Source organism: Eriocheir sinensis, chromosome 21 (genome assembly GCF_024679095.1).
Source record: "Eriocheir sinensis breed Jianghai 21 chromosome 21, ASM2467909v1, whole genome shotgun sequence".
NCBI classification, from domain to species: Eukaryota; Metazoa; Arthropoda; class Malacostraca; order Decapoda; family Varunidae; genus Eriocheir; species Eriocheir sinensis.
This window is the reverse complement of record NC_066529.1, coordinates 2,232,501-2,373,063: the sequence shown is the minus strand read 5'-3', so window position 1 is coordinate 2,373,063 and position 140,563 is coordinate 2,232,501. Positions and strand designations below refer to the sequence as shown.

General features: G+C 42.6%; 1 protein-coding gene across 3 annotated transcripts; it reads right to left on the bottom strand.

The window, feature by feature from the left end:
* Nucleotides 1-55,777: 55,777 nt before the first annotated feature.
* Nucleotides 55,778-124,063, bottom strand: LOC127001506 (uncharacterized). 3 transcript variants are annotated; one of them, XM_050866100.1, is made up of 2 exons: nucleotides 123,849-124,063; nucleotides 55,778-57,198 (listed from the first exon to the last, which is right to left on the bottom strand). In XM_050866100.1, the coding sequence occupies exon 2, from the start codon at nucleotides 57,076-57,078 to the stop codon at nucleotides 56,080-56,082; it is 999 nt and encodes a 332-aa protein (XP_050722057.1). In that variant the 5' UTR covers nucleotides 57,079-57,198; nucleotides 123,849-124,063; the 3' UTR covers nucleotides 55,778-56,079. The 3 variants fall into 3 exon arrangements, with proteins under 3 accessions (XP_050722057.1, XP_050722056.1, XP_050722058.1); XM_050866099.1 differs by having other exon boundaries at nucleotides 123,909-124,052; XM_050866101.1 differs by having other exon boundaries at nucleotides 55,778-57,179; nucleotides 123,909-124,029.
* Nucleotides 124,064-140,563: the final 16,500 nt, after the last annotated feature.

The following is a 140,563-nucleotide window of genomic DNA, read 5'->3' as shown; positions in this document are numbered from 1 at the left end:
AATAAGTACTTAGATGTACAAATTGAAGCTTAAGAGAAAGGTGTAATCTGTTAAATATATAGTTAGGACAAACATTTCATGAATTTTAGAGCATTGTGCTAGAATGTTCACACACACACACACACACACACACACACACACACACACACACACACACACACACACATCAAGCAAAGCGGCTGTTGAATTATATTTACATAATGTTGTAGAGCTGAATAGGAAGAAGGAAACACCACGTTGAGACTAGACAGTACGAGAGATAGATAGATAAATAGATAGATATATAGATAAATAGATAGATAGATAGATAGATAGAGAGAGAGAGAGAGAGAGAGAGAGAGAGAGAGAGAGAGAGAGAGAGAGAGAGAGAGAGAGAGAGAGAGAGAGAGAGCACTTCGCCACTACTTCAAGCATTAGTTCCCATTCAAGCAGACGAATTTCTCTCTCTCTCTCTCTCTCTCTCTCTCTCTCTCTCTCTCTCTCTCTCTCTCTCTCTCTCTCTCTCTCTCATCTGTTGCGTCCTTCTCCTTTCCTCTCCTCCCCTCCTCCTCCTTCCCTTCATCCTCCTCCTCTTCCATCTCGTTTTTCGGCTGCTCCTCCTCGTCGTCGTCCTCCTCCTCCTCTTCCTCCTCCTCCTCCTCTTTATCCTCCTCCTCCTCCTTCTCCTCACATGGTTAGGGAAGGGAGGAGATTTAAAGGTCAGAGTGTTCCAATGTTATTTCCGGTAAATATGAGAGAGAGAGAGAGAGAGAGAGAGAGAGAGAGAGAGAGAGAGAGAGAGAGAGAGAGAGAGAGAGAGAGAGAGAGAGAGAGAGAGAGAGAGAGAGAGAGAGAGAGAGAGAGAGAGAGAGAGAGAGAGAGAGACTGCAAGATATATACATTAAGGGTTGACTTTGTGCAGTATAACAAGGATGTGTGAGCAAGAACAGATTCAGTGTGTTTGACGGAGCTGAGAGTGGAAGGAAAGAGAGGAAGGAAGGACAAAGAGAAGGAGGAAAAAAGAAAGAAGGAGGAGGAAGAGGAAGAAGAAAAGAACGAAGGCAGGAGGATAATGAAATAAAGCAAAACGAGAAACGAAAAAAAATGAGGAATGATCGCAGACAAGAAGGAAGTAAAGAAAGAAGGAAGAGGAACAAGGAGAAAGAAGGATGGAAGGTAAAGATATAAAACAAAATAAAAAAACGAAATAAGATGAGGAGAAGGATGAGGAAAAGGAGGAGGAATTAGATAAGAAAGTGGATGGAAATTAATAGATAGAAGAAGACGAAGTGGAATAGAGGTGGAAAATAGAAGTGGAAGAGCAGGAACAGACAGGAGAGGAGAGAGCTGAAATGAAGGACAGGTAGAGCAAGCCAGGTAATTAATTGACATGAGTAACCGTGAAGAGGAGGAGGAGGAAGAGGAGGAGGAGGAGGAGGAGAAAGAGGAGCCTAATGATGTAACCTTTGACTAGTGACTGTGTACTGAGGCTCATGATGTTACGTGGATTATTATTATTAACATCATTATCATTACTACTACTACTACTACTACTACTACTATCACTACTAGCATTACCCTTATTGATAAAGTTAATGTTCTAGCCAGTACTATAATAAACAATAGATAAGGATAACAATGATAACGATAATGACAAGTTAAAAGTAATCTGTCCGGGAAACCTCAGAACAACTTTTATATTTCTGAACACTAATAATGGAAATGGTGGCTCACAGGTTGAATCAAAATGCAGAAAAAAGGAAAGAAAAAAAGAAAAAAATGTTGTCCTCTGAAAGAAATAATAGAAAAAAACAAGAGCTCTCTGTAATCTGATTCTGTTTTTCTGTTGTTTTGGCGATAAAAGCGAAAAAAGTTTAAATTCCATTACACAAAAGCAGAGCAATGAAGCCGGAAGTTCTGATGACACACACACACACACACACACACACACACACACACACACACACACACACACACACACACACACACACACAGGAACCTCCCCCCTCCACCCCCCACACACAGACCTCCTCCTACACACTCAAACGCACACACACTCCTCTACACTTATTTTCATAGGAACAGTGATTAGCGTTTTTTTTTGTTGACCTTGAACTGCTTACTCTGCTGTAAACACACACACACACACACACACACACACACACACACACACACACACACAGACCCCCCCGCCCTCCTCCCCCGCCCCCCCCCCCCCATACACGGACGCACACACACGCAATCAGAGGCTAATGAAGGCACATCCGCCCCATCATAACATTAGTGGAGTCGTCCGCAGCGAGGCCAACATTACAACACTCGCGGGACGGGATCATCAGCCGTTTGGACCTGCCATTCAGCGGACAGACACACACACGGACGGACGGACATGCGGACAAAGATGAACCAAATAGAAATACAAACAGAGACGCAAACAAACAAACGGACATACACAGGTAGAATAAGAGAGATAAACTAAGAGAGATAAACTAAACTGACGTGATAAAAGACAGATACGTAAACAAACAAGATATATACAGGTAAAATATAAACACAGGGAGAAAAACATATATTTACATAGGTGGAATAAGAAACGGGCGGACAAATTGTAAGGAAAATAGTTTGATAGAGAGAAAGACACATCCAGAAAGAGACAGACAGACGAATGGATGACCTGAACACAGAGACAGACGACCAGACAGAAAGATATAGTCAAATGAGGAGAAGGAAAGAGACAAAGACTAATTAGGGTACACACGGCAGCCAGAAAGACAGACAGACAGACAGATAGACGGCCTGAGCATATATACAGACAAGAAGGTAGAGACACAATGACAAATGAAGAGGTGACAGACAAAGACAGAACATATACCCACGACAAATGTTCAGTGTTATATATGTAGCTTATATTCAAATTACGAACGGTCCATTTTGAATTTTCGAGGTATACTGAACCACTTTAAAATACACGTCTGTGCGTTTGTCTTTATTTGTATATGAATAATGTACTCGATAACGTATACAGGTAGGAATGCACGCGTTTGTATTATTTCACAACGATGTTCAGTTTGACTTGGAATATTGACATTGAGGAGAGACGGTTCGGGGCTCCATCGGCTCCATCGGTGTCGAGTATATTGCAGAGGTGACGTGCAGGCGAGGCCAGCACAGAGAGGCGTGGGCGAGACTCTCACCCGTGTCTCCAAGGCGTCAGAAAGTGTATGAGATGAAGTAAATTGATAGGCAGAGAGACAGATATCCAAGCAAACAAACGGACATACACAGGTAGAATATATAGTAAGGGAACATATACATAGATAGAATAACAAACGGACGTAAACATATATAGTAAAAAAACAGTTTGATAGAGAGAAAGAAATAGCCAGAAAGAGACGGACACAGAGGGGAGCAGGCGAGGCTCTCACCCTTGTAGCTCCGAGGCGTTGGAAAGTGTGTGTGTGTGATGGGTGACATAGCTTAGGCGAGGGAATGTAGTAGTGGCTATAAATACCTCATCCACGGACATTATGACGATATGAAATTGACACTGCTTTTGAAATATTGCCTAAAGATACAATTAACCCTGCTTTCCATAATTTAGGCTAATGATAAAATAACTTTCCTTTCGTAATTCTGACTAGTGATACAACTGACCGTGCTTTCCAAATTTAGATTCAGAATTTTGACTTGGGATACAGTTGACTTTGCTCACCAAATTTACACGCATGATAAAATGACTACGCTTTCATAATCTTAACCGGAAATAAGACGAACTTTGCTCCTGTAATTTGCTACCTTATTTGACGTTTATTTACTGTCCTATATTTGCTGCCTTTCACATATACTGTTGGGTGTTTGCTTTGTCTCTCTATCAGTGAATTTTTATTACGTTCAGTTTAGTACTCAAACCAACAATAAGAATGACCGATCAACTTTCTCTCTCGAATGATGAAGTGTCGTATGCATATTCTTGTTGGACTGGACAGACTAGCAGACATGACAACCGACAGCAAGGGTCATCAGTTAAGTAGACAGGGGTGATAGTGACGGAAACTGTATGACGACAAATTCCAAACTGACCCAAAACATGAAGCTGACGTGTTGTAGCGAGAGCGAGAGAGAGAGAGAGAGAGAGAGAGAGAGAGAGAGAGAGAGAGAGAGAGAGAGAGAGAGAGAGAGAGAGAGAGAGAGAGAGAGAGAGAGAGAGAGAGAGAGAGAGAGAGAGAGAGAGAGAGAGAGAGAAAAAAAAAATTATATAGAGCCGGAGTGTGGAGGAGGAAGAAAGATGAGGCACACGAGAAATAGGAAGGAAAAGTAAAAGTTTCTGTGCAGTTTTTCCTCAAGGGTCGAGCATCAATCACCTCTTGTTTTATACTCGTGAAAGGAAGGAGGAAAAGTTTGCGGTTGACAGCGAGCATAAAGATGGCGAGCCGGCAGGGGGAAGCAAAGTAAGCGTGGCCATCTGCATCTGCGTATGTGTGTGTGTGTGTGTGTGTGTGTGTGTGTGTGTGTGTGTGTGTGTGTGTGTGAATACCTCCATCAATCTCTTTTGGCCTCTCATTACTTTTGTCTTTGTGGGAACAGCGATCAGCGGTCTTTTTTTCACACCTTTCTTTTTTTTGCCCTTGAGCTGTTTCTTTAGCTTAAAAAATCCGAATAAATCCATGGAATATGTATGTTTGTATGTATGTGTGAACGTATGTACAGTATGTATAAATATGGTTGAATATATGTATGCATTCATGTATATAAGTATGTATGTATGTGTGTATATATATTAACATGTACAAAGTCAGATTGAATGAAACAATGAATACAGAGATATATAAGTGAATGTACAAAACTTTCTGCGTGTGTGTGTATGTGTGTGTGTGTGTGTGTGTGTGTGTGTGTGTGTGTGTTCGCGCGCGCGTCGGTGTGAATGCATTCCAATTTCTGCAGCCTTCGGTATAAGCTCTTTACATCGGCATTCAAAGACGACCAAGACGCACACACACACACACACACACACACACACACACACACACACACACACACACACACACACGACCTTTCTTCCCCTCTCCTTCTACACCTTCATCATTCCTTCCTCCCTTCCTCCACTTCATCTATATCTCCTCCTCCCACTAACCCTCCTTCCTTCCCTCCCTCCCTTCCTCTACTTCCTCTATATCTCCTCCTCCCACTAACCTTCCTTCCTTCCCTCCCTCCCTTCCTCTACTTCCTCTATATCTCCTCCTCCCACTAACCCTCCTTCCTTCCCTCCCTCCCTTCCTCTACTTCCTCTATTTCTCCTCCTCCCACTAACCCTCCTTCCTTCCCTACCTCCCTTCCTCTACTTCCTCTATTTCTCCTCCTCCCACTAACCCTCCTTCCTTTCCCCCTACCCTTCCTCCACTTCCTCTATTTCTCCTCCTTCCACTAACCCTCCTTCCTTCCCTACCTCCCTTCCTCTACTTCCTTTATTTCTCCTCCTTCCACTAACCCTCCTTCCTTTCCCCCTACCCTACCTCCACTTCCTCAATTTCTCCTCCTCCCACTAACCCTCCTTCCTTTCCCCCTACCCTTCCTCCACTTCCTCTATTTCTCCTCCTCCCCGGACCACTAAACACCGTCACGCATAAACCGAAAACTTGGTGTATGAAAACAGCAAAAAAAAAAGTCCATTACAACCTTGCCCTCGCCATCCCTTCCCGGCCCGACCCAACCACCGCCGGAGAGCGAGAGAGCGCGGGCAAGAAAGGGAAAGAGGGGGAGGGAGAGACATACAAAAAACCTTCAGCAGACCGATATTATTCAGCATAAATAACCTCGTGGGAGCGGCCCAGCGGCAGAGATGAATACACTCATGAATAACCCGCGGCCAGACGCACACGCGGCTGCTGGATATTAACTCATTTTCAGAGGAATTGTTCGGGGTAATAGGCTCGGTAAATTTTTGATGCCGCGACGACCAACAACCCAAACCCGACCCAAACCGACCGACTGACAGACCGACCGCTATTACTGCTTCCTTCCTTCTTGCCGTGTCTGGGTAGGTTGTCTTTATTTACTTTGTGGGTTGGTCTATGTGGGTGGGTGGGTGAGTTTAGGTGGAAGATGAAATAGTTTTGGTTGAGGATGGTGGTAGAGGTGCTGGGTGGTTTCTTGTCGTGGTGGTGGTGGTAGCGGAAGTGGTTAAGATTGTTGTAGTTGTTGTTGAGGTGATAGTCGTGGTGTAGTGAGGTTAGCATGGTGATGGTTATGATGGTGATTGTGGTAGTGTTGGTAGTGATGGTTTTCGTAGTGGTGGTGAAAACTTTTGCGGAGGTTGTGGTGTTGTTGTTAGTGGTGATAAGTGATGTTGGTGGTGATGGGGTGATGTTATGTACTGTTTAAGTCTGCATGTCATATAATATTTTCCTTTCATAATTTTTCTTTCTTCATTCAATTTATTTTTCTCTCTCATTTACACTTTTATCTCCCATTCGTCTTCATTTCATCGCCTTCTCACCTCACTCACATCTCTCTATTTTTCTTTCTCACCTCTCTCAAACTTTATATTGCTTGTTTCCTTAATCTACTTTCGTTCATTTTCTTCCTTCTTCTTCCTTCACTTTATTGCATCACTTTCCTATTTTTCATTCCATATTTTTTTCCACTTTCCACTCCATTTTCTTTATTTCCTCTTTCATTCATCTATTCAATCCTTCCCGCTCCGTTGCTTTCTCTCCAAATGCTCTTCCTCCTCCTCTTCGTCGTCCTTCTCAATCTCCTTCTCTTCATGGTCCTCGTCCTCTTCCTCCTCCTCCTCCTAAACTCTTATTCTGCCCTCTTCTTCTCCTCCTTCACCTCCTTCCCCTCTGAGACTCGACCTTTCACACGCTGCCATGAGGGATTAGGCCTCTCCTCCTCCTCCTCCTCCTCCTCCTCCTGACCCCGTGACCTCGACTTCATCCCTTTCAATTTCAGGATCTTTGTGGAGTTCTCTTCGCTTCCCTTCCTTAATTTTTTTTTTTACTTTCTTTTCTTATTTTATTTCTTTTCATTCGCTTTTCTTCCTCTTTCTCATGTTTGTTTTCTACCTTTTCCTTGTTCTTGTCTTTTCTTGTTCTTCTTCCTCTTCTTGTTCTTCTTCTTCGTTTACTTGTTCTTTTCTTGTTTTTTTTTCCCTCTTTTCTTTCGTAATATATTTTGGTTCTTCTGTTTCTGTTTCTTCTTGTTCCTGTGTTCTCCAATTTCGTTCTGCCTTTTTTGTTATTCCTCTTTTCCTACTCTTCTTCTTCTTCTTCTTCCACTTCCTCCTCCTCCTCCTCCTCCTCCTCCCTCTTTTCATTCCACAGACACAACTCTCGCCCCTCCCAAGAGACGCCAAGTGTTCCAAGGAGGAAAAAGTGTTCACGGAGTTAGTTATTTTTTTGTGTGTTTTACTTCCACTCAATTTATTTTCCTCATTAATTTGTTTAGGTTTTAATTTCGTCGTTGTTAGTATGTTTTTTTTTGTGTGTGTGTTTTATCGTGTTTTTGTTTTGTTTTGTAGTTGTTTATTTTTTTTCTTCGACTTTTCTTGTCTTTTTCTTTTGATTTCATTTTCTTTTTCAAGTTTTCTCTTTGTCTTTTTCCTTTTCCTTTTCTTCTTCAGTTTATATTTCTATCTTTCTTTTTCTTGCCAATATCTTTTTCATTTTCTTCTTTTCCTTCTATTTGTTTTTCCTTTCTCTTCTTTTTTCTTCTTCTTCTTCTTCTTCTTCCTGTCCGTGTCCTTGATCCCTCCGAAATATGGTCCTTCTTCACTTCCGTATTCTTCTATTTCTTTTTCCTTTTTCCTCCTTCCCCTTCACTCTCCATTACCCATGTCGATCCTTTGCATACTCTCTCTCTCTTCCCCTTTCTCCTCCCCTTTCCTTTGGGAGAAGAGGATCTCTCCCTTATAATGAGCTTCCCGCAGTCTCTCCCCAACACACTCTGCTAAACTTTCAACACACGTCCCCTGGCTCTGTTCTTCTCTCTCTCTCCCCTTCTCCCCTCTCCCTCTATTCCGACTTCCTACTTCATTTTTGTCTTACTCTCCTTCCTCCCTCTGGTTCTGTTTTCCTTCTCTTGTTTCTCTCTCTCTTTCTTCTTTCCTCTATTCCTTTTTCGGTTTTCGGTTTTATTTTTGTCTTTCTCCTTCCTTCCTGGTCTTTCTTTCCTTACTTCCTATGGCTCTGTTTTCCGTTTCCCTCTTCTCTTCTGCTGTCTCCATTCTTCCTTCATTTCTTACTCACGTTTTCATTCTTGTATTTCTTCCTTCCTTTCTTCCTCTGGTTCTATTTTTCATTTTTGTCCCTCTCTCTTCTCTCTCCCTTTCACACTCTCTCTACATTCTTCCTTCCTTCATTTCTGCTTTCTTACTTTATTCTGTCTTCCTCCTTTCTTATCTTTTCTTTTTTTTCCTTTCTGTTCTCTTGTCTCCTTCAAAACAGATCATAATTTTGTTTTTTTCCTCAAGCCTCGAAACTCAAAACTTCCCTTAACTATGCACAACACTTTTTCTCGTATCTCTTCCTTATACTTTACTGCAACGTCCTTTCCTTCCCTTTCCTATCCAGCCCACTACCCGTTTTCCCTCTCCTCTTCTCCCCTCTCTCGTCCCCTTCCCTCAACCCTGCTCTTCCTTCCACCCTGAAACACTCACACCTTCACCCTCTCCTTCCCTTCCCTCCCCCACAGTCTTCCACCCGCTCCTTCCTTCCATTCCAACACAACCCCTCCCCATTCCCTCTTCCATCCATTCCTCCACCCACTCCATATTTCCCTTCCCTCCACCTCTTCTTTCTTCCTCTGTGGCGAACTAAGCTAAACATATTCCCGTCCGCTTCCTCGTGTTGCTCTTTTCTTTCAATATATTTTTGCATCTTATAACTGTTTTCTCTCCTTGTTCTTTTTTTTTCTTCCTTAGTTTCTTATCCAATACTTCATCTCTAATCAGTCAATTCACTTCCTCTTCCTCCTTCCTTGTCTCTTTTCTTTCAATATTTTCTTGCATATGTTAACTTTTCTCTCTTTGTTTTTCGTTTTCTTCCTGCTTTTTTTAATCCTATACTTCATCAATAACCAGTCAGTTCACTTCCTCTTCCTCCTTCCTCGTCTCTTCTTCTCCTTCTCAACAATTACGTTTTTCTTTCCTTCTCTCTCTTTTTCATCCATCTTTCCTTCCTTCCTTTATCACCTCATAATTTAATCCTTTCTCCTTCTCGAACTTTTGCTTCCTCATATTTTTCTCTCTTTTCTCCTTCTTGTAGCTTTTTCTTCCTCCCTCCATAAATTCCCTCTCACTTTCCCTCTCCTTGGATGGTACGATTCCTTTTCTTATTATTTTTTTTGCTATTTTTTCCTTTGTTTCTTTTCATTCATTTTTTCTATTCATTTTCTTTTTTCTTTCCTTCTTCTATACGATTGCTTTTCTTGTTAGTTTTCTTCTTTTTCTTTTCAATCATTTTTTTCCTTTCCTTTTCTACTTTCTTTCTTCTTCTTTTTCCTCTTCTTTCCCCGTACGATTTTACTCATCACACTCAGCTTGTTATTCTCTTCTTCTTAACCTTCAATCCTTCTCTATCACCCCTTCTCCCCCTTAGATCTTCCTTTCTTCATTTCCTCAACCACGGTTAATCTTGAGTGCCTAAGTCCTGCCCGGCACATTAACTGCGGCGACACTGACACAGAGAAAGAAGAAGCGAACAAAGAAACGTAATTACACACACCTAATGAAAATTGACGCAGCAGGGAATGAGCGAAAAAAAAAAGAGGAGAAAGAAGTGAATTAGTAAAGAAAAATGAGAGACTGAGAGAAGGGAGGGAATGGGATAGAGAGAGGGAGAGATAAAGACAAGTTGACACCACAGAAAATGAACGAAAGGAGAAAAAAGAAGAAAGAAATCCATAAATACAGAAAATTGAGACAGAGATGGGAAAGAAGGAAATACAGAGAGGGAGAAAAAGACAACTTGACACAGAAGAGAATGAACGAAAGGAGAAAAAAGGAGAAAGAAATCCATAACTAAAGAAAATAGAGAGACACATAGAAAGGAAATGAATGAAATAGAGAGGGAGAAAAAGACAAATAGAGGCAAGAGAGAATGAACGAAAAAAGAAAAAAAAGAGAAGATAAATAAATAAATAAAATCGAGAGTAACAGAGAAGGGAAGGAAGGAAACAGAGAGAAATAAAAAAGACAAATTGAGACACACAAGAGACTGAACGAAAGAAGAAGAAAAAAAGAAAGAAAGTAAAGAAAGAAAATGGAGATACAGAGGGAAGGAATGAAATAAAGGAGAAAAAGACAAACTGAACACGAACCTAAAAAAAAAAAAAAAAGAATAGAATCAAAACTAATCCTCCCAAGTGAAGCTGTAGAGGGGATGGATTCGGATGAGGCAGCGGCGGGTGAGGCAGCGGCGGCGGCGGCGGAGGAGGAGGAGGAGACAGCGCAAGAGACCAGGGAGCAGGGTACAGGTATCAGGTATCAGGTAGGAGGAGTAAGGAGGAAGGAAGGAAGGAGACATGGACAGGGACGAAAGAGAACCTTATAGGGCTCCGTTGCACCTCTGGCTTCCCTAATTACCTGTGACTTTCCCCTTCCCCTGAGAGCGCCCGGTTACCTGTCTGCGTCTCGTTAAGGGCGCTGCTACCTGTCGCTCACCTGTCCCCATCAGTTCGCTCGCCTACCGAAGCGCAGATAGTAGTCATTTGAGACTTGGTTGGTCGAGGCGCGTGCAGGGTTGTTAATATGAGTTGTTTATCGCGTGTATCTTGTTTCTTTCTACCTCCCGTAATCATCGCGACCCCTAACTGGCTCTTATTGATTGCTTGATTAGTGAGGTTAGGTAGTGGTAGAGGTGATGGTGGTGGTAGTGGTGGTTAGATTGGGTGTCTTCTCGTGTTGCGAATAGCTATATGTGTGTGGGGGGGACGGGAGGTTGTGCGTGTGTGTGTGTGTGTGTGTGTGTGTGCATCGGTACGAGAGTAAGAGGAAAAAACGAAGAGGAGGAGGAGGAGGAGGAGGTGGAGGAGCGCAGGAGGGGAAGGAAGGGAGGAAGGAGTAAAAACAGTTGCAAGAAAAGCGACGAAAAAAAGAGGAAAGGAAAACAAATAGGAAGTAGGAAAATAGAAAGAAAAAGAGGCTGGAAGGAAGGAAGGAAGGAAGGAAGGAGGGAAAAGGAGACTTGGTAGAGAGAAAGAATTATAAAAAGGAAAGGAGGGAGGGAGGAAAGGAGAAAGAAAGAAAGAAAGAGAAAAGGAACGATAGATAGACGAACAATCGAAGAAAATGTGAAGAAAGAGGGAAAAAGCAAAAAAAAACAAAAAAAAAACATAAGTATCATAAGAGAAAGAAAAGACGAATGAAAAGAAGAAGAAGAACGATATAAGAGAAGGACAATTAGTAAGAGAGAAGGAAAGCAAAAACAAAAGTACCAAAAGAGAGAGAAATGAAGAAGGAAGGAAGGAAGGAAGAGAAGAGGAGAAAGTCAAGAGGAGGAGGAGGAGGAGGAGGAGGAGGAGGTTAAAAGCCGCATCCTTCCGTAGGTGTCCGAACTTTCCTTCCTCTCGCTTCCTCCGGCCTCAAGTTTCCTTCTGCATGGCTACACACACACACACACACGTACACACATCGTATTTCTTCTTCTGTTTCAAATTTTCTCTGTCTGTTCATGATTATATATTTTCTGCTCCTCTTCTACCTCATTTTCTTGTATTTCTTTCTTTTTCGATTTCTTTTCCTTCTGTTTTTCATTTTCTTTTACTTTTTTTCTTGTTTTCCTTTCTCACTCACACTGCCTCTCTCTTTTCTACCGTTAAAAATATTCACTCACACAAAACTACACTCAATACACACACAGAAATATAAGCGAACGAAAGGTCCCACGTAGACAAAGGAGCATCGACGCTAATCCGACCTTCGGACATAAAGCATCACACGGAATTAAACCCCATTACAATCTGGCTACTGATGGATGCTGGTGCTTCTTCCTTCTCTCTGTTTCTGTGCCTTGGAAAATGAGAATCAGCCAGGAGGAGAAGGTTAAGCGATCACAGAGAAATATTACTCGGAAGTTACATGAACACACAGACGAGATAAATAGAGATAGATACACAGATAAACATAGATAGAGATAGATAAATAGATATATAAAAGGCAAAAGCTAAAACACTCAAACCAAGAAGGAAGAAACAGAAAACAAATCACACATTTAAAAAAGAAAGACAAGAAATACAGATAGACAGACATACAGATAAAAGGAAAAAGATACAACCCTCACACGAAGCAAAAACAAAAATCACAAAAGGACACACTATAAAAAAAATACACCAGATAAACCAAAAAAAAGGGAGAAGGCGAGAAGACAAAGGAGACATGAGGGAGAAGTAGAAGAAGACGAGAGCCTTGAATAATCAGGGAGATACGAGAAATCCTGCAAATTTGGGCCGAAGTCTGGGAGCCGTGGGGAAGCAAAGGCGTCTGGAGATAAGAGGAGCTGAAGAGACTCGGGGAGACCGTAAGAGAGAGAGGGAGGGAGACCGTGGGGGAGAGATAGGAACAAGGCATAGAGAGGAAGAAGGAGAACATAGGATAAACGAAGGAGAAGGGAGATGTATAGATAGGAAGGAAGATAGGGGGAGACATAGGAAACAAAAATAAAAGGAAAGAGGGAGGAAAGACAGATAAACAAAGAAAAAGGGATAAACAGAAAGGGAAGAAGGAGGGGAGGGAGAGATAGAAAGGAACAAGGAATAGAAAGGGGTAGAAAAAAGGATAGACAAATGAAAGGGGATAGATAAAAAGGGTGACTATAAGAAAGAAAGAGGAAGAAGGAAGGAGGGGGGGAGAGAGATAGGAACAAGGAATAGAGAGAGAGAAAAGAATAAACAGACAAAAAGGGATGGATAGAAAGGGGAGGTGTAAAGAAAGGAAGGGAGAGATAATTAGAAGGAGCAAAAGGAGTTGAAAAAAAGATGAAACTAGATGAATAACAGCAAAAATAATAGAAAAATGAGGAGTTGCAGAAGGAGGATGAAAAAAGAAAGAGGAGAAGGAGGAAGAAGAGAAGGAGGAGGAAAACAAAAATAATTAGAATGAGCAAAATGAGTTGGAAAAATTGAAAGTGGATGAACAAGAGCAAGGAGAATAGGATATGGAGATGGTGCAGGAAGAGGAGGGAGGATAATTGAAGAGAGAGGAGGAGGAGGAGGAGGAAGAGGAAGATGAGGAGGACCAACATGGAGGCCTAAGCTGATTTTCATATACGCGGGAGCCTTCAGGACGAACGGAGAGATTGGAGGCACTTTTCTCTCCCTCCTCATCACCCCTCCTCCCTCCAACCTTCCCTCTCTTCCTAGTCCCTCCTTCTCCTTCTCCATCTTCTTCCATCACTTATCTTTCATCATTCCCCGTCCTCCGTCATTTCAAATCCCTCTCCCTCACATAATCTTCGTTCCTCTTATTTTTTTGTTTTTTTCGTTTTTATTTTTTGGTATTCTCTTTGTCTTTCCTTTCCTCCTCCTCCTCCTCCTCGTATTTATCCTCTATTATCTGGTCATCATTCTCCCCCTCCTCCTCTTTCTCATTCTCCTCGTTTTCCTTCACTTTTTGTTCCATTTTTATCATTTTTGTCTTTATTCTCATTTTTCATCTTTCTTTACTTTCCTCTTCTTTGTCTTTTCGTGTTTTATTTGTTTTCTTTTTTCTTTCTTATCTATATTTGTCTTTCCTATGTATGTTCTTATTTTCCACACCATCTCTCTCTCTCTCTCTCTCTCTCTCTCTCTCTCTCTCCAGCGGCTGTCAACTCCACACTTCCTACAAGATCTTTTTATTGTCTCCTCTTTAATTATTTAACTCTCCTAGGCCTGATAACATTAAACACACACAACCTTATTTTTAAACTCAACCATCCTTTTTTCTTCTCCTTGTTGGGGCCTCGTTTAATTTTTCTTCCCCTCTCCCTCATCCCTCTTCAGCCAGTCGTAATATTATGGGAGTGAATTCGGCGCTAGCTGTTTTTCTGTGTCTTGTGCGCTGTGTGTCTGTGTGTGAGTGTGTGTGATATTCATTAGTAGAAGCTGAGATAATTGCGTTGGGGAGAGATGTGGAGGGATGGGATGGGATGGGGTGAGGATGGGATGGGTCTGAGTGTGGCTTAATGATATTGTGGAATGGGGAGAAAGAACAGAGAAAGGAGGACAAACAGGGATGGAGGAGGGAGGGAGTGAGGCTGGGAAGGCAAGTAAATAGTGGTAAAAGAGGAGGCCGAAGGAAAAGGGGTAAGAGAAAAAGGAGAAAGATGAGGCATTGAGTAGAAGGGAGAAGAAGGATCAGAGCGTAGAAAAGGGAAAGAGAGGAAGGAGGTGGACAGTGGGAAAGAAGGAAAAAGGGAGGCAAGGAAAGAGAGAAAGGGAACAGGGAAAAAGAGAAGAGAAAGGAAAGTGAGGGAGGTAGAAGATATTAAATGATTGGAGGTTATGGAAGGAGAAATAATGAGATAAGTAATACAAGTTAGGTAAAGGGAAAGGGAGTGGACGGTTAACCTGAGCGGACAAGATAAATAGGTGAGGGAAAGATCAAGAAAGGAAAGAGGGAGAAAGAGGGGAGAAAGAAAGAGAGTGAAAGATTGATGTGAAAACGTGCGTGGAGAGAAAGCAAGCAAGCAAGAAAGAAAGAGGTGATGATTGAACTGACCTTGACCCTTTCTTTCTCCTCTCCCTCCCTCCCCCTTCCCTCTCCTCCTTCAAACCGTGCAACCATCCGCTCTATGACGGATAACCAATTCTGGGCGTCAGCAGCAGCCCGTCCGTGTCACCCACTCCCTGCCTGGCTGTCTGGCGGGTGAGTGAGGTGACGGGTGCGCCGACTCGCTGAGAAGGCCATTAAACACACGACACCCGCGCTAAGTGGCCTAAACACTGCAAATTAGGGGACTTTGTTGACTGAACGCTCGTTGGTGCGTCGATTATACGTAACTATCAATAACTTGGGGACGTGGCATTTGTTACTTCGGAAGGGGTGGTTAAAGAGGTCAGTTCGCTTTCGTTGGTGTATTTAACTTAACCTATCTGCGGAAAAAGAAAGGATCACAGAAAAAAGACTATTACTGTGATGTCAGATATTAAACGTAGCTATCAATAACTTGGGGACGTGGCATTTGGTACTTCCGAACGAGTGATTTAAGAGGTCAGTTCGCTTTCGTTGGTGTATTTAATTTAACCTATATATATCTGCGGAATAAGAAAGGATCACAGAAAAAAGACTATTACTATGATGTCAGATATTAAACGTAGCTATCAATAACTTGGGGACGTGGCATTTGGTACTTCCGAACGAGTGATTTAAGAGGTCAGTTCACTTTCGTTGGTGTATTTAACTTTACCTATCTGCGGAAAAAGAAAGGATCATAGAAAAAAGACTATTACTATGATGTCAGATATTAAACGTAGCTATCAATAACTTGGGAAAAAGACTATTATTATTATGATGTCAGATATTAAACGTAGCTATCAATAACTTGGGGACGCGGCATTTGTTACTTGCAAGGGGGTGATTAAGAACGTCGATAATTCTCCTTCGTTGAGTGATTTCTGTTTGTCAACCTAACTGCTAACGGTGGAAACGAAGGGAACACATACAAAGACTAGTTAAGATGTGATATAGTGTAAAATAATCGTATGCCTCTCCTCACGATAGCTTTTCTTAACTGAGAAGCCGCACGTACGCAATCTGTATATGTGTATGTGTGTGTAGTTGTATTGACCTAGTTTGAGTATAGCCTGAGCTCGTATGATCCTTTTTGGTATCTATTCTTATCCAGCGTGTGTGTGTGTGTGTGTGTGTGTGTGTGTATGTGAGGGGGGGGGGGGTAAGAGACCGTGTGCGTGCGTGTGTGTGTATGTGTTTGCCTGTGCGCGTATGCTGGGAGGGTAGGAGCGTGGGTGGGTGGATTTTGGGAGGTCAGGGAGGGGGGACTCTGGTAGGCAGCACGGCGCGTCATAACTTAGCTTAAACGGCGAGGAAATCCGGTGAGAAACATTGCCGCTGTCGGAACAAACCCGGGCCGCGAAATTGAAGTGAAAATTCTCCGCCGCGTTTTTACTGCCGTGGATTTCAGGAAATGTGAAGAGGAAGAAGAGGAGGATGAGAAAACATAGAAGAAGGAGGAGGAGGAGAGGGTAGGGATGTAGAAGTGCAGAGAGGAAGTTTACAGGGTGGGAATGCGAGGAAGGGATGTTGTGCGCTTTCATAATGTATCTAGAAAGGGTGAGAAAAGGGAAGTATAGAGAGGGAAGGAAAGGAGGTAGGGATGTAGGGGTGAAGAGTGGAAGACAACAGGTTAAGAGTGGGAGAAGGAGATGAGGTGCACTTACATAATAAATCTAGAAAGGGGGAGAAAAGAGAAGATTGAGGGTTGAGGAGAGAGAGAGGGAGAGAGGGTTTAGAAGAGAGTATGATAGCACAGGGAAAGACGAAGTGGGAAGTGAAGGATTTTTAAGAAGGGAGAGGGAGGGAAGGAAAGAGAAGGAAGCGGAGAGAGGAAGGAGAGAAAAGAATAAGAGGGAGAGGGAAGAACAAGGAAGGAGAGATGAGGAACTGGAGATATAAAGTTAATAGAGAAAGGAGGACGAAGGAGAGAGAGAAGGAGAAGGGGAAGTAAAGTAAGGAAAGGGTAGAGAAGGAAGTGAAGAGCTATTAAACTAGAAAGGGAAGAGAAGAGAAGATAGGGGAGAGAGAGGGGAAAGAGGGTAAGGAGAAAGAGAAAAGGAGAGAGAGGGTAAGGGAAGATGTAGGGGAGGGAAGGTAGGGGAGAGAGAAGGCAAAGGAGAAAAAGTAGGGCAGCGAGTGTAAGGAGGAAAAATATAGGGGAGAGAAGGTAAGGGGAGAGGGTAAGGGAGAGGGAAGAGGAGGGTGCAGGGAGGACAGGACTGGAGATTCTTCAATATTTTAAAGTCCCACGAGGGCTGAAGATCCATTTTGCCGCACAGAGGGAAGGAGGCGACCTATGAAAAGACTCCCTGCGCGCCCCTTCAAGAAAATGTTATAGACACACACACATACACTCTCTCTCTCTCTCTCTCTTGACCTCTGAAAAGTAGGAAGCTGTCAGGAGAGCGCGAAACCGGTACGAAAAAGCTATCCGAGTACAGCTGAGATAACAAGGTAGAAGACATTCACATTTTTCAGCGGGCGTCCAGGTACACGGAAGACACATTCACCTCTGACGGGGAGTAATGAGACTAAGGTCGCTAGTCTCACACGCCTCCGCCTCTCACATCAACAACTTCCAAGAGTCACAAAAGAGATTAATCAGGTTATAACGAGTGTGATTTTTAGGTTCAGGGTACAGAGGAAGGGTCACACTACCAGAAGGGTCATAAAACTACCTCTGGAAATGCTCAAAACACCAACGAAAGCCTTGTCAAATATGCGACGGAATGTTTAAGAATTTCCAAGGGTTATAAAAAAATCAATCAGTTTCTAATGAGTGTTTTTTTCCGTTTCAGGTACAGAAGAAGGGTCGCACTACTACAAGGGTCATAAAAATACTTCTGGATATGATCTTGTCAAATACGTGAGGTTGGTCGAAGAAATATTAAAGAATTTCCAAAGGCACAAAAGTGATTAATCAGGTTCTAATGAGTGTTCTTTTAGGTTTCAGGGTACAGATGAAGAGTCACACTACCAGAAGGGTTATAAAACTACCCCTGGAAATGCTCAAAACACCTATGGAAGCCTTGTCAAATACGTGAGGTGAGGCGACGAAATGTTTAAGAAAAAAACCTTATAAGTTCGAGAATTTCCTTTCACGCCCAACGGCCAGTCGCTTCTTGGGTCCGTTGTGGGTTTTGGCAACGGATAATTAACCTTTTAGTGTATGTATTTACCGCGGACACCAGATAATGAGTTTAAAAGTACAAAATGATACTTCACTCCGGCGTTCATTAATAATCAGCTCCGTAATTAGGCAGCCCATCGAATAATTAACTTGATGCAACAAAATCGGCTTTCTTGACCCAGAATTTGCTTGCCCCGCCTGATGAATATTGATTTGCGTTTAAGCGATTTTTAGTTAATTTCCTCAACCCTTCCGCTGCCACACACGCGTTGCCGGGCTTCCTAAAAGATTGGTCCGTCCTGCTTTTAACATATATGATTTTTACATAATTCCTGCTTTTTTTCCTATAAGGCTCATTACTTGTTGATAGAAAAATAGGTACTGGGTTTTAAAATGTGAAAATGACACTCGTGGTTTGGGAAAAAAAAGTAATTCCAAGTTGTTGTAAAAAAATTGTTGATGTATGTGCCTTTAGAAGTAGTTGTGGTAGTAGTAGTAGTAGTAGTAGTAGTAGTAGTAGTAGTAGTAGCAGTAGTAGTAAAGGTAGTTGTCGTAATGATAATAATAATGATAATAATAATAATAATAATACAAGAACAAAAGAATAAAAAAGAAGGGAAATCGTGACTGTACCCCATCACCTACGACGTCCCTGCATCCTGGGTCACGTGACGGCAAAGGGGAAGGGAGAGGGAATACATCAGGGAGGATGAAGGAGAGGGAGAGAGAGGGAGCGGGAGAGGTGGCGGGCGCGAGGCTTTTTGGCAGGGGGTAGTGACGCTGTTGTCTTGCGTAGTGGGGCGTTGGCGTGACATTAGACTGCACGACTTGGGGTTCATAGGGATGGCAGGGTATGGGGTGGCAGGGGGTGACATGGAAGGGCGTGTTGTGGGGTGTGGCATGGAGTGAGGTGGTGTGGCAGGGCGTGGGGTGGCAGGGTGTGGGGTGGCAGGGTGTGGGGTTTCAGGACGAGGTGTGGCGTGGCAGGGCGTGTTGTTCCTAGGTTTGGCAGGGGGTGACATGGCAGGGTATGATGTGGCAGGGCGTGGGGTGGCAGGGCGTGGGGTGGCGTGGTAAGGCGCGGGAGGACCAGCACCCCACAACACGCTGCTTGACGTGTCCTCGGAGCCATAATTAAACGCAAATTAGTTCATCATTATAAAACTATGAAGGAATTAATCAAATCATGCATTATTTAAAAGCCCCAACGGCCTCCCACACCCTTTAACCCCTTCCTTCGCCTCCCCTTCACTCCCCTCTGTCAACCGTGATTGTGCGCTCCCCTTCCCTCCTCCCCGCTCCCCTTACCCCCAAATCATTGTTTCCTTGGTGATGTTACAGCTTATGACCTCTTAACTTCTTCCCATACCCTCATTTTTCCCCCCCATTTCCATTCTCCCATCCTCTTCATTTCTCTCTGTCCATCTTCTTCCTTTCCTAACCTCAGTAACTCTTTTTTTTACGACCCCTAAACACCTTCCCATACCCCCTTTCTTGCTCCTCTTCCTAAACTCCCTCCCTCTTCTCCCTCTTCTCTCTCCCCTGTCCTACCCCTTTCCTCTTAACCTCCATCACTGTTTTCTTTATAACTTCACCCCTTATGAACCCTTAACATCTTCCTATACCCCTTTTTCTTGCCTCCGTCGCTGTTTTCTTCGGTGACGTCACAGCCTACGTCACGGGCCGGGGGGTAATGGTGATGAATATTCCGGTGTGCACGATCGATTTTGCTCTCCGCGTTCTCGTCCGTAGTTAAATTACCTGGAAATTGCCTTATTGATTGTCGAGATTGGCGAGGATGCGTGACGAAGGGCGTGTCGGGGCGCGCGGCCGCTCCGGAGGGCGAAATATTGAACGTTTATTTTATCATCGCTGTAAAGAGAAGCCGAGGAGACTAGAGGGATGGAAGAGAGATGGAGAAGGAGGGGGAGGGATGGAGAGGGGATAGTAGAGAAGGTAAACAGAATGGGAGACGCAAGAGTGAAAAAAAGAGGGAAATTGAGAAGAAGGAAGAGGCAGAGGAGAAAAATAATGGGAGGGAGAGTGAGGAGAGTGGGAGGAATGGAGAGGGGATGAGAGGGGAATGGGAGAAGGTAAAAGAGAGGTTGACTTAGAGTGAAGAAGAGAGGGAAATTGAGAAGAAAGAAGAGGCAGAGGAGAAAACAAAATATGAAGCGGGAGACTAGAGGGAAGGGATGAAGGATGGAGAGAACTAGAGAGGGTAAGAGAATGGGAGACTTAAGAAGGAAGAAGAGAGGGAAACTGAGAAGGAAGGAGAGGCAGCAAAAGAAGAATAAGGGGAAGGAGAGAGAACTTGAGGAAACTAGAGAGAAGGGAGTGAGAAGGAACGGGAGGGGAAGTTGAGATGGAGAGAGGAAAAGATAGAGTGAAGAAGAGAGGGAAAGCGAAATGGAAGAAGAGGGAGGAGGAACCGGATAAGGGGAGGGAAAGTGATGAGGCGAAGAGGAAGAGAGAGGGAGGGGTAAGTAGAGAGGGAGAGAGAAAAGACGCGGGAGGGAGGGTAATGGAGGGAAAAGGTGAGGTAGAAAGTAGAGGAATAGGAAAGAGAGAAGAAGAGATAAGAAGATAAATATTCATAAGGAGAGAGGTGCGGGAAATAAAAAAAAGTGGACGGAGAGGTTAGAAAAAGAAAAAAAGAACAGAACGAAAGAAGATGAGGAGAGAACAACAAGCCATAGAGGAACAACAACAGGTCACCGCTATAGAAAAACCGAGCTAAAAGTGGAACGGGTGACGAGGGAGGAGCGGTGGCTTGTTGTCCCTCGGTAGCGTAGCGCCCGGGGCCGAGGGAAAAGCGAGCCTCCGAGGGGAAAAGAGGGCGTGAGAGCATTAGGGCTACAGGAAGCTTGGCGACGAGCGCGCAGTTTCGAGGGACGGAGAGGATGTTCAGAGGTGGAATCAAGTACTGAAGAGGGAGGTCGCATGAGGTCAAGATGAAGGTTAGAGGGAGAGAGAAGAAGAGGAGTGGAGTAAGTAGATAAAGGGAAAGAAAATGAAACTGGTGGATAACTTCGAGGGTCAACAAACGGGTTACCAGGAGTTTGACCATGGGCAAGAGGTCAAGAGAGAGGAAGTAGAAGGAGAGGGATAGAAAAAGGAAGATAGAAAGTAAAGGAAGGCAGGAAGAAAGAGGGAGAAAGAAGGAGACAAGAGAGACCGAGAAAGGAGGATAGAAGGTGAGGGAAGGAGAGGGAAAGGGAGAGCTAAAGGATGACAGAAGCTAAGCGAAAGCGGAAAGAAAGAGGGAGAAGAAAGGAAAGGCGAGGGAAAGATCAAGAAATAAAGATAGAGATGAGAAAGACGGGGAGAGAAAAAGGAAGATATAAAATAAGACCGGACGGAAAAGAAAGAGGGAAAAGGAAAAAGAGGTAAATATCGATAAATGAAGATAGAAAATGAGAAAAACGGAGAGAAAGTGAGAGAGTAAGAGATAAGAAAGTGGAGAGCGGTTGCCTCCAAGTTACCTGCAAGAAAGGGTTTCCCGCCTCCATGAATGTTTCCAAAGTTGTAATGAGAACAAACAGAAACGGTGATGAAGGCGCGGAAGGAACGCTGTTACCTGAAGGAGAGAACACGAGGGAGGGAGGGACGGAGGGAGGGAGACACGGAGGAAGGAAGGGACGGGACAGAGGAAGGAGGAGGGGAGGGAGGGACGGAGGGAGGGACGAAGGAAGGGAGTCACGGAGGAAGGAAGGGGCGGAGGGACGGAGGAAGGAGGAGGGGAGGGAGGGACGGAGGGAGGGAGGAACAGGAGGAGAAAAAGAGGAGTACTTAAAGTGGAGCTGCCTCGAGAGAAAAAGCCGAGGAATATCTTAAAAATGAGTTACCGGAGAACCCACCGCCGCCGCCGCGCCTCACCTGCACACGCCCAAGACCACACCTTGCCGGGGAGGAAGGTACGATGCTTAATACCTTCTTTGAATACTAGGAAAAGGAGGCAATGATCACGATAGATGGACGGCAAATACACTGACTAAGAGTGGATGAATTGGTAGAGGGGAAAAGGGGGGAAGGAATGCACAGCTAACTAAGGGAGTAGGTAACTAAATAAGGACGGCAGATGAAGGCCCAGAATAGTTATTAGGTATGAATGGGGTGTGTGTGAAGTGGTAGAGTGAGAGGTATATCGCAAGTACCAGAGGGGATGCCGCTGACGATGACACAAACGGGGATATACAACAACTGACAAGGGATTAAGAGCTAGATAGAAGGTGGGATGCAGCAACACGAAGAAGTGAAACGGGTTCTGTATGAGTTCTGGAAAGATAGGGAAAAGCAGCGGACTACAACCACGTAAGAATAGACAAGAGGAAGCAAAGGAGAGGCCGTTGCAAAGGCCATCTCCCCGACCTTCAACTGAACTGAGGGCTGAAAATAATGTAGGATGCTTAATACCATCTTTGAATATAGGGAAAAGGAGGAAGTGATCGGGATTCTCAGGATGGACGGGGAAGAGCAAGATGGAGGATGGCTGAAAATAGTATAGTGTTTTTTATGCTCGTTTTGAATAGAAGAAAAAAATGTGATGATCATATATTTTCCATAGCCTAAAAATAGATGTACGATGCTTATCCAATGCTCGTTTTGAATATAAGAAAATAAAGGATCTAAGAAAAAATGAGACATTGACCATATTTTTCCATAGCCTGAAATAGATATACGATGTTTATGCAATGCTCGTTTTTTTTAATATAAGAAAAAGAAGGTGATGATCTGATTTCTCTTAATGAACGACAAATAGCACGACGATGGCCTAAAGAAATGTACGATATTCTGTTCTTATCTTACTCTGAATATGAAAACAACAACATATTCTTATCCACACTACGTACAAAGTGAGAGATGGAACGGTTTGCAAAGTTATGTTAAGCTCGTTTCCTAAGTCCTCAATCTCCAAACAAACAACATCTAAGTCCCTTTATGAATATTTATAAAGATTGCTCTCATATCCAAGACATAATCCTGATAGAACACTAATTGAACTCATAGTGAATTCCCTCCTTACTTAAAATTATTCTCATATCCAAGAACATAATCTTAAAAATAACTAATTGAACTGAGAGTGAATTCTCTCCTAACTTAAAATTACTATCATATCCAAAACGTAATCCTATAACTCACTAAATTAACTCAGTGAATTATCTCCTTACTTAAAATTGCTATCATATCCAAAACATAATCCAATAAAAATCCCTAAATAGACTCATAATGAATTTCCTCATGCATCCACCACCACCTCCTGAATAGCCTCTCAGCCTTTCGAGGAATAGTCTTTCACAATAATCACCATCGCATTTAAATCACAAAACTAAAAATAGGAAAACCCGAGACACGAAATCCACCACTCAGGGGACACACGTGCAAATCATCCCGGGCCCGATCCCTGGAAGCCAGACAGACGGGCTGAATGAGCAAAACTCGAGACTGCTAATCTTGCGAGGAGGAAAAGGCACTCCAGCTCTTGACATTCATCCTGCGCGTCGATACACCGACAGTCACCCGGGACCAGGGCATGCGCGGGCCCCTGACTGGGACTGGGACGCCGAGAGGGAGCAGACGACGGAGGCACAGAAGGGTGGATGTAAGGATTGACTGGAGGAGGGAGGAGGAGTGGCTGAAATGGTACAGAGGAAGGAGGGTAAGAACTGTACGGGCTAACTAAGGGGGGAGGTACCAAAGATGAAGTGCTGACGAAGACGTAGAAGAGTGGTTATTTAGGTCTGACTAGGTTTGTGTGTGAAATGGTATAGAGTGAGCGGTATATCGCGAACAAAAGGAAAGCCGCGGACACAGACAGACGGGACTATGTAAGAATTGACTTGGGATTAAAAGCAAGAGAATGCGGGATGCTGGAACACGAAAGGAAAGAATTAATGAAGGTAGAGACGGAAGGTTGTAAACACTGACTGAATATTAAGTAGACGTCCAGGCTTTATGCGGTGAGATGAGAGGGGAAGCTGAGAGAGATACAGGTAGGGATAAATGAGAACTGACAAGGGATTAAAAGCGAGGAGAGTCCGGGATGCAGGAAGAGGAGAGGAAAGAATTAACGAAGGGAGAAACGGTCGGTTGTAAGCACTGATTGAATACTAAGTCGAGATGCGGGAAGATGAGAACGAGAAGCTGAGACGGAGAAGCTGAAAGAGATACAGAACATAGAAACAGACATGATATTGAAGTTAGAGAGGGAACGGGATGCTGAAGGACGAAAGGAAGAGGCTAACTAAGATAGAGATGAGACGCAGAAGCTGAGAGACATACAGATAGAGACTGATAAGAAAAGGCGTAACAGAGGCATAAGGAAAAGACAGAAAAAGCCAAAACAGTACAGTACAAAGCTACATGCCAGAGAGAGCCCTTTTCCGTGACTGCAGACATCGAAAAAGAAAACGAAGGGGAGAAAAATAGTGTCCCAAAACGAAGAAAATGGAAATGACAGCTGCCTCGCCATGACCAGAATCGGTTCGGCCGCGAGACAGATCGTGCCGCTTCCCCGAAACACGAACCTCACCTGATAATTACCTGCTGGATGACCTTAATATACGACGCGTCCACCTCAGCCCGGAGCTAATGACGGTGGGAAAGGATGAATCGAGGTCAGGTCATCAGTGCAACCCTCCCCTTCCCTTCCGATGTCCCTCCCTTCCTTCGTTCCTCAGCCAGTCTCCCTCTCAGTGGATGGCAAGACAGTTCAATCACGGGGGTCGATCGAGGGTTCTGCATGACGTAACTCTGCAAATCGTCTTGACTTGGAATAGCGAAGTTAACCCCCCTTCCTCCTCCTCTTCCTCCTCCTTTACTTGTTCGTTCTAGTGCTGCTCCATCTTCTCTTTTTCTATTCCTCTTGCTCCTCTTCCTTCTTCTTGTTGTTCCTTTTCATCTTCTTATTTTTTTTCCACACCTCCTCCTCCTCCTGCTCCTCCCCTAACCCTTCATCTATTTTCTATTCATCCTGTAACGCTTCCTCTTCCTCCTACTGTTTCTTGTTTTCCTTTTCCTCTTTCTCTATTTTCTATTCCTCCAGCACCTCTTCTTATTTTTCTTATTTTCCAATCCACCTCCTCCTCCTCCTCAAGCCTCCTACCACCACCTCCTCCAACTCCTCGTATTCCTCGTCCGCGCCCTCCTCCTCCCCCTCCCTCTTCCCCTCGTGTGCGTGTGGCGTGGCGTGGCGTGGCGTGGTGGCGTGGCAATGGTTCGCCGCACGCCACAGCACCGCCACGCTGACGCACATCCCCGCCATCAACCACACTTTGCAAATAGTGATAATCCTTTATTCACCCGAACCGCCGCCTGGATTGCACGAAGTAGTAGAAACCGAGAGAGAGAGAGGGGGGAGGGGGGGGAGGGAGAGAATGAGAGGGGGAAGGGACAGAGAAAGAGGGGGAGAAGGGAAAGAGAAAGAGAAAGAGAGTAGGGAAGGTAGAGGGACAGAGAAAAAGAGAGAGAGGGGTGGGGAGAACAGAGAAGGAGAGGTGGGGGAAGGACAGAGAAAGAGAGAGAGAGAGAGAGAGAGAGAGAGAGAGAGAGAGAGAGAGAGAGAGAGAGAGAGAGAGAGAGAGAGAGAGAGAGAGAGAGAGAGAGAGAGAGAGAGAGAGAGAGAGAGAGAGAGAGAGAGAGAGTTAGTTTAATCGCTCCAGAATCTGATATAGAATGTGATAAAACACGTAAATGAGGCAAGTTGTTAATTATCGTACAGCCACAAGACTGCACCTTCTCTTCTCCTTCCCTTCCTTCTCTTCTCCTTTCCTCTTCCTGTCTCTTCCTTTCCCATTCTGCGTCATTTATTTTCTGACTATCATCTTCCTTCTCTTCCCTTTCCCTTCCTTTCCTTTTCCAGTATCTTCCTTTCTCTTCTTTGTCACATTTTCTTGCAGATATCTTCCTTCTCTTCCCTTTTCCTTCCTTTCCTTTCCTCTTCCAGTCTCTTCCTTTCTCTCTTCTGTATTATTTATTTTCTTATTATTCTCTAAACTTTCCTTTCCTACTCTCATGATCACTATTTCTTTTATCTTTCTCTTTTCTTTTATTCTATTAACTTATATTTTCATATTTTCGAATTCTAACATTTACTTCATTCCAGTCCCTTTTCTATCCCTTTTTTTCCTTTCGTTTATCTTCCATTCTTTTTCTCCTCTTTATCTTTCTATAGTGAGACCCTTCGAATAATTACGTTTTTTGGGCAAATCAAGCAACACAAACCTGGTACACAAAGTCCTTTCACAGCCATATACAACACCACAGACAACATGCAAGATCCTACAGAGACATATACCGTCACCAGAGACAACACACAGACCAAAAGGATCCCGCAACACCAAGGCAACACATAATAGTACAGTATCACCATAGACAACACACCACCTTTAAAGTGAAACACACCAATAACCAACACCAACAACACAGGCTTCCTCAACACTGCCGCAAATCCTCTGAGACAACACAGAGCCTATCAACACCGCCGCGGATCAACCTCCAGATGCAACACTAATCCTATCAACACATTCACGGATCACCACAACCAGAGACAACACACACACACACACACACACACACACACACACACACACACACACACACACACACACACACACACACGTCTCAGTATCCTCTATTTCAGGTGTTCTTTGAGTATTGCATCAGAAACACAACGGGGTATCTATCGAAACGGGTTCTAGTGGTACTCCAAAAACGTTTCTCAAAATCACATACAAATACATCTACAAATTCGTGAACTGGATGGAACTGAGAGAAAAATTGGCACTTACGAAACAGCTTATTTAGAAATCATCCTTTTCCTCTTATTTTCCCGTCTTTTCTTGCTTTCTTTACACGATACTGAAGGTTAGAAAGTCGAAGGCAAAAGGCTACATATTGTTGGAGCCGGGGTAGCAAGGTGACGAAACTGACATTGGAAATATCTGAGACTCAGCGTTGCCAAAAAATCGTACTCAGCGCATTGAATTTTTGTAGTTTCTGACCGATAACTAAAGCAAAACCGAACGAAACCCATCAACATTTTACAGTTTTAACGCTAACTTTAAAAAGTCTATCGATATATGTGTGGTTACAGTCTTGGAGCCTAAAAATGATAAATACAATGTTCAAAGTACGACAATTTTGCAACGCTGAGTTCTGAGACCGAAAAAAAAGAACCAATACACACATACGTAAAAAACTCATAAATATAGATAATCAATCGCCGAAAATAGGCAACACCCAACCGCCTCGACCCTAAAGAGGACCAAATACCCTTCCCAGAGTCCTGCACCCAAGGATCGCATGTCACCCGTATCAGAAGAGGATGGCCGTCTGACCCTCACGTGACGTCATTCGGTCCGTCAGCTGTTGATCTTGTGACGTATTAGTGATGTCATTATGAGTCTGTCGATGAGCTCATGTGCCCACCTTCACCTGTACCGTATATTCTTGTCCTATATTTATCCCTTTATGCTTCTTCTTTTTTCTTTTGTTTCTTCTTCTTCTTCTTTTCTTCTTCCTCTTTTTCTTCTTTTCTTTCTTCTTCTCCACAACCAGCACCTCCTCCTCCTCCTCCTCCTACTACTACTACTACTACTTCTACTACTACAATTACTTTTACTGCCAAACAAACACACAAACAGACAAACACACACCCACATAACCCCCCCAAACACACACACACACACACACACACACACACACGGTCTAAGGGAGCCGAGAGTCTGCCATTGTTCCGAAGATTAAACCGAGGCCAGCGAGGCAGCAGGTCACGTGACACACATTTGGGGGGTTAGGGGTGAGGGGGTAAGGGGGGGTGAGGGGGAGAGGCACAAAAGGGAAAGGGGAAAATGAGGGGAGGGGGAACAAACGAGAAGTGTAAATATGGTGTCGAAACTACCAACCTCGACGAGCGATTCCACCCTCCCGTCTGTCTGTCTGTCTGTGTGTGTTTTCGTCTGTCTGTCTGTCTTTGTTTGCACGTACCTTGTCTTCTGTTTTCTTTCTTATGTGTGTCTGTCTGTCTCTCTGGTTGTCTTGTCTATCATCGAAATGCGACTATCTGTTTGTCTCCTCTCTGCTTATTTTCTTTCTAGTGTTATGCATTTCGTTCTTTATTCTTTCTTTATTTGTTCTGATTTTGTTATCTTCCACGTATTTTTATGTATATGTTTATCTTTCTGTTTGTGTGTGCATTCATGTATACTATGTCTAAGCAATTGTATGCAACGTTTTTTATCTATATTTTTGTTTTTCTGTTTCTTTGTGCATTCGTATATGTCTCTAAACAGCTATCTGCATTTTTGTCTGCCTCTCGATGTGATGTTGTTCCTCCATTCCCCTCCTTAAAACATCCTTCCCATTCACACACAACATAAAGCCAACGAGGAAACGTATATATCCGTCTCTAAACATCTGTCTGCATTCTTGTCAGCCTCTCGATGTGATGTTTCTCCATTCCTCTCCTTCCTCAGACATCCTTCCCAGTGACTCTCTGAATAAAGCCAACGATGAAAGGCACTTCACAGCAATATCGATTTTGCGCAACGATTTCCCGCACACGCAAGACATTCCGCCACGCCCAACCACAAGGCGGAGGGAGGCAAAGATCAGCCAACACAAGGAAGCAAACTCAGACAAAGCGAGCATGAGATAATTATTGAAGCAAAAGTTGGGCAAGAGATAATAACTATAAACATGAACGCGACGTGAAATACTAATAACAGAGGACGGCGGGATGAGGGAAAAGTAATGTGTTGTTAATTAGGTTAAAATCGCGAGTTTCAGAACCATAAAACAACAGAATAATCTTTTCATAAATGCAGACGACGACAACTTGATGACGAGGAGGAGGGAGGGAGGAAAGGGAGAGAAAGGGAGGAGAGAGGGAGGGAGGGAGGGAGGAAAACTTATGAGAAGGGAGGATTGAGAAGAAAGATGGTGTTGGGGGGAAGAGGAGGGAAGGGAGATGGAAGAGTATTTTCAGGGAGGGTAAAAAGTAATGAGGAGGGAGAAGGGAGAGAAGGGAAGAAGGAGGGTAGACTAAAATAGGGAGGGAATAAAGATGTAGAAGGGAGGTAGGTAAGGCAGGAAAGGAAGATAGGAGGCAGAGAAAGATAGGATAAGGCAAGCAAGGAATGGAGGGAGAAGGGAGAGGAAGGGAGAGAGGGTTTAGTGATGACGTAGGAGAGGAGAAGGGAAGAAAGATGTGAAAGGGAGAAGTATGGGAGTTAGGTAAAGGCAGAAAGGGAAGGAAGGTAAGAGGTAAGGAAAGATAGTAAGGAGTGGAGGGAGAAAGGAGAGAAAGGGAGAGAGGGTTCAGTGATGACGTAGGAGAGATGGGAACGAGAGAAAGAGGAGGGTTGGAAAATGGATGAAAAGGCGAGCAGAATAAAAGAGGCAAGGTTTGGGTGAGGAGGGGGCTGGGCATGGCGAGGCGAGGGGTCGATGAGGTAGAGAGGGACAGAGGTGAGAGAAAAAAGTAAAGAAATTGCACCTCCATATAAAAAAAACTCGAAAAACAACTAACCACGATTAAGTCAAGTATCTACCTGTCTATTCACTGTTATTTGTTTTTCTTATGCCTTTTTAAATCTAGAACTTCCTTCTCTTACTCAAAAGCACTATAACAATAATTTCTTCAAGTTACAACGAAAGAAAATAAAACTACCCCTCTTTTCAATAATTAGTTTTTCTTATTCATTTCTAAATCTGGATATTCCTTCTCTCACCCCAAGGCAACATAACAACCATTTTCTTCTACTAAAAACAAAAGAAAATAACCTACCTCTTTCTTTCCAATCCTATTTCTTTTATCTGTAAATCTAGATCTTGCTTCTCTAACCCCAAAACCAACTTAACAACCCTTTCCTTCTTCTAGTTAAAAAAATAAAAATAAAACCGACCCACAACCTTCTTTCCCTTCACCAGTCGGCCGGTCTTCTGTCAGGGGCGCCTCGGGACCTTATACCACTCCGTCAGCGGTTCACTAAGACCTCCATCTGCGCGGCGTCCTCAAGGGGTGAAGGAAGAGCCATTCGCCGAGGCAGTTTTGGCAGTTTATAAGCGAGTAAATCTTCTCCGCTGCAAACGAATGTGGATGGCGGTGGGCTGAGGTGGCGGAGGCGGTAGCGGTGGAGGTAGGACGGGTACGAATTTGCGGTGGTGGAGTGTGGTGAAGTGGTGGTCGATTTGCGGTTGTGTGAAGAAGGGGCGTCGGGTTGGGTTCTTGACGTGGTGGTGATGGTGGTGGAGGGGTGATAACATGGTGGTGGACTAGTGATGCTGGGTTTGATGTTGGTGAGGTGGTAGTGATGATTCCTTGCTGGTGGTGAAGAGCTGGTGATTCGAGAACAGGAATGGTGATATTGTGATGCTGGGTTTGAAGGTGGTGAGGTGGTAGTGATGATTCCTTGTTGGTGGTGAAGAGCTGGTGATTCGAGAACAGGAATGGTGATTTTGTGATGCTAACGACGGTGATTGTGGCGACTCTGCGCAAGTTCTGTCCACTGACTTATCCCTGAGCGCTGGCCTGGTTCTTGATGAGAGGGAGGAGGAGACGAGGGAAAGAGAAAAGGCATCTATTTTTCTCCCCCTCTCTCCCCAAGGACGGATACGGGAACGCTGTCGCCGTGGGAGGAATTCACTTTCTGCAAGGTCATCTCCGTCGGCGTCTGTTTCAGAATATAAATGTGAGGATTTCGCCGAAGTGGGACGGGCCGGCGCGCCCTCGAGGGGCGGAGAAAAGTTCCTCTGAATTCTGGCGTCGACATGGCTAACTTGTCGCCCGGGTTGTTGCAGTGACCCGCCGCCGCCGCCCCGCGATGGACTGCACGTTCCTGAGTGTGATGAGCAAGCAAGGAGCTACTCGAGGGGGCGAACTGACTTTTGCTTCCCATTCTCAAGCTTTCTGATCGGTTTTATTTGTCCCATGTAAGTGTGTGTGTGTGTGTGTGTTTGTGTGTGTCTGTGTGTGTGTGTGTGTGAGTGTTATTCAATTTGGTTTCGTGTGTGGGAGGGAATGTGATTGACTGCTCGTTCTTGTTGTGCTTTCTTATGTTCGTTCGATGTATTCTACCATGAAGCGGTTGGAATGTATTGGGATTAAGAATGACATTGTAGGTGAAGGGCAAACAGGTAGTAACACAGGTGGTAGTTTGGCTCCTCCTTCCTATGCATGACTGATTATGTTAATGTTCTCTTCATGCATGTGTGAGGGAGCTACCGTGATCGCTCTTTGGTATTTGGGTTCAGTGTGTGTTCCTGTGTGTGAGAGGTATATCAGTGGCGGGCCAGGGGATAAATTGTCTCTGGATTGCTGTTGTCTTTTCCCGTTGGTTATATTCATCATGCACGTGTAAGATAATGAGACAATAATGTGACTTTTCGCGAGTGGGATTATCTGCGTGTTCGTGTGAGGGATGCATCAGAGGCGACTGCTCTCGGCTCTACTTCAATACCGAAATTTATGATGCACTTGTTTCCAAAGTGCTTTCTGGCATAAATCCAACAAACACTTCCACATAAACAAGACTTGCAGTAACAGGAGATACATTCCAACTAATCAATACATGGAATAGTTCCGTTGAATTCATCATAACTTACGAAAGAAAGGAATATTCATCATGCATGCGGTTTGTTATCCAGCCAAGGAGACAGGTCGAAAGCCGAAGAAAAAAAAGACCCAAGTACAAAAATAGAGATGGCAAAAGGGATGATTACATTTTAGTCCGCACACGTGAGTTTCAGTACCATGGTATACCAGGGGATGCATAGCTTACGAATGTGAAAAGATTAATCCTTCGAAAAATCATATTCGCAAAGGCTTTAGTAAAATAATACCAGTGAAGATTAGTATAAGCCAGTTTCGGCGGATTTATTCTAAGCTTAGTAAAAAGGACTAACTTTAATACCAAATAACACAGGTTTTAATAATGTATAAAAGAAGTGAACACTAATAAGCGTAAAGGTCAGTTCAGGGTGATTCTCTAAAAGTTGCGAAAACATTAATCCAGAAAACAACAAACATCCGCATCAAGTTTTCAATAGCAGGGAGTGCCCGCGGAAACTGACACATACAAAAGCTAGTTGTGGGTGGATTCGTTATGAGTTGTGAGAGAGAAAACCGATTATCAACCAAGATGCAATATTCGAGTAAGGGATTAAAGTAAAAGAGTACCAATGGAAAGTAATCAGTAGACAGGCAACAGAAACAAAACTGATTCTCGAGACAACATACACACCAAATAAACACGATAGCAATGAAAATATAATAAATATGCAAGTCAGTTCTCGTGGATTCTCTTGAAGGTTGTGAAAGGAAAAGAATAGTCGAGGAAACGGTTTCAAGGTTTTAGTTTCATGGAATGCCAGCGGAGACTATTGAATATCGAGGCTGGTAGTGTTGGATTTCTTTCGGCTTGAGAAAAGAAAAACATTATTAATCCTACAAGCTGCATTCGTACATGGGATTAAAGTAAAAGAATACGAGTGGAAACTATCAATGCATAAGTCAGGTCTAACAGGAGAAAGAAAACATCAATTCCAGAGACAACATCCACAGCGAAGCTTCAGGAACAAAACACCGCCGAAGCTTAAGCAATATACGCGACAGTTCCGGAGTCAGGTCTCTTTAAAAGCTCCAGCAGGTATATCACATTAATACCAGGCCCATCAGAGGAAAGAAAACACTAATTCTAAAAACAACATCCACATAAGGCCTTCAGAAACAAAATACACAACTAAGTTTAATCAATACACACGACAGTTCCGGAGTCAGGTCTTTTTAATATAAAAGTTCCGGCAGAAAAAAATGACATGCATCCGAGCCTCGCAAATTAAGAGACACATTTACTAATGGAAAACTTGAAGTCCCGGAGGAGAACCCCAATTGCAGAGCCGAGTCAAGCGACGCCGAAATTCACGAACTAATATTTTATCTCCCTCTCTTTATGCTTCTTTTTTTTCAGGAGGACGGAAGGAGGGAACGGCTAAGAATGCAATTAGAGTAAGCAAGTAAAGGAAAGTAAGTAGGGAGTAACTTAGAACTGCATGTAAGTAGAATGGGAAATAGATAGATATTTTTTTCAGAAGGAGATAAGTAGGAAAGCGGCTAAGAACGCAAGTAAAGTAATGAATTAAGTTATTAAGTAGGGAGTAACTTAGAATTGCATGTAAGTAAGGTGGTGAAGAGATAGAGACTTGTAGTAGAAAAGTAGCTAAGCATTTAGATATATAAAAAAAAAATAATGAAGTATCCGCAATTATTAATGAGAAACGGTTAATTAAAATACCTGGGTTAATGATCTGTTCGCGGAGTCACCTGTTCTCATATATATATTTACCTGTTTGTCCATCGATCTACCAGGCTGACTAGTATTGTTTTTGTTGTTAGTCATGTTTTGTTTCTGTTATTTCTTTTCCATGTTGCATTTTCTTCCTTTCTAAGCATCCTTGAATTTTGCGGTTTTGAATTAATTTTCTTTATTTTCTTTGCTCTGTTTCTTGCTTCCCTGTTTTTTGTTTCTGTTTTCTAGAGCTTCCGCCAGTATGATTATTCTTTTTATTCTTTTTTTAACATCCTCCTCCTTCTCCTCCTCCTCTTCTTTCTTCTTTTTTTCTTCTTTCTTCTTACAACTCATCTTCTCCTCTTCGTCTTTCTCTTCCTTTTCCTTTCTTCACCACCTCCTCCTCCTCCTCCTTCTCTTCTTCTTCTTCCACCTCCTCCTCCTCCTCTTTCTCTTTCTCTTTCTCTTTCTCATTCTCTTCCTCTTCCTCCTCCTCCTCCTCCTCCTTCCGTATTGACAGAGTTCACCCGTAAATACTGTCGCTGTTTTTTTCCGATAAAGTTAATTTCCGGGATCACATAAACAAAATTAATCAGCTTTGTTGATTTGTATGTTTATGTTATTGCGATAAATTAAGGGAGGAAAAAAAATTAACGCTTAAAGTCAATAAGTGTGTGTGTATATGTGTGTGTGTGTGTGTGTGTGTAACTTGGCTAATAGAAAAACCAGCAAATTCGTCGAAAATGAAAATAGTTGAAAAAAGAGAGAGTGAGAGAAAATAATATAACATGAGCCATTATCCAGCAGAACTAATCTCTCTCTCTCTCTCTCTCTCTCTCTCTCTCTCTCTCTCTCTCTCTCTCTCATCCTCACACACACATAAGAAAACACAGATTACTTAAACCCAACTTCATCACGCAGCTAAACTTGCCCGCCGCCGGAGCACTCAACACCAAGTCCTCTCGCGTGTTTAGACTTCGGCCAACTTGCTCTTCCTCCTCACGCGGTGTTTGACTCCTAATGTTATAGAAATTGCCACGACTTCCTGGCCGGCCGAAGAAAAGGATAGGAAGGAAGAAGGGCAAGGAGGCGAGAGGGAAGTAGGGCAGCGGGTAAGTATCTTGGTAAGGTAATCAGCGAAGTTGGTAAGTAGGAAGTAACTTAGAATGGCATGAAAGTAAGAGTGGGAGTGATTATATAGGCAGATAGGAATTAGAGACGCAGCTAAGAATGTAATGATGTAAAAAAATAGCTAAGGGTTGTTTTGTAAGTATGAACTATAAAGGGAAATAATTTGGAAAGGAAGGAAGGAAAAAGGAAGGAGGGAGGGAAGCAACTGGGAAAGAGAGAAAGGAAAGAACGAAAAAAAGAAGCACTAGCAGAGAAAAAATATGTTAAATAATACACATAAATGACATGAATGCAAGCACGAAAATAAGTAAGGAAAGAGTTAGGAAGCTGAAAGAAGGAAGGAAGGAAGAGAGGAATCAGGGAAGAAAGGAATGAAGGAAGTAGGGAAGGAAAGAAGGAAGAAAATAAGGAGGAACGAACAATAGGGCAGCAGAAAAGATCGCTGTGAAAATAAAGGAACATTGCGGTCCTTTACCTGGAAGTGCTTGATTGCCTTCACCTGATGGAAACACAGCCACCTTTTACCTGTTTGTTTGTTGCTTTCGTTCCTCACAAATGCTTCTCTTTGGGCTCGTTGCAAGGAAAGTGACCACAATATTGAAGGTTTCTCACTCATTGGCCGCTAAAAGACGAGGTGCGTGGAAGGGAGGAAAGGGGAAGTGTAAGGTTGGGTGGGAAAGAGAGAGGGAGGAAGGAAGGAAGGTGGATGGAGGGAAAAAGAAAGGGAAAGGGAAGGAAGGTGGAAAGGGAAAGGGAAGGAAGGTGGGAAAGAGAGAGGGAGGAAGGAAGGAAGGTGGATGGAGGGAAAAAGAAAGGGAAAGGGAAGGAAGGTGGAAAGTAAGGGAGGGAAAAAGATAAGTGGGAGATCGTTATAGTGTGTGGAAGGTTGGAAAAGGGAAGTGTGGTTGGCTGGGAAAGAGAGATGGAGGAAGGAAGGAAGGTGGATGGAGGGGAAAAATAAAGGGAAAGGGAAGGAAGGTAAAGAATGAGTGAAGGAGAAGATAACAGGGAGATCGCAATAGTGTGTGGAAGGTTGGAAAAGGGAAGAGTACGGAAGGTTGGGAATGATAGAGGGAAGAAGGAAGGAAGGTGGATGGAGGGGAAAAATAAAGGGAAAGGGAAGGAAGGTAAAGAATGAGTGAAGGAGAAGATAACAGGGAGATCTCTATAGTGTGTGGAAGGTTGGAAAAGGGAAGAGTACGGAAGGTTGGGAATGAGAGAGGGAGGAAGGAAGGAAGGTGGATGGAGGGGAAAAATAAAGGGAAAGGGATGGAAGGTAAAGAATGAGTGAAGGAGAAGATAACAGGGAGATCTCTATAGTGAAAGTCCGTATGACTGTCCCTTTCCGCCTTACTGGTTGAGAGATGAATTCTAATACTGTGTTCATGTTGGCATAGCACTACACTCCAGATGCATGTGTTACTCTCTTGACATATGTGCTTCCTGCCAGCGACACCTGTCAATAAATCTATCACAAACACACCTGCCCAACACAGCGCTGTCCCTTCGATTTTCCTACCTGCGTACCTGTATGGGTGATTTCCTGTCTGTTTGCCTGTCTGTCTGTTTGCATTCCTGAGTGTTTATCTGTGTTAGAATTCATGTTTTTTTTTCTTTCATTCTACCTGTCTGTCTGTCAATACTTGTGTCTCTGTTTGCTTTCTCGCTTCTTTATTTTCTAGTTTATCATCCTTACTAACTGTCTATCTGTAATGGTCTCTCTGTTTGTCTGTCCATATATGTGTTATCTAGCTTGGTGTCAAAACTCTTATACTTGTCCGTCTGTCTGTCTCTGTGTGTTTCCTTGCCTGGATCGAACACTTTAGTACCCGTCCGTCTGTCTGTCTGTCTCTCTCTGTGTGTTTTTTCTTTCCTGGTACCAACACTCTCAAACTTGCTTATCTCACGTTCAGCCGTAAGGAGAATAAACTTTTCGGCCACCTGCTTCCACGGCTTCATTCACTTTCACGCCTAGTCCCTCGCACACCTGGTCCACCCGTATGCCTGCCCGTCCGTGCCACCTGTTCACACCTGTCAGTAGCACCTGAGCCGAGTGACGCCCTGCATTGCCTCCGTAGCAGTCGCTGATTGGTACGTTGCAAGGAAAGTGACCACAATATTGAAGGTTTCTCACTTATTGGCGGCTAAAAGACGAGGTGTGTGGAAGGGTGGAAAGAAGAGTAAGGTAAGGTGGAAGGAAGGGAAAGAGGGAGGGAGGAGGAAAGGGAAAGAGGAGGAAGGTAAAATGTGAGAAAGAGAGATCATAAGGAGTGGAGAGAAAGTGAGGAGAGGGAAACATAGGGTAGGGAGGAAGAGAGGAAGGCAGGGAAGGAAGAAAGGGAAAGGGGAGGAAGGTAAAATATGAGAGAGGGAAGGGTAATTAGAAGTGGAGAGAAAATTAGAACAGGTTAACTAGGTAAGGATGTTCTCTCTCTCTCTCTGTCCCTCTTTCCATTAATCCTTCAATCACTCTCCCTCACCCTACAAGTTGTTCCACTCCAGCTTTTTCACTTTTTCCCCTTCGGCCTCCCCTTCTCTCTCTCTCTCTCTCTCTCTCTCTCTCTCTCTCTCTCATAACCAGGTGGCGGCAGGCAGTCTTAAGTCGAGTCATGCACCGCCTTCCCAATCGTTCTTATCACTCGACTCGCCCACGTCTCTCTCTCCGGCTGCCCCTTCCTACTTCTCCTCCTCAGACGCCTCCTTCTTCTTCTCCTCCTTCTATATTTTTTTCTTCTCCTCCTCCTCCTCCTCTGCATTCTTCTTTCTCCTCATCTTCCTTATGCTATAAAGTATAAAGAAACTACAAGAAACGCAAAAAGAACTTTCAAAATTTTCACAACTGAGTGCTGGGAATCGAACCAGGGCCATCAGAGTAGAAGTCACGGCAACAAACTTAATAAGCCACTAATGAGCTCACTGGTGGCTCAGTTTGTTGGTGCCCTGACTGATAAATATTCTTCGAGCTCTTTAATTTTTCCAAACCTCTTACTCCTTTTTCTCCTATTCCTCCTCCTTTTCCTCCTGGTTCTTCGCCCACTTCTGTTCCTCTTCTCTCTCTCTCTCTCTCTCTCTCTCTCTCTCTCTCTCTCTCTCTCTCTCTCTCTCTCTCTCTCTGCAGCATCCACCACCTCGCATCACCCTTCCTCTCCCACTCTTGCTCTCCATCTTCTTACCTCCTCTCGTTTCCCATCCCCACATTCCTCCTTTTTACCTCCCTCATCTCTCTCTCTCTCTCTCTCTCTCTCTCTCTCTCTCTCTCTCTCCGCAGCATCTACCACCTCGCATCGCCATTCCTTCTGCGTCCTCTCCGTCCCTCGTTCCCCGGTCTCGTCTCCTTATCTCCTGCATATCAGCATTACTCGCCCTGCCATGTCCCGCTCCGCCCTTCCCCCTGCCCCCCTTCCCCCCCCTTACGCTCCTCCTCCCTCCTAACAGCTGCCTCATTACGTCAGAGCTCCGATAAAACACCCGAGCGAGCGACCCTCCAGATAACGAGAGATGAAGACAAACATAGCGGGATTTTTTTTCTTTTATACCACTCGGAATATTTTTTTAATATAACGTTTTTGGAATTTGGTATTTTTATGATATTTTTTATTTTCTTAATTTTTTGTGCTGATAATGACTTTTTGAGCATTTTTTCTATACGTATTTTTATCTATTGCTGTTGTTTTTTCTCCCTTTCTTATAATGTGCTTTTTTTCTGCTATTTCACTTTCCTGTCATTATTTTTCCTGGTTTTTTTTTTCTAATGATAACTTTCTGTAGATTAGTTACTGCGTGCATATTAACTTTTCTTCATTTCCTCTTAATTTTCTTTCTGTATTTAATTGTTTTTCTCATTGCATTTTTTTATATTACTTTCATCACGTCTTTTTTTCTACGCGTGTATGTCAGCGAAGGAAAATGAATAAAAATGAAAAAGGTCACGGTGGGGAGATATGTAAAGGTGATGAGGGAAACAGGAAAAGGAAGAGATTATAGTTTATTTTTTAGTGCGTGTGTGCGAGAGAAAAAAGGAAGGTCACTCTGATTAAGATATATAAAAGAAGATAAGGACTGACAGGAAGAGGAGGAAATGAATGACAGATAAAAAGCATGTAATTATAATGAGACGCTCGAATTTTGCTCATTATGTCTTGCTTCTCTTATTTTACGCTGCTGGTAAGATTTTTTTGGGGGTTGGTGGTCTGCATGTCATGTATTCTTAACGTAGAGAGGAGAGGAGGAGGAGGAGGAGTAGAAGGAGGATGAAAGATGAGAAGAAAAAAAACAGAAAAAAAAAGGAGAATGAGGAGGCGGAATACGAAGAGAAAGAAAATGAGAAAGACGAGAGGGAGAAAGAGGAATAGAAGGCGGAAGGGAAGCAGGATGATAAAACATGAGAGAAACAGGAAAAAAAGGAGGATGAGGAGGAATGAGAATGAAAAAGACGACGAAGAGAAGGATAACTATTTAGAGAAAAGGAAACACAAAAAGGAAATATGACGAGGAGGAGAGAAAAAAAGAGAGAGAAGGAGGAGGACGAATAGGAGGAGGAGGAGAAGGAGGAGGAGGAGGAGGAGGAGGAGGAGGAGGAGGAGGAGGAGGAGAAGCAGCCGTAACCGTGAGATGAAGTGTTCTCCCGCGGGTGTTTGTGTTGCCATAGTTTGAAATTCACGAGAGAGAGACGGAGAGAGAGAGAGGAAATGTAAACAGCAAGACCGAGAGCGAGACCGAGCGAGACCGAGACTGAGAGAGCGAAAATTAGAGAAAACACGCAATATATACATTTAATTAATAGAAACAGTTCAAGTGAGGCCACTATTTATTTATTCAAACAACAAAGAAGGGGTAAAAACATTTCCACATCAATATATTTCGTCAAACAATAAAACAACACACAAAAAAATCACTAGCTTCCTGCAACACAGCGATTTCAGCGGCAAAGTGTAATATTTCTCCTCCTCCACATTTCTTAATTTCGAAAATAAACAATAGACGCTTACAAACAGACACCCATTTCACTATTTCCACCTATTTCATTCTTTACGTACACCCATTTCATTATTTTCCACCTATTTCACTCTCTACGTACACCCATTTCACTATTATTCACCTATTTCACTATTTCCACCTATTTCCACTCCACTCGTTTCATCTCTTCTTACGCACATTCAATTTGCCTTTACTTCCGCTTCTCACACGTTTCCCTTCCATCGCTCACCTCCTCCTCGCTTCCCATTCTCCTTCGGCTCAAACTTCCCTTCATTGTCCGTTCGTTCCCAGTGACGTTAATAGCCTGCTCATTATCACGTTGTCTGGCTGGAACAAGGTAGCGGGGGGTGGGGTGGGTTAGGGAGGGAGGAAAGGAGGGAGTGAGAGGGATGGAATGACGGAGAGAGAGAGAGAGAGAGAGAGAGAGGGAAAGAGATAGATAGATAAACAAAGAGAGGAAGAATGATAGATAGATTGGAATAGATAGACATATAGATAGCTAGATACACAAAAATGAAGAGAAATATACACAAAGAAAAGGTAGATACACACACACACACACACACACACACCTACCTCTACCCCCCATACATACATACACAATCCTCTTCTTCACGTCCCCATAAACACACACACACACACACGCCCACCACACAACAGCCAGCGCCTCAGCCATCCACGCCTCGCCCTTTGGAGTTACTAAGCATGTCATTCGTCCCTCGGCGCTCCTTTTGTGCCGCCGTCGCTCCACAATAAACACGCCGACGATGAGGGTGAAACAGCGTCTCCCCTTACACATGGATCCCTTGACACGTATTTCAGCACCACAATCACCATCACTATTTCCTCCACCACGGCCACGACGACCACCTACCACAACTACAAGCGCTTCTACGACCTCTACCACTACTGCGCTTTACACTCATATCCCTTGACTACCCTTTACACACATATCCCTTGACACATCTACCCTTGAATACCCTTTTAACACACCGGTTGACATATCTACCGCCGCTACCACCACCACTACCACCATGACTGTCTACCAAAACTACTAGCGCTTCTACGATATCTACCGCCGCTACTTTCATAAGAACTGTCATTACTGATACCACGAGCGAGGTCAACACTATCACCAGTTCTACTACTATCAACACCACTGACACTACAAGTATTATCATCACCATCATCATCATATCAAACGTAATACCAACTGATATCAACCACTTCCGAAACCACTGCGGGCCCATTTCACCACAACAACTGCACCCCAAAACCCCTTCACATCTATTCTACTACCAGTCATCAAAATAACCACTACTACTAATACTACCCACAACAGTAATACCACTGCCACAACAATAAACGCATCTCCTAACATGAGCTTTAGTTTCACCACCACCTCCATTACCAAGACCATTACTTCTACCATCATACCGCGACCATTAGCACGGTTTTGGGGGGTTGATTTCTTCTTCTCTATTCCACTCTTCCTCATGACAGACGCACTACCTCTACAGCAGCTGCCAACATCAATACCACTATTACTACTACTAACTTCACTATCATTGCCCATCCCCTACACTACCAACACATATTTTTTTAGGGTATATTTTCAAAGTTTTCATTCTCTCTTTTCAGGCATCTGTTCATCTGTCCGTCCGTCTGTTCGTCAACCTACCTGCCTGTCTGTCTTTCTGCCTGTGTGTGTTTTACTGGTTCATCCGTGCGTCAAATGCCCAACACACAGCAGCCATCATCACCGCAACTACCAACATCAATAATTTACCTCTTTCTTTTTTTTTGGTATGTGTGTGTGTGTGTGTGTGTGTGTGTGTGTGTGTGTGTGTGTGTGTGTGTGTGTGTAAGTGATGTTTTAAAGAGAAGTATTGTTTTGTGTGCGGCCTTTGAAGAGGAACATTGCTGAAATGAGAGAGGAATTAGAGGAGGTTAAGTTTGAAGGACCGAGAGAAGTGGTAATTGAAGAGTACTAAAACGTATTATGAAAGAGAGGTACACGAAGAACATGCAAGGACAAAAGAACGAGGAGGAAGAGGAGGAGGAGGAAGAGGAGGAGGAGAAGGAGGAGAAGGAAGAAATGGACAAGGAGCAGAGGCAGTAGTAGTAGTGATAGTAAGAGAAGAATGGGAAGGATGATGAGCAGGAAGAGAAGCACCATCAGAAAGAGGGGATGAAGGAGGCGGAGGAGTGAATGGCATCAGCAGGAGGAGGAGGAGGAGGAGGAGGAGGAGGAGGAGGAGGAGGTAATGCAGGATGTAGTGGATGAGAGATACTCGCTTACATACAAACAGTGAAAAAAAGAACGTATGAAGAAAACTATACTTTATTAAATTGCTCAAAAAGGTGTATGAAGATGTACATAACACACTAATAAATACAAGGGAGGAATACAACCCCACCAATAAGACAAGCGAAATATTTAAAGACACGAGTACTGAAACAAACAACCAACGACAACCATCACACCCACCCACACCCACACCCACACCCACACACATAGACACCCGCTCATACACACACACAGAACATCCAGCAAGCATCCCATTACGCCCACATCAATTCCTGCCCTTTTATCCCTCTGCAAGAACGAGGCAACACACAGACAGCAACACAAACAGGAACACAACAAAGCAACTCAACATGCAATCTCTTTTATCTCACTCGCTGAACACACCAGACAACACAAACAGATCTTACAGTACAGGAAACACACACACACACACACACACACACACACACACACACACACACACACACACGTTGACGAAAGACCACGGTGTTCCGAGGAGAAGTTTTTCATGCAACACTGAGCCACCTTTTTTGAGGCAAGAGAGGGAGACGGAGAAAGAGGAAAAGATATGAGGAGAAAGAAGAGAAGGAGTAGGAGTAGGAGGAGGAGTAGGAGGAGGAGGAGGAGAAGAATAGGAGGGAACGTGGTATAGAAACTGGGTCAAGTGAAGGACTAGGAGTGAGAGAGAGAGAGGAGGAGAGAGAGAGAGAGAGAGAGAGAGAGAGAGAGAGAGAGAGAGAGAGAGAGAGAGAGAGAGAGAGAGAGAGAGAGAGAGAGAGAGAGAGAGAGAGAGAGAGAGAGAGAGAGAGAGAGAGAGAGAGAGAGAAAATTGATGGATATAATATTATTTTACAGCAAACGAAGCAGCTCAAGGACAAAAAATAAAAGAAAGCAAAATAATAGATAAAAAAAAGATAGACAGAAATATGAGATGATACAAACAACAACAGATGCATTGATAGAAAGTAAGACCATGACACAAAACACACAAACACAAACGAAAAACAGACATACAGGGAGAGATACAGACAAGCAAACACGGAGCGGTTGAAGAAGTCGTTCGCTCCCTCTTCGCTCCTCGCTACTAAGCACGTAAATAGTACCTTAGTATTTTAATTAGTGGGATTGTGTGGCAGGTAACGAGGGTGTAATTAGAGAGAGAGAGAGAGAGAGAGAGAGAGAGAGAGAGAGAGAGAGAGAGAGAGAGAGAGAGAGAGAGGTAAACAGTGGAAAGACTCTGTCAGGTAAGAGAAAATAATTATGAAAAGGGAAGTAGCCTGAAATAACATAAAAAGACATACGCAGAAGAAAAAAAAATAGAGGATAAGCAGAATGTGAATAAAAAAATAAGGGACAAAAATAACTAAGTATGAAAACTCGAGAATTCTAAAGAGAGGGAAAAGTTGAATTACGAAAAAGTGAGAGCGCATCATTAAGAAGGAAGAGAAAAAATGACAAGAAAAAAGGAGATGAATATATACACACACAAACTCACACAAGAAAATTTATGAATAGTGTGTTTGCAGGGAAATGAAAAGCTTGTCCTATTTCTCCTGCGTTTTCTTAAAAGAGTTTTTATTTCAGTCTATTTAGTATATATATTTTTTACATTATATTTACAGCTTGATCTTTTTTAAGAAACTAAAATATACAAAGAGTCTGCCTCTCTCTCTCTCTCTCTCTCTCTCTCTCTCTCTCTCTCTCAACATCGCTCCAGAAGGTCAACTATAAATTACTAAACTTCATTAATTCGATTGAAAAAAAGACTGATAATTTATTTTCTGTAAATATACTAATACATGCCGAAATGAGATAGAAAAAATGACGAAAAGTTCCTACAATGACACTTAAAAATACGCCTAAGGAGAGGAATGAAGGGAATGCCCGAAGTAAATAAGAATAATGAACTAAATTGGAAAATGATATACTGATCCATTTGGCTGCCTTAACAGAGAATGATGCGCCGAGAAGAGAAAAATATTATCAAACACTCAAAGGGCAATCATTGGAAAGCAATCTCCGTGCAGGTGCTACTTTTTTGTGTATTTCATAATTTAACTGAACACATACTCTCTCTCTCTCTCTCTCTCACTGCTTCTGAATGTCCATATAGTTTGAATTTATAAAACTCTACGGTCTAACACAATCACATTTCACTACATGTACCCATACCAAACCTCCCCTTACACCCAGTACAACATCTGACAGACAAAAGGGCTTCAGCATAATAGACAGAAGCTTGATATCAAATAATTTCCTACGTCACCTCCATTGAAAGGCGAGGAAATGACAATACGACACTGCAAAGATCTTCATATTTTTAACCCGAAGACAAATGCACTCGCTCCCTTACTCCCTGCCTTACGTTATATTCCCGATACGCAATATGTCTTTTTGCACGCTCTCTTTTTCGCTGTCTTTCCATCAGCTACACAAAAGGAAAGAGCCGGAGGAGTGATTGTTTGCCTGTTTGTTCACGAGGATTTGTATAGCTTTGTGGTTCGTTCCTCCATCCACTCACACACACACACACACACACACAGCATCCAACACACGCCAACAACGCCACACCACGCTATTTTAGTTTCTTCACCTCCAACCCAACCCCCATTTTCTTTCTCTCACGTATCCCTCTTCACGATCATCAACCTCATATGTCATTTGCCCTAATTCCAGTCTGTTTGCCTCTCTCTCTCTCTCTCTCTCTCTCTCTCTCTCTCTCTCTCTCTCTCTCTCTCTCTCTCTCTCTCTCTCTCTCTCTCTCTCTCTCTCTCTCTCTCTCTCACGGGATGGTCAAAAATATTCTTCCCCCCAAAAAAACGTGAAAAAATTCTAAACATATTGAAAGGAGACGAGGTTGAGTGATAATCAGGGAAAATGATAAGAAGGAGACGTGACCGAGAATAAAGAGGTGGAAAGAGGAGAAAGAGGAAAAGGAAAAAGCGCCAGAGGAGGATAAACAAAAATGAAAATTAGAGAGAGGAAGGTAAAAATGTATGAAAAACTGAGCGGCCAGAAATTGGACAAAAAAGGAGGGGCAGAAAAAGCGAAACGAGGAAGAGGAGGAGAAGGAAAAGGGGAAAGAAAAAGACTTGAGGGGAGGCAAACAAGTAAACGAAGGAGAGAGAGAGAGAGAGAGAGAGAGAGAGAGAGAGAGAGAGAGAGAGAGAGAGAGAGAGAGAGAGAGAGAGAGAGAAGGGCATATAAGTACACAGTGAATTAAGTCTTAATTGAAATAATATGGCAGCCAACTTGCTTGACTCTAACAAGACAAGGGAGCGAAGGTCAAAGGTGCCGTGTCAAATGCAGGTCCGCGCGCGTGTGTGTGTGTGTGTGTGTGTGTGTGTGTGTGTGTGTGTGTGTGTGTGTGTGTGTGTGTGTGCGTGCATAAACGATGTGTGAGTGCGTGCCCGTTGGCTTGAGTGGCAGAGCTCTTTAATTTTTTTTTTACCAAGCCAGTTTTTGTACACACACACACACACACACACACACACACACACACACACACACAGGCAGGCAGAGTCACGCGTTCCCTTAGAGGACAGGCTCAGGTCTCCGTGGTTGTCTAAAATATCGAGGTTTTATTTTTCTTCATTTATGGGATGAAAAAGAAGCGCATAGTAACTGGTGGACGATGGTTAAACGAGAGAGAGAGAGAGAGAGAGAGAGAGAGAGAGAGAGAGAGAGAGAGAGAGAGAGAGAGAGAGAGAGAGAAATAATGAGACACTTGGGCAGATCACATATTCCTTCAGTCGTGTCTCTGTCCTCTTCTTCTTTCTCTGTTCCTCTTTCTCTCTCTCTTTCTGCATCTCTTTTTCTCTTCCTTCTCCCCTTCATCGTCCTCTTTTATCCCAGCCCTCGTCGGAGCATTCCAGCTTTCATCCTGTTTTCAGTGTTTCAAATGTGATTTTACTGTTTGAATCTTTTCCTTTTTCTTTTTATAAGGTGACGAGTTTATTATTTTCTCCAGTAAAAGGTTTCTGACTTATGGAAAATCTCAATAGGATGTACACATTCTCTGGGACAAACACACACTTAAAAACAGGCAGACATACCGGAAAAAAAACATGCAGATACAGATATATATTACAGCATTAAAATACTGTTAGGTCATTCATCCGATAACTACATTAAACCAGGAATTCACACACTCCTAAAATGAATAACCTTAACAAACTTCTGGAATTCCGTAAAAGTCGTAGCCTTGACGCACATACTTGGTGGGTAACTTTTACTCTCTCCTCGCTCACACATTTCCTACTCTTATATTTAGTTAACAGAGATTCCGCGCCTACTATTAGATTAGAGCGAGGAGAAAATTCTGTGCGCTGCTGGTCCAACCTCGTTTTACCTTTCGGCCTCGACTGTACCGCCTATTTTCCGTTTCTTCGTTGAGTAAAGGGAGGACTGTATATAGAGATTGCCGCATACCTTTATCCGGCTCTCAATTCATGCTCATTTTCACACAAAGCAAAATTAGTTTCCGGAGTTTCATAGCAACAAGGTAACGCCAGGAACAATGCACTAACACAAACACTATTTTTCTCTCTGTTTCTCCTTTCCACATATTCCCTTTAACTTCTTTTTTCTGGTCTCATTTCTCGCTCTCATCTCATTTTCTTTCTTTCCTTCCTACTTCCTTGTTCTCTTATCCTAATATTCGTATCTCATTCACTCTTATTTTTTCTGCGTCTTCCTTTCTTCCTCCTCGCTTGTTTCCTTGTTTCCTTCTTTTTCTCTGATATTCTTTTGTTCCTATAAGTACTTCTCTTTCTTGTCTGAACGCATTTCCCTCTCACTGCCCTCTTAATCCTTTCCTCACCTTGTCTATACTCCATTTTCTCTAACGCTCTTTTTTTTCTTTTGCCATCACTTTGAATCTCTCGTTTTTCGGGGGGAATATTTTATAGACTCTCCCTTCGCCTTTAATCTTCCGTGTCTCCTCTTTTTCGCCTGCATTTCCAGTATTTTCTCAAACCCTCGCCCCTCCTCTATTCTCGTTTCTTTCCCTTTTCACTCTTTTTGACAACTCGCTTTTACTTCATTTAAATCTCTGTCAGCCAGTCAATCAATCTGTAAGTCAACCTGTCTGTCTGATTGTCTGCCTGTCCTCTCTCTCTCTCTCTCTCTCTCTCTCTCTCTCTCTCTCTCTCTCTCTCTCTCTCTCTCTCTCTCAAACAGCTCCAGTTAGACTTCTTTCTTATATGTTGCGTCCATTCCACTTATTTTCCTCACTCATTTGTACTTTTGCAAAACTCTCTGGTCCAGGATTACCAGATTCCACTGCCTTGCCCATTGATCTCTCTCTCTCTCTCTCTCTCTCTCTCTCTCTCTCTCTCTCTCTCTCTCTCTCTCTCTCTCTCTCTCTCTCTCTCTCTCTCTCCTTGTATCTGTTTGAGCCGAGGGAAGCCAGTCGATTCTCAGCACGAGCGGGACTTTACCCAATCAAGTCGAAGAGTCAGGCGGGGACACAAGGGAGGCGTTCAGACCTGCAGACACTTAGATACATTCACTTTCGACTTCACGACCAATCCTCACGAAGTCTCAGGTGTAGTGAAAGGATTTTGACATAATAAATTACAAAAATACAGGTTATCTTCATTTCTAGATTAAGGGCAAAGCGTTAAAGACATATATCGTGGATTCTATTAGTGATATTAATGATACTTCTGCAAGGACCAGGGATTAAAGGTGAATGTATTAAGACGTTCTTTAAGACAAGTATCATAAGTTGTCCTTAATGGTAGGAACATGACAACGGCGCACGGCTGCTGTTGCATATGCGTGTTGTGATAAAATGAAAGAAACAATAAGGCGAAGATGATCGATCCAAGAAATGAGGTGCGTGACGGCTAACCAGGGACACGAAGGGACAAGCAGTTGGTGGTGGATGTGGTCGGTGAGTGACTCGGTTTCATGGCCAAAGTAAATAGTCAAACCTTTCTCATTAAGGCTGCTTTCTGTGATAAGAGACACGTGTAGCTGCCCCCCTTTGCCGCCTAGTCCACTCTCTGCCTGATCAGTGCAAGGTGTTGGCTTTAGTGTTTCCGTGCCTACAAATGTTCGTTTTGCTCCACCGTTCTCAAAGCTTTAACAGTCAGTAACGTTGAAAGTAACAGTATTCGTGACATTGATGGTTTTGGCTTGTATGTTGGGAGCGATACAATATTTGCTTTTCAGACAATAAATATATTCATAGACGTGCAAAAAGGAAGCGAATATGAAAAAAAAATCCAATATGTAAATTCATAATGGAGTAAAAACTTTCCATCCTGTACTTTTATGTTATGCGCTTTATATTTTTCAACATGTTTTCATCTCGTATTCTTTTATCTATATATTTTCACGCGCGTTCCCGGGGACCTTTAGGAAAATGAACTCTTTCGATTTTACCAGCGTACCCCATCAAAGTCTTGCACCGCTTGCTCAATCTCTCCCTCACTCAATCAGCTGCCTCACCGCCCTCCTCTGCACCGTCAAACAATCACTCAATCTCCTGGTAATGCCTCGCCCGTCCCCTCCTTTTTTACCCTCCTCACCCACCCTCGACTCACCCTTCTACTGTGGCACTCACTGACCCTTTTACTATCTTCTTTTCACCCTTCTTACACCTTTCATTTCCCCTTCTTTTTATCCTCGTTTTGCCTCGCCCATCCTCCCTTCCTTCTTACCCTCTTTACCCACTCACGACTCTTCCCTCTATTGTAGCACTCACTGATCCTTTTCCTACCTTCTCTTTACTCTTTTTACATCTTACATTTGCCATTCTTTCTTCAACATCCTCAACTCTTTCCCCTTTTCGAGAGTACCCTTCCCCCTTGCCGGCACTATACGATCAACTATGAACGTCTCTTCTCAGCTATTCTTTACTCGCTTCCTGCAGGTAAAACGAGTCACTACATCTTATTATCTTTGTTCAGGGACACGTGGTTGGGCAGATGATGTTACCAAGCTTATACACCTGAATAATCTGCAGCGTTTCACTTCTTGGTAACCTTTCGGCCTCTGAGAGAACTTAAGGTGGAAAACAACTGCATAAAGGGATAAAAGTGAAAATGACGGGGTGATTGGCGTTTCATTAAGGGATAAGGAGGGTGGAGGAGGTGGTAACGGGTAGAGATTGATAGACAGATACATAGGGGAATAGATTGATAGATATATAGACAAAGAGTGTGTGCGTGAGTGTGCATATGGGCGCACCTCTACATGAAGCCTACTTATCCACATCTTTGTCTCTAGTCTTTTCTTTCAAGTGGGAGCAGCAGCGGCTCTTGTCTTTGCTCTCTCGGTGCGCAGAGCCGCTAATCATATTTACAACACCTGCAGTATTGATCGTCTCGTCTAAGGCAGAAGGAAACGGGGTGACAAGAGCAGAGCGAGTAGCGGATGAGGGAGAGGATTAGGAGGAGGAAAAGGAGAAAGAAGACAAAAAGCAGGAAGATACGTAGATGAATGAGTGACTACAAGAAATAAATATAGGAGTTAAAGATATGAAAGTAGAGCTCATAGATTGATTAAAAATTGGTAGAAAGAAAAGCTTGGAAACAAAAATAGGTGAAATCATGTAGTTTTGTATATTTTCTGTAGTGTTTTACGTTGTATTATTTATTCTGATTCTCTCTCTCTCACACACACACACACACACACACACACACACACACACACACACACACATGCCTCCTAACTTCTGGTAACAAGTAACGTAACTCATCCAGGGATTAATGTGTCGGAAGCAGCTTGTTGCACTTGTTTCGTACCTGCCATCCAATGTGTGTGTGTGTATGTGTGCATGTGTGTGTGTGTGTGTGTGTGTGTGTGTGTGTGTGTGTGTGTGTGTGTGTGTGTGTGTGGGTCTATACCATTTTCTTGAAGGGGCGCGCAGGAGTCTTTTCATAGGTCGCCTCCTTCCTTCTGTGTGGCAAAATGAATCTTCAGCTCTTGTGGGACTTTAAAATATTGAAGAATCTCCGGTTTTGTCCTCCCTGCACCTCCCTCTCTTCCCTCTCCTCTTTCCTTACCTTTTCTCTCCTATTTTTTTCCCTTAGACACGCTACTTTTCTGTCCAATTACTTTTCCACTATAGTCTGTTCACTTAAGTCTGACCCAAGCTGACAACATAAACCTAAGCGTGTTCGTAAGCACAGTGCAGATTAGCGGAAAGTGCTGCGTGAGATAAACACAAACAAAGGCTAAAGAAAACTTGGAAGCTATAGCAGTAGCCAATCAGCACTCAGCTTGCAAACACGCTAAGTTTATGTTGTCAGCTTGGGTAAGACTTAAGGGAACAGACTATGGTCATCTATCTATCCTTACGAAGCATCAAGGTAAGGAAAGAGAATGTGAACAGATAAGAGTACAGTAGTATTAAATTTTAAGGATGACGGTGTAATACAAAAGCTTGCCACTCGATTTTCAGTGTTAAATTATTTACCCTTTGTTCTCCCTGCACCGGTCATTCACTCCCCTAATCTGCATGCATACCGGGGCAACACTAATCTGAATGAATCTTCAAACAACTATGATACAAACCTTCTTTTGCACTCCCTGTAGCACCCGGGTGACGAAGTTAGTCTATTACTCATGTGAGGGAGAATTATAAATCACCAACCACCGTCACCCCCACCCCCACCACTTCGCTCCGTTACATTGCTATCCGTCCGCGGCCGAAGTGGATATATTTTATGCCACAAAGTTTAGAGTTAAAGGAAGTTGTGCTTTCGAAGATAAGTCAACATTTTCACACCCCAAGCGAAATAAAAATGAAATACCCAATGAAAGAAGTGTTCATGAGCAAACTTACGGTGGTGACATTTATATTCTTATTATTTTGTTTAGGATAAGATAAAGATAGATAGATAGATGGATAGAGAGAGATTGACAAAAAATCGCTATGGAGGACGATAAAAGAATGACAGCAATGTTTATGAAAAATGGAGAGAAAATGAGAGAAAATAATCAGGCTTGAACAAAATATCAAACGAACGGTATAAAAGATGAAATATATGATTGCAATATTTGTCCACTGAAAAATGTAAAAGGAAACGTCAGTGCTACACAGTATACAAACAGAAGTCAAGGGATTAAAGTGCTGAAAAGGGAAAAATCACTGATATGGGAAAAGATTGAGAACGGATGACAAGATGACGTACAGTAAAAACCCGCAATTTTACCCGACGTGAAATCTAAGTAACAGAGTCGATACATAATTCACAAACGGAGAACGACAAAAGGAAATCCATGAAAGAAAAAAATATAAAGAGTTTCCATAATATAACACCTCTCGAAAAATATCGGTTCTGTACTTACATGGGACCAGGCAGGTATGACCGGTGCTTAACTCTCCGCACGCTTACCTGTAATTAGAGAAAGATAATATTTTAGAGAAAACACCTTACAATGAAAGGCCATTAACCTCTTCCTCACCTGGAATATATGGAAAAGACATTAATTGAAACGTTACTCTATGAACTGTACTGTAGTGTGTGTGTGTGTGTGTGTGTGTGTGTGTGTGTGTGTGTGTGTGTGTGTGTGTGTGTGTGTGTTTTAACCTCTTACAATATGTTGAGTCCTCTTGTTAATTTCACGTGCCTGCTTAGTTACCAATTATAACCGTTGATAGCCTTTGTCTCTCTCTCTCTCTCTCTCTCTCTCTCTCTCTCTCTCTCTCTCTCTCTCTCTCCCATGCATGCATATCATTGGCAATAACTGAAGTACTGGTGCAGACACGGATAATGACGCACACACACACACACACACACACACACACACACACACACACACACACCAATTCGCACGCAGGATCAGGAGCACCAATGAGATTACGCTCCGTCTTGCCAGCGAATGAATTTACAGACGCCATTATTTAAGGAACTCGATGCTTCCAATCTTGAGAGAGAGAGAGAGAGAGAGAGAGAGAGAGAGAGAGAGAGAGAGAGAGAGAGAGAGAGAGAGAGAGAGAGAGAGAGAGAGAGATAATGCGCTAAATAGAAAGAAAGTCTATTTATCTATCTATCTATCTATATGTGTGTGTGTCGGCAGAAAATTTTCAATCAATTTTTTTATGGGTTTCGTGTGAAGAAAAATAACAAACCATAGGAGGAGGAGGAGGAGGAAGAGGAGGAGGAGGAGGAGGATGAGGAGGAGGAGGAGGAAGAGGAGGAGGAAGAGGAGGAGGAGGAGGAGGAGGTAAAAGATGGGGAGGAAAAATGAAGGCAAAAGATAGGGAACCTATTAGGGTGCGTGAAGGGGAGGAAGATCAAAGTATTTTATATAGGAATCTTCACACACACACACACACACACACACACACACACACACACTAATGCACACACACAACGTAAAAAACTACCGTCACTCCCAAAACTTTAAAAAAACAACATGTAAATGAGTCACACCAGAATCTTTCCTGCATTATAAACAAACATAAAAAAAGAAAATACAAACTTCTCCCCGAATTAAAAAAAAAATCCAACACTGTATTTATTTCACGACAATTTTGTAATTATGGTAAATTAAAGGGAGTGTGAATGGAACATATTTATTTAATGAACAAATATTTATGTCTATATGTCAATTATAGGTGTCAAAAAGAAGTGAAAATGACGGGGAAGGTTGAAACTGTATAAAGGGGAGGAAAAATAATAAGAACCGTAAGATGAAGGGAGCTAATGATAAATAGAGATAGATACATATAGATAGATAAATAGATAGATATATTGAAAGAGTATGAGCCGGATAGTTAAATTGTCAGATACCTCGATGTAGATAGACAAACATAACATAAATAAAACACAGAGGAAAACACTTAAAGCAAGGAAACAGACGTAAGAAGGATTGATAATGAACGATAAACACTGAGAAAACAAAAAGAAAATATAATAACAGAACACTCCAAAAAATACAAAGTACCCCCAAAATAATAGAAAACAGATGAACTTTCCGGCAATCAAAACTTGGACCGCTCGACTGATAAGGCATGCAAATAAAAGTAATAGAGAGCGGAAAAATAAAAATAAAAGAGAGAGAGGAAACAGGAATCTCAAGGAGGGAATGCGAAACTGTGACGCCTTGCCGAAACTAATTAGACTCAATGAGAATAGTTTCGGGTTAAGAGTTTCGCTAGTTTCAAATAGCAAGACGAGAGAGAGAGAGAGAGAGAGAGAGAGAGAGAGAGAGAGAGAGAGAGAGAGAGAGAGAGAGAGAGAGAGAGAGAGAGAGAGAGAGAGAGAGAGAGAGAGAGAGAGAGAGAGAGAGAGAGAGAAATATATAAAAGAAGATAAAGGAGAAAAAGAAGAAAAAGGAAATGAAAAGAGAAGAAAGAAGAAAAGAAGAAAAAAGAAAGAAGGGAAGAGAGAAGGTAGAAAAGAAGAAGTAAAAAGAAAAGAAGGCAAAAAGAAGAAAAAGAAAAAAGAAAAGATGAAAATGAAAGAAAAAAATGAAATAGAAAAAAAATAAAAGAAAGCACGGGGTGGGAGGGGAAGGGGAGGGGAGTTAGGAGTTGAAAGGAAAGCCTGAATCGGCGGCAGCATTCCAAGATTACAACAATGGAAAGAAATGGAATGAAAAGTCTTACATCGGGAGTATTGGAAAATAATTTATACCGTGAACTTAAGATGCAGAGGAAAAAATCAAATCAAATCTTTTCTTGAAATCGCTAACGTGTCTCTCCAACTTGTAGCTCCAAATGTCCACGGCATCTTTTCTTCCTCCTCCTCCTCCTCCTCCATTTGCTCCACTTACTTCTCCTACTCTTCCTCCTTTCTTTCTGCTCCTCCTTTTCCTCCATTTGCCCCTCTTCCGAACCTCCTACTCTTCTTCCTTCTTTCTGTTCCTTATCGTCCTCCTCCTCCTCCTCCTCCTCCTTTTTGAGACCCCACCTGGTCCATCCGAGGTCCCTAATTCCATCTACAATATATTTTCTGTTCTCTCGACCTCCTACTCCTCCTCCTCCGGCTTCCTCCCTCTTCCCTGCCTCCTTCTCTTTCCCATTATTACAACTATGACCCTCCTTCACTTTCACCAGCTCCCACTCCTCCACGTCCACTCGTTGCCTCCACTTCATCCCTCTTACCACTCCTGACCTATCTACCCACTTCCATCCTCCCCTATCTTTCCTTGCTCCTTCTTATTATTTTTTCCTTTCCCATGTTTTTCTCTATTTCACCTCCTCATTTCTTTAGCAATTGATATATACAACTCTTTATTTTATTTTGTTAACTTTTGGGTCTACTTCACCTTCCTTTTTATTCTTCTTTCCATTTCTGTATTCTTATTTGCTCTATTCTTTGCTCTCAGTTCTTCTGTATTCCTTTTTCTCTTGTTGGTTCTCCTATCTTTCCCTTTCTCTCCACGTCCACTTCTGCTTTCTTCATTTCACTTCAATTCTACGTCTCTTCCTTCCTTTAGTCCTTCTTCCATCTCCTTCCTGAGTCGCTGTTGTTTTTTGCCTTTCATTCCTGACCTATCCACCCTTCCTTACCCTTCCCTTCACTGATCCGCTGATGGTGATGTATTGCTCCTTCCTCTTCTATTTCCATCTTGTTTTCCTTTGATCTTTCCTCCTAGTTTTGCTTCCTGCGTCGTTGTTTTCGTCCGTCTTCCATTCCCGACCTATCCACCTTTTCTTACGCTTCCCTTCCCTTCTATCACTGACCCACTAATGTTTTGTTCTTTCCTCTTCTATTTCGATTTTGCTTTCTCTCAGCCTTTCCTTTTCTTTCTACTTCCTGTCCTATTCACCTTCTTTTTACCCATCCCTTCCTTTCCAGCCATGACTCACTGAAGTATTGCTCCTTCCTCCTCCATTTTCCCCACCCTTTCTCCCTCCCTTTTCCTCTTCCTCCAGAAACACTCCAGCGGCGAGTCATTAATCTGTCTGTCAGGATGCGGGCATATCAGGTTTATGAGTGATGATGGTGGAGGATAATTGCAGGAAATGACTGTCTTTTTCTCCCTTAATTACTCCTAATCGAGTTGTTGTTTCCCTTACCACCGGAACAAAGGAACACAGACAGCCACGGAGAGAGAGAACGGATAGGTATAAGATACGACAGGCAGACAGAGAGGTTGGGACGGTCTGGGAAAGAGAGGAGAAAATCACACCGAGTAAAACAGACAGTCTGAAAAATCAACAAAAAACAGACAGACACGAAACGTAAGATAGAATGACAGACAGACAGAGACAATCATGAATTTCGACAGAGTGACAGGCAAAATGACGGTCAGAAAGCAAAGACTCGCATACAGAAGAAACTATAAACACACCCACACACCCACGCCCACACCCACACCCACACACACACACACACACACCCACAACCACCCAAACACCCACACACACACACACTCACAAACCAGCCAACAAACAAAGCTAAACAAACACAGACGTAAAAGAAAACCTGGAAACGAAATAATAAATGGTGCCTCCGCTGAAAAATTGAGAGCGATTACAAAATTAAAATCCGGTTAAGATTAAAAAAGCTGGAAAATAAATGACGTTAAGGACTGCGTTGGGCTGAAGAAAGAGGGAGATAAGACCTTATATAAAAGCCGTAAAATAGGGGAACGTGAAGGGGGAAGAGGGGGAGAAAAGAAAAATACTTGAGAGAGAGAGAGAGAGAGAGAGAGAGAGAGAGAGAGAGAGAGAGAGAGAGAGAGAGAGAGAGAGAGAGAGAGAGAGAGAGAGAGAGAGAGAGAGAGAGAGAGAGAGAGAGAGAGAGAGAGAGAGAGAGAGAGAGATGAAAAACAAAACAAAAAGAAGACGGAGAAGAAAAAGAGGAAGAGAAGAAGAAAAAGAAGACGAAGACGAAGGAAAAGAAGTAGAATGAGAGACTGACAACGAGAGCGAGAGCGAGAGAGAGAGAGAGAGAGAGAGAGAGAGAGAGAGAGAGAGAGATATGGGAGGGCATAGGTGAATGAAGAGAGAGGCGGGATGGGACGACACATTTCTCTTGGGAGGACGTTTCTTCCCTCCATCAAATTAGTTGCGAGAGGAGGAAAGAGGAGTCACCCACCCTACCTATGGGGAGGGAGGGAGGGAAGAAGGGAGGAGGAAGAGTGGAGAAGGAGGAGGCAGGGAGGGATGGAAGAAGATTAAATGTGTGTGAGTAGAAGGATGATTAATAGTACAATATCTGAATTAGAGAAAAAAAGAAAAAGAGATATAGAGAAATACAGATAAAAATAACCTTTCCAAAATTCCACTATCTTTTTAACATATATGAAAAAAAACAAGAATAAAAAGAATATATAGCTCGAAATCTTCCCATTTAATTCTCGTTTCTCTCTTTAGAGCGGCCGTATTACATCTCTCTCCCTCTCCCCTTTTTCTGTACATCACTCGCTTCTCTGTCTCAACTATTAATTTTCTCCTCCCTCCTCTTATTACCTTCCTTGAGCCTTAAATTAACCTGTCCATTCATCCTCTCATTACTTCTCCCTCCCATTCACATTTATCTTTATACATTCTTACCTTATTCGGGAGAGACGTGCGTGGGAACAGGAATAAACGTGGAATCCAAGACAAATCAGAATGAGGGAATTATACACTTGACTCTCAGGAGGAGTTGGGAAGCTTACCTGTCGGGGATATGGAGGCGATGGGGAAGAAGCTTGGGGGCGGCGGGGTGCTGGATGTGGAGAGCGTGCGGACAAGCGGCCCCGGCGTGGTGGAGGTGGTGGTGTGGTAATGTGGCGGCGGGGGCGGGGCAGAGTCACAGCACTCACGATCGGGGAATTCAGAAGCCACGACGCCCACCCGCCCGCCCCCACAGGCCAGGGCGAGGAGCAACACCCACACGAGCACAGGGGAGGCGCCCATCTTGAGCATGGCGGGGGAGTGAGCACAGCGGGCGGCGGGCGGGTGCGTGGGGGAAGTCCTTTTCTGGTTCGTGCACATGGGTGGCGGCGGAGACCAGCTCCCTCGCCCACTGGTGTCACGGGAGCCACACGCCGCGCCGGGGGTGAGCCACCGCGGGGCAGCCACCTCCTCGCGGCTCACTGAGGCACCGCTCGCCCTCACACGCCCCGCCGCCGCCGCCTGGCTGTCGGACACTCCCACACAGTCAACTCTCTCACTCCCATTACTCACACTTTCTTCAGTTTTACAAGGGCGCCCCGCTCCTGAGTGGTGAGCCATGGCGCGGTAGAGACGTCTGGCGCCCCTCCTGTCAGCGGGCGTCAGTAGGCGTCTGTCTTTACGTCGAGGGTCTGTCTCCCGCCACACGCTCCAGCAGGAGAGGACAGCCCAGCGAGTTAAGGCGAAATATATGTGATTCTGCGGTGGGTGGTGTGTAGGGCGCGGGCTGGCCGGGAGAGGGTGCAGCCAGCCTGCCGCGCCTCCACCTGCTTCGTCCTCCTCCTCCCTTTTTTCACGGCTCCAGGGGATGAGGTTATGAGGTGTCATCGGTGCGTCGTGCGTTGCGGCCGACGCTGGGGTGCTTTGGATGAGGTACGACCACAGGTTACTCTGCGGCCGCCATGCGCTGAGGTGTTGGCGAGGGCCTGAGCACAGAGGTCGTGTCACATGGTCGTGGGATTCGTCCAAGTCGTCCATTCAATCACTGAGAATGTGTGTTGACCTTGCCTTGTTGTCTCGACCAGGTAAAGCGGTCATGGTGCTTTGGATAGCTGTCTCTTTAATGTATTTTTATTGCTCTGTTCAGTCCAGGTGGATCTAAAAGATTATTATTATTATTATTATTATTATTATTATTATTATTATTATCATCATTATTTTTATTATTATTATTTTCATGGTTTTTCTCATCTTCATTATTGTTATTATTACACGAGGGAGCGCGAGTCTTATTTCTCCGTCAAGTTCATGGATGAAAATATACGAGTAACTAAACGAGTTATTTGCCACGAGTTTATGAGCACATTTCAACGATAATGATGCCTGTCAAGTTCATGTGTGTGTGTGTGTGTGTGTGTGTGTGTGTGTGTGTGTGTGTGTGTGTGTGTGTGTGTGTGTTTACGTTGTCAAAATGGACGCAAAGTAACGATAAAGTGCGGATAAAATCAGAAAATAAGATAGAAAGATAAAAGATACACACACATCACCTTCATCACACAGCCACACACACAGACACACACACACACACACACAACGAGTACACTTAACGGAGTCGGACGGTACGAGATAAATTGACATGCAGTGAGATGCGGGGAAGTGAGGTGAGGTCAGGTGAGGTGAGGTGCGCTGAGGTAAGGGGAGGTCAGGCGGGCAAAAATAAAGGTGGTGAAGGCAGGAAGCACCCTAATGGACTGATGTGTTAAGCCCCCCCGAACCCCTACTCCTCCTCCGTCTCCTCGCCCTCCCCTCGTCTTTGCCCCTTGCCTCTGCCTCCGCCCCTCGCCGCCTTACTCCCCTCCGCCTCTTATCACTCCTCGCCCCATAACCTCGTAAAGACGCGACCTTCGGCCACACTAACGCGGTAATTCCCTCACTTAAGGGCGGTGATCAGCTGACGCACGCACGCCATCACACCTCACACAATTTGCCAAAACTTGACTTACGAAGAAAAAAATGTTAGAAAAGAAAGACCGAAACACGTGATTGGAAACACGATAGTATATTATTTTGATGCTCCTGAAAGTCTAGCGCTGTATATAATAATTAAGAGGACGAATACGATCATATGATTATTATAATACGCAGCCGGGAAAATTTAGCGTAACGATGTCCAAGAAAAAATAAGTTTGAAGAAATAAGTATATGGATAATGAGACAACCCTTGAAAATATGTCTTTGATGTTGAAAAAATTGAACTGCTTTGAAAAGTAAGCATGGGCGAACGTAAAGAAATGAAGAAAACTAAACTAAAGGAAACTGAAAACATAAAATACTACAAAATACGACGAAAAAAAGTTACTACTCAGACGCCAACATATTTTCGAAGAGCCACTAAAATACCCGACACAATACACCACAGCAGCACCTTGGAAATACAACATCAACAAACTACACAGGTACGCCAGGTTGGAGGAGAAGGCAGAAGCAGGTGAACATGAAACAGCGCGTACCTCTGCACCTCCTGAAGCACCAGCAAACACAACACAACACGTGCCGGAGGTAAACGCATGAATGTATGTAAAAAGTGGGAGGATAGAGGGAGGGAAAGGTCTCTCTGAATACCTAAGGAGGATGGATGGAGGGAAGGAGGGAGGGAGAGAGAAATATAGGCGATGGAGGCAAAAACTGGAGAAAGTAAGGAGGGATGAAAAGAATGGAGGGTGAGAAAAGGATGATAGGCAATGGAGATAAAGGAAGGAAGGAGTGAGTAAGACAGGATGATAAACAGCAGAGAGTAAGAAAAGAATGATAGGCAATGGATATGAGGGAAGAAAGGAGATAGTAGGAAAGAATGAGAAATAATGAAGGGTAGGGAAAATAATGAGAGGCAATGGAGATAAGGGAAGGAAAAATAAAATAAAAATAGAGTGGAAGGCGGAAGAAAGGGAGGAATAGAGCATGGGGATGAAAGGAATGGGGAAGAAAGGGGAGAGTAAGAAAAGGATAGAAGACTAAAGAAAGGAAGGAACAGAGAATAGGGAAGGAAGGAAAAGTTGGAAAAAGATATTAAGGCAAAAATAAACGAAGGTGAAAAATCTTTGCTCCCTCTATTACCTCCTTCACCCTTCATTTTTTTCCTCCCTCCTTCCTTCCTTTTTTGCCTTCTCTTTCGCCCTCGTCACGTACCTCTCTTTCCTCCTCCTCCTCCTCCAAGTCTAAGGTCACCCAATTTCCATATTCAAATCGTATGCCATATTGAAAGCCTTTTACCTATTCAAACTTCTTATTTTTTGTCTCCTTTTTTGAGGCTGGGATGAATCTCGAGCAGGAAAAGAAATGGCTAAATTGACCAGGAAATCCCGCGGTATAGCATAGTTTTCCCTCTTACCTCACAAAAAACACACGCAATGCCCATTTTCTTTGAAGGCGCGACACACGGAGAGAATGGGAAGTACGTGAGGAGAAAACGGGATGAAAAAAGAGTGCACTACGGCTTTTACACTGTTCCCGTTGTCCGATTGAAATTCCAAGTAATGTTTGTTTAATCCACAGTGGCTTAGGGAAGGAAAGGCAAGGGAGGAGGAGGGAGATGCGGGAGGATAAAGGGATAAAGGGATGCGTGGCTAGGTATGTCATGTGGGAGAGCCTGGCTATTGTGCGTGTGTGTGTGTGTGTGTGTGTGTGTGTGTTGAGAGAGAGAGAGAGAGAGAGAGAGAGAGAGAGAGAGAGAGAGAGAGAGAGAGAGAGAGAGAATGGAACAAAAACCGGGAAAGAATGAAAGTTAGTTTGTAAAAAGAGCAGAAAATACGAACCCGAAGAAAATAAGTGAAATAAAGGAAACGAAACGAAATGGACAATCACGAAAAACGCAAAAAAATAAAGATCACAGTAACTAAAAATAAGGAAGATATTTAAAGATAATGTAAGATGTTCAGAAAAAAAAAATAAACGTATAAACTGAGGTACAGAAGAGACCAAGGAGGAGAGGAGAGGAACCAGAGTGATCACCAAGGGAGTTAAAGAATGGTGGGAATGACAAGCCGAGGTGAGGGGCAGACTGGCATGGCGTACTAAGCAGAAGATGGGACTGAGGAATGTGAGGCATGAGGGGGAAAGGTCTCGGCGGCACTGAGGGTAAGGAGGGAAAGGAGAGCAGCAAGGGAGCGAAGATATGTGGTAGGGGAGGTGAGAGAGGTTGAGGAGTTGCGAGAAGAAAATAGAGACTGAAGGACTGGGGAAGCTCTGTGGGGGTGAGAGAGGCACGGAGACAGAGATGGAGGAGGAAAAAATGCGAGAAGGACGAGATAGTTGTGGAAGAATTGTGGGAAGGGGGAGGGCTGGAAAAGAAAGACGAAGATTGGGGAAGGAGAAGTGTCACGGCAGAGCTCTGGGAAAGTTAAAGTAATGGAAGAGACGGGATAGACCTGCAAGGGTAAAATGGGAATAGTTGAGGGAACCGTCTGGGAGAGTAGGGAAAATGAAACGTGATGTGTGTTGCTTATGTGTTACTTATTAGAAGGGTGTGTTGCGGTAGATGTGAATAGTGTAGGGAGTGTTAAAAACTTAAACCCTAAACTCTTCACGTGAGGAGTTTCGAGCAAGAGTCTGCCCCGCCAGAACCGCCGAGAAGCCGAGCTGAATGAGATTCAAGAAACGGCTCACCAAATGTTTGCTAATAACAGAGTTTAAAAATCAACTAATTGACTTAAGTTGGCCCGCGTAAAGGAAAACACCAGTTGATTGGAAACTTGGGGGAAGTTTTTTTATCTCAAGAACAATTAGTATAAAACTGCAATGAATTGCTAACTTTTTGTGGTGTATTTTTAATCTTAAGAAGCAGATTATATGAAACCAATTTTCAGTTATTTATTGAAAGAAATGTAAATAAAACCTCTAAATATTTGTCATTTTCACGGATAATAAGTAGCTACTAATACCGTGCCATTAAAAATTAATTGTTTTTCAGATGAGAGTCCGAACAGGACACAAAACTCAAAACAACTTCCCAACAAACAGAATGATTACGTTATAAAGGAAACTCAGGTGATATGGACGGCTGGGGGCGTGAGCTAAAACAGGATTCTCCTAATATATGTCTTCCACTTCTTCACGAGTAAATAATTCAGTACCACCCAGCGGGGACACAGCTTTTAGTAATGTCAAGAGACCTGGTCGGTGAACGAATATCTATGTTTTAAAGAACGCTGCCCGGCCAAGGGTGCTGCGTCTGGACTCACATTTGCCTCACCAGTTAGATGCACAACAAACTATGACTGCCGGGTCAACATCAATAACTTATTACTGACGTCATAAATGTGTTGGTTTTCATTCAGGGAGGGTTTCTGTTACTGCCCGGGTGAAGCAAAGACGAATGAGCGGTCTGTTGCCACTTTTCCAGCAGTTACCTGGCAATACCTATGCCCAGGAAATAAATTGCGGCCTTCGTGCTGGGGAGCTAACCCTCTACAGTACTTATTCCGTCTGTACACTCATCTGATGTGCCACACTGTTGGTCATTTGATGTGCCACAGTGTTGGTCATCTTAGGTGCCACAGTGTCGGTCATCTTAGGTGCCACAGTGTCGGTCATCTGAGGTGCCACAGTGTTGGTCATCTTAGGTGCCATAGCGTTGGTCATCTGAGGTGCCTAGCGTTAGGGAAAGAGGTTATAAGAGGAAAAAAACACTTGCACGTAACACCCCTGACTATTTTCGTGCTCAACATCTCTCGACTTATTCTGCTGGACCTTTAAACACTCACACGGAGGAGTAGAGTTACGGGTCCGCCACTCCCGCCGCTCAGCCCGGCACGCCCTCGACAGTAGACGGAGATTAATGAGATAAAAGCTGGCCAGACACACATTTATTTCCACAAAGTTCGCTAACGAGGTGAAGCTCTCCCAGAAAAAAAAAAAAAAATCACGGAAAAAAACAGATCACGAAAAGTAAAAATGAGAGAAATTGAGAAACACAATAAGCAGACCGAATCTTTTTTTTCAGCAGTCCTATTCAAACAATTATTTCAGGGTGAGGGAAGGGGAAGGGTGCGCAGGGGGGGGAGCTGTACCACGATCGAGTCCAGGAAATGTGCCGAGAGGGAGAGGGAGAACGAGCAATAAAAGAACGATATGTTGATGATAATAGTGATGATAATAGAGGTGGTGGTGGTGGTGGTGGTGGAGTTATCATCATCATCAGCAGCACCACTACCACATCTCGTACTACCACGGCGAGGAACTCTGAACATCCCAAACTAATCAAACAAATGGATGCTCTCTCTCTCTCTCTCTCTCTCTCTCACTATTTCCCTCTCTACATCGCCGAGGTTCACACAAATCTGGGACGCTGGAGGGAATATGACGAAGGAAAAAAGAGGAACAAGCGAAAAAAACGAAATGAAAACCCGAAAAAATAGTTAAATACACCCGGATAAAAATAGATACAAAGGTAGATAGACAGATAGAGAAATATAGAGAGGGAGACCTGGTAATTTTTCCACCCAATATCAGTGAAACAACAACAATAAAAGTCCCCCCCAAAAAGAAATACGACAAAAAAATTAGTCTCCCTAAAACTGTGATGTGATTGTTGTACACGAATCACTACACCGTCATTCCATTTATATTCGGTATTATTTATGGGGCCTCCCGGGGGGGGGGGGGGGCTGTGACCTCAGGATTCATCATACCGTACTAAATCTATCATCGCCAGAAATAAACAAAAATACAAATTCGTACTCTGTTGACTACTCCCCCGTGTGTGTGTTTGTGTGTGTGTGTGTGTGTGTGTGTGTGTGTGTGTGTGTGTGTGTGTGTGTGTGTGTGTCAGAAAGCTAAACGAGAGTGTCTGTTACGTGTGTATGCAAAGCTTCTATTTATTCTATTGAGAGCTCGGAGCCAGCTGCAGAAAGTGGAGGAGGAGGAGGAGGTGGTGGAGAAGAAGGAAATGGAGAAGGACCAGGAGAAAGTGTATAAGGAGGATAGGGAATTGGAGAAGGAGGAGGAGGAGGAGGGAGAAGAAAAGGAGCATTTTGAAGAACGCAAAATCAAACAGAAAATGAAAAAAAGGACGACAAAAAAGAAGAAAATTACAAGGAAAAAGAAGAGCAGAAATAGAGGAAGACACGAGAGGAGGATGACGATGAAGAGGAGGAGGAGGAGGCTGCGAAACGAATAGGAAAGGAAAAAGGAGAGTGACGCAGCAGGAGCAAGAATCGACGAGGTTCATCACTTCTTTATAGCTGACACACATCATTCCTTTATTCCACCCTAAATATTTGAGATCCTCGCGCTTGTACAGTATGTATGTCCGAGCCTACATACATACAGACCTGCTGCCGCCCCTCCTGCTCTCCGGCGCCCCTGATCTCGTCACTCTTGCACAAGGACACAGGTGGACGCCCAACTATTGAAGACAGAGAAGGAAAAACAAACAACTCTTGGGACGCTCACACAACATAACTTCTTGTCTCCCGAAAAATGAGGGAGATTTATCGTTTGTTACACATCTTCGTACAGTGGGTGGGAAAATATCTTGCTTTACGTTGCCTTCTTGCGTGTGGGTGACTGTATATCGCTATTCTTTTAAGTTCTCAAGAAGTAGTCGAGGGATGGTAGACATTGGAGCCATGAAAGGTAGCACATGTTTCCATATATTGACTTGCAAGCGTGTCCTCTTTTTACGAGTAAGGGGAAGAAGACCATTAATCAAGCACTACATTCTTTTTTTCTCATGTATTCACCATATTGTCAGTTGTTTCACTACAACCATTAATCCACCACCCCTGTCCAAATACATCCACTACAACCACTTTAACCACTACCCTTGTTCAACCATCATCCTCCCCCATTATAAGCACTCCACTCCTCTCCAGCTCTAAGCATTTATTGGTTGATTATACAAGCCATAAGAAAATGCGGGAAGAAAGTGAATATGATGTAAGAAAATATAAGGAAACTTGAATGATTCGTTGGAAGAGGATGATACATAGCCACGAATGCCCTCAAACAGTTAACTTATAACCATCCACACTAATACCTCCTTCAGCTCACCATGAACAACCCTATCGAATCAATATCTTTTACATTTCCATCACTACCATGAAAACAAACACAAATCTAATTATCACATCCAAATTTTCTTGGCTAACAACCATCACACTTGTCCGACTACCGTTCCCGTCACCACCGTCACCACCACCACCACCACCACCAAAACTACCTACAGCCCCCACGGCAAGAATAAAAATCTAAAGCACACATTGTTACACTCAGAGCCCGGCAAATTTATCCTCGCCGGGACTGGAGGTAAAGGGACACAGAGGACCAAATTGTGTTTATCCACTACGATAAAATACTAGGCTTGCAATGCCGGCTATTTATTTATGAGACTTCGTTATATTTTTAGTGCGCGGGCCCGGCGGTGCGGTCGAAGTCTTCTTTACGTGTGCTGCGACGGTGTTTCTCTGGGTCCTAGTGTCAGAGGGGGCGGTAAATATGACGTGGTAGTGAAATACGGCAAGCTCTGTCCGTAGATTTACATAATGCTCCTCCCTCTTTCCTTCTTTCCCTTGCTTCCTCGTGTTGCTCTTGGCTCTTTTCCTATACGATTTTTTTGATCTCTTCCTCTTTTTCTTCTTTTCCTTTTCCTTGAAAAGTTTGAACGTGGTCTTTGCCCTACCTAACTTTTTTTTCTTATTTTTATGCTGCTCTCTCCCTTGCTTCCTCGTGTTGCTCCTGACCTTTCCTATACGAGATTTTTCCTTCTCCGTCTTTTTCTTCTTTTCTTCTTCGTTGCAAGGTTTTAAAGTGGTTCTTACCCTCTCTACCTTTTTCTCATCTATTGTTTTATGCTGCTCTTTCCCTTGTTTCCTCGTGTTGCTTCTGACCCTTTCCTATAAGATCTTTTCTTTCTCCGTCGTTTTCGTTTTTCATTTTCCCTGCAAACTTCAACCTTAACCTTACCTTACTCTACCTACCATTTTCTTATTTACGGATTTTATGCTTCTTTTTCTTTTCATTTTCCTATCTCAGACTTTTATTGCATGGTGATTGTTGGCTTTGTGTAATGATACATAGTGACGGTCAGAGTAAAGAGAAATCAAACTTCAGTTAATCATGACCTCTCTGGCATACCTTTACAACGATATATCACCGGTCAATGCACACATTCCTCTGCTTTTTTGTTGGTTGTATTTGGAAATATGGTGTATCGCGTATTGAATAATTTAATATCTGTTGACGCAGCTTCAGTATATTATTTTTTATTGAAATTTTATTATATCACATCCAATGCATTTAATTTAGGCTGGCCATGACGAATTCTATCTGAAATTAATTTGATGGAAGTCTTTATTTGTCATTATTTTCTGCACACGTGAAATGCATTCAGATCTCATAAGAACCAAGCCTCGTAAGCAGCAAAATATTGAAATTGCCATAATACCCAGCTTTAAGTTATTAGGAGTCAATCGCATTAATATTCCGGCTAAACAAACTTTCGCTGAAATTATAAAAGCAATAACTCTTACATACCCTGCCTGCCTAATATATTTCATCAGTAGTTTGAATCACATTTCATTATAGTATTGTAGCACTGACGTTCTATTTTTTTGTGTTCTCAATATTTTCCTTATTTCCACGTTACTAGATTCTAAGATACTGCACCCTTGACGTTTTATTTTGTGTGTTTTCGATATTTTCTTTATTTTTTCGTACGTTGCTACATTTTTCCCGACAAATTTTACCATATCGCTTGTGTCATTGTCTGTCTCCCTTCGTTCCGCCGCCACTCGCCCGCCGTGCCCCACCGCCTGTATTTCCTTTTGTATTGCTTCCCTTCCATCACTCCGTAACCATTTCGCTCACACTCCTTTTGTCTTGCTCGCCCCTCACGTCGCTTCCCTGTCATTCTCCCTTCCGTCCCTCCTCTCTACATCTCTAGTCAGCTGCCCTCCCTCCTTCCACGCCCTTCCCTCTTCACTTGTCTCTCCTCTCCCTTCCTCCTTCCCCCGACTGCGGAAGGAATTAGCCAATCAAGGTTAAGAATGGCCACGGGGTTCTCTGATTGGCCGCCTCCCTGCCACCATGAATATCCTTGAGAATTGGCTTGTCTTCTCTCTCTTCCTCTTCTCTTTCCACTCCTTGCTTTCTGACCTCTCTGTCTCTGTCTCTGTCTACCTCTCTCTCTCTCTCTCTCTCTCTCATCACTATGCTCCTCCATCTTTATCTAATTTCCCCCTCACGTGCCTTCTTTTCCTCATTCCTTTCTTCTTATTTAATTTGCGTTTTTCTTCTCTAGCTTATTTTTCGTCTTTCCGTTGTTCTCTATCCGTTTCCGTGATGCCGTTTCGCTTTACAGTGTTTTTTTTCTTTTATTTAATGGATTTCTTCGGTCTCGTTTTCTTTCTTTTGAGTGTGTGTGTGTGTGTGTGTGTGTGTGTGTGTGTGTGTGTGTGTGTGTGTGTGTGTGTGTGTGTGTGTGTGTGTGTGTGTGTGTGTGTGTGTGTCTCGCCTTGACCAGTCAATGCACAAGCCGTCTCATGTTACCTTAAATTGTGTACGTGTCTGCGTGTGCGTGTGTGTGTGTGTGTGTGTGTGTGTGTGTGTGTGTGTGTGTGTGTGTGTGTGTGTGTACGTGCCTGTGTGTCCCATTTCCTCGTTTGTTTGCAAGAGTCTCGATGAGAATTGTTATTGCCAGTCTTTCAGTGTCCACGTGAAGGAGAGAGAGAGAGAGAGAGAGAGAGAGAGAGAGAGAGAGAGAGAGAGAGAGAGAGAGAGAGAGAGAGAGAGAGAGAGAGAGAGAGAGAGAGAGAGAGAGAGAGAGAGAGAAACATCGTATCCATGAACTAACACAAGCATATCAACTGTGAATAAAATATCAATGAACGCAATAATTTCTTTATGACTCAATCTGTTTAAATTTCCCACCAAACCAAGCACAGTCACAATTCCATAACCTCTACCCTGATACTATGATACCTAAGTTCATCAAAGGATCTATATTGTCATCACTTCCAACTACTCCAAGATAAATCAATAAATAAGAAAATACTGATGTTGTGTTAGGGTAAGTAGGAAAAAATGTGAATAATATGGTAAAAATTGTTAGGAAAATTAGGAAAAGGGTGAATATAGAGGTAAAAATGTTAGGAAAAGAAGGAAAAAGGGCGAAAAAAGTAAAAGAATGTTAGGAAAAGTAGGAAAAAGGTCAATGAAAAGGTAAAAATGTTAGGAAAAGAAGGAAAAAGGGCGAAAAAAGTAAAAGAATGTTAGGAAAAGTAGGAAAAAGGTCAATGAAAAGGTAAAAATGTTAGGAAAAGAAGGAAAAAGGGCGAAAAAAGTAAAAGAATGTTAGGAAAAGTAGGAAAAGTCAATGAAAATGAAAAAATGTTGGGGAAAGAAGGAAAAATTGTCGAAAAATGTAAAAATATGTTAGGAAAAGTAAAAAAAGGATGAATGAAAAGGTTAATATTTTTTCCTTCCTGTGTTACCACGTTAGGGCTCGTTGTAAGGTTTTCACTGGTATATGTACCCTCACCTTTAACTCCTATTGTATTCCTTGTACTTCCTCAGGTAATCATTGTGCCTCACCTGTATTCAATTTTTCTCTTTGTGCGGCATAAAGAGGCAGACAAAGGTCGTCATATTTATCTGGAATTGAAATATCTGATACGTGTTGCTTTTATAACGAAAATTGTGGAATATAACAAAGAATACTCCAAATAAGGTTTCAAAAGCGTCCTGAAACTTCCTTTTTAAACTAGTGTCATTAAACGGAAGATATGCAGTTGTAAGAAGGTGTGTGCGTGTGTGTGTGTGTGTGTGTGTGTGTGTGTGTGTGTGTGTGTGTGTGTGCCTCGTCATTAGCTTCCCTGGAGGGGCGTGGCGTCAGGTGGTGCCGTCTCCCGCCCTCACCTGGCCTTTAATTACGCCGCATGTAGGCCACGTGAGCTGTTGCCCGGCCGGACTGAGGGGAAGGAAGGCAGGGAAGGAGGGGATGGGAGGTGTTACGAAGTTTTGCGTCGTTTGGGAAAATAATATTAGGGAAAGTAGAAAAGAACGTAGGGAAACTAGGACAGAGTAAGTAAAAGGGAGACTAAAAATGTAAATAATGTTAAAAAAAGTAGGAAAAAGGGTGAATAATAATGTCAAAAAGTTAGGAAGAGTAGGAAAAAGGGTGAATATGAATAAAAAGGAAATAATGTTAGGAAAAGTAGGAAAAAGGGTGAATAAAAAGGGAAAAAATAGGAAAAGTAGGAAAAAGGGAAGATAAAAAGGAAAAAAAGTTAGGAAAAGTAGGAAAAAGGGGTGAATGAAGAGGAAAAAATGTGAGAAACAGTAAGAAAAGGGGCTTAAAAGAAGTAGTATAGAGGTAGAAGGAAAGATACACCTTTCTACCAATTCACTTTTATACTTAGTTCGCATATCTATATATTAATCTTTGTATCTATGTAAATATTCACCTACTTGTCTCTTTATCCTATCACTTTAAAATATAAAAAAAAGCGTAAAAATGAAACAACAAAAAAATATACAATAAAGTGAAAGATTCGGTCGACTATATATCTCCGCTTCATCTAACCTACCTACTATAAAAAAAAGTAAATATTTGCTGTTTAACGTATCTACCGAGCTAATATTGATATACCGTTCTGTGTGTGTTCGTGTGGCGGTATGGAAGTATAAATGAGAGGGATCCGTACCTAACTACTCTCCCATTTATCTTTCTGTGTGTACCTACGTGTGTATTGATGCTACGTGTGTATATATGTATGACCGTATGTATGTATGTATGAGTCTTTCTACTTCCCTATCTACCTACTCATTCATCTCTGTGTATATTTCTGTGTATGTATGTATGTGGGACCTTATATATGTGTTTACGAGTCTCCCTTCCTACCTACTTATCTATCAACCCATTTTCTCTCTCTCTTTGTCCCTACGTCTGAATCTGTGTTGGTCTACCGCTATGATCGTGTATCGTATCGCTCGTAGTATTTCTTCCCAACACGCTACACAGGTGATTCGATTGCCTTCACCTTTATATCTGAGTCCTCCTCGTCCGCTCGGCTTCTCGGAGTCTCGGCTATTGTGTTAGGTATGTTGAAAGCCTGTGATTGAGTCTGACGGAGGCCTTTGTTTTTCTAGACCAAACTCAGAGGGATCCACGAGCTTCTTCACTTCCTTTCTTTCTTTACTCCTTTCGCTTCTCTTCACTTGACTTTCGAATAACAGCTTTCTTTGGGTTCATTGTTGTTTTTTATGTCTTCTTTTTCGACAACTAAATCATCAACATCATTAACCATTTCGTCTTTTTTATAGCGTTCCTTTCTACCCTTTCTCTTTTCCTCTCATTTTCCTTCCTTCCTAAAATAACAACTTTCTTGGGGTTCATTGGTATTTTTCCTCTCCTCATAGTCAACAACTATTTCATCAACACCATCATCCCTTTCTTTTGTTCCTCTTCTTTTACGACAAAATATTAAAGCTGAAAAAGAAACGTTCTCTGCTCCTGTTCGATAAATTCACCTTCATGAGATTTTGTTCCCCCGCGACAGTCATTTAATCGCTTATGGAAGATTTCTCCTCCAAGACACGATAACGCCATCTGACGGTCAGGCGACTTAGCGCGAACTTGGCCGATCTTAGAGTAGCTATAAACCGCTTAACTTCTTAGCTCCGGATCTTTCCTTCTCTCTCTCTCTTCTTCTTTTTTTCCTTCCTCTTCTTCTTCTTCTTCTTCTTCCTCTTCATCTTCCTCTTCCTCTACCTCTCCTACTCCCTCTCTAACCCTCTCCCTCTCTAACCTTCTCCCTCTCACACTCTATCCCTCTCCCTCTCTATCTCTCTCTCTCTCCCTCTCTCTCTCTCTTTCTCGATCTATCTCTATCTCTCTCTCTCGCTCTCTCGTTTCGTAAGACCACGCAGAGACCCACATGGCGATCACAAGCTTCAAAGGCTTCCTCTATCTATTCTCTCTTTTATTTTCTCGATAAGACGCGACCATAGAATATAAAGAAAAGAAATGGTTTGTAGTCGTCAGCTGAATATAAATTTCGTGTTCTTTTGTTGTTTATTCAAAAGGTTAGTTCTGCTACTTTATGCTGGAAATGCTGAACAGTCAGTAAAAAAAATGAAACTGGGAAAAAAGTGAAATGCAAAATAAGAGCTGAAAAAATATATTGCAACACTAAATAAAAGGGAATTTCTGACTTGTGAATATACGAAAAATGTGGTGACAGAAAAGGAATGCAAAAAGTAAATGAGGATGAATGTAAACCAAGTAAACAAAACAAAAACAAAGATAAATAAACAAAAGCAAAAAACAAAGCACAAAAAAGATAAATAGGAAAAGTTTGAGTCGTAGAAAAACAGAAGACAAAAAAAAAAAAAGAATGTAAAAGGACGAATATAAACCAATGAATATAAACAAAACAAAAATAAATAATCACAACCAAACAAAAATAAAATAAAAAACACAAAAAGGGATAAAATACGAAAAGTTTGAATCGTAGAAAAAGAAAAAAAGAAAAAGACAATATAAAAGAAAATGAGAAATGAAATTGGAACAAAAGCGGAAGTAAAAAAAAAATATGGTTAAGGAATGACAGAAAGGTCGAAAAAAAAAAAAATGTTGATCTGAAGAAAAAAAGTAAAAGAAAAAAAAGATGAAGGGCAGGAGACGAAAAACTACGTTGGGAAAGTATGGAAATGTAATCACGATCAGAGCCCTTTCCCCCTCTTTTCCTCCTCCTCCTGCTCCTTCTCCTCCTCCTCCTCCTCCTCCTCCTCCTCCTCCTCCTCCAACTCTCTTCCCTTCCTTTTTCGCCTATCCTCTTTCCAAGGTCACACTAACCTGATCCCTAACCTCCTTTAATTACTCTCTCCATCAATGTAACTCCGAACCTTCTTCCTCCTCCTACTTTTCTCCTTGTCCTCCACCTCCTCGTTCTCTTTTTCTTCTTCTTCCTTTTCCTCCTCCTCCTCCTCCTCCTCCTCCTCCTCCTCCTTCTCCTCACCCCTCCTTCTCCTCCTCCTCTTCTTTCATCTACAACAAAGGTCATATTATTTCCCATTCTCATTACTTCACCCGCATCTCATTTTCTTCGTTCCTCGCGTTGCCCGGAGTTGGGAAATTCTATTACGGAATTATTTGTTTACTTTCCCATTACCTGCAAAAGTGTAATTCCCAGTATCACTTCGTCTGCCAGTCTCTCTATCCCTCTCCCTCTCTCTCCCTCGTTCGCTCTGTATATTTAACAATTCACACCGCTCCCTCATTCATTAGTCGAGCGAAAGTATCAGTGTCATTTCATACCCCTCGTTCGAATCCCGTAAAAGTATGGACAGCTTGAGCGATGCACCACGATAAAAAGAAAAAAAAACAAAAACTAAATGATCACCACCCCCCAACACACACATACACGCCTCCCTCCCCACACACATACATACATACATACACACACATACGAATGTTCTCATCAAGGGGGAACGCACATCAAGAGGGGAAAAAAAGTTAACAAATGCACGGTGGATAAATAGGCGGCCGTACATGTTTGTCTGTGTGTGTGTGTGTGTGTGTGTGTGTGTGTGTGTGTGTGTGTGTGTGTGTGTGTGTGTGTGTGTGTGTTTGTCTGATGGGGGAAAAAATATGAAATGAGCGCCCGTAGATTGCATGCATTCTTTTTTTTTCTTTTTTTTGTTGTTTATTTTAATTTCAAACGCGATGGAATGTGTGAAAATGCGTGAAAAAAAATCGATTCCTGGTTTGAATACGTAATGGAAATGGTAGCAGTGGTAGTAGTAGTAGTAGTAGTAGTAGTAGTAAAAGTAGTGCGAAATAGTAGGAAAAGAGAAAGAAAGCAGAAACACAGACGAAACAAAATACAAAACACTGGAAATTCAAAAATGTTGGTTCACGAAATGTATAAAACGTGTAAATGGAGAGAACGAGAGCGAGAGAGAGAGAGAGAGAGAGAGAGAGAGAGAGAGAGAGAGAGAGAGAGAGAGAGAGAGAGAGAGAGAGAGAGAGAGAGAGAGAGAGAGAGAGAGAGAGAGAGAAGAGAAGAGAAGAGAAGAGAAGAGAAGAGGAGGAACTGGCCACCACCCTCTGACGTAAAGAAAATAAAGATTAACAAGAGTCGATTATAGTGGAACGGTCACATCCTCTTCTGGGCAGGTGGAGGAGGAGGAAGAAGAGGAGAAGGAGGAGGCGCCGGAGGAGGAGGAGGAGGAGGGTGAGAAGTAAACAAAAGGCGAAGCGGCTAATCCCAAGGAGATATGAAGGACGCAGAAGGGATGAGGAGGGAGAGAGAGGGAGAGAGAGGAGGGAGAAGTAGGAGAGAAGAGGTAAACGGAGGGAGGTAAAGGAGAAGGGATGAGCAAGGTGGACAGAAGGGTTAGCAGAGGTGGGGTTTAAAGGAGAACGGAGAAGGGAAAGAGAGGGAGAGAAGCGAGGATAAAGAAATGGAAAGTGAGGAGAAGGGAGAAAGGGATCAGACAGGTAAGAGGGAACAAGGTGAACAGGAAGGTAAGGAAGAAAATAAGTACTGAATATAGAAACAAAAAGAGGAAAAAACAAGGTGGAAAGAAAAATATTATAAAGGACTGAAATGGGATAATAAAAAGTAAAGGGGGACAATATATAAAGAACAATAATAAGAGGAAAAACTAGATGGGGAGAAAGATATCATATAGAGCTATACAAGAGGAGAAATAAAATACTGGTGGATCATATTAGGTAAGAATAGCCAAAGTGAAAATTCAGATAAATACTTCAATTCCAAAGGTTAAGGGGAGCAAGGATACGGAAACAGAAGGGAGTGAGATTGAGAAAGAAGAAAGATGTAAAAGATAATAGAAGATAGAACACATAGTAAAAAGAACAACGTGACGAGAGAGATGAAAATTAAAGTAAAATAACCACAGAAAAGGTGAAAAAATTTAAAGTATACAATGAAAGCGAAATAAAACACACTCTAAAATAACAACAAAAGCAGAACCGGCACCAAAAATAAAAATAAAAAGGCAAAAACAGAAAGACAGATTACGAGACGAATAAACGGATAAGAGGATGAGAGAAGAGAGTAGTAAGGCAGGACACGAAAATCAGGCAAACAAGAGAAATCACAAGGAAGGAGGGGAGAGGAACTGCTGAGGACGGCGTGAAGAGGGGAGTAAGCGAGGTAAACAAACACATGCGAGAGAGAGGGAAGAGAAGGGAGAGCGAAATAGAGAGGTAAATTGAAGACGTGAAGGAGTAAGAAGAGGAGGAGGAGGAGGAAGTTGGAAAAGGGGAATGAGAAGGAAGGAGAGGCTGATCAAAGGCGAAGAGGATATAAGAGAAGGGAAGAGGAGTTAGAGAAAGGGAGGAAGAAAGGAAAGAATGAAGAAGGAATTGAAGAGATAGAAAGTGATGTTTTAAAGCCAAAATTGAAGAAAAGAAAGAAGTTATGATGAAAACAATAGAGGAGGGAGAGAAAGTGAATAGACGAGAAGAGAAAGGAGAGAGACAGAGAGCAAGTTTAAAGAGACTGGGTGAGAAAACACACACCAAAAAAACTGAAAACAACAAAAAAAAGTGAATAAAAAGGAAAAACACAACTTGGAAGGTGAATTTTTAAAGAAGACAAGGGACAAAAATGAAGAAAAAAAAAGTCAAAACATAACTAGAGGAAAGAGAAAGAAGGGGTTAACGAAAATGGGAATAAGAGAAGGAAAGATAACTGCGACGTCAGGAAGGGAAAAAAAAATAATCCTTCAAAACAAAACTAAAGCAAAACAGATAGAGCGAAAGGAGACATAAAAAAAGACGATACACCTGACATAAAGAAAAAAAAACATAAAAACAAAACGAAAATGAGAAAAAAACTTTGCGAAATATAAGAAAACGAGATTGAATAGACAAAAAAAAAAGACAAGAAGCGTGACAAAAAGCGCAGTTCCAGGTAAAAAAAACAAGGTAAAAGTAAGTCAGTGTCAGGTAAGGAAGATTGGTTTGGTGGCTCAGGGAAAAATGGATGATAAAGGGAAAGTCAATGTAAAAAATGGAAACTCTAGAGGATTTACTTTTGCGAGAGGTAAGAAATAAGTACAATAACTAAAAATATATGTAAAAATGAAAAAAAAAGGAGGGGAGAGGGTTGGAAAAAAATATAATCAGTTTGACGGGAAAAAAACCGTTCTGTAAATATATAAATTACTTAGGAGAAAAAATAATCTTGGTGTGGGCGATCCCAGTTAATATTCATAAAGAGAAAAAACAATTAAAAGTTTCCTTGATCATAATATTAATAAAGAGGAGGAGAGAGAAAGAGAGAGAGGAGGAAGATGAAGAGGGGAAGGATAATAATAAGAAAAAAAGTTTAGGAGGAGAAAATTGGAAAAAAAGGAAAGTGGAGAGGAAAATATTGAAAAAGAAAAAAAAAGTAATAATAAAGACTACATTAAAGGAGGTTGGAAGGAAGAAAGAACGGAAGGAAGGAAGGAGGGAGGAAAGGGAAGAAGGAAGGCGGATGGGAGTGAGGGGAAAAAAGAAGGGCGGAAGGAAGTGAAGGGAGGAAGGGAAGGAAGGAAGGAAGGTGGTTGGGAGTGGCGGGAGAAAGAAAGGAATGGGAGTGAAGGGAGGAAGAAAGGAAGGAAGGCAGGAGAGAAGAGAGGAAGGAAGGAAGGAAGTATAGAGACGTGCTCCAGTTCGCCTCGCCGAGCCTAGGCGGGAAGGGTGAGGCGAACGGTAATTGGTGTAAACACTCAGGACGGCAACCAATCAGAAAGCCAGATCAAGGCGGCGGATGTGACGTCACGTTGTTGTTATTACAAAAACAATAACAACTAAGCTTACTATTACTACTACTCCTCCTACTACTAATATTACAACAACTACTACTACTACTACTACTACTGCTACTTCTACAACTATCACTAATGACTTATAATAATGATGATACTACTACTACTACTACTACTACTAATAATAATAATAATAATAATAATATAGAAAAATATAATACTCAATATAATAATAATAAAAATAATAATGATAATAGTAAAATCACAGAATCATACATTTTTGGCAGATTCGGGTGTAACACGAAGAGCACACACACACACACACACACACACACACACACACACACACACACACACACACACACATTTAATTACATGCAATAATATAATGCGAGAAAAAAAATTGGAAATGTACTTTTTAGCTCCGGTCACGCGGCTGTATAATATCAAAAATTTTATTACGCTATGCTCATTTTTTTCATGACAAATTATAATACATTCATGCAATCACATACACACTGATATTTTGACATTCACTGCATATAGTTTTCTGGCCGCGTTAACATTCACACAAAATAAAAGCAAAGAGCATTATTATTTATTGCAATTTCGCTTAATATATTTTTTTTAGGTGAATATTTTGTTTTATATGAGGCAGCGAGAGAGGCGTGTAGTTTTAAGGTAAAGGTTGTGTTGTGTTTGTTTCAAATATCTCATTCATACAAGCCCAGTCTGTTTATTCTCCTACATACAGCTCTCTCTCTCTCTCTTGTTACCGGTTTCAGGAAAGGAAAAAATCTTGACGTGTTTACTTGAGAGAGAGAGAGAGAGAGAGAGAGAGAGAGAGAGAGAGAGAGAGAGAGAGAGAGAGAGAGAGAGAGAGAGAGAGAGAGAGAGAGAGAGAGAGAGAGAGAGAGAGAGAGAGAGAGAGAATTGTCAAGAATGGAAAAGATAAAATATATACGAATCCAGACAACAAAGTAAAAAAATCTCCAATGTTTGTTAAGTCGAGTATTGGAGAGATGAAAAGCGTGACATGGCAGGGAAGAATGGAGGAAAGGAAGAAAGGAGGGAGGAGGGAGACAGGGAGAGAGAGGAGGGAAACATGAAAACAATCTCCCTTTCTTCCCCTTTCTCCTCTATCTAACCCCCTTCTCTTCTTCCCTCTCTCTCTCTCTCTCTTCTCCCCCCCACTCTCCCTCTCTCCCCTTCTTGCTGAGACTAACCACCTGCCATTGAGTGAATTTTCTCGTCACACGAAAACACTTTCCATAGATTTACCTGTTTTCCCTCCCTTTCTCCCTAACTCATTCTCTCTCCCTTCCATGCCATTTCTTTCCTTCAGCCCTTTTCCTTCTTCCTTTTCTCTCATACCCTTTCTCCCTCCTTCCTTCCCTCTCTCTCCAATACCAATTTGTTTTCTTTTATTTCTTTTCCTCTTTTCTCCTTTTTTGTCTTAATATATTTTGTCACCTCCGTTTTCATCATTGCTTTTCCTTATGTGGTTCTTCCTGCTCCATTTATCTTTTCCCTTTCATTCCCCTTTTTCTCTATTCTAAATGTTATTCTACTTCCTCCTTCCATCCCTTCTGTTCATCCCTTTCCCTTTCCTCTATTATATATATTAGACATTCCCCAGTTTCTACGTTCTTATTTGCCGTCTCCATACTCTTTATTTTCTTTGATATCCTCTAACTACCTTTTCGTGTTCCATTTTCTATTTTTTTTAATTTCTATCGTTCCTTCCATCTTCTATCGTTTTCTTCCAATTTCTCCTCTTTTCTCGTCTTTAATTCATTCCCTCTTTCTTTCGTTCCCTCCAGCTTCCATCCCTTCCTTCCTTCTTTCCTTTCCTTCCAATTTTTCCTCTCTTCTCGAATTGCTTTTCCAATCTTCTCGTCGTATATTTCTCTATTGCTTCCTCTTTCTTTTCCTTCCCTCCCCCTTTTTTCCTAAACCTTCTTCCTCCTCACCTCCTCCATTCACGGCCGGCCCCGAGAGAGGAGGAGGAGGATAGAGTGTCTTGGAGACCCGAAAGCCACAAGGGTCGTCGGAGGGATGAGGATGAGGAGGAGTCGGGGTAGAAAGATGAGGATGAGGATGAGGAGGAGTAGGAGTAGGAATAAGAATAGGAGCGGAAGTTGTAGTGGTGGTAGAAGTAGTAGTAGTAGTAGTAGTAGTAGTAGTAGTAGTAGTAGTAGTAGTAGTAGTAGTAGTAGTAGTAGTAGTAGTAGTAGTAGTAGTAGTAGTAGTAGTAGTAGTAGTAGTAGTAGTAGTAGTAGTAGTAGTAGCAGTAGTAGTAGTAATATTATTATTATTATTATTATTAGTAGTAGTAGGAGGAGGAGGAGGAGGAGGAGGAGAAGTAGGAGGAGGAGGAAGAGGAGGAGGAGGAGGAGGAGGAGGAGGAGGAGGAGGAGGAGGAAGAGGAGGAGGAGGTGGTGAGTGACAAATGGAAACTATCTAAACTTTTTATTTTTCATCCTACACAAAAATGCAAATTCACTCCACCATAATTTTTCTCTCTTGCTAAAAATACTCCTTTATTTATTTTGTTAACCTTGTCGTAATTATTCAAAGTCTTGTAATTCTTTTTTTTCTTTTTACAAAATGCCACCTGTCTACGTCTCATTTTTTCTGCCCCTCTACCTTTTCTCGGTTGCTTAATTAGGCTTGTTATTTCTCTTCATTTCATATCCATTCATTTTATTTCTCTAAGTTTACCGAGTCTATTTTTTTTCTAACTTAGCTTCACATTTTCTTTATGTTCTTTTTAACTTCACGGCAATTTTTTTATGTTATTTAATATTAGGACGATTTCTCTTCATTTCATTTCCATTCGTTTTATTTCTCAAAGTTCACCTAGTCCATTTTTTTTTCTAACTAAGCTTCATGTTTTCTTTACTATTTTTTTTATAACTTCACGGCATTTTTTCTTGTTACTTAATATATGGACGATTTCTCTTCATTTCATTTCCATTCGTTTTATTTCTCAAAGTTTACGAAGCCCATTTTTCTAACTTAGCTTCACGTTTTCCTTACTTTTTACCCTCACGGCAATTTTCCTTCACTGTCTCTTGTTTTATTTCTTTTCTTCCATTTTTAATTTATTCTGTGACTTTTTTAGGCATTTTTCTGTTTACTTCTTAACTTCACCGCCTCTTCATTTATTTTTGCTCTTCCATTTTTAATTTATTCCATGTTTTTTTTATGTGTATGTGTGTGGCTTTTCCAGAAGGTTTCCGAGGAATGTAAAAATCTGAGGGCACAGTCTCCGGTTACGTCAGAAGGAAGGAGAGAGCGGAGGCGGAGGAGCGCGGGGAGAGGGTGGGATGGAGGGAGAATTACCAGGAAGGGAGAGTTCACCAGGACTAAGGCCACTGGTATGGAAGAAGGAGAAAAGGAGCGAAAAGGATAGGAGAGGAGGCTAGGTGAGGGGAGGAGACGAGAGAAGCGAAAAAGAAAAAAATGACTCGAGACCTTGATAGAAAATGAGAAAGTGACTGAAGCGAAAAAAAGATTGGGAGAAGAGCAAGAAATGAGAAAAGAAGTTTGGTTTATTGTGTTTGCCATTGAGAAAAAAATAGAGAGATGAGGAGGGAGACGGAGAAGGAAGAGGAAAATAAAATGATAGAGGAGGCCGAAGAAGAGGAAGATGAAGAAAACGAAAATAAAGGAATGAAAATGATTATGAAGAGGAGAATTAAGACGAAGTAGATAAAGAAGGCAAAAAATACGAGAATGAAAAAAAATAAGAGGAGAAAGAAGAAGGAAATAATGACAACAATTAGGTACCGGAAAGGTGTTCTTCAGAGCATCACAAGAAAATAAAGATGGCAATAGCGAAAATAATGGAGGCAGTAAAAGGATGAAACAAAGGCAAAGGAGGGAAGGAAGACTAATAGGCGTAGGATGAAAGTGAGAAGAGAGGTGGGAGATAGGGAGGGAAGGGAGGAGGGGAAGGAGGCGCGAGGGAAAGGAGGAGAAACGCAGTACGATATGAAATAAAGAAGAGAGAAAATGAAGGGAGATTTCAAGGGAGGGAGAAAAGACAAGGAGGCAAAGAATGGGACAAAAAGGAGAGAAGGAGAAGAAGGAGAGCATGATGGAAGAAAAGATGCAGAACAAGAGGAGGAAAAATGAGCTTAAAAAAGAGAAGGAAAGGAGATACGAAAACTGAGAAAGGGAAAATAAAGAGGAAGAGAGGAAAGAACGGCGAAACGAAGTAAACAATAAAAACTGGGAGACAAGAGAACAGACGAAGGAAGGAAACCATGGAAGGAGGAAAAAGTGGTAAAAAAATTGGGAAAGGAGATACGAAACCTGAGAAAGGGAAAAAAAGAGGAAGAGAGGAAAGAACGGCGAAACGAAGTAAACAAGAAAAACTGGGAGACAAGAGAACAGACGAAGGAAAGAAAAGAGGGAAGGAGGAAAAAGAGGGAAACTAAACAAATGGAAATCAGGTTAGGAAGGAATTGAGGAAGTTACTGAAAAATGGGAGGACCGAAGAAGGAAGGAGAGAGAAGGAAGGTAAGGAGGAAAGAACGATGAAGAAAAAAGAAAAAAAGAAAAAACATACGAATGGAAATGAGGTTAGCAAGAAAAATGGAAGGATTGAAGAAGGGAGAGAGGAAGCGGAAGGGAAGGAGGAGAAAGGAAGTAGGAGAAGGCAAAGAAGGAGGAAAGAGACAGAAAAAACAAAGAAATAAAAATGAAAATATAAAGAAATGGAAAACAAAACAGTAAAATAAAGGAGAATTGAAGGAGGGAGAGAGAAGAAGGAAAGAAGGAAGGAAGGCAGAGAGGAAAGGGGGAAAAATAACAAGGATGAGAAAGGAAGTAGAAGAAGGCAAAGAAGGAAGGAGGAAAATGAGACAGAAAACAAAGAAATAAAGTGAAAATAGAAAGAAATGGAAAACAAAACTAAAAGAAAGAACTGAAGGAGTGAGAGAGAAGAAAAGGAAGAAGGAAGGATGAAAAGGAGGAAAAGGCAGACAAATGGAAATGAGGTAAGGAAGAAAAAGAAGAAAACTGAAAATTGGGAGGACTGAAGGAGAGAGAGAGAACAAAGGAAAGGAGGAAGGAAGGAAGAGAGGATAGGAGGAAAAATAGCAAATAATCAAATGGAACTGAGGCAAAGAAAAAATATAGGACTGGAAAAGGGAGAGAGAAGGAAGAAGGAGGAAGGAAGGGAAGGAGGAGGAGGATGGGAAAGGACATTATACTGACCTCTGACCCAACACAAAACAATGCTAGCACGACCCACGAATCCTTCACCTTCACTCCGGCCATTTATCACGCCCCCTTCCCCCCCTCCACGCGACCCTCAGCTCCCCCAACTCCCAACACACTCTTCCTAGCCCTGCCCTGCAATCTCCCTCTCATTTTTCCTCCTTTCTCTCTCTCTCCCTCTCCCTCTCCCTCTCCCTCTCTCTCTCTCTCTCTCTCTCTCTCTCTCGTCGCGTGCCCAGTTCAGGTGAAGAGAAGAGCGAAGAGACACAGAAAGGCGAGATATATATTTTCCTCTGGTTGATTACAAGGAGACCAGGTGGGCGAGGCGAGTCAGGTGAGGCACGAAGACCCGCCCACAGACACACAGGTAAGTGGAACGGATTTGCGACCAGGTAAGCGTTGAATATCCAGGTGACAACGAAGTGGGCAGGTGGGGAGTGAAGGTCAAAGTGTAGAGTAAAAAATAAATAGAAGTGAAAAGTCAGAAGGTGCGATAATGAAGGTAAGAAAAGATAAAGGAAATGAAGGTAATGAGTGGAAATCAAGATCTAGTGTTTGAGTTCGTGGTTAGGAAGGTGAGACAAAAAAAAAAAAAATGGAAGTTGCGATAGTGAAGGTAAGAAAAGCTAGCAGAAATGAAGGTGATAATCTAGTGTTTGGGTTCGTGTTAATGATGATAAGAAAGATAATGAAAACGATAACGAAAGAGATAAAATAATAGGAGAAGAGAAGAAAACAAGAAAAGATAAGATAATAGATAAAAAAATAAGGGAATAAGGGAAGATAAGAGAATTAGAAAAAAAAGAGAATAGATGGAAGAAATAAAGATGATGAGTGGAAATTATAATCTAGTGTTTGCGTTCTTGGTAAAGGCGATAAGAAAAAGAGAGATAATAATAGTAACGCAATAATAGAGAAGCGCTCGAGGTGGCGATAACGACTGAGATGAAAATAATAGAAAAATGATAAAAAGATCAGACTGTGACGAAAATGACCAGAAACAAAGTGATAAATGAAAAAAGTCGTGCAGCGTTGAACATTGTGGAAAGGACATTAAGTAAAGGAAGGAGATATGTTAAAATAAAAGAATATGAAAAAAGAAGAGTGTTAAATAAGTCACGAGAAGCAATGAAAGAAATATATAATGTAATGCAGAGTAAAGGAAAAGATATATATAGTAAGGTGAAGGAAAAAATAAAATATAAGAAGCAAAATATGGAAAACTATTTAAAAGAACCGAAGAATAAAGTCACGTAATGTTGAATGGGGAAGATATAACGCAAATAAACCAAGAAAGCAATAAAAGAGAAGAAGAGAGAGAAAATGTGTAAAATACGACTCTACAGACACAAAAAATGTACAATGTTATGCTGCAGAGTTCAATGTTGCGGAGGGAACACACACAAAAAAAGGAAGAAAATATAAAAAGAATAGAAACCGCAATGAGAATAAAGTAAAAAAGAAAACACTTTATACAGAAAAACGAAGGATAGAGTCACGTGATGTTCAAGGCAAAGGGGATGACGCAAGAAACCAAGAAAGCAAAAGAAGATCGGAAGGAGGAAAAGAATGACAAGAAGAAGAAAAGAGGATCCGATCACAGAGAAGTTGAAGAGGAGGAGAAGGAACAAGAACAGCAGGAACAGGAATGAAAGAAAAGGAAAGAAGAGGAACAAAGAAAGATGGAGACAACTATAAAAATGAATTAGAGAGACGCAGACGTAATAGGTAATGTTCGAAGCTAAAGATATGAACGCAAGAAACCAAGAGAAACAATAAAGAAAGAAGAGAAAAGAAGGTGAGAAAAGACAACTATAAAACTGCTTTAGAGAAACACAGACATGAGACATAATAGATAACGAAGCTCAGCACCACGAAACCTGCAAGAGAGAACGGAAAAAAAACGAAAGAAGAGAAAACAGTAAAGAGAGAAGACAAATAAAAGAAAGAGAACTATTAAAATGCATTAGTAAGACGAAGACATAATAAGTAATGAAGAATGAAGCTCGGAACCACAAAGAAAAAAAGAAGAAAAAAACTAAAATTTACACACAAGGAAAAGGGGAAAAAAAAGTAACGAAAACGCAAATTCAGCGTAAGTAAAGACAAATGACGATAGTAAATTATTAAAAAAAAGAAACCTTCATTGCCTTGACACATAAAAAAAAAAGTTAAAACGTAATTACAACATAAAACAAGGAACAGAAGTAAAGTGACATGTGGCATCTCGGTTATGACACTGAAGGGAGGTGGACAAGGACGAAGGGGAAGAAGAGAAAGAAGGAAAACGAGAAGAAGAAGGAGAAGGGGAAGAAGGAGGAGGAGGAAGACATTGTACCCAGCAACCCTTTGTGACGCAACACTCGCGATGGAAGAGGAGGAGGGAAAGGAAGAAGAATTAGTGGAAGGAAGCAGAGAGGGTGGGGTAATAGGATCAGGGAGAAGGAGGAGGAGGAGGAGGAGGAAGGGGAAGAGAAAGTACTATATTAGATGAGGAGGAGGAGGAGGAGGATTGAAAAGTTGGAGAAGAGAGGCAGAAGGAGACACAGTAGGAGAGGGATGAATAATGCAATAAGGAGAAGGAAGAAGAATACAATCAGGAATAAAGGATCGTTGCATGGACACAAAAAAAGAAAAATATAAATGATAAGAAAAAAAGGAGGAAGAGAAGGAGGAGGAGGAGGAGGAGGACGAGGAGGAGAAAGAAAGCAACGAAAGCCAAGGAAGACATGAACAGGATAACAAAAAAAAAATAGAATGACGGGAAGGAAGAAAATGTAGGAAGAGAATGTCTGAATACAAAAGAAGAAATAATCAGAGGAAAATGGATGACGAAAGGAGTACAAAACGAAGATGTAGAAATATGAGGAAGAGAAAAAAGCAGAGGGGAAGGAAAAGAAGAAAAAGAAAGAAGGTGGAGGAGTAAGAAGAGAGGAGGAATACTAGAATCAGGAGTTAAAGAAAATAAAAGAAAATGATGGAAAGGAGGAGAAACAAGAGAGGAGGAATACTAGTATCAAAAGTAAAGGAAATAGAAGAAAAAGAAGGAAGGAGGAGGTGTAAGAAGAGAGGAGGGATACTAGAATAAGGAGTAAAACGATATAAAAAGAAAAACAGAAACGAGGAAAAGAATGACTAGAAGGAAAGGAAAGAGGAATCCACAGAGAAGTTCCAGACAAGGAGGACAAGGAAAAAGAACAGCAGCAATACCAATAAAAGAAAAAGGGGAAAGAGGAAGAAAACGGGGAAGGAGAACACCAAGAAGATGAAGCACAGCAAAAAAGCGATAACCAGGTATTAGAATGACAAAAATGCGCCCGAGCAGGTGTTGGCGGCGGGGCAAGTACGTCACGGTGCGAAATGTTCTTGGGTCATGCAGGACACTCTTGGGGCGGGGAGGTTCGAGGGGGGAGGTGGTGGCGAGCGAGGGATTGTGGATAATGAGGGCGAAGGAGAGGGTCGAGGTGAGGTGTGGCGTAGCGGGCAAGTGCGAGTGGCGGTGACGGATAAGTGTGGTTTGTGTGTGGGTGTGTGTGTGTGAGGGAGAGTGACAACCACCACCATCACCACCACCACCACTATCACCACCACCACCACCACCATTAACTACCACTACCAAAACCGGAGATGATTTATTTATATTATTTTCGTATTGTTTTCGTTTAATTCAGCTTCCTTATACTATACATACTTTTTTTTATATTTCTTTTCATGTCTTTCTTTATCTGGTTACGTAATATGTCTTTCCTTTCTCTTTCACTCCCTTTCATTATGTTCTTTCAATTTTCCTACATATTCTTTACATTTTTACAACAAAGGAGACAGCTCAAGGGCACAAAGAAGTAAACAATAATTTAAAAAAAGCCCGCTATTCTCATTTCTCACATCACTATCCTTAACCGCTCCCATCATCATGAACTAAACCTATTGTACTCTTCTATGTTCCCCTTCCTTTCTTATTTCATTACCTTCTTTCAATTTCCCTGTAACATGTTTTCCCATACCTCATCATCCAATCCTTACTGTCCATTCTCTTCCCTTATCACACAAAAGTCCATGTACTAAACCTTTTCGTGCTCTTCTATGTTCATATTAAATTATCACTGTTCATTCTCCCTCTGTGCCTCTCCCCGCACGTAGCACAACTGGCAGCAGCGTGGTAGCTCTGGCCCACTTTAGGGAGAGGAAGAAATAAGGTTATCATGAAATGCATCCCGACCCTTGCCCGCCCGCCCGCGCCGCCCCATTTATCAACACTGGAAACACGATACAGTCAGCGGGATGAAAATATATTCCCGCTGCCCCGAAATAAGGAAATAAAAACCCCCGTTCCTCCTCCCACCGAAAAAGATTTAGCGCCACAAAACTGCATCAGAAACGAAGGAAAATATTGGGGTGATTTGGGGTAGTGTGGTTTTTGCGTTTCGTGTATCATTCATGCGGAAAAATAATAACTCGGTGCCGTGGCTAGTATGATTCCGCCCATCACAGTTTCGTCACCCGTCATGTTACGTCACTGCACACACACGCACATACACGCGCCCCCCACCCTCCCCCACACACACAGACACGTAATAACACTCGGGAAGGACTCAGGTTGGGTTGCAAAATACTGCGGAAAATGAGTGTGAAATTACATCTTAGTTTCTCCCTTCAGACGCTTTCATGTCCATTTGCTTCACTCACACAGAATCCTAATGATCTTTACAGAGCTTTGTGTAGTTGAGTTACTTATTCGCAAAGTTAAAAAAATGTTCAGAGCTGCGGAAAGAAGGAAAAAAGGAAGGGGAAATCAGACACCCCGCTACATCAAACATATATGAAGAAAAACATACATATACCGGATTATTCATATAGACCCAAAAATGCAAAACGAAAGAGAAAAATCAACAAAAACCTCGACATTGAGTGAAAAAATAAGCAGGAAACCAAATACTAACTTACTCATAACGCACCAGTTGCGAAATTACAGGTTATCTGACGCTGTCCATCAAAAGCTAGGTCTGCAATCGTGACCGAACTTTGGGAGACAATCACTGAGCCTCATAAACAGCTTTGCCTACTCTCAGCCAAGCCTTTGATCTCCTCCGTGTTTTGCCGGCTTATCATGAGCGAAAGTACGTCCATTTTGGGCCATAATAGTGTTACGCAATTACCAGGGATGAAATTTTAATGTAATTTTAGCGTTGACCTGTTGTTGATTTTAACTGAATATATTTCCGCTTCAAAAATACACTAGCATATATTTTTTTGTTTTATCCAAGGGCAAACGCGTTATTCTCTAGATATGATAAGTATGCGCTCTTTGGAAGCAGGACTCACTATAACTGTATTAAAATCATTGCATTAAAACTATCTGTCTCTCTAATTCATATATGTATTTTGCCAGTGAATTTTCCTTTCTCTCCTTATCTTATATTTCTTCCCATTTTTTCAGCTTTCACTGATTTCTCTGTAAAACGAAGCCATCCATAAGAAACGTACACAGGAAAGCGTCAACTGTAATATTATCAGGTAAATCTTCGGAGTTCACGACGCACGTTTAAATTCACATCGTCTACTGCCTTCCATGTTACTTTTAAAACTCTTCATGTATCCTGCTCGTCAACATAACTTCTAAAACTCTTCCTGTATCCTGATCGTCAACATAACTTATAAGACTTTCCCTGTATCCTGATCGTCAACATAACTTCTAAAACTCTTCCTGTATCCTGATCGTCAACATAACTTATAAAACTTTTCCTGTATCCTGATCGTCAACATAACTTCTAAAACTCTTCCTGTATCCTGATCGTCAACATAACTTCTAAAACTCTTCCTGTATCCTGATCGTCAACATAACTTCTAAAACTCTTCCTGTATCCTGATCGTCAACATAACTTCTAAACTCTTCCTGTATCCTGCTCGTCAACATAACTTCTAAACTCTTCATGCATCCTTATCGTCAACGTAACCTAACGCTAACATTTTGAGTCTCAGGTTCCATTCGTATCACATATTTCCTCTCCTCTTTCATCCTACCAATCATTAATAAGACTTTCTCGTTCTCGACATAACCCAGTCGTTAACCTTTTGAGTCACAGGTTCCATCCATAGCACGTTATTCCCTCTCCTCTCTCTGCCCTACCAACCATTAATAAGACTTCCTCGTTCTCGCCCCTCAGAGACACCCCTAATTTCACACGTACTCACACAGGTCCCTTTTCACAGTATCTACCCTCCGTTTTCTATGTATTCCACTAACATGACTCCACCAGCTTTCCCTTCTCTTCACAATCACATACACCTTCTCCTCTTTTAACAGTCACCCCTAATTTCACACGTTCTTGCACAGGCCCCTTCTACAGTAACTTCCTTTCCTCTTTTCTTCCATTAATTAATCAACAATGCTCCTTCACAAACACACGTTCTTCCCTTCATACACACTTACACACACACTAACAGACATAAAGGCCCACCAAATCGCTTTCTCTTTCTTCCTAAGGCCATCACAAACACATATACATCTTCCTACACACACACACAAACGAACATATACACACGTTCTACCCTTAACACACTGATTCCCACACACAAACATACAGAGGTCGCTCAATCCCTCACTCTTTCTCTCCATACCACCGTCACAAACACAAACATATACAATTTCCTACACACTCGCACATACAAATACATATACACACACAAAAACTACCCTTCACACACTCACATATACATAAACTCACACAGAGGCCTCTCTCTCTCTCTCTCTCTACGTCCCTCTCTCTACGCCCCTCTACATCCCATCCTAGCCCGCCGCCCCGCTACAACCATTGCCAGCCTATCGCCCCTCTACACCCTACATCCCTTGACTGCCCGTGACACATATTCCCCTTCGTCGCCGCCCCCTTCCTCTACCCCCTGAGCGTCGCCGGCAGTCCCCTCGCACAGCTCCGCGCATCAAAGTCGCCGATCCCCTCACGAAGCGCTGAATAAATGATGACGCGACGCCGCCTCGTACAATTTCATATTTAGTTTACAGAGATATTTAACTGTGGCCTGACGGCTCGGTGAAGCGGATGAGGTTGATGAGGTTGAGGAGGAGGATGGGTTAGGGGTGGAGGGAAATGAGGAAGGTGGAAAGGTGAGGTATAGGAGGGTGAAAGGGTGAGGTGGAGGAAGTTAGGTGAGGGGTGGAGAGGGGAGCTGGGAGAGGAAAGAGGAAGAGGCGGGGATATATAAGGGAGGAGAGGGAGGGGAGAGGTAGGATAGGGGAGTTAGCCTGAAAAGAAAAGTAAATAAAAACAATGAAAAAGACGCTACCTGATGACAATGAAAAAAAAAGAAAAAAAGGCAATTAATAAAACGAGAGAAAAAAAACTAAACGAGTATAAAAGAGATAAAAAAAACGAGAAAAAAGGTCACGAGAGAGAGAGAGAGAGAGAGAGAGAGAGAGAGAGAGAGAGAGAGAGAGAGAGAGAGAGAGAGAGAGAGAGAGAGAGAGAGAGAGAGAGAGAGAGAGAGAGAGAGAGAGAGAGAGAGAGAGAGAGAGAGAGAGAGAGAGAGAGAGAGAGAGAGAGAGGCGTCATTAGCCATGCATCGAAGGAGTTATTAAGACGAACCAATGAACCAGTCTCGATCTCGGTTCCGACTCGCTGGTCTCGTCTGTCTCATCCCCCCCCCCCCTTTCAATCCCCCCTCCGTCTGACCCCCCCTCCCCCCTTACCCTCCTTACCTAACCCCCATCCACCCCATCCACACCTCACTGCATCATACTCCCCTCCTCCTCCTCCTCCTCCTCCTCTTCTCGTCTCCCTCTGCGTCTTCCTTTCCTCCATGTCAGGGTTGGTAGGTTTATTTTTTTGTTGTCTCATAAGCCTAGTATCTATTTTTTCTTTCTTTTCTTTTTCTATTTCTTTCTTTTTTTTCTGTCTTGGTGGTGTTGTAGTTATTTTGTACAGGTTTGGTATTATGGTTGTTTTCTTTTTTTTTATCTCGTTTTCTATGCCTGTTTATTTTCACCAAGCCTTTCATATCAACCCATACATACTTTTCTCTTCTTTCCCCTACGTTCCCCTTATTAACCTTTCGTTCCATTCCTCCCTCTTCATTTACCCCTCCCAACCCTACCTTCCCATTCCTCTCCCTTCCCCAGCTCTCCTCCTCTTCCTCACCGTCCCCTTACATCACCCCTTTCATCTCTAGGCCTGACAGACGACAAACAGGATCCGCAAACATCATCATCACCATCGTCACCGTCTGAGTTAAAATTATCTTCCCATTTTCTTTATTTTTCGTTTTCCTCGTCTTTAATTTTTCACCTTCTCTCTTACCCTTCTCTCGCAAGCTATTTATCTCTCCATCTCTCTAAGCCCTCGGTCCCTTATGCTTATCTCTTTTTCCTCACACGCTGTACCTCTCCACTTCTCCATCATCTCTCATTTATCTCCTTTCTCACTCCCTACACTTCTCCACTTGTTCATCTCTCCTCTCTCTCTCTCATCCATCCTTTTACGTTTCTTCCATCTCCGCTCACTCAAGCCTTTCTTTTCCACCCTTCCCTTGCTACCTCGCTTATTCCTACATCCTCCTCCCATTTGCTTTTTTTTCACAGCCTATCTCTCCATCTTTCCCTCCTCTCTCTTCATCTCTTACGTCACCTTCCTATTTTCCTAACAGCCTACCATTTCATCTCGTCTCCGTCCTTTCTCTATCTTTTTCTGGTCTTTCATTGCCTCCTTACTTTCCTCATCAACGACCTCTAATCTCTTCTCTTTCTTGTCCTCCTTCTCTCTTCCCTTTCCTTCCATTCCTCTCCTTACCCTTTCCTTCCTTCCCTGTTCTCATCTTCGCTTCCCTTCGCTTTATTTCACTCTTTTACTTTCCCTTCGTTTCCCCCTTTGTCCTCTTCCCTGTCCTCTTGCTTCTCTTCTCTTCCCTTATCTTCCTATCCTTTCTTCATTCCCTGTTCTCATCTTCTCTTCCCTTCAATCTTTTTCTTTCCCTTCCTTCTCTTTTTTATCTTATCTTCCCTTCTCTCTCTATCCTCTCCGTTCCCTTTCTTGTCCTCATCTTCTCTTTCCTTCGCTTGTTCTTCATTTCTACTTTTTCTTTCTTTCTTCGCCCTTCGTTTTCTCCCCTGTCCTCCTCTCTCTTCCGTTTCCTTTCTCTTCCTCTACTTCCTTATCCTCATCTCCAATTCTCTCTCCCTCTCTCTTCTCTCCTCTCACTCCTGCACCACTCCTCCACCTCCTCTCCTTTCTGTCTCGTCTGGTTTTCTATTCTCATCTCACTATTCTCATCACCTGCCTCTTTTCCTTTCTCTCCCTCTCCCTCTACCCCCCTCCCTTCCGCCCCTCCGCCTCGCCATCTGTCCTCGGCGGCACAAACAAGACCCAGAGGAACATCATCTCCTCTGCAGCTTCCGGTCTTCTTCCGGGTTATGGATTCGTGACCTCGAGGGAGACTGAGTGATTAGACGAGACAGACAGATAGATAGGTAGAAAGATAGATAGATAGAGCGAGAGATTAAAAGGGAGGAAATGAAGAAGTGCTTGGAAGGAAATGAGAAAAAAGAGAAAGAATAAGATGGAAGGAAAGGGAAAAATTAAAAAAAAGTGGGTGAGGGGAAAGAAAGAAAAGAATGAAGAGAGAGAGAGAGAGAGAGAGAGAGAGAGAGAGAGAGAGAGAGAGAGAGAGAGAGAGAGAGAGAGAGAGAGAGAGAGAGAGAGAGAGAGAGAGAGAGAGAGAGAGAGAGAGAGAGAGAGAGAGAGAGAGAGAGAGAGAGAGAGAGAGAGATTAGATTGACAGCTTCACTCTACTGGGAAACCTTGAGGATTAAAAAGAGAAAAGAAGAGAAAGAGAAAAAAATAAAGAAAGAAGATACCAAAAAAAAGGGGAGAGCAGAAAATACGAAATAAAGAGAAATGGAAGGAGAACAGGGGACAAGATGAATATTAAAAGAGAAGAGACAATGGAATATAAAAGAAAATGGAAGGAAAGAGAAAAAAAAAATAAGGACAAAGACGGAGGAAAGAAAATGGAAGAAGGGAAAGAAAACTACAACGAGGGTAAAGAAAGGGAAGATAGGTAGGATGATAAAGGAGGGAATAAAGAAAAATGAGAAGGGAGAACTGAGAGAAGAAAAAAGAATGAATGAAGGATTAGAAGGAAGGAAACGAAGAAGAGCAGAGAAGAAAATATAAAAGGGAGAAAGAATAAGAGGGAAGGAAAGGGAGAGAAAAAATATATGAGTGAGAGGAAAGGAAGGAAAGAATGAAAAGGTTCGATGAGAAGGAAAAAATGAAAGGACGTTTATAGAAAAGAAGAAAGGAAGAGAAAAGGAAGGAAAGACGAGAAGGGACGAAAGAAAAGAGAAGAAAGAAACGAGAAAGAGAGGAGAGATGGGGGTCGCAGAGGTGTTAAAAGGAGGAGGAGGAGGAGCAAGAAGAAGAGGAAGAAGAAGAGGAAGAAGGTCAAGGGAGGAAAAAATTGGAGGCGATGCAAAGAGAGAACGAAGAATGGTCAAGGAAAGTGTGAGAGAGATAGAGAGAAAAAGTAGCAGGGGAGGGGGAGAGGAGGAGAGGAAGGGAGAAAGGGAGTGGGAGTGAGAGGAGACGAAGACAGGGAGGCCGTGAAGATGAGGTGAAGAAAAAGAAAAATACACATAAATTAGGAAGAAAAGGGACTGGCAAGATTGAGAAGGGACGGAAATCCGAGGAAAAGACTGGGAAAATTAGAAAGGATGAAAAGAAGAAGAGAAAATAAGGAGAATAAGTGGAATGATGATGAAAAAGAAGGAACGAGAAAGTAAGGGATGAGAAAGAACGAGAAAGATAGATGGGAAATGAAGGGAAAGAAAGCAAACGAAAGGGGAATAAACGGAGGGAAGGAAGAATAACTTAAGGGATGAGAAGGAATGAAAAATGTAGATGGGAAATGAAGGGAGGCGAAGGGAAAGGGAAGGATAGGAAGAATAAAATCAGAGAAGAAGAGAGAGAGGGTAAGGAAAACAGAAGAGAAGGTCAGGTGAGGTTAAATTCCAGAGGGAAGAGAAATGAGAAGCTGGGGAAGAGAGGAAAGATGGGGAAGGAGAAGAACGGAAAATAGAAAGGAAGGGGAAGGGAAGGAAAAGGAAGGAAAGATAAGATGGAGAGGGAAGGGAACGGCAGGGTACGGAGGAGAAGAAAATGGAAGAGGAGCACAGGGAAGAGAACGAAAGGAAAAGGAAGAGAAAGTAAAAGAGTGAAGAAAAACGAAGGGAAAATAAGATGAGAACAAGGAAGGGAACGGCAGGGATGGGAAGAGAAAAAAGGGAAGAGGAGGAAAAGAAAAAAAACTAAGGGAAAGGAAGGGAAAGGAAAATGATGGCAAGAGATAAAAACATACAAGAAAGGAAACAGGAGGGTAGAGAAGAGAAAGAAAGAGAACCAAAAGGAAGAGAAAGGAGGGGAAGGCAGGGAAAGGAAGGGTAAGAGACGCTGGGGGTGATGCTGCTGTTTAGAGCGAAGGGTGAAAACGAGGCGAGGAAATGCGAGACGAAGGGAAAAAAAAAGAAAACGAAAAAAAGTAAGAACAAAGGAGAGAGAACTGCTAGCAAAACGCCTGCAAATTGAGAGAGAGAGAGAGAGAGAGAGAGAGAGAGAGAGAGAGAGAGAGAGAGAGAGAGAGAGAGAGAGAGAGAGAGAGAGAGAGAGAGAGAGAAAACAAAAAAACAGAAGGTAGAGATAAAATAAAAACAGGAGAGGTAAGGCGATGAAAGACAAGGGAAGGAAAAGGAGAAAAAAGTATAAAAAATGAGACGAAATGAGGAGAGGAGAGAGAGAGAGGGAGAGAGAGAGTACAAGAGGAGAGGTTAGCAGGAGATAAAGAGACGAGGGGAGAGAGGAGAGAGAAGGAGAGAAAGAGGGAAATAAAGGATAAATTGACAATAGAGATAGGGGAGAGATGAAAGAGAGCAAGAGGCGGGTCCCTAACACTGCCACACCTGCCTCTACACACACACACACACACACACACACACACACACACACACACACACACAGCTTTGTTTGTGTTCTTACCTAGGAAACAAATAGCTGGCTTTTCAATCTCTCTCTCTCTTGCCCTCTTTTTGCTTTTTTTAACAATTCTCTTTTCTTTCTTTTATTTCCTACTTTTATTTATATGTATAGGAATGTATAGGAAAGAAAATGCTTGTATAAAGTTTTGCATTACTTTTCTCTCTCTTTTTTTATCTTTTCTTTTTTTTTTTACTTAACATTTTCACATTGGACCTTTTTTTTTAATTTCAAAGCGTCTGAGTTTTTCATTTTCGTTTTTTCTTTATTTCATTCTTTCCGATGAGTGATTCCTCTTTCTTTTTCAGGGGATTTTTTTTTTCTCAGTCTTCAACGTATTTTTTTCCTCTTCTTTTCTTCCTTTACAAGTCGTTTGCAGCCAGACTCATTTTCCCCCGTTCTTGTTGTTTGTTTCACGTGCCTTAAAAATGTTATTCCCTCGTCTATTCTGTTTCCTCCCTTCTGTTCCTCCTCTTGAACACCTCACCCTCTCCCCTCTCCTGTTTCTCAATACTATCCTTCTCAGGCATCTTCTCCTCTTGCTATTTTTCTGTCGTACATAATACTTTTTGCCCTCTCGTCTCCTCTCCTCTCCTATTCCCCTGACAATTCGATCCCTTCCCCACCGAACTCTTCTCTCCCTCACCTCTTCACCTCTCCCTCCTCCTTCTCCTCCTCTTACTCTTTTTTCTCTCCTAAATAATACTTTTTGCCCTCTCGTCTCCTCTCCTCTCCTTTTCCCCTGACAGTCCCTTTCCTTCCCCATCCAACTCTTCTCCCCCTCACCAGCCCATTCCTCTACCTCTCCTCTTCCTCCTCCTCCTCCTCCTCTTTCCTTACTCTTTTTCACTCCTACATTATACTTTTTGCCCTGCCCTCTCCTCTCCTCCCTGTTTTCCTGCCATTTCCATCCCTTCCCCACCATATTCCTCTCTCCCTCACCAGCCCTCCCCTTCCATCCCCTTCCTCCTCTTGCCAAACCCTCAAAAACTATGCAAATTAAATGGACGTAGTTTATTTTTCTCTCCCTGTTCGGCCACGCGCGGTCTCCTGGTTCGCCTTCTACCTGGCCTGTTGAAAATACCTGGTTTGGGGAAGGGAGGGAAAAAAAGGAGATTCCAACACTGCAAAATTTTCCTGAGTAGGCTACACGTCTTGGGAAACAAAATCGGGTCGTGTATTTTTTTGTGAGAAAGGGAAGAGGAAAATGAAGGGAAAAAGAAGGGTAAAACTTGAGAACCATCCTTTTTGACTTTTCCTGTTTTCTAACCTGAATTATTTTTATCTCTATATATAAAAAAGTCCTTTTTTCTAGATAGGTAAGGGGGTATTTATAGGGTAAGGTGGGTAAGGGGAAGGGAAGGGGAAAAGAACGGTATATCTAGAGAAACATTTAATTTGAATTTTCCTGTTTGATATACTGAATATTCTTCGATTTCTATATTTATAAACGTAGGCTTTTTCTTGATAGGTTAAGGCAAGTAGGGTAGAGTAGGTAAGGGGAAGAAAGGGGAGGAGAGAGAAAGGTAAAGTTGGGGGAGGACGTTAACGGAGCGCAACTTATCTAAGGCGCACCTCTGAAAGACATGTAGGGTAGGGTAGGTAAGGGGAATAAGGGCAAGAGAGAGAAAGGTAAAGTAGGGCAGAGTAAAAACGTGTAACAGAGCACAACTTATCTTAGGCACCCTTTTTAAAAACATGTACGGTAGGGTATGTAAAGGGAGGGGAGGGGAAGGAAAAGTAAAGTAGGGCGAAGTAAAGACGCGTAAAAGAGCACATCTGGTTGCTGCTTAACATTTCAGATCGTCTCAATTCTTCACGCTGACCCACTGACATTCTCGAGGCCAAATGCGCGCCGGGCCTCAAGACCGCTCCGGGCCGGCCATTACTAGCCATCGCAAACGACCTCGCCAGATTCATTGCAGTGAACTCAATCCCCGATTATCGTGCTCTCCACAGCCGGGCTAATCCTCCCTCCTCCCCCCGTCACCTCCTCCCTCTCCTTACTCCCTCCCTCGCTCCCCCACCCAACTCCCAACCGGCTCCTTCCACCACCATCACCACCACGCCACCTTCACGTCCACAACTGCTGAGGCTTAGTGGAAGGTCGTGCTATGGTTATGCTTGTAGTAGTAGTAGTAGTAGTAGTAGTAGTAGTAGTAGTAGTAGTAGAATGGGTATAGAGAAAGGAATAGCATTAGTAGCAATAAAACAGATGTAATATTAGCAGTTACAGTTGATTGATAGCGATAGTAATAACAGCAACAGTACTAGAGGAAATAGACATTACATCAACCCACGTCATCATAGTAGTAGTAATAGCATGTGTCGTGTCGTAAAGGTAGAGGTCGTAACAGCGGGGGCATGAGAGGGAGGTCGTAACAGCGGGGGCATGAGAGGGAGGTCGTAACAGCGGGGGCATTAGAGGGAGGTCATAACAGCGGGGGCATGAGAGGGAGGTCGTGACAGCGGGGGCATGAGAGGGAGGTCGTAACAGCGGAGGCATGATAGGGAGGTCGTAGCAGCGGGGGCATGATAGGGAGGTCGTAGCTGCGCGACATCAAGGGAGGTCGCAGAGGGATCGTATTAGTAGTCATCGCGGGCGGGAGTGGGGCGCTATGTTCATCTGTGGCGGAAAAATATCACTTAGGTTCGTACGGCTCCCTCGAGGGTCATAGCATGGGTGACGCGAGGCTTATTGCGGCTCTAACGTGACGTGTAGGGAGGGGCGAAGCAGGGGAAGGAAGGTATGGGAAGTGAAGAAAGGGAAGGGGTGGTAAGGGAAGCGAGGAAGATAAAAAAATAGCGAAGGAAATGCAGTAAGAAAGAAAGTAATGTAAGGAAAGATAGGAATGAAGACTCCAGGCTTATTCTGGTTTGGATGTGACAAGGAGGGAGAGGGGGAGCAGGGAAAGGAAGGAAGAAGAAGTAAGGTAAAACAGGTAGAAAGTATAGGAAGCAAAGGAGGGAAGAGTATATAGGGGAAGCGAGGAAGTGAAAGCGAGCATAGGAAATGAAGTAAGGAAGAAAATAATGCAGGAAACGAAGGTAAGTGAAAAAAAAAAGGAAGAGCGAGCAAAGAAAATTCAGAAAGGTAGAAAATAATAGATGAAGTAGGATAGGGAAGCAAGTTGATGGATAAAAGTGGAGCTGAAAGACGAGGCAAAATATATAAAAAAAGACGTAGAGAAGGAAACGCAAATATGAAAATAGGCAGAGAAGTAAAAGTAAGAGAGGACGCAGGGGAGAAAACTTGGCAGGGAAGAAAGGAGGCAGATTAGTCAAAGAATGGAGGCGAGGCGGGGCAGCCAATAGGAAAGAAGGATGCCGAAAAGGAGAAAGAAGGAGAGGGACACAAGGAGGCGGTGAAATCGAAGAATGAGAGGAAGGAGGAACAGAAGGAGGGACGAGAGACAGAGATGGAAGAGCAGTTGAAGGAAGGAAGAAATAAATAAAAAGAAATGAAAAATAAAATAGTAAAAATAAAGAAAACTAGAAAGAAGGAAGGAGGAAAGAAAGAAAAATGGAAAGAAGGAAAGAAAAAGGGAAAGAAAATAAAGAAAAATAAAGGAAACTAGAAAGAAGGAAGTAGGAAAGAAAGAAAAATGGAAAGAAGGAAAGAAAGAGAGAAAGAAAAAGAAAGAAAATATAACTAAAAAAGGAAGAAAAAATATAAATAAGAGAGAGAAAGGAGGAAAGAAGAAAAAAGAAAAAGGAAGAAAGGAAGGAAAGCAGACGAGGTGAAAAAGGAAGGAAGGAATAAAGCCATGAAGGAAGGAAAGAAGGAAAGCAGGAGAGTCACGTAGGTAGCCAGGCAGGTAGGCGGGTAGGCAGGGGCTGGGTGTGTCTACCTTGATTAATTAAGCCGGGGCACGTGAACCAACTGTCTCGGTTCTTAATCTGCGAGTTACACAGCGGCGCCGTGACCCTAACGCTGACCCGTCACGGCACCGCCACGGCCCACCGGCACGACTTGATACCAGACCCATGACCAAGGTTTAGACGAGGCAAAAGCGGCGTTACCAGTTATCGTACTAAGAACATTGCATTTATCGGTTAAGACCCAAAACTATCGAACCCGCACAAATAACGATATAAACTACGATGTACTCAGCACGATAATCTGGTAACGCTTGGCAGATAGTCGGGCAGGGTTGTGGAGGGCAGAACGAAGCAGAAATGAGGTTGAGGTGGAGTGAGAAGCGGACAAAATGTGTTAGGGTGATGATGGGCTGGAAGGGAAGAAGTTAGGAAGAATAAATATGAAGACTGAAATGGAAGGAGAGGGGCAAGGCACAAGATGAGAAGGAAAGGAAAGGCAAGGGAAGACGAGGGTAAGAAAAGTAAGGGAGGGTAGGATATGAAGAAAAAAGGGAAAGAAGAGAGAAAATGAAGACAAGGACAAGAAATTAAGGGACAGGAATGGCGTGATATGGAAAGGAAGAGAAATGAAAATGAAAACAAGGAAAGGAATGGAAGTGAAAAGAGGAGAAGAGAGGGAGAAGAAAAAAATAGGGAAGGAAATGAAGGGAATAGAATGAAGGGAAAGTAATATAATAAAACATAAAAACACAAAGGAAAGGAATGGAAGTGAAGAAAAAGGGATGGGAAGGAAAAGGGATAAAAATAGTGAAGGAAAGGAAAGGTAACTATTGGCAAAGATAGATCTCATTAGGAATTTAGAGAGGGTAAAAGCGCAAATGGTGACCTACTCCTGACCTCTGACCTTTTCCTATGATACAATGACCTACGTGGCCTCAGTGTGGGAGGAAATAATTATACATAACTCTCTCTTCAAGCACTCCATCTTAACTATCTCATCTCTTCTTTCTCCTCCTCCTTTTTCTTCTACACCTTATCCACCTCCACTCCTCCTCCACCATCACCTCCATCAACACCACTACATCATCACCATCATCATCACCACAGCAAGACTATAAGGATCACTACAGCCACTAACACCACCACCACCGCCATCACCACCACTAATACCACTACTATAACGAGCCTAAATAGAGAGTAACAAAGCGATAGATAGATAGATAGATAGATAGATAGATAGATAGATAGATAGATTGATAGATAGACTGATAGATAGATAAAGAGTACACACATCTTATTTATTCTCCCAGCTGATGATGTGAATTACGTCACGTCGTAGATCAAAATTATCATTCTTACGAAGTGAATAATGGCTTGTAGAGTATAAACAGACGGGCTTAAGAAGGATATACTACGGCTCTTCTTTTACCTTTGGCAATAAATAACGTTTACCCTCCCTACTTAACGTTATAAGATCACGAACATTCTTCTTCACGCAAAACTGTTGGCGTGGGAACCATATATATCACATTTTTCTTTTACATTTGCGTACGAAAACGTGTTTGTGAAGGAGAAAATTTAATCGAGATGGAGTGACCTTTTCATTGCTTTATTTTTTCTTGCAACACGTCAGTCAAAATTATATGAAATGAGAAACGGTAAAAGGGAGGCAGAGAGAAAGAGAAAGAGAGATATTCATAACACTAGGATCCATACACACGCGCACACAAACACATTCACCCAAACAAACACACACCCACACACAAACACCTTGACTCACCCCCCCCACCCACCCACCCACACACACACACACACACACACACACACACACACACACACATATACCACTGTCCATCTCAATACACACTTCAGCCAGACCATTTCCTTCCTTCCTTTCTCCCTTCCTTGCCCTCCCTCCCTCCCTCCCTCCCTCTCTCCCCACCCCAGCCTCCAGCATCTCACTAGCCTTTATCTTTACCTTATCTCCCAGCTTCTCTCTCTCTCTCTCTCTCTCTCTCAAAGCCCCTTCTCACAGATTTCGACCCTCTACTTCCCCTCTACTTCCCACCCTCTTCAAAGTCTTCCTTGTGTCCCCTCAGACGTCCTTCTTTACATCTTCTTCCTCCTCCTCCTCTTCCTTCTACTTCTTATTCTATTTTTAATCCATACTTGGCTTGTCCACTTACCACTCCTCACTATTTCCTCCTCCTCCTACTCTCTCTCATCTTAGATCCTTAGTTCCTCCTTTTCTTTACCTCCTTTTCTCCTCATTCTTCTACTCTCCTCACTCCAGTTCAAGTCCCCTCTGTCCCTGCTCATCACATCATTTCCTCTTCCTTCTTCACCTCCTTTCCCTCTCATCCTAGCTGCTCCCACTACTCCTTTACAGTCCTTACCATTCCCTCCATCCCTCACCTCCTACTCCACCCACCAGTCTCCTCCTCCTCCTCCTGCTCCTCCTCGCCCCAACCTCCTTCGTCTTACTCCGGCAAAGGATGGAGGAGCCTGCAGGAAGCCGCCTCGACCTAGTGTAAAGAGCCGAGGATTTGTCTTTAAAAATGAGCCAATCTGAAGCCGACAAAGAGCTCCGTGTGGGATGGGAGAGGGAGGGAGAGAGGTTGGGAGGAAGGAAGGAGAGGAAAGAGGAGAGGAAGAGGCTGGGAGGGTATGAAAGGAGGGTACAAGGGTGGAAGGAGCGGAGGGAAGAAGCTAAAGGGGAGAGGAGGGAGTGAGGGAATGAGGGGAATTGGAGAGGGACTGAAAGGAAGTGAGAGGGTTAGCAAGAATGAGGAGAAATAAAAAGCAATGGGATAGAGGGGAAAAGGGTGATGCGGAGGGGGAACAGCAGAGAAGAGAGGAATGAGGAGAGAGTTGGAGAAGATAAGGATGAGGAGAAGGAAGAGGAGGAAGAGGAGAAGGTGGAGCTAGAATTAAAGGCTGAGGAGGAGAAATAAGATGCTGCTGGTTATGATGATGCTGATAATGATGGAGGAGGAGGAGGAGGAGGGGGAGGAGGGGGAGCAGAGGGAGAAGGAAATGAAGGAGGAGGAGGCAGAAGAGCAGCAACAGGAAATGAAGCAAAAAAAAGAAGAAAAGAAAGAAAATAATGAAAATGTAAAAGAGAAGAGAAGCAGGAGGAAGAGGAGGATAAACAGATAGAATAAAGAAGAAAAAAAAAAAAGGTCCATTCGAAGAGATAAAATAAACCTAAAACATATCAAAGGAAAGGCCGACAACTTTTCTTTCCGTAAAATAAAAGAAAACAAGTTGAAAATTAAAAACATACACGCCGTGGCTATTTCCGTTCCATTGCAGACAAAAATAAAATAAAAAAACAAGTAAAAATGTATAAAAAATAGATACGATAAAGTTTCCCCTCACAATATTTTCCCTTGACCTACATATCCACGTTTTCTACTCTCCCTCTCTTCTCCTCCTCCTTCTTCTCCTTCTTCTTCTTTATTATACGTTATTTCCTCTATCTACCATACATTCCCACGTATTTTACACTACCCTTCTTCTCCTTCTTCTTCCTCTTCTTTATTATCCGCATCCCCTATCTCTCTCTCTTCCATACATGTCCCCCTTTGCACTTCTATATTCACTCACTCCACCACTCTCTCTCTCTCCCTTCCTCTCTTCCTTCCTTCCTTCCTTCCGGTCGTAAATTTGATGGTGGACATAAATCTACTCATGACGGAATATAGTGCTCATCCCACAACACTAACGGAGAAGGGGAGAGAGGAGTGAAGAGAGAAGAGAGAGAGAGAGAGAGAGAGAGAGAGAGAGAGAGAGAGAGAGAGAGAGAGAGAGAGAGAGAGAGAGAGAGAGAGAGAGAGAGAGAGAGAGAGAGAGAGAGAGAGAGAGAGAGAGAGAGAGCTGTGGGTCGTTCGCTCAAGTGACATCAAGGAGGACAAGGAATGACGTGGAGGAGAAGGAAGAAGAGGAAGAAGAAGGAGGAGGAGGAGGAGGAGGAGGAGGAGGAGGAGGAGGAGATGGAGTAAGAGGCAGGAGTGGTGGTAGTGAAGGAGAAGGAGGAGGAGGAGGAGTAGGAGGAGGAGGAGGAGGAGGAGGAGGAGGAGGGGGAGGAGGAAGAGGAGGTGTAGGCGGCAAGTAAAACAATCTTGGCGAATGCAGAGAAATCAATTAAGCGAAGAAAACGCCTAAAAAATTTGGAGAATGAGGAGGAGCAGAAGAAGACGTTGGAGGAGGAGGAGGAGGAGGAGGAGGAGGAAGAGGAGCAGGAGGAAAATGAGAATGAATGCAAAGTGAAAACGAGTAAGAGGACTAAAAAAAAAGAGGAATACACAATAGAAGATGTACAAAAGGAAGTTAAAAATCACAAAAGAAACAAAAAAAGTCGAAAAAGAAAACAAATAACTGACAACTGATTAAAATACGGGGATAGAAACAGAAAGGAAGAGGTGAAACGATACACGAAGACCAAGATGAAGCTTTAAGTAGAAGAGTCTTAGAGAGAGTGAGAACCATATTTAAGACCGGCGCTGGGGTTCGAATTGACTCACCCCACCCAAGCGACACACACTCAGCCACCGCGCCAATTAAAATATCTTAAAACACACACAATCATGAAAAAAAGGAAGACAGGTTTTTCATAATCTCTAAAACTAATTAATCTAAATATGAAAATAGAGAAAAGAAGATGAAGAAGAAGAAGTAGAAAATGAAAAAAGGAGGAGAAAGATGATGCGAATAAAAAGAAAAGAACAAAAATCTAAATATGAAAATAGAGAAAAGAAAAAGAAGAAGAGGAAGAAGTAGAAAAAAGAAGGAGAAGGAGGACGAGAAGCAAAAGAAAAGAACAAGAAAGAGGAAAAGGGAAAGACAAGGAAAGAAAAAGAAAAAGAAAAAAAGAGGAAGTAGAAGAAGAAAAAAGGAGAAAAAGGATAAGGAAAATAAAAGAAAATATAAAAGAAAAGGTGTCGTGAGGTTTAAAAAGATAAATTACAAAAATATACATTAACACAAAAAATAAATTATACGAAGCTCGGAAGCAAGCGCAATAAATAACTCAATTAATAAATAAACGGCGGGAGTAAATTCTGTATTTTTATATAAATTGTTGCACACAAATTTCAGAGTCCACTAGGTCAGAAAATAGAACTCTCTCTCTCTCCCTCCATGTTCGTGTCATAGTTCAGGTTATTCCCTGCCCATCATTCATCTACCTCGATTAATTTACTTCTGCCTGTCTGTCTGCCCGTCTGTCTGTCTGTCTGTCTTTCAAGCTGTCTACCTGCCCGTCTGCCTGTCTGTCACTCGTACCTTCTTCCTCGAATATTTGCATCTTCCTTAATTTTTTTTCATCTCTACGTATCACAAAAACCTGGTCATAGATAGTTGTATATGGATAAGTGAAGATGAAGAGTAGTTTACGAAATGATAAGAAGATACATATAAAGAGCAATAGATAGACAGATAGATAGATATAGATAGATAGATTGGTAGATGGAGATAGATAGATGGGTAGATGGAGATAGATACAGACAAACAGATACTTAGACAGTTATATAGTAAAAAAATATACAGACAAATGACTTAATTAGATGAAGAAAAAATGACAAGAGAGAGAAAGAGAATCAAGTAAGAGGAAAATAAAGAAAACAAAAGCTTCTGACATGACAAAACAACAACAACAATAACACATTCAATTTTATGCGTCTTCCTATTGTATTGAAGTTTTCCTCGTTCATTTTTTCCAGCACATCAATTACATTTATTAATACATTAGCTGCCCTCCCTTGTTTTCTTTTCATTCGCTTTCTTCTCGTTCTACCTCGCTCTACCTCGGGCAGTTTTAATCACACTTTTACCCTCGGCTGTGTTCCTTTCTCTGTATGTCTCTCTCTTCCTCCGCCTGTCTGTCTGTCCATTCGTGTTATCCTTAACAGCGTTTTTTCTTCATTTTTTATTGGTATGTCTTTCTTCGTAGCTGTCTCTGTATTTTATCTTTTTTTCTTTATTTTCTCTTCTTCCTCTCTATACCGCGTCTAGTTCAGTATTTAAGTTTTCAGTAACCCTTCCTTTTTCATGCTCTATTTTCAGCTTTCCGTACCTATTGCATGAAGCTAGTCTCATCATCGGTAACAATACCTCTTTCTAATTAACCAGATCATTTTTTTTCAGCCTTCAATCCGATTCTCTGGAATATAGAAGCCATTTACATTCGACTCCAATTCCACTGTTCTTCACCTCTTCGTTCCTTTTGCCTTTCCATCCCTTATAACCTCAATTTACTCATCTATTTGTCTGTGCTACGTTCCTTTTTTTCCTTTCCCCCTTCAAATTTCTTTATTCAATGTTATTCATCTTTCTTTCCTAACTTTTTAAACTTCCATTCCTTTGACCACGTCCTTGCCCAGCCCCCTCCTTTCTTCATTCTCAGGCACTTTCCTTCCCAAACTCATACACATTTCATTATCAGTAACCCATTATTTGCTAGTCCATTTCCAGTTTCTACCCCATATTCATATTTTAAAGCACCTCCCTGTTTCTTTTATAATGCCTTTTTCTTTTGTTTTACCCTTTCCATTTCGTTCCAGCATATTTTTCCTCTCATATAAATTTATCGTCACTTTCCTAAAATTTTTCCTCTTCCATTCTCCGTATCTTTTCTCCTACCAATATTTTTTTTTAAAGTCTTTCCTTCGTTTCCATATCCCGTTTTCCCATACCATTCCCTTTACCAATCTGTCTTTCTTTTCTCTGACCAATATTCTTTTCTTTTTAATAGTCTTTCTCTCGCTGCCACCTTCCCCTTGCCCTCCCTTCCCCGACCTACCAATCCAACTCTTTCATTCATTTTTTTTTTCAATTACATAAGCCGTTTCAAGCTTTGTGACCTGCACGCCAACACTCACTTCCTTCCTTCCTTCTCTTTATTATATTTTTTTGCTTCTGTTCCTCTTCCTGCTTCCTCCTTTATTTTGATTTTTCCGTTCGTCTTTTCAGTTTTGTGTTTTTATTTCAGAGAGGAATTCTTTTGATTTTTTTTTCTCTTCTTCTACCTTTTCTGCTTTTCCTTCGTCTTTTTCTTTTATTGTTCTTCTCGTTTTTGTTGTTGCTCTATTTCTTTTTTTTCTTCATTATTTTGTGTTAATTTTTCTCTTTTTCTTCTTCTCCTTCGTCTTTTCCTTTTCCTTCATCATATTCTCCTTCGTTTTCTTCTTTTTCTTCTTCACATTCTACTTCGTCTTCTTCTTTTCTTTCTTCATATTCGAGTTCGTCTTCTTCTTTTCCTTCTTCATATTCGAGTTCGTCTTCTTCTTTTCCTTCTTCATATTCTTCTTCGTCTTCTTCCTTTTCTTCTTCATATTCTCCTTCGTCTTCTTCCTTTTCTTCTTCATATTCTCCTTCGTCTTCTTCCTTTTCTCATTCATATTCTCCTTCGCTTTCTCCCGTTTCTTCTTCATATTTTCTTCTTCTTTTTCTTATCCTTCTTTTATTCGCCTCATTTTTTCACTTTCTCTTCCTTTGGTCAGAAAGAAATACACCGGACATTCAATTTTTCCCCTTCTCCTCCTTCACCTCCTCGTCCTAGTCCTCCTCTTCCTCCTCCTCCTTCTCCCCTAAGTCAAACACTCTACTCAAAGTCTCAGGCGGGTCTCTGTCTCCCCAACTCCCCGCCACTAACTTTGTTTCTCCCATTTTTTCTCCCCTCCCCTTTTTTTAGACACATTTTTTTTTTAACATTTTTTTCACTCTGGCTTTGTTCCCCCTTTTACTTTATTTTCAGAGATTGACTTTTTCTCTCTCTCTCTCTCTCTCTCTCTCTCTCTCTCTCTCTCTCTCCCATTCAACCCATCACAACTTTTTGATTCAAGAGTTCATTCACAAAGGGTCTCAAACATTATTTTTTTAGACTCTTCTTCCTCTTCCCCTTCCTCCTATTCCCCCTCCTACTCCTCTGTTTTTTCTCTTATTCTTATTCTTCATATTCTTCCTAATCCTCTTTCTCTTCCTTGATCCTCATAACCTTCCTTCCTCTCCTATTCCTCCTCACAATTCTTATCCTCTTCTTCGTCCTCTTCCTCCTCCTCATCATCATCATTTTCATCATTAACTCATCTTCCTCTTTCTCTTCTTCCTCCTCCTTTTCCTCCTCCTCCTCCTCCTCCTCCTCCTCCTCCTCCTCCTCCTCCTCCTCCTTCGTTCTGGGGTCAGTGCCGGAGTTGTCGAAAGCATTTCATTAGAGAGCAAGAGGTTTTTTTCCCTCCTCCCCTTAGCGAGGCAGAAAAGGAAGAACTCAACGAAGACAGCCTATTGAGCCGCCGAGAGAGAGAGAGAGAGAGAGAGAGAGAGAGAGAGAGAGAGAGAGAGAGAGAGAGAGAGAGAGAGAGAGAGAGAGAGAGAGAGAGAGAGAGAGAGAGAGAGAGAGAGAGAGAGAGAGAGAGAGAGAGAGAGAGAGAGAGAGAACAAATATTTTTCTATCTCAAACACACACACACACACACACACACACACACACACACACACACACACACACACACACACACACATGTACGTTTAGCACTTCAAAGGAATGTTTACTTCCTCTCTTCTATGAGAAACAAGGCACGTGGAGAGCGAGAGAGAGAGAGAGAGAGAGAGAGAGAGAGAGAGAGAGAGAGAGAGAGAGAGAGAGAGAGAGAGAGAGAGAGAGAGAGAGAGAGAGAGAGAGAGAGAGAGAGAGAGAGAGAGAATGATAAACTGGTGGAATATGAACTATGTGACGCTGAGGGGAGGCAGGAGGAAGGAGAGGTAAAAGGGGAGGGAGAAGGGAAAGGAAAGGGGCAGTGGGTCGAGATATTACTTTTCCCTATGTTGGTCGGGAAGCGGGAGGAGGGAAAGAGCTATTAATTAAGGAACCTGGGAAGGAAGTGGAAGAGGAGAAATCGGAGATGAATGGAGAGTACGTAGGAGAAAGGGAAGAAACATGGAAACAGGGAACATAAAAGGAAAGGCAGCAGAGAGCCTACCGACTGACTCATTACGATGTTGCCCACTCTAGGGATGTAATCTGCTCTATGGTCGCCATGTGAATGCAGAGCAAATTAAAGTATGTACTACTTCTGCAAGACGGTTGCTCCTTTTTTCGAACGCCTTGGTTTGTAAATAATCTCCTAATATCTGTGCTAGAGAGCCTCGCCTGTATAGGTAGACTGTTGTTTCTAGGTCTTGCGTTAGTTTGTAGCTCAAAGAAATAGGAGTGATCGACGTAAACTTGATTTCTTCAGAAACTTGAAGAACTAAATCAAATTTCTTCGTAAGATTCTCTTCACAAGCGAAACGAGGACGAGTAATTCTTCATAGAGCTGAATGGAACAATTTTCGCAGCACGTCGCTGAACTCGTTCCAGTAATCCAATATCCTTCCTGTAATTAGGAAACCCGAACTGCACCACATGTTCCTGGTGATGGTTCACCATTGAGTAATATAAAGACAACAAATTCCTTCATCTGATATTTGTATTTCCTCGGTATGAACACGAGCAACTATAGTATTGTTATACGTTAATTTGGAATGTTTTCTTCGTTTCAGGTCAATGCTGATGGTGACTCTAAAATCCGATTTCTCGTGCACGACCTGCAGAGGCTCTCCATGCATCCAGAAATAGCAACCCTACATATGTAGGGTTGCTATTTCTGGACCCCTAGTGCATGAATTTACACTCGTCAATGATGGACGATATTTGCCATTTTTCAGAGGAAAAGGAAGGGAAGGAGGAAGAGAATGAATTACGGAGCAAAGAGTGAAAGACAGAATGAAGAAAAAAAGTTTAGGAATAAGAAAAGGAATCTGAATGGAGAGCAAATGACACGGGGAGAGAGGGGTGAGAGGAAAGGGCAGTGGAGGGGAATTGTAAAGGAAAGGGGAGTCGAGGGGAAGAGGGTAGGGGAGATGATTTAATACAGAGTGGGTAGAGAAAATGTATAGGCAGGGAGGGGTGGAAAAGAGGATAAAGCACAACGGAGGAAGGGGAATGAAAATGGGGACATGGGAAAAGTTATGAGAGAGAGAGAGAGAGAGAGAGAGAGAGAGAGAGAGAGAGAGAGAGAGAGAGAGAGAGAGAGAGAGAGAGAGAGAGAGAGAGAGAGAGAGAGAGAGAGAGAGAGAGAGAGAGAGAGAGAGAGAGAGAGAGAGAGAGAGAGAGAAAAGAAGAAGGAACAAGAGCAGCTGAAATAGATGAAAGGAGATAGGCCTACAATTTCGATGAGGGAGGAAAGGAACAAAAAAAAAAAGAAAAGGAAAAAAGAAGGGGGAGAAGATACGTGAAAGAAAATAAAGAAACAAAGATAAAGATAAAGTAAAGAAGTATGTAAACAAAATGACGTATAAATAAAAAGAAATAAGGAGTTGAAAAAAAGATGAGGCGAAAGACGAGGTCAAAAAAAAAAAAGGAGAAAAAGAAAAAAATAAAGTTAACGCTAGAAGGAATATTATGGGAAGGGGAGGAGGAGTAAGAGGAGGAGGAGGAGGAGGAGGAGGAGGAGGAGGGGAAGGCAGAAGGAAGATGAGGGACTATTTTTGGAAAGAGAGGAGGGTGAGAAGGAGGAGGAGGAAGAGGAGGGGGAGGAGGAGGAGGAGGAGGAGGATGAAGAGGCGAATGAGAACAACGAGGAGGAGGAGGAGGAGAACAAGGAGAGAGAGAGATGGAGATAATAGGGAAGACTACATTTTAGGAAGAGAAAGAGGAGGAGGAGGAGGAGGAGGGAGGGTAGGAGGAAGTGGGGAATAGTTTTGGAAGAGAAAGGAGGAGAAAGAGGAGGAAGAAAAGAGAAGAGGGACAAGAGAAAGCAAGGAGTAGAAGGAGGAGGGGAGGAACTAGAGGGGATAGTTTTTGGAGGAGAGAGAAGGAGGAGGAAGAAGAGAAGAGGAAGAAGAAAAGAGAAGAAGAGAGAGAGGGGCGACTACTACTTTTGGGAAGATGGGGGGGAATGTGGGGAGAGAAGGGGCGTGGGGGGGGGGGGGGGGGGGGCGGGGTATTGATCAGAGCTCCATGTCGGCCACGCCTGTATGTGGTGCTCCCCACGCACACACACACACACACACACACACACACAGTACATCTTGTCCAATTCCACGCAAGCTTAATCTTTCCACACACACGCTCACGCACAAGCACACACACACACACACACACACACACACACACACACACACACACACACACACACACACACACACACACACACACACACACACACACACACACACACAAGCACGCACTAATTACAAGCACATAAGAAACTAAGGGAAAAAATGATAAAAAAGAAAATAGAAAGAAAATTAAACTACAAAAATGAAAACAAGAGAGAGAGAGAGAGAGAGAGAGAGAGAGAGAGAGAGAGAGAGAGAGAGAGAGAGAGAGAGAGAGAGAGAGAGAGAGAGAGAGAGAGAGAGAGAGAGAGAGAAACTAACTTTTCAAATTAGCGAAAGAAAAACATAACATAATGAAACAAGAACATAATAATGACGAAAGAGAGAAGTAAACGGAAGGAGAATAGGGGCACGAAGAAGAACGGAGAGGAGGAAAAACGGGATAAAGAGGAGATGGTCAAGAAGGAAGAGAGGGAAAAGAAGAGGAAGGTGAAGAGATGGAGGATGAGGTACATATAGCAGGAGAAAGATGAGGAAAAGGTCGATGATAGGGGTAGACATGAGGGCGAGGAGATGATGTAGAGAGGCCAGAGCAGGTGAAGAAGGAGAAAAGGGAAAGACGGAAGAGAAACAACCAGAAGAAAATATATACAAAAGGAAATAAGACAGATATTACAATTCCAAGAGTAGGAGAAGGAGGAGGAGGAGGAGGAAGATGTGCAGAAGAAGAAAATCGAAGAGGAGGAAGACGAAGATGAGGGTAAACATGAGACTGAGGATATAACGTATAGGACCAGAATCATGTGAAGGAGGACAAAGTGGAGGAGGAAGACAAACAGACGATAGGAAGACGAGAGATCGGAGGAATGTAAGTAAAAGAAGAAGACTGGAACGGAGATAAAGAAAAGAAACAATACAATAAAAACGAAAAAATAAATCTTGCTACCACATAAAGAAAAATATCAACTAAACCAAAAATCTATAATAACTAAGTAAAAAAACGGATTAAACAAAAAAATATATATGCAGAAAAAAGACTCTTGCTTCTACATAAACAAGTAAGTCAAACAAAATCTCAAATCTAGAAAGTAAAAAAAAAAGTAATATTTAGACCAGCTGTTCATATTAAAACACCTTTTCTACCTTTTCAAACTCTTTTCTAGTTGATCCTGTTTCTTTATTTTCTTTATCTTTTTTTCATTTTCCACATAATAGAGTGTGATGTTTATGCGAGAATATATTTTTTTCTCTCAAAACTTTACTCTCTCTCTCTCTCTCTCTCTCTCTCTCTCTCTGTCCGGCTTGTCTGTGTCCTAATTTATGTCGCGACCTAATTTACCATGACTCTTCTTCCTCGTGTGTGTGTGTGTGTGTGTGTGTGTGTGTGTGTGTGTAAGAGTTAAATCTCTCTCTCTCTCTCTCTCTCTCTCTCATCGTCACCAACACTTCCCTCTACTTCCTTTCTTCTCCGTCCTACTTTTTGCCCTGAGCACGATTTTCCAACCTTCCGTGTTTCTCAAGGTAACACCCGAAAAACACCTTCCTTCTCTCCTTTCCTTTCCTCCACACGTGCTGTTATCAATGGTTGGGCTCCACTGCATGGCTCATAAACTCGCTAGTGCTTCGATATCTTAAAACCATCCCGCATTTTCATTGAACTCTTTTTCGCTCTCGTTGAATTCCACATACGTAACCTCTGATTACATATTTATCCCCTTATTTGCGTCATACAACTACTAAGAGAAATATCAATACGTTGGGTGTAGCTACTAACCCGTAAAGCTTATAGGGAATAGTGTTTCGCTTGCAGGTATTGTTAGAGCATGTCAAGGGAATGATGTAGGATGAGAGAGCTTGTATTATTTAAGAGTGGCCGGGGAAACAGTTCTTGATTCATTCTGCTTATAGGGAACAGTGTATCGCCGACTGATATTGTTAAAACCGATGTCAAAGGAATGGTAGAGGAGGAGACAGCTTGTAGTATTTACGTCAGTGTCCGGGAAAACAATTCTTGACTCATTCTGCTTGTAGGGAAGTGTATCGATGACTGATACTGATAAAACCGATGTCAAGGGAATGGTTTAGAATGAGATAGCTTGAATTATTTGTGCAAGAGTAGTCGAGAAAAAACGAATCCTGAATCATTCTGCTCGTAAGGAACGGTGTATCGATGACTGATATTGATAAAACCGATGTCAAGGAAATGGTTTAGAATGAGATAGCTTGTATTATTCCAGTAGGAGTGGTCGAAAACTAAAACAATTCTTGCCTCATTCTGCTTCTCACCTTTATGCGAGTTACCCTGACAGACACAGACACTAACAGACGATTAGAGGCCTTTCTTTACTCCTGGCACGACTCTCACGTATTGGTTACCTAGACAGACGGACACTAAAACAACATCCACTCTCGCCAAGAAGCTTAAAGCACCTACTGAGCGTCTTACTCTGGCCCTCACTTCCAGGTTGCAAGCGCTCACTGACGTAGACACAGACACACACTTTCTCTCTTCCAGTCTGTCCACACGTATGTAGGCTTATGCGCATACAGTCTGACCCTGGCTCTTGTTTCTTGGTTGTGTTCCCTTACGCAGCCAAATAAACGAAAACAATTGTGGTGTTCTCTTCCCGGTTATGAGCAAGTGTTTAGTGGACTTTTCATTTTCCACAATTATTTTATTTTGCCCTTGAACGCCACGATGAGTTTCCTACTAATAAAGAACGACTCTCACAACATAAAATAGAGCAAGTTAAGGAAGTCACTGTAAATTTAGATTACCAGTCCATCTTTTACAGGGATGAAAAAAACCTCAGGACATTTTTCACCCCTTCCAAAACTTTCCTTTATATTTCCAAGCTTGATCTCCACAGCTCTAAAATAAACATCATCTTTTACGGAGATCAAAAGTCCCTGCGCACAATTCAGTTCAACCCTTCAATAATCTCTATCGTCAAAATAAATCAACTGAACTTCACAGCTTTAGACGCGGTAACTCGTAGACATCCTCATCATCATACTTTGCAAACCACAACTTTTTCCACACAAACTACGCAAAAGTACAAGTGAAGCATCATCTTCTGTTGCCCACAAGCCTCCTCTTAATGACCTCTTCCCTTTAGCCCACACGAGGTCGCCGGCGCAGGAGGAGAGAGAAGAGGAGAAGTAAAAAGTAGGAGAGGGAAAAAAAGATCCCCTGACAGAACTGCCCCTCGTAAGGCAGACCGTTCTAGGAGTTTTAACATTTCCTTTTTTTATATATCATAGCGGACGTGTGTGTGTGTGTGTGTGTGTGTGTGTGTGTGTGTGTGTGTGTGTGTGTGTGTGTGTGTGTGTGTGTGTGTGTATTCGCCTGTTTCGACGTGGACAGAATTCCTTTCAAACATTCAAGGGAAAACCGACCATCGGGACCAGGATAAAAAAGGAGGAGAAAGAGGAAGAAGAGGAGAAGAAAAAGGAGAAGAACAGGAGGAGGAGGGGGAGGAGGAGGAGGAGGGGGAATGAAAGGTAGGAAGATTTAATGATGAAAAAACTGGAGCAGGGGAACGAGGAGGAGGAAGAGGAGGAGGAGGAAGACGAGGAGGAGGAAGAGGAGGAAGTAGAAAAGAGAGAGAAAGTTAAGAGCGCATGAGTAAGGGGAGGAAGATGGAGAGGAAAAGGAGGCAAACGAGAAACGAAGATAAAAGGAAGAAAAACGAATAAAAAAGAATATATCAGAACAACAAGTGGAGGGAGGAACAGAAGGAGAAAGTGCAACGGGAAGCAACTAAGAAAGAAAATGAAGATAAAGAAATAGAACAGTAACAAGGAAAAAGAAAGATGTATAGTAAATAATTCTACTAAGGACATTTTTTCATTATTATTTAGTGTTCTTTTTTTTTCATTAATATTTAGCGGGTATTTTTTCATCAGTCTTCCTTTTCTTTGCCCCTGAGCTGCTTCCTTAACTGTAAAAAAAAAAAAAAAAAGAAATACCGACAGTTCAAATTATAACCCAAACTTAACCTAGCCTAACTTGACGCTAATCATAAGCAAATCAACGCATAATGTATTTTCAAAACATGCAAGGCGCCGGACAACAATCCTATTACGTCCATCTTTGAGGTGATTTACATAAGTTTACGAGAATGAACAACATCTCTCTCTCTCTCTCTCTCAGCTGACATTCTCCTTGAAGCATTATTTATATTTCACTTTCCTCCTCCTTCTTCGAGCCTGCCATTAGCAACTCAGGTAATCCACTTCCCCAGGTGAGCGAGGCCACAGTTTCTGCCACTCCTACAGGTACGTAAAGACCCTAGGAAGAAGATTATTTTAGAGCAAGGGAGACGGCTCAAGGGCAATAAAAAAGGGAACAAAAAACCCGCTAGACGCTGCTTCAATAAGAGGAAACAGAAAAAGAGGCCAAAAGATGTTCCAAGTTACTTTTTCTCAACCACTCTAGCGTGAGCCTGCCTACACTTCTTGTAATCCATCGCTAATCCACAATATAAAGTGACTAGGAATGGGTTTGTGTAGGTGTATATATGAAGTTAAAAGGTTTTGAGTGTGTGTGTGTATGTGTGATTATTGTAGTTGGTGTTGGTGTTGGTGTTGGTGGTAGGTGTTTATGAGTATGAATTTGAAGGGTTTTAACTGGGTGTGTATGTGTGATTATTTTTGTTGGTGGTGTTGGTGTTGTGAGAGTGTGTAATTAGTCTGTCATTTTCAGTATTACCAAAGAAAACAAACGCACACACACACACAGACGAATAAAGACGTAATCTGCCCCTTTTTCGCGATAGTTAAACATGTGTAATCTCACCTAATGACTCGACGAAGTAAAGACGGAAGAAAGTAAAGAAGAAAGGAGTTATGACAAGAAGGTGAAAAAATATGAAGAAAAGATAATACTTGTCAGAAATACTTGTGTTAAAAAATACTTGTTAAAATACTTATGTTGAAAAATACTGATGTTTAAAAAGAAAATACTTATGTAAAAAAAAGAGCTGTAAAGATAAAAAAAAAAGTATAAGTGGACGTTGTGTGTATTTGTTTTACCAATAGAAGGAAAAAAAAATAAAGTTCACTAACAAAGAATATGCTTCAGAAAATACTCCACTTCAACTCCTTTCAACCAATTACATCTCTCTCTCTCTCTCTCTCTCTCTCTCTCTCTCTCTCTTATCTCACATGTCTAAACTTCCTTCCTCTTCCTCACCATCTTTTCAATGACAGCTTTTCCATTTTACTACACACACACACACACACACACACACACACACACACACACACACTCAGAGGCATGACACGAACGCAACAACCTGCCCAAGACACCTATTCCTCCTCCTCCTTCTCCTCCTCCCCTTCTCCTTCCTCCTCCTCCTCCTCTTTCAAGTGTTCCCTCAGGAGCCCCACGACTCTGCAACACAACGATCAATAACACAATTAGTAAGACTGCCCTTCTTCCCACACTCTCCCTTCCTAATTCTCCACTTCCTCTTCCTCATCCTGTTTCTTTTTCTTGTTTTCTTTTTTTTCCTTCTCTTCCTGATGTTTTCTTTCAATTATACATTTTTTTGTGGCTTTTCCTTCTCCTACTGCTCTACTTCCTCCTCCTCCTCCTCCTCCTCCTCCAGCTGATTCTTCTTTCTTCTTCCTATTATTTTTTTATTTTGTTTCTTTTCCTTCTCCTCCTCCTCTTCCTCCTCCTCCTTCTCCTCCTTCTCCCCTTCCTCCTCTTCCTCCTCCTAAGGATCTCTTGACCTTTCCCGAACCAATATGTTTTGTCAGTTGCCTTAACCTTGCCACACACACACACACACACACACACACACACACACACACATATACCCCCTCCCCCCCACCACACACACGCTGCCGCACACACACGAGTAGAAAAAGAGTAAAGGAAATAATTATTGGAGACTCTTCATCTGTCAACGCGATCATTAAGGACGAGAAACGAAAAAAGAAAATGAAGAGGGGGACCGGCAGCGCATCTACAGTGATTAATTAGGCCATTAGTTAAGAGACAAATGAGGTCACGTGGTCGAAGGGATTTTTGTGGAGACGAAATTAACGAAAAAAAACAAAAACAAAAAAAAACAAGGTAAAACAAATGAGTATTCTTAAGATGTGGTTTGCAAGAGTAAGTTAATATGAGAGAGAGAGAGAGAGAGAGAGAGAGAGATCAAGTTCCTATGTAAATTCTAATAAAAACCTTCATGTGTAATCCAATATATATAGACTCTCTCTCTCTCTCTCTCTCTCTCTCTCTCTCTGCCCCCCCCCTTAACCTCATTCAAATAGGCGGCCGCGTGTATTGCTAACCAAAGCCGACTTGCACGGTTTTTCGTCCTTCACTCTATAATCATTACCTGTCTTAGGCTGACAGGTAGGCCTACACGCAGCAGAATAGACCTAGAAGGGATGGCGAATAAGGGGGCAAGGGGAAAGGGAGAGAATGAGGGAGCGTGTGTGTAAGGGGAGAATGGGAATGCGTAGTTAGGTGACTTTGGGTGGGTTATGAAGGATCGGGTAGCAAGGTGGAAGGAGGAGGAGGAGGAGGAGGAGGAGGAATGGATAAGGACGTGTGGGGGAGAGAGGAAAGGAAGTGGAAGAGGGAATAGGGGAAGAAAAATATAGGAAAAGTTAGGTTAGTGTAAGGAAAAGAAGAGGGGAGATAAAAGGGAAAGAGAGAGAAGGACGGAAGGAGGAGGAAAGAATAGGGACGTGAAAGGGAGAGATAAAAAAGGGGATGGAAGGAAAAAACGTGGGAATACACGTTTGAGAAGGAGACGGAAGATAACAGAAGAGGAGTGAGGAGAAGAGGATGGAGGGGGAAGGGAAAGAATGGTAAAATCATGAATGAGGGAAAAATAAGTTTCGGGAAAAAGAGAGAGTTTAGTAGAGGAAAAAAAAAAGAAATGGTGTTATTGAGAGGAGAGAAGGTCAATGTTAGGCAGAAAGGATGAAAGGAGAGAGGAAGGAGGAGAATAAAGTTGAGAGAAGGGAAAAGGGAAAGGTGTGAGAAGGAGGGAGCGAGGTTGGAAAAGGAAGGTGCAGGGGGGGGGGGGAGAGAGAGAGAGAGAGAGAGAGAGAGAGAGAGAGAGAGAGAGAGAGAGAGAGAGAGAGAGAGAGAGAGAGAGAGAGAGAGAGAGAATCAACAATTTGGTAGAGAGATTGTGAGTAAAAGTATGTGTGTGTGTGAGTGTGTGTGTGTGTGTGTGTGTGTGTGTGAGAGAGAGAGAGACAGAAAGAGTTTGTGTTGATGCTGCGTCAATATGGTGTGTTTGTGGTCTTTTTAAAATTCTCGAAACAAACATGGAATTTAAACAAAAATCAACGCATGCATTTTAAACGAACACACACACACATACACACACACACACACACACACACACACACACACACACACACACACACACACACACAGACACACACACACACACACAGACACACACACACACACACACAGCACAGCACATCATTTACAGTACATGAACCACTCTTATGTCCCTTCTTTTTTCTCTTTCATTATCTCCGCTTCCTTCCTCTACAAAAATTACATAAGAACCACCAGTCGCCGCCAGCAAGTCGCCTCTCTCCGCCTCTCTCTCCCACACTCTTTCTCTTCTCCTCCTCTATTCCTCTCACTCCTCCTCTTGCTCCTCCTCTCGCTCTCTCTCCTCTTTTAGGCTCTAGGGTCGAGAATAATTCGAGACAAAAGGCTCTCAACGGCTTAATGTAATTTCCTGAGGGTGGAAAACTTCTGCAGCAGATTAGGAGTGAAAGAGAGAGAGAGAGAGAGAGAGAGAGAGAGAGAGAGAGAGAGAGAGAGAGAGAGAGAGAGAGAGAGAGAGAGAGAGAGAGAGAGAGAGAGAGAGAGAGAGAGAGAGAGAGAGAGAGAGAGAGAGAGAGAATATATTGTTACTAACTGTTGACTTTCCTTGTGTTGTTGATCTTTAGTCCTGATCATTGTGGTAGGGAAGAAAGAAATTAGTAGGATAGTTTTATTTATATTGTTGTGTAAGTAGAATTATTATTATTATTATTATTATTATTATTATTATTACTATTATTATTATTATTATTATTATTATTATTAGTAGTAGTAGTAGTAGTAGTAGTAGTAGTAGTAGTAGTAGTAGAAGAAGTACTAATACCAGTAGTAGTAGTAGTGGCAGAAGTAGCAATAGTAGTAGTACTAGTATAGTAGTTAAGTAATAATAGCAAAGAAGACAAAATTGGTGATATGATTTTTATATATTTATTATTCTTCGTATTCTTTTTAGTCTCTCTCTCTCTCTCTCTCTCTCTCTCTCTCTCTCTCTCTTTTCTCCCTACTCCACACACACACACACACACACACACACACACACACAGACAGACAATCCCCGCCATCAAGGACGAATAGCGCCACCCGGAAGTAAACGAACCTGGCGGATGTAATATGAGCTGCCCACCTGCCGGCCCCGCCCTTTGATCTACCTGAGCACCGCAGTCACACAGGTAAGGGGCACTCGTATGGAAGGAAAAAAGGAAAAGAGAAGAGTTTGATCCATGTTTCTCGTTTACTTTTGGTATTTTTATTGGTATTGTTTTTGTGAATTGTATTAGTGTAAGTTAGAGTAAGTTATAATAGTAGGAGTTGCAGTATTAGTATTAGTAGTAGTAGTAGTAGTAGAGGCAGTGGTGGTATTGGTTATAGTAGTGGTGGTGGTAGTAGTAGTAGTAGTAGTAGTAGTAGCAAGTCAACTAAGCAACAAGCGATACTAAAATTTATTATCATTCTTTTTTATTCTTTTATATTTTCACAAACGTTAGCTGTGTGAGTGTTGATAAATACTCGTGAAATAGTTGTTGCACTGGAATGAGTTTTCTTTTCTTTCTCGTTTTCTTCATTTTCCTACAAACATTTTACTGTTACATAATGTGATAGTCTTTTTTTATTCTCTCTCTCTCTCTCTCTCTCTCTCTCTCTCTCTCTCTCTCTCTCTCTCAGGTTACACAATCGTAATAAACTCTACGTTAACTACCAGCCGTGTTTCACTACCTATGAACACACTCAACACCCACTCACCTACCCACACACTCATTCTCTCTCTCTCTCTCTCTCTCTCTCTCTCTCTCTCTCTCAGGCCATTCACTCACCTCCTCCCATTACATATTCTTGGCGAGTCTTTTCCCCCACGTGTCCGGGCACTGAAAAGCGATTCTACTAATATGGAAAATCTAGCTCGGTTCCCTCTACCTCATGCTGACGCTCCCCTCTCTGTTCCCCTTTCACTTCTTTTCCCTTGCGACCTTACACTCATTTTTCCTTACGCTGCTTCATGATAATTTTCCCCTTCCTTCCCGATGCTTTAATCTTGTCCCTCTCTTCCTCCTCTACAGTCCCTTCTTCCTCACGTCCTTTCCTCTCGTCTTTTAAGGTAAACTAAAGTACTGTTCACGCTCCTACCGTCTCTTTCTTGATGTAGCTCCCATTGACAAAGGTACACAGGGATACAAAGAGACTTAAAAGGCAGCCCGTGAGATGTATTCATTAACCATCTGTCCTCCTTTCTCAATGCCTTAGGGTAACCAGGTCCTTTTCTTCCATTCCCTATTGCTGCCTCCGTCTAGTCTTTCATTACCTTTGTGTCTGAGTCCCTTAGAACCCTACGCTTGAAGAGAAATCGCAAACCTTATGCAACGTTTTAATTATTCTTTTTTCTTCTATAGTGTAAAGTCATAACTACTTTTTTTCTTCATCGTTCTTTAGTCTAACTCTTTTCTGGCCTTCTGACTCCCTTTATAATCGTACGTAGGAAGAGAAATCGCCAACCTTATGTAACATTTTCTATAGCTTTTTTTTCATCGTCTGAGTCGAGTCATAGCATCTCCCTTCTTCATCTCTCCTGGCCTATATATATAATAAGGTAACCTAACTACATTTTTTCCTTCTTATATTTCACATTTATCTGGCCTACCCTAAGCTTTCCCTATAGTCTTCACACACTCCTCTCCATCTCTTCTCTCATCTAATTTTCTCTCCGTCTCCCTTCTTTAACATTCTTTTTCCTTACGATCATCCTTTCTCGTATCCTATTCCACCTTCTACCCCATGATCACCACTCCCTCCTCCTGACATTCTACTCCCACGAAGCCTTACATATTCCCCTCCATCCATTCCGCATCCTCTCCTCCTTTATTATAAATACGCTGACCTACAAACACCTACTATCTCTCCCTTTCCTCCTATCTTATTCCCCCTCACCTTACTCCTTACCCTCACAGCATCTCCCCTCTTCATCCCACCTGGCCTTTATATAATACGGTAACCTTCACATCTCACCCTCCTAGCTTCTACTAACCCACAGACACCCCCCCATAACCCTCTCTTTCCCTGCTGTTCTCCCTCTCTCTCATTCTCCTCTCTCACCCAATCCTGGCGAACCTCAACCCATCGTAACCAGAGCGAAATGTAATTAGTTGAGCTCGATCCACGGCGGAGATTTATGAAGCGGGAATGACCAGGTGAACGCATTTCGGGCACCCTGGCGTCTTGGGGGAAAGGGAAGGAGGTGGAGGAGGACGGGAGAGGGGAAGAGGAATGGGGAAGCAGCGGTATGAGATTCTGGCGTGGCTCGGTAGGATCAAAACAGACTACTCCACCTCCGCCCTGTCGCCTCCCAGATTTATTCCTCACCCAGATTGCTCCTTCCGTATATATCCTTCCTCAGGTTTTATTCCGTCTTGATATAAGGTTCTGAGGTGAGCGTTGGAGTGTGTGTTTTAAGCTTATGAAAGGACGAGAGGGGAAAGGATTGAGAGAGAAGGTAAAAGGGGAGCAGAGGGAAGAGTGTGACAGAAAGTAAAGCTATGAAAGGAAAGGAGACAAATGGGAGAGTCGTGGAGAAATAAGGAAGTGAAAGGAAGTTTTTATGGTGATAGACTGTGTGTTTTAAGCTGATGAAATGATGGGAGGAGAAATCTGAGAAAGAGAACGAAGGTAAGACTAGGGAAGAAAAGATGAGGAGAGGAGAGGAGAGGAGAGAGATAGTATGACAGGAAAGAAAGAGACAGAAGCAAAGGAGATAAATATGAGACAACGGGAGAAGTAAGGAAGTGATGAGAAATTGAAGAGATGGTAAAATATGAATACGAAAAACTAAAAACGAAAACAGGAGAACGTAGACGAAAGTATGAGAGGCAAGGAGAGGAAAACACATAAAAAGAAATGCAAGTGAAGGAGTGTCAAAAAATTGGGATAAAAATATCTAAGAAAAAAGTAGCAAAAGGGAAAAGGGAGGAGGGGGGGTGATGAGTAGATAATATAGTAGAGGAGGGAAATAGGAACAATGAAAGAAAGAGAAGACGAAAACACGAGGCAACAGAAGGAAAGACATTAAGAGTAACATGCAAGTACCTCTCCCCCCTCTCTCTCCTCTTGACCTGTACCCCTCCCCTACCTCCTACCCTCCTACGTCCCTCACCACCATGCCCTACCACATCTCCTCCTCCTCCTCCTCCTCCTTCTCCTCTTCCTCTTCCTCCCCGCCCTCCTACCCCGGCCACTGCCCCGCCTCGCACTTGGTCAAGGTCACCCGGCCACTGCCGCGTAAAAGCCGAAGGTCAAAGGTCACGAGAAGGCCAAGAAAGACAGGCAGGCAGGCAGGCAGGGGCGGTTACATGCGTGTGTGTGAGTATGTGTGCGTGTATGTGTGTGTGTGTGTGTGTGTGTGTGTGTGTGTGTGTGTGTGTGTGCAATCGGTCGAGAGAACACACACACACACACACACACACACACACACACACACACACACACACACACACACACACACACACACACACACACACACGCACCCACACGCACTGTATCTGCTCACCAACTGCAAGTAAAACCAAGATAAAACCCGATCCAAACACAAACACACACGCGTACATACACACAAACAAACACAAGCACCACCTCCCACCTCCTTCCCTTCCCCTCCTCCTCCTCCAATGATGTGTCTGTCTGTCTGTGTGTGCGCGCGACTCAATGAAGAGCAGCCATGAAAATAATAAGTGCCGAGCGGGGATAAATATACACTTTTTATGCTCTCCTTCAACAAGCGGCGAAGCAATACTTTTATGCCTCATTCACAGGCAGGATTCTTTCGTAATTTGGACCGCGTCAGAATGCACGAGTGTTGACGAGTTGAAGGTCAGAGGTAGAGGACGTGAAGAAGGAGAAGGGAGGGAGAGGGGGAGGGGAAGGAGCGGGGAAGAGAGTGGGAGGGGGAAGAGTGCGGGGTAGTAGAGTAGGAATGAGATATGGATGAAGTGAGTGAGAGTGAAGTGAATGATAGAGGAAGGGAATGAAGGAGAAAATGAAGGAAGAACTAGAGACTGAAAGGAAGAAAGGAAGGATAAAAGGAAGGGAATAAGGAAGTAGGATGATGAACGGTAAAAGATTGAAGGAAAGGAAAGGAAAAGACGTAAGAAAAGGGAAAGAGACTGGATGTGAAAAACTGCTGGGAAAAAAGGAGGAAGAATGTGAGAAAGGAATTAAAGGAAGGAGGGCGGGAAATATCCAGGTAAAAATAAGGAAGTGAGAAAATTTAGTGCTGGAAAGATACACATTTCTAAAATATGAAAATAAAAAAATATACACAATAAACACTCAAGCATACATTAAAGGAAAATACTGAAGCTTAATATGTCCAATAAACAAAAGCTTCCCATATATTATAAATCTAACAAGGCGTAGACATAAAAGACAACCACCTAATCTGAAATCTGCTACCCTAGTAATCTGAATCCTTTATCCCTCTTCCAACAGACCAGTGACTTGCTACTACAAACACCTTCCTCAGCAACACAGCCTTTGGTGAGCAAGGTAAGAAAAAACGTAAATATATTAGGTGATGAACAGATAGCTAGCTTGGTATGAGAAGGGGCAATATAATGTAGACAAAATAGAAAATAGATAGATTGTTAAGTGAGGAATTATCTACAGAGTGAAAGAAGTAATTGCCGTGGTAAAAAGGTGAAAGGTAAGGTAATTAGGTGAGGAGCCAGGTAGTGCGTGTGTAGGTACGAAGGTAGACAGGCATGCAGGTAAGTGGGTAAATAGGTAACAGTCACGCGATCCCTAAGGCAGGAGGTAGGTCTCAATTGGAAGATCGGTCGGACACGGAAGGAGGAGCGGACGGATGAACACACGCACACACACAAAAAGAAAATTACAAATCCACACATGTTTTCTTCTCACGTTCATCATTTAAGATTATATTCTGAAACATTTCGTCGCCCAAGTACACATGTTTAACAAAGCTTTCATAGTAGGAGTTTAGGGCCTTTTCAGAGATAGTTTTATGACCCTGGTGGTAGTCTGACCCTTCCTCTGTGCCATGAACCTTAACAACCACTCATTATAACCCTACTGATCGTCTCTTTAGCCCTTGCATATTGTTGATGTAAGAGGTGGAAGAGTCTAACAAAAACGACATTAGAGTTTTTAAAGACGAAATCATCTTACAAAGTGATTTCAGGGCGGAGCATAAAATTGAACTGCACAAACAAATAAAAAAAAGAAAATTGGTAGAAGTAAAAGCTATTAGTTAGCATTTAAAGACGTTAGTTATATCAGTGAGCAGGACAGGTCACGAAAGGTGCTGGTGGTGGTCGTGTGGTGGTGGTGGTGGTGGTGGCGTTGGTATGTGGTTCAATGTGTAGAAGTAATAAGTTAAGTAGGAATGAGAAGGAGGAAAGAGAAAAAATAAGGAAGATGGAAAAAGAACCAAGTAAGGAAAAACAAGGAAGATAAGATAGATAGGGAATGAAGAGAGGAAAAATGATAGATAGATATGACTTACTCCTTAGAAATAATAGGAGGTGCAGAGGAAAGAAAAGAAGGAAAGAAAGCTGATAAAAGAATTGAAAAGAATCAATAAAATAAAATAAAAGATATATAAGATAGAAAGAGAATGAAGAAAGAGAGGAAGAACAGATAGATCGAGGGAGGAATGTAAAACGAAAGTGGAGAATGTAAGAAAAATCAGAAAGAATGTAACAAAGCAAAAGAATACAAGAGAAACAAGAGAACATAAAAGAAATGGAAAGGGGAGGAGGAGGAGGAGGAGGCAGGAAGAGGAAAAGGCTGAGAAAGGCGAACTAAAAGAAAATTATATAGGAAGTTAAAGAAGAAGAAGAGAAGAGACAAAGACGAAGAAAATGGAGCTACACTGAACAGAAATTGAAGAAAAGATGAAAAATAAAACAGAGAGATGAAAACAATATCCCAAGAAAACATTAAACGGAAAGTGGGATTATTAAAGGGGTGAAAATAAGGTAGAAATTAACTAACAGGGATTGAAAATAAAGGAAAAGTGTGAGGAATAGGATTGAAAAGTGTTAAAAAAATGACAGAGAGAGAGAGAGAGAGAGAGAGAGAGAGAGAGAGAGAGAGAGAGAGAGAGAGAGAGAGAGAGAGAGAGAGAGAGAGAGAGAGAGAGAGAGAGAGCAATAAGGAAAGAAAAATATGAAAGAGAAAACTGGCGAAGGTGAGATTGTGCCCTAAGCTCTTTCGTTCCGTCTTCGAGAAAAAGAGAGAGAGAGAGAGAGAGAGAGAGAGAGAGAGAGAGAGAGAGAGAGAGAGAGAGAGAGAGAGAGAGAGAGAGAGAGAGAGAGAGAGAGAGAGAGAGAGAGAGAGAGAGAGAGAGAGAGAGAGAGAGAGAGAGAGAGAGAGAGAGAGACTTAAAAATAAAACATTCTAGGTAGAGAGTAGTAGCAGCTGCAGAAAGAGGAAGCTGCTCTGTCGTGTTAGTAAGCACACTCTGAGGAAAGGAAGGAAGAGGTGAAGGAGGGCAGCGGAGAGGTAATCAGGAGAGAGGAGAAAAGCACAGTAAGTAAGAGAAAGAAAATAATAATTGGGGAAGAATGCGCAGAATTGATTGAGAAAACGAAACGAAGAAAGGAATAAGAAAGGGAGGGAGGGCGGGAGAAGGGGAAGAAAAAGAAAAATCAGACAGGAAGAAGGGAGAGAGAGGGAATGGGAAAGGAAGAAGAGTTTGCAGGAAGAAAGAGAAAAGGGTAGACAGGAAGAAAAGGGAAGAGAAGGGAGGAAGTGAAGATTGTAGCAAATGAAGGGTTGTGGTATGGATAAAAGGAAGAAGGGGAGAAAATAAAGAAAGCAAGGAAGGAAGGGGGAAAAATAATTAAATAATGAAGACAAACCAGGAAGTAAAGGAAAAAGAAAAAGCCGGTATGAGAATATTAGATCGAGAGAATGGTAGATAAGGACGCAAACAATAAAGTAACAGAAAAAGAAAGGAAAGAGTGGGAGTAAAGAAAGTATGTACGGAAGTAAGGAAGTGAATAAGTGATGGATGATGATGGAGGAAGGAAGGAAAAGGAAGAAAGGAAGGAAGGAAGGAAGCAAGATAAGTATACAGAGAAGGAAGGAAGTGATTAAGCAGGTAGGAGAGATAGAAGCAAAGGAAGTATGCAAAGAAGGAAGGAAGAAAGTGAATAAGTGATGGAAGATGATGGAGGAAGGCAGGAAGAGGAAGGTAGGGACGGAGGACGTAATGGAAGTATGCAAAGAAGGAAGGAAGGAAGTGAAGGCAGTCGAGGGGGAAGGAAGGAAAAAGAGTGTGCGGTAAGGAAGGGGGACGGAGCGGGGCGCGACGGAGGGAGGAGCCGCGGCCACGCACCACGCCTGCCTCCACCTGGCGGCCGCGAATTACCTTGACCCACATTCACCCGAGGGGCATTACTTACCTCGAATGTAGGTGTTTATGCAGCTATGTGCGTGCATGTGAGCCGGTGTATATATGTACCTGTGTGTGCCTGTGCGTGTGTGTGCGTGTGCGTGTGCGTGTGTGTGTGTAGGCGTGCATTGATTACGAGAGCATTTCCAGGTGTTATAACCTTGACTACCTGGTCCGTGAATAGATGGCATTCACGCGAGGGTGAAGTGTGGCAGCAAATGCAAGGGGTTTGAGAGGGTGAAAGGTGTAAGGTGATGGGTGAATGGATGCAGGGAGAAGGGAAGGGTGAGGAAAGGTAAACTGTTCGAGGGAAAGTTGCGGAAGAGGTAGGAATTTAGAGTGAGAGGGTGCAGACGAAAGGGTAGGGTGTAAGAAGTACGTGTGAAGGGTGAGACAAGGTGCAAGAGTGGCAGGTGAGGAAGGAAGGATGACAGCGTGAGTGAGTGAGTGAGTGAGGAAAGGTGAGAGGGTGAGAGAGAAGCAGTGGAATGACCTCATATCTACCCAGTCGATTTTACACATGGCTGCTACTACAGTTGTAACTCCTCCTCCTCCTCCTCCTCCTCCTCCTCCTCCTCCACTTCCTCTTCCTCCTCCCCCCCATGCAAGTAACACGAAACAAACATTACACACGGAAGCCCCAAAGACAGGTGAGTAAATTTAGAAGTAAAAAATGGAACGAAAAAAATATTGCAATACTTATCCAGCGTTGCCAAAAGTCACACAACATCCAGCAGCTCAAGTTTTTGTTTTTGTTTTTATTTCCAATCGCACCACAGAAGCAAATTTTGTAGTAGCAGTAGCAGCAGGAGCAGCAGTAGTAGTAGTAGTAGTAGTAGTAGTAGTAGTAGAAGTAGCAGCAGTAGTAGTAGTTGTGGTAATAGTAGTAGTAGTAAAAAAAAAATTAACTAAGAGATAATTCACGGCATCTCTGAAGGCTCCCAAAAAAGTCACCACAAAAAGTCACAAAATCACGTAAAATTCATATAGGAAAAAAACAACAACTTTACGACAACAACAACAACAACAACATCAAAGGAGAAAACTTAAGAAGAGAAGAAAAACAAGACGCAAAAAAAGGGACATCATAAAATACACGTTTACACACTCAAAGCAGAAACGAAGTAGCGTGAAAAGTTTCCAGGTAAGTTGCATTGCTTTCACACACACTCAGGTTAGGTTAGATCACTGGCAACGCGCGCGGAAGGTGCAGCGAGCGCCTCCATGACATAGAGCGAGGAGGCGCGTGTGTTCTCCCTACCGAAGCAAGAGACCGACTGAACTAACTAGCGGTGGCACGGTGGCACAGTGGCCCGCCCTCGTCCTCGCCCTTGCCCAGCCCCTCGCCGCCCCGCCGCCTCGACCCAGACTTCGCTTCCTGTATGGAGGTCGAGTACACACATCCGTATATCGCCGCCCGCCCCGATGCCTCCAGACCCACTTAACCACCCTCCACCTACAACCTACTTCCCTTAAAGGCTTAAAATGTCCATATACTCACTGTTTTGTATTCTTTTCGGTGATACAAGATACACTTCACCACACTCCACCATCAACAGACTCCCTCTAAAGACTCAAAATACCAGATACTCCCTATTTTGTTTTATTTACAGTAATAAAAAGGGGAGTTATGATCTATTTCAAATAACAGTACTCAGAGAACTGGTCAGCGGGGTTACTTTTATCAGGCAACGGACACAGGAGGAGGAAGAGACATACATTGCACGAGTTTTGGAAAGGAAAAGAGAAACATGGAACGAAAGAGAGAGTTCAGCGGGGATCATGTTTCTTAATGGTCCCTCCAAGCGAGAAAAATGAGAAAAAATCACCCCTCACACAAACCATTTCATAATATATATCTAAGCACTTGTGATCAGATTATGTATCATCTATTTTGGGGGGTTTATATCATGGCACAAATTTGGCATGTCGCTGCTACACGGTAAAGCCACAAATTTGGCCCGTTGCTGCTATCGGATTAAATAACAATACTCAGAGAACTGATCATCGGATTTACTTTTCAGCTAACGGACACAAAACGGGGAAGAAACATAGATTACACGAGTTCAGGAAAGGAAAAGAGAAACACGGACCAACCCAATCACTAGAAAAGACGAAAAAAAAAGCTACAAAGAAAAAACCGCGGCAAAATCACTCTCCTTATCCCTCAAATGAACTTAACAGAACGAATGTCGAGTTCTCACATCAATATCTCGTCCACATGCCTCCACACACACACCAGAACAATCCACCTATAATCTACTCGCTCTTAAGGTTCGGAGTAACTTACCTTCGCCTTGTAATTAGAGAAACCTTTGGTCACACTCGAGTTCGTGAAATCCGCTGAGCTTAAAAAGGACGGCATGTACTTACTGCTTCCTTCCCCCTCCTCTGCACCTGATAAAAAAAGGTGCCACACATGCAAGCCGTGTTACCTGTGGTCTGGCCTCCGCTGATCCACCTGTACGCCTGAGCAGCCCACCGGCGTCCACACTCACCTGGAAAGAAAGAAACACCTGTGTGAATATTTATGAGGAAAGAAACCTATGCCACTGTGTCTTGTGTTGTGCTGTGTTGTGAGTGCTCTGTATTTTCAATTGTGCGTGTGTGGGGGGGTTGTGTGTGTGTGTGTGTGTGTGTGTGTGTGTGTGTGTGTGTGTGTGTGTGTGTGTGTGTGTGTGTGTGTGTGTGTGTGATGCAAGGACACACACACACACACACACACACACAGGCACGCAACACAAACACATATCACAGATTCACACTTTTTTCACCCATGTAACATCAAACTACCACATAAACATACACACACATACACACCTCCATTAACATAACCCTTCACCATCATTAGTAAGCACCGCCATTCACCAACACCATCACTATCACCATTAAAAAAAAAGAAGTCTAAAAGGAGACTGCAATCAACTCCGCGCTGGAATCCATGGCTTTAAGTATTTAGAAGTCGACATTTGAAGAACCAAACTTGACTTCCACCAGACAGACAGGAGCCGGAGCAGACACAGGGGAAGGGGAGAGGAAGAGGAAGAGGAGGAGGGGGATGTAGAGAGGAGGGAGAGGAAGGGGAAGACAAGGAGGAGGGGATGGAGAGAAGAGGGAGAGGAAGGGGACTGGAGAGAGGAGGGAGAGGAAGGGGAGGAGGATGAGAAGGGGCTGGAGAGAGGAGGAAGAGGAAGGGGAAGAGGAGGGGATGGATTGAGTAGGAGGAGAAAAGAGAAGGAAGAGGAGAAAGTGTTGGAGAGAGGAGTGGAGCTGGGGAGGAGGAGGAAGAGTTGGAGGGCGTAGAGCAAAACAGATGAGTGGGAAGAGGAGGAAGAGGATATGAAGGAGGAGGAGGAGGAAGAGGAGAAAGACCAAAAAGAAAATGGAAGAGTCTAGAGTGAAGAAAATGATATAAAAAAAAAAGCTGCTAATGACAAAAAGGGAAAAGGAGTGAAAAGAAGGAGGAGGAGAAGGTACAGAGGAGAGAAGGATGCACAAATAGATAGGAGAAAGAAGCTAAAAGGAAGAACAGAAACAGGAATAGAGAAGAGAATGAACAGGAAGAGATAAAAGAAGGAAGAGGTGATGGGGTCGAAAAAAAAAGAGCAGGAAAGTTAAGGAAAAGGAATAATTGATGAAAAAAATGTGAAAAAGAAGAAGAAGGAAAGGGAGGAGTGAGTACGTGTGGAGAAGTGGGACAAAGCTGGAGTTTAGAAAGGGAGGGAGCTATGGAAGGGGGGGAGGGTGCAGTGTGTGTGGGGGGGGTATGGTAGAGAGAGAGACAGAGAGAGAGAGAGAGAGAGTGTGCGTGTGTGTGTGTGTGTGTGTGTGTGTGTGTGTGTGGCTCAATAACACCACTACACTCATTCTTAATTCACGCACTGCAGCAGCAGCAGCGGCGGCGTGGCCAAGGAGAGGCGGGGCGAGACAGAAAGAACGGTCGAACGGAAGAAGAGAAAGAGAAGAAAAAAAGGTGAGGAAGTAAGGAAGGACGCGATTAAATAAGAATGTAAGTAAGTATGTAAGTAAGGAAGGAGGGAGGGAGGGAGGAAGGAGGGAAGGAAGGGAGGGAAGGAGGGAGGGAGGGAGGAAGGGACGGAGTAAGAAAGGAAGGAAGCAAGTAAGTAAGAAAGTAAGTAAGGAAGGAAGGAAGGTAAGAAGGAAGGAAGGAAGGAAGGAAGGAAGGGATAAAGAGTAAAGGAATGACGCAATGAGAGGAAGGGAAGAAAAAAATGAAGAGAACAAGGAAGGAAGGAAGAAAAGGAAGGATGAACAGAAATTTATTAGAAAAACAGGAAGGGTGGAAAAGAAAAAAGGAAATAAAGTAGAAAAAACACATAAAAGACGGACAGAAATAAAGGAATAAACGAACGAAAAAGAATACGACAAAACAGGGGAAGCGATAAAAGAAAGATGGTGGGAAAAAAAGACCGGAATGAAGGAAGGAAATAAAAGAATGGAATAAAAGAAGGAAGGAAGCAAAAGAGGAGGCGACACTACTTTTTTCCTTCTCGCGAGTGACCTAGTTTTCAGGGAGTGGTGTTGCTGGATGTCTGTCTGTCTGTCCGTGTGTTCGTTCTGTGTTGTCTCGCTCATGTTCTGGTGGTGGTGGTGGTGGTGGAGTTGCTGTTGGTAATTAAGAGGAATATCGTTGTTTCTATCATCCCTGTTTCCATGTTACAAAGATTATGATGAAATTCTAATAGATCCATCAAGATGTTTCTCCCTCACCTGTCCCTTTAAAACCAGAAGGTGAATAAAACAGTGGACCAGGATGAGGATGATGGTGATGAGGACGAGGAGGATGAGGATGATGGTGATGAGGACGAGGAGGATGAGGAGGATGGTGATGAGGACGAGGAGGATGAAGATGATGAGGCTGAGGAGGAGGAAGAGGAGCAATTGGATGGGATAAATGATCACAATACTTATAGTTTTGTGCCTTTTTTCACGTTACAAAAATACAGAATAAAAAAAATAATAACCTACAGCATTTATTCAACCTGCTTCGAGTCACCAGGAAGAATATATTTAAATCACAAAAACCGAACACAAATACACCCTTGTAACAGTCGTAACAGTAAAGACTATTCAGTTCAAAAGGGTGCTCGTAAAGTGCGCATATTTTTCGCTTTACCATTAATTGAAAAAAAAAAGTTACCCGCAGCCCCCAAAAATGACCAACAAAAAAAAAAATTCCCCTACGTAGATTTCCACTCACAGAAACGAAGAAAAAAAAAACATACATAAAAAAACACACATTTCAGCCTTACCCGAATTTTTTACTCATTCAAAAAACAACCCAATAAAGGAAAACATGTAAAAACTACCAACATTTTCCTCTTGCCTTACGTAGATTTCCAGTAACAGAAGAGATACAAAGACTACTATGGATAACAGGAAGAGCAAGATAGGCAACGAACAAGTCTGGCACACCGGCGAGGGAGGCAGCAGTTAGCAAGTCCAAAAGAGCAGTATGGAAATAGCGATAAAAGATAGCAGGGAAGGCAGGCAGAATGGCTTGCAGAGAGAGAGAGAGAGAGAGCGAGAGAGAGAGAGAGAGAGAGAGAGAGAGAGAGAGAGAGAGAGAGAGAGAGAGAGAGAGAGAGAGAGAGAGAGAGAGAGAGAGAGAGAGAGAGAGAGAGAGAGAGAGAGAGAGAGAGAGAGAGAGAGAGAGAGAGAGAGAGAGAGAGAGAGAGAGAGAGAGAGAGAGAGAGAGAGACCATGGATAATGTCGGTGAATGGAAATAGTGCAGCCAATTCAGAGCAGTTTGAAGAAGGGGTTTAGTTTTATATGAGATACGAAATAACAAACAAAATGAAAGAGAAAAAAAAATGCCAGAAGAATGCCAGCTACCTTCCATTGATAAGTCTGCAGTCAGGTATTTTCAACGTAATCTATCGTCACTGAGTGCAAATGAGAGAACTACTTGAGGCAATAATAACCAAAATACTAAAACTCAAAGATAAATAAGACAGAGAACTCTACTAGAACTAAGAGCACAATAATGATAAATCCGAAAATAAAGGTGAGAAGTAAGTTAGAGATAGGATAACCAAACCAAGCCAATTCCCTTCTCGTTTATTCAGTAGACAGCTATTTCCGACGTCACTGCAATCTATAATTTACACGGAGGGAGAGAGAGTTAGGTCAATCTATAGATGGAAGTGGAGAATAAGTAAATGAAAGGGTTAAAGGATTACATGAAACAATACATAACAGGGAAGAAAAGAAAGAAGGGAAGGAGGAAGAAAGGAAGAAAAGGGAAGAAAGAAAAAGGGAAAAAAAGGAAAAATTAGAAGAAAAATAGAATAAAGAGAAGGAAAAGGGAGGAAAAAGGGAAAGGATTACATGAAACAATACATATCAAGGAAGAAAAAGAAGGGAAGAAAGAAAAAGGGAAGAATGAGAAAGGGATGAAAAAGGCAAGAAAGAAAAAGGGAAGAAAAGGGGAAAAAATGAGAAGAGAAAGAAAAAGAGGAAAAAAGAGAAGAATAAGGAAGGAAAAAGGGAGAGCATTACAGAAAAACAACACGGACGCAAATGGCAATCTACATACGAAAGTTGAGTAGAGAATAAAAATGGGAAAGGGAAAGATTGACATGAAAACTTCTAACATGAAAGTAAATGGCAATCTACATATGGAAGTGGAGTAGAAAATATCAATGAGAAAGAAAAAGCATTACAGGAAACAATAGACAACACGGGAGTTAATGACAATCTACATACGAAACTTGAGTAGAGAATAACAATGGGAAAGGAAAAGCATAACATTAAGCAATACAAGGCACGGATGAAAGGCCAAAGACAAGACATATATAGGTCAATGTTCTACAGCGCTGTAAACCCAAACTAACCCTCTCCCAGCCGCGCCACTCATTCATCCCCTTAGCCACGAATGAGTGAGTTAATACCAGCTCTTGTAATTTTTCCCGCTGCTATCCCCTGATCTACGAATAAATGAGTTAATACCTACATTCTGACTCTTCCCGCTGGTAACATGACCTATTGCTTTCATCTGTTGCTACATAACTAACCTCACCTGAGATTTCCCTTTGTGGCTAAATTTACTCTTATTCCCGTTGTTAACTTCAGGATAATTCGCTTTCATCTGTTGCTACTTAATTAACCTCACCTAAGATTTTCCTTCGTGGCGTAAGAATGTCATGTCTCCTCTGCAGCTAAATATATTCTTGTTCCTGCTCTAACTGACTTTGTGAATTGGCTGAGAACTGATTTTCCTTTCAGTATGGGAGCGACACGTCTTCTTTGCAGCTTAATATTCTTGTTCCTCCTCTAACTGACTTTGTGAATTGACTGATAACTGATTTTACTTTACACTTAAATTTACTCTTATTTCTGTTCTGAGTTTGCAAATTTACTTGTAGTGTTTACTTTTATATTGAGAAAAAAGGAAAAAAAAAAGGAGTGTGTGTGAGTGTAAGGTCTAGTGTGTATGAATGTTTTGTGATTTCACGTACGTATGTTTTGGTGTATCCTAAGTACTGTATCATGCACATGTGAATATCTGTGTGTATTATGTATGAATATTGTGTGTGCCTCCGTGTACGTGTATGCAAGACCAATACCGCACTCGAGGCCAAACGTTCCCCTTACTCCGGAGGGTCACAAGATCGTCGGGGATGCTGAAACGAAGGAAACATCCCACCGCTGACTGACTGATCCCCGGCCGCGACCCTGCATACCAAATGAGGACCGCAGGGCACGCAGGCACACACACAAACACAAGCAAAGCAAGCCCACACACACTCGCAGAATCTAAAAATACACAAGCAAACAGCCTAAATACACAAAACACATATGTACACTGCCTTAGCAAGAAACCAAACATACACAGATAGAGAGAAGGTAAAACACAGCACACACACACACACACACACTTACACGTTAACATACACACGTACATAGGAAGGAAGGGGTGTCATATGGGAACACTATATACGGCTAAATGAATGGGGAAGGAAGTACAGGAATAAGTGAGGACAACCATACCAGGAATTAAGTGGATTTGAAGGTATAGAGTGCGGTAATGCTAAGTGGAAAAAGAGAGTGGATTGTTGGGGGTCATGGAAATAAGTGGACGAGGAAATAAGAAAGAAAAAATAGTTGTAAAAGTAAGTGATTTAGGGAGAAAGTGATGAAAAACGGAAAGGGAGAAGGAATGACGACACGGGTTACAGAGAACGTTATTGGTATGTTGGGTAAAGAAGGAACGAAGGCAGGAAAGAACGGGGGAGGGAAGGAAGAAAGAATAACTAATATGACAAAGTGGAACGAAAATAGAATGAAGGAATGAGGAAGTAATTTAGGGAGCAAGTATTAGTAAGCGAGAATGACTATACATCTTGGTACAAAAATTAGGTTAATGAGAATGAAGTAAGGAAGGATAGAGTAACCAGTAGTGAGAATGAATAAACTGATAAATGGAAACAAAGGAGGTCAACGAGGAAGGAGTGAAGGAATGCGGGTGTTCGAGGGAGGGAGTGAAGTTACTAAGCACAAGTCTGGAGTGAGGAAGAGGAAGTCGATACAATACCATAAGCGAAAGGAATCTAACAATAGAATACCTGTGTGACTCTTCTACATACCACGAACCTTACACACACACACACACACACACACACACACACACACACACACACACACACACAGACACACACACAAGCACACAGGCCAAGTCTCTACCCAACACCGTACTCACACACGCACATAAACACACAGCAGACGTCAATACCTATCTCACTCCACGGTAAAGAAAGGATGTTAGTGAATATATTATAGGGGGTGCCACGCCCCCTACACACACGCGTCAGTTGGAGCCAATATCACCAACACGTGTAGCCCCTTGTACCCCCCACCACCTTACCCCTTCACCCCCGCCAGCCAGCCGCATGTCCTCCCCCTTCCACCTTATCCCTTCACCCACTTCCTCCACTCCCACCAGCCGCTGCCACCGCCTTCCAGACCCTTCCTAAGAGCTACGAGCCGCCCTGACTAATCGGGCATTTAAGGGTAAGGCAACAGGGCGATAACTCAAGCTAAGTACCGAAGTTTGAGGTCATGCAAGGCGTGGAGGCGAGGTGAAGTACTTCGGAACAAGCTGTTTACGGCGGGTGTTTAATGAGCTTGATATCGTCCTTCCTTGGTTGTTCCTTGTGACTTAATGGGAAGGGGTTTGGTTCAATGTTTTTGGGGTGCTTGAATATCTTAACCTTCAATAAGTTTAATGAGTTTTATAGTGTCACTCCTTAGCTGTTCCTGGTGACTTAATGGGAAGGGGTTTGGTTCAATGTGTTTTAAGTGCTTTAACTTTTGAACCTTCCACACGTTCTAAGAAAACTATTGCAATAGGCAAAGAAATTAAACTCTTACAAGAAAACAATATAAAATCATGTTTTAGAACAGCGAAATACCTAAATACGTTATAACAAGCTACCCAACGACACATTAATGAAAAGATAAAATCCTGTTATACAACACCAAACCATTTTACACCTAGATAAAGAACCATTTCTAGCCATTCCTATGCCGATTTTAAGCTCCCCAATATAGTACCTCACCTTTCAATACCCCATCCCCTTCCTTATTCCCTTCACAGGCTCACCTTCCAACCTTCCTCGTACCGCTTAAGCTTCCCCTCCAGCACTTCAGGAGAAACTGTGGCGAGGGAAGGAAGGAAGAAAAGGAATGAAGAGAGGAGGGGAGGAAGGGTGCAAGAAGGGAAGGGTGGTTGAGGGAGAGGAGAAAAAAAGTGTTACAGGTTTATAGGAAGTGTAGGATGTGTGTGTGTGTGGGGGGAGGGGGGAGATGTTTGTGTATGTGTGTGTGTGTGTGTGTGTGTGTGTGTGTGTGTGTGTGTGTGTGTGTCAATGGGATGAGTCTACACGCCGTAAAAGGGACAGAAAATGTACTAAAAGGATAATGAGGAGGGTAAATATTTGACCTCTCCTTCCTCCCTTCCTGTTTATGTCCGTCCGTGTCTGTCTGTCTGTGTTTGTCTTTTACTTTTATGTTCGTTTGGGTGTTTGTATTTCTCTCTCTCTCTCTCTCTCTCTCTCTCTATTCTTGTGTCTAAAAATATATTTCTACCATTTTCCACAAATATCACCCAAATCCACGATTCCTACCTCCTCTTCCACCTCCTCCTCCTCCTCCTCCTCCTCCTCCTCCTCCTCCTCCTCCTCCTCCTCCTCCTCCTCCTCCTCCTCCTCCTCCTCCTCCTCCTCCAGTTTCAGCTTTCACCTCCTCCTCTTCCTCCTTTAACAACCCACACATTCTTATTCTCTCCACCTCTTCCCTCTCCTCCTCCTCCTCCTCCTCCTCCTCCTCCTCCTCCTCCTCCTCCTCCTCCTCTTCTTCCTACCACCCACGTCTTCCTAACCAAGCTATCATGACCATTTCCATTCTCCTCCTCCTCCTGCTCCTCCTCTTCCACCTCCTCCTCCTCCACACGCACAAAAGGCGCTTCATTCCACACGGGGCATTCCACAGACCACAGCCGAAGACCTCCTCCCATAACTCAGTCGATGGCCGCGAAGGTGATATAGCGAGGACCTTGAGTCTCAGGTGAGGAATGAGACTAATTACGGAGCGTGAGGTGTGTGTGGAGGGAGGGACGGGGGAGGGAAGGGGGGAGGGGGGAGGGGGTAAACGGACGGGAGCTCAAGCCTCATCGTCGATATACAGGGCGTCATAAACCGTTCGAAATGAGCCAACTTTTTCTCGCCCGCGATAGATATAAGAGGCATAGAGCACTGCCTGGTGAATTTAAGACGTGGAAGACAGGTGAGGTTGGGAGAGAAGAAAGAGGAGGAGGAGGAGGAGGAGGAGGAGGAGCTAAAGAAAATGGAGGAAGAGGAAGAGAGCAGCATGGGGGCGGACTAGCAGAAAAAAAATAAGTAGAAAGAGTGGGTTAATTAATAAGGTGACATCAGTGGAAGAGGATCAGGAAGAGAAAGAGGAGAAGGAGGAAGCAGAGAATATAGTAGAGGAGGAGAAGGATCAGTAGCAGGAGAAGGAGACGGAGGAAGAGGCAGAGCAGTAAGAGGATTAAGAAGTAGAAGAGGAAGAAGACAGAGAAAAGGTAACAGGAAAGGTAACTGAAAATAACTCTAAAAGGAAGGGCAAGAGAAGGAGAAGAAGAAGGAGGAGGAGGAGGAGGAGAAGGAGGAAGAGGGAGAGGAGCAAGAGGATTATGAAGTAGAAGAGGGAAAGAGAGAACAGAGGAAAAAAAATAGAGGAATCTAAAAAAAAAACTATAGAAGAAAAAAGAAAAATTAATGCACTTATGAACATGAACACAGATAATAAAAAAAAAATAAAGAAAGAAGAATATCGAAATACATAAAAACACAAAGGCAAAAAAAAAAAAAAGAAGCAAAAAACATATTAGGAATGAAACAACCAAGAGAGGAGAGAAAGACAAGGAAATAAAAAAGGGAGGGAGAGAAAAATAATATAATAAAATCGTTCAGAATAAAAATACAATGCAGAACTGAACGAATAGTGGACAAAAAATATAAAAAAAGTAACTGATATGCAAATTTTTGGTGGGGAAGCGTCAGTCAGAGAAGGTAATAGATGTAACAAGGGAAGGGAAGGGAGAGAGGGAGAGGGAGGAAAAAAGAAGAAGAGCATTACAAACGCCCCCTGGTTCTCTCCTCCTTTTTTCCTTCTTTGTTTCCTTTATTCTTTACTCTCTCTCCGTTATCTTTTCTTTCTTCCAATCCGCCTCCTCTTTTCTCTCCCTCCATGACTTCTCCGCGGCCTTTCTTCTACTCTTTCCTTTCTCTACTTCTTACTCTTTTTATCCCCATTCTCCCTCCTTTCCTCCATTTCTCTCTTGCCAATAGTTATACCTATAGTTATACTGTATGCTGAAGATGATTAAAGCAAGCCATGTCAATCCACCATTCAATCCCCCACTAGGAAGCGATTGTTACACTAGCAAAAAAAGGTCCCACATTCTTAAACATCTTAAATAATAAAACAAACTACATATTTGACGATGTACATTTTAGAGATGCATCCAAACATCCTCCCTTGCCTTCCTTCGGTTATCTCCCACATTCTTTCTCCATCCACCGCTATCCTCCCTCCCTTCTTCTCTTCCTCCCCTAACATTTCCCACCCAGTATCGAGGACTCCTCTCTTGATTCCTCCCTGATTCTCCTTTCCTTCGTTCTTGTCTTCATCTCTTTCTCCATCGTCATTCCTCCTTGCTTCATCTTCTCCCTCCTTTCTTCCTTTCCTAACCATCCCCTCTCAGCATAAAGACATCCTCCCCAGCATCCCTTCATCTCTCTCCCTCTCCCACCACATCCTTCCTTCCTTGCTTTACCTCCCTCCCTCACTCCTCTCCCTGCACAACCTTTCCCACCCAGCATCCAGGCATCCTCCCCAGCGTCCTTTCATCTCTCTCCCTCCACAACCTTCCTTCCTTGCTTTACGTCCTCCCTCCCTCCTCTCATTCTCATCCCCCCAACCTTCTCCAGCATCCAGGCATCCTCCCCCTCCCTCCTGCAGACTATAGACGCCAGCCAGACTAACTTCTCTCGAAATATCTTAACCGAATCGCCGCAGCTGCCACCTCCCTCCCTCCCAACCTTCCCCCTGCTCTTGCTTCTTAACTCCTGCATGCCTCCCCTTCCCTCACCCCTTCCCCTTCCCTTCTCTTTCCATCGTCTGCATTACAGTCTCGTCCCCAACCTCTTCTTCTCTGCCTTTCCCTTCATCTTTCTCTTTCTATCTTTAGTCATCTCCTCTCTCCTTTTGCCTTTCCCTTAATTTTTCTGCGTCTTTTATTTCATTTTACTACTTTAAATTCCTTTCTATGTCTTTCCCTTCATCTTTCTCTCCTTCTCTCTTCTCCTCTGTCTTTCCCTTCATTTTTCCCTTTTCTTCTTCTTCTTCCCGTCCTTTGGCTTGATTTCTCCTCTTCTCCCCTTCCTCTCTTCCCTCCTCCATTCCCTCACTTGCTATCAATATCACTCTTTTCTATGTTCCTCTCCCCCATTCTTCCTTCCCCACGGCCTTCCTCCCTTGTTTCCCCTCAACCCTCCCTCCTTCCCTTACACCAACCATCTCCACCCTTCCCCCCAAGCATCCAGGAATCCTCCATTGCTTTCCTTCGTTTCTCTCCCTCATTCTTCCTCCCTTTACTGTATCCTTTCCTGCTTCACCTCCTCTCTTCCTCTCTCCTATTACATTGCCCACACTTCTCTTTCCCTCTCTCCCCTTCCTAGCTTCTGTGTCTTTCTCACCATTTCTTCTCCGCATTCCACAACCTCCCTCACCCACTTCGACGCTTTTCACTTCCTCTCCCAGCCTTTATTTACTTTTTTCCTCTGTTCTGTTCTCCTCTCACCCCACTCTACCGCTCTCTACACCTTTCTGCCTCAGCTATCTGTTTCTCTCCGTCCCCTGCCACTCCCGCCCCTTAGAACACGCCTCATGGGGTTAGGAGTCACAGGGGAACATTTCTTTTTCATGCGCCACGTCCGAGCCTTTGCGAAATTTGTTTGAGACTAAAGAAAATATACAATCAATACACAATCTCTCTCTCTCTCTCTCTCTCTCTCTCTCTCTCTCTTCGTTAATCTACTCTTTATTCTTTCCTTCTGTTACTCTTTTCCCTCCATCCACTTCCTTCCTCTCCTTCCTTCCTTCCTCTCCTTCCTTCCTTCCTTCCTTGTTGATTTAGCGACAGGAAAGGAGGGACAAATTGAAAGAGAGAGAGAGAGAGAGAGAGAGAGAGAGAGAGAGAGAGAGAGAGAGAGAGAGAGAGAGAGAGAGAGAGAGAGAGAGAGAGAGAGAGAGAGAGAGAGAGAGAGAGAGAGAGAGAGAGAGAGAGAGCACACACACACACACACACACACACACACACACACACACACACACACACACACACACACACACGTTCTCAACACGGGGGCCCATCTTGGCTCGATAGCACTGAAAGTTTTAATACACGGTCGTCATAACGGGCGCGTGGACACATCTGTTTGCCTGCACGGGGGAGGAAACACAATACTCGACTGGCTTACTTTCTTCGATACCGTGTGGGCAGGAAGAGGAAAAGGAGTAGGAGTAGGAGGAGAAGGAGGAGGAGGAAGAAGAAAAAGAAGAGGGAGGAAGAGATCAAAGAGAAGGAAACGGAGGAAAAAGACAAACAAGAGGGCAAGGAGAAGTACAAGTTTGAGAACGAGGAGAAGGAGGAAGAGAGGAAAGAGAAGGTGAATAATAAATAGATCAAAGAGAAGAACGAGAAGAAGGACAAATAGGAAAACGAAGAGCAGAAATGTGTGTAGGAGAAGGATACGTTTTAACATGAAGCAAAGGCGAAAAGAAAGGATGGATTTGAAAAGATAAAGAAATAGGGAAGGTAGTAAGCAGAAGATGAAAGAAAAGGAGAAGGAAGAAAGGAAGGACAAATAGGAGAAGGAGGAAGATGATTGTATGTGGGAGCAAGAATACGAGTGTTAAAAGTGAAGGCATAAAAGGACGGCCATAAGAAAGCAAGAAATTGGAAAATCGGAAACATAACTGCAATATTAAAGAGCAAAGTGGGATCAAACGAGGTACAATAGAAGGAGGATTGGATTAGGAAGGCAAAGAAGAGAAGAAGGAAAATAAATGGGAGAATATGGAAATGAGAACGAAAGGAAATGTGAAACGAGGAAAAGGAGAATGAAGGGAGATTGGAAAAAAAAATAAAAGTTGGGATAGTAAGAGAAAAGTGTGAAAGAGAGGAAAAGGGGTAAGGATGTGCAATGAGGGAGATAAAGAACAACAAAAAGAAGGTAAGGAAAAGGGAATGAAAGGGAAGAAGGAAAAAAGAAAGACAAACTGAGGAAACACATCAGAGCAATAAAAGGAAACGGATAAATAACGAAGACTGGAGACAGGAAAATGTAGGACAGGGGAAGGGAAAGGAAGGGAAAGGCAAGGTGAAGAAGGGAAGGGGAAAGGAAGGGAAAGGCAAGGTGAAGGAGATGGGAAGCAGAAAGGAAGGGAAAGGCAAGGGGAAAGATAAAGAAAGGGGAAAGGAAAGGAAAGACAAAGCGAAGGAGATGGGAAGGGGAATGAAAGGAAGGAAAAGGAAGGTGAAGAAAAAGGGAAGGGGAAAGAAAAGGAAAGACAAAGCAAAGGAGAAAGGAAAGTGAAGAAGAAGGGAAGGGGAAAGAAAAGGAAAGGCAGAGCAAAGGAGAATGAAAAGGAATGAAAGGAAGGAAAAAAAAGAAGAAGGGGAAAGAAAAGGAAAGGGAAAATCAAGGAGAAAGGAAAGGGAATGAAAGGAAGGGAAATAAAAGTGAAGAAGGGAAGGGGAAAGAAAAGGAAAGGCAGAGCAAAGGAGAATGAAGAGGAATGAAAGGAAGGGAAAGGAAAGTGAAGAAGAAGGGAAGGGGAAAGAAAAGGAAAGGGAAAACCAAGGAGAAAGGCAAGGGAATGAATGGAAGGGAAAGGCAAGGGGAACGATAAAGGAAAGGGAAATTAAGGAAACGGCAGAGCAAAGGAGAAAGGAAAGAAAATGAATGGAAGGGAAAGGCAAGGATAAGGAAAGGTAAATGGAAAGGAAGGGAAAGGCAAAGGGAAGGAGAGAGGAAGGGGAATGAAAGGAAGGGAAAGGAGGGGTAAAGGAGGGACTAAGGAGGGAGGCGGGAACGTCAGCGACAACTTGTAGTGACGGCGGCCATTTAGCGGCTATCAAGCGTGTTTGGCGAGTCCATCACTGTCCTCTGCAGCAGACACCATCTCTCTCTGTCTGTCTGTCCGTCTACTATTTACCTCAATTCTATTTTTTTCCTATTTATCCTTCTTTTCTCTCCTCTATTCATATCGTTATCATTCAGACATTTCAGCCATACACTTTAAACTCTTCACTCCTCCCTTCCATTTCCCTTCCTCTTCCTCTCTCTCTCTCTATAACTATCTATCTATCTATATATCCCTGTATTTAACACTAACTCACCAACCCCCTTTCCTACATTTCTCTGCATTACATCACCACTCAAACCACCACCAACCTCTCGTTCCCTTTCACCCGCCACCTCCACTACCACACCCAGCGCGGCCACCCCTTAGAACATCACCTCCATCCAGCCTGACTCATGCATATTAATCCATCCGAACACTTACAGTCTCCCGGTATTGGAATCTAGTAATTATTTCACACAGAAACCGATTATCCTCCGTGACAGTGCACAAGGGAGCGATGAGGAGAGATGGAGAGAGAGGAAGGAAGGGAGGGGGTCGAGTTGGGGGAGGGGAAGGAGAAGGAGGAGGGATGAGAGAGGGAGATGTGAAGGGAATAAGGAGACGGTAATTGCCGGATCGTAAAAGTAAAGGAGAGGCATGAAGAGAAAGAGAAAGTGGGAGAAAGGGGTGGAGAAAAGAGGATAGGGAGGAAAGAAGAGAGATAATGTGATATAGAAGATAAGTATAGGGTTAAAGAAAGGGGGCGAGGATTGAAGGATGTAGAGAGTAAGAGAGAGACAGAAAGGAGTGAAGAAAAAGGAAAGGGAGTGAAGGAAAGAGATAGTTTGATAAAGACGGTAAAGGAAGAATATCAAGAAAAGGGACGGTAATTGAGGTAGACAGAGAGAAAGAGTAAAAGAAAGGGAGAGGTAGAGTTGAGGCAAATTGAAGGTAGAATAGGGAAAGGGAGAAGAGTGAGTAGAAATAGGGGAAGGTGAAAGGGAGGTAAAGAAGAATGACAATTGGTTGCCTTCTTGAACTTAACAAGCACTATTTTCCACATCATCTGTTCTCGTGTGTCTAAAATAGAAGGATCAATGATTATGAGTCACGTGTATACATTAGTTTACGAATTAATTAAAACAAAACTACTCCACATGGCAATACAATACAATGAACTCCCTCCTCCCTCCACCAGCTAACAATCTATATATAAAACAATCAACTAATGACTCATAACACCTCGCCGTAAATAACTTGAAAGAGAGTAAAAACAAAATATCAACACTCTTTACTCTTCTATTTCCACACAAAGTTATTTCGCTGCTATCACCCTTAACCAATTCCAAACGAGGCGGCCTGACGATATAAAAATAAATATATAACTCCCATACCCTAGGAAAGCATGCCTATATACATGCACAAAAAGAACTACATTTTTATTACGGGGAAAAGCAACAACACGGATATATTTGTTGTTGCATGCGGCGGAAAATTGGATGTAGTACTGTTTTTAATTTCTTAACTTATTTACATGTTTGCGTTTCAAGCTTCACTACCAACCCTGACGCGCGTTACGAAGTTGCGTAAAACCATTAGCTCTGTGTCAAGCGGGTAACGAAAACTATATTGCCTGGCTGTCTATCTCTTTCTCTCATTTTATCGCTATATATCTACCGTGGAATAATACTATACTATATTTTCCCTTCATCTTACTCCTTTTCTATCTTCTTCTTTCCCTAAGGTTTGATTTCTCCTCTACTCCCCTTCATCTTCTGCCTTTTCTACCCCTTCAATTCCTATCAATATTCCTTTTCTGTTATTTTCATCTATTCTGCTTCCATGAGTCGCTGTCTAGATTACTGTCTATCTATCTATCCGTCTATCTTTCAAGCTACAGTATCTATCTTTCACTCTGTCTACTGTATCTTAGTTGGCGTCTCTCTGTCTGTCTATCTATCTATCTTTCAAGCTGCCGTATCTATCTTTCTCTCTACCTCCCATCACTCTTCGTCATCTACCGTACCCATCCTTCACATCATTTGTCACCTGTCCACCTAAACGCCTGTCGCCTCGTCTTCATCAACTCGTCACGCCGTCAAGGT

Bases quoted from the DNA above. Each gene is read 5' to 3' on its own strand.
- LOC127001506 (XM_050866100.1), bottom strand. From the start codon at position 57,078: ATGGACGACTTGGACGAATCCCACGACCATGTGACACGACCTCTGTGC.